Below are 144,179 nucleotides of genomic sequence, written 5' to 3'. Positions count from 1 at the left end.
TCTGTCTATCGGTCCATCTGTCGCTACTAGACCAATTAAGTTAAAATTTGGTACACATATACAAGTCTGTGACCCTAAGACAGACATTTAAGGTAAACAAATTAATTTTAAACATAGGGCAAACTATATCGTGTTACATATCAAACGAGAAGGCTTGTTAGGAGAATTTCAAATATATTGTTTATAATATATAGTTTAGACGGTGTTTAAGAAAATATACAAAAAATGGCCAAATAAAAGTTTGAAGTTTTACGCGAAAATATTTGATTGCTAGTCATTTCCTCACCGCCGGTGAGGCAGCTGCTTTAAATATTAGCATAGGTAAATACAGTAGTAATACCGTTATCAACATATAGTCCCAATCCCAATTATAAGGACTTTTTCTTTTGCCCTAGCCATGTTGCTCGACATCACGAAAGTAAAAGTTCATAGGAAAATATAAAAGTAAAATTAGCCATATATTCCATATTAGGTCAAATTACAACGCACAAAACGTTTCATGGCTTCCCAAAATAATAAGCCAGATAACATTAAGCTCACTCGGAGTTTCCCATTTGACAAAATATCGCCCGGCGGCGACGCTTGGTCACTCTATGGTTTTACTGTTCCACGCTTGCTTGAGAGTTATATGAACCTGGCCGCCAAAACTTACGCTCTCATTTTAAAACGATATTCTGAAATAGCATAAACATTCAAGTAACGCTATATCTAGTACTAGTTTTGGTTAATATAAATTACAATACTTAGAAAGAAATTAGTGCGAGGAGAAGTTCTACATAAATTTTACTAATTTTATTTTTAGGTGTATCAATTTTTAGCAACGACCAGAAACACGTGTGTATGGGGTGAATTGCAGAAAATATGTACCTTTTGGATTTCGTTACTAAACTGAGAATAAACGAAACTGATAATTGCTATAACGAAACTGATAACGTAAAGCGTGGGACACATGGAAAAAAATATGTTGCTCGGTTTCATAAAAACAGAAAAGAATTATTAATTAAACATTATAATTCCAATCAACAATATTTATTATAAATATATTATAAATTTACTACGTTAATCGTATTTTGTTTAAAATTAAGTAGGTAGGTAGGACACAAAGTTTTACTGTATGGACTAAGCCTTATATTTTGTCAGTTTCGTTACGTAACGAAAAATAACGAAACTGAAAAGGATATATGAGAAATCGTACCCTCAAAAAATATTTTAAATGTATTAACAGATAATTTAGTTATGATATTTGGAAGTTTACTATAAAATCTTACACAATTACCCATGAATGATTTTTTAATTTTATGGAGCCGAGTGAAGGGCACTGCGAGCTTATGCTATTGCTTATTTCTGTATAATGTTTTTATGTACATGTACAAGCTACAGAGATAACTGACCATACTGCAGACAGAGTATCTATGCAGAGGGGTCAGTTATCTCTGCAGCTTTCTTCTTACTGTACTTACGAAATATCTATACATATAATAAAACGGAAGAGGGTCGAAAGTCTGTACATGGAAGTAATTCGAAAAAAAATTGGCTGGGGATACTTAGAATCGATAACAGAACACTTTCCAACAGTTTTTAGAATTTTTGTCTGTTTATCTGTTTATCTGTTTGTCTGTTTATCTGTTTATCTGTTTGTCTGTTTATTTGACCGCGCAACTAATGAAAACGGCTGAACGGATTTTGATGCAAACTTTACTAATCTGTCGAAAAAATCCACGGCCAGGTTATAGGCTATTAAAATTTGAGAAATTTTACCCCTAAGGGGGTTAAAAAGGGGATGAAAGATTGTATGGGGTTCAAGATTTATTTTAAGCTAGCAATTTGAAACTTCGTAAGAAGATATATTATTGAAATACAAGAAAACTAATTTCAGCGTTTTTGAAAATTCATCCCCTAAGGAGGTGAAATAGAGGTTGAAAGTTTGTATGGAGATCAATTTTTTTTGAGTGCGTTACTTGAAACTTTGTATAATGGGCATATTATTATAATACAGGAAAAGTGATTTTAGCGTTTTCAAGAATTCGTCCCCTAACAGGGTTAAAAGGGGGTTGAGAGTTTGAATCCATTACAAATGCTTTGAAACTTCTTAGAAAGGTATGATAGACGATTACAAAAAAACTAATTTTGACGTTTTTGGAAATTTAACCCCTCAGGGGGTTGAAAAGGGGATGAAAGTTTGTCTTGGGGTGCAAATTTTATTTTAAGCTAGGAACTTAAAACTTTGCAAAACGTTATTATATTAAAAAGCAAGAAAATTACTTTCAGCGTTTTTAAAAATTTATCCCCCATGGTGATGAAAAAGGGGTTAAAAACTTTATCTTGATAACTATATCATTTTAGCTACTAGGCCAAGTTAGGTATCGTTTTTGTATAAATCGGGTATGCCGAATTCATTTATGATATCAAAATGACACCATTCCCGAGTGAAAACACAAAAAATATGAAAAAACTTTTTTTAATTTCTCTTTACGCTTAAACCGCTAAACCGATTTAGATAAAATTTGGTATAGAGATAGTTTGAGTCCCGTGGAAGAACATAGGGTAGTTTTTAACCAAAAAAATGCAGACTGCGTTTGCTTGGAGAAGCGGCCGTGCCCTTTCCTCTTAATAATGGTCACGAAGGTGGGTACTTTAAAAAAAATCATTTTTCAGTAAATGTCAAATGATTTGGGACTTAAACGCGTTACCATGCCTTCCCGAAAAAATCGAATCTTTCGCGAAAGTCTCGCAATGCATTGCGGCCACAAGGGGCACGGTCTCAGGAGTCTGAGAAAAACCACGGTGAGATACTCAATGGCGCTCTAGCCAGGCAGGTCGCTTCGCTTTCGGCTGAAACGGCAAGCCAGCGCGAGTTCGATTGTGATCCCAAATACATCGTACGTAATACATATGTAGGCGCAGATCCTGACGGAGTGTAGCGCCGGAGAAGCCGTGTTCATCCCGCGTATCCCCCTTATTCCGAGCAACTTCCCGTTCCGCTTCAAGCGCCTACAGGTCCCCGTGAGCGTCTGCTTCGCTATGACCATCAACAAGTCGTAGGGGCAGATGCATTTCCCACTCCGAAAACAAAAAAAAGGGGCAGACGCTGCCCACCGCCGGCGTCATGCTTAGGCTGATTTGACTGGAGGACCGATTTGGATGACATGATTTGGATGGGAACACCCAAATATTCCGAAATACGTTTTTCCGATTTTTATAACCACAACTCATAATTCCTATTATTTACAAGTCCGAAATAACAAAATTACGATTTTTAAAAACACGATGGAATAAAATAACGAATGTGCTATTTCTGAAAACTTAAAATCCGATTGTCACTTGACAGAAAGCTTAAAGTTCCGATTTTACACTTTTCTGAAAATATTTTTTTTCCGAATTCCTAAATTCCGAAAAATCATTGTCCGATCGGAAATAAAATAATTCGGTATTCAGAAATTCGGTTTTTTACAAGATCGGAAAAATGAAATCCGTGATATTCAAATTTCAAATGAAGACTCACGTTTTAGTCATTATTACGGGTACCTGTCGTGCCGCATCATGTTAAATTCGGCATAAAATATTTTTGGAATAAAAATTCGGCATAAATAAATTAGACAGAACTGCGAACCTGCGAACCCGAACTGTTGCTAGAAGTGGGTTAGGTTAGGTTAGAACTGCGACCCCCAAGAAAACGAACTGTTGCCAGAAGTGGGTTAGGTTAGGTTAGAATTGCGACCCCCAAGAAAACGAACTGTTGCCAGAAAAGTGGGTTAGGTTAGGTTAGAACTGCGACCCCCAAGAAAACGAACTGTTGCCAGAAAAGTGGAAATTTAAAAATTGGGATATTTAAAATAGGACTCACGTTAATTCGGAATAAGGGCAATTCCGAATTCGTGATTTTGAAAATCGTAAATGTTAAATTCGGTGTTTGCCACCATCGGAATTGTTATAGTCGGAATTATGTAGTTCGGAATTTACAATATTCGGCTTTTTGGGTTTTCGGAAATATAAATCTTCGTGATTTTCATCATTCGTAATTATGACAGCCGGAATTTTGATGGGTCGAGCATTTAAAAATCGGAATGATAAAATTCGACATTCTAAAATTCGGAATAAAAACATTCGGAATTATGTATAGTGTACCCGATTTGCATAGGTACAGTCAAGGACGTAAAAATACAAAAATGGTACTGTATCGTTCGATATACACCTACTACTCTATGCCGTTTAAAACACGTCAAAAATTTGAATAAGGGCAAAAAAATATTCATTTTGGAGTGTAATTTTATTTAGTCGTAGCAAAGAGGATATAATATTATAGAGCGGTACTGTCATAGTAAATTTTGTAACTACAGTAAATTCACTGCCATCTATCGACACACTTTAAAACTAAAAATGAAGATTTATTAAAATACGATAATATGTATTTAAATATGGATAAATGATCTTTTTTATTTGCATTAATTATTTTTATTATTTTGACCCATGTTCTTTCACTGATATGCGTTAAAATTGTTAAATAATAACAAACGAAACCGCCAACGCCCTCTATACGAGAGTAGGCAAAAGGTAGTAGCGACATCTGATCGAGAATCAAATTTTCGTGATTTTCGAGGCACGTTTTTTCTTAGACTGTATCCATCTATTACGGAGTTATATCTATCTTTGGTGGTAGGTACCTAATTGTAAAATATTTTATCTGGACTACAGTCCTCTAGCGTATCCATCTGTCAACTTTACTTTAAGCTCTGTCTCCAGGGGACAGGGAGATAAATTAGGGGTGAATTAGCCGCTTACTGACACAGACCAAATTCCACGCAGGCGAAGCCGCGGGCACAGCTAGTCATTTCATATTTTACCACTAGCTCTTCGGTGAAGGCTCCAATAGTAACGACACCCGACTATTACTCTTCCCAATAATGTTTGTTTATTTTCCTGTCTAGGTTAGGAGGTCACTGAAAGTCACTTTCGGTTTCGATTACCCTGAAATTCCCTGAGGTGTTGAGGATGCTGCTTAAATTTCTAATTAGTTACATTCTCGTAAACAATATCACACACAATGCGCTCTCTAAAACCGGCTAATTAAAGAAGAATGAGAAAAAATGGTAGAGAGTACCATTTCGTTCCATTTGGAGTTGAAACTCTAGGTCCATGGGGTCCCAGCGCGCACAAGTTGTTTGCAGAAATCGCGAAGCGTCTGGTTGACGTAACTGGTGACCGAAGAGCTGGCGGCTTCCTCGCACAACGTATCAGCATTGCGATACAGCGAGGAAATGCCGCCAGCATCCTTGGTACAATGCCTCAAGGGCCTATTTTAGATTTAAGCTAGTTATTAATTTCGTTTACGTATATAGTACCACTGTATAATCATAATTATTATTTGCACATAAAAAGGGTATAAAAAAAAGGTAAGGTAAGGGTAAAGGGTATAAGGGTGAGGGTAGCGTAGGGTAGGGGGTAAGGGTATATATCTTGTATGTAAATAAAGAGTTTTTGCTTTAAGAAGAAAAATAAAACAACACCCCCAATTAAAATTGTAACAAGCCTATTAGGCAATTAGTACGTCATTTAGAGTTATGGGGTGTTCGTGAGAAACAGCTCAGCGGTTCATTAACTAGCACTCAAGTTTGTGGAACTGGAGGCACGGGTTACACTCTCGGAGAGAAATGAGGGGCCTAATAGTTTCGTTCCCTCTTAATGTTTAGGCGGACAACAATAGGTAGACCTGAAAATGGGTGCCAATTTGTAAGTTAGATTCACACTCACTTGTAGTATCTTTCCGTGCTTCTGTTTCTTGTAAGCCTTAGTTTAATAATCAAAGGGCCTGGCCGGAATGCAATATGCAATAGTAAAATCGCCCCGGGCTGAAATTCAAATATTCTTATGCACGTTTATTTGTATTATTATTAGATATAATTTAACTGAATATTATGCCCTAAATGCTTACTGTTTGCGAGATAAAAAAAAAGAAAAATCAGTTTTTATTTTTATTTGCTAAACTATGTAATCGATTGATTTGTTCTTCGGATATTTTTATTTTAGCAAATAAAGAATAAAAACGGATTTTAATCATTTTTATTTATTTGCCAACAGTAAGCATTTAGGACATAATTAAATTAAATTAAATAATAATTTACTTCAGGTATTTACAACCCATATATGTGTTAGTAACATACAAAGTAAAAAATAAAAATTAATGTTAAGACTTAGGTACAACTTATACAAAACCTAACATGCAAAATAACGAGTAGGCCTAAGTATAATATTCAGTAAAATTATATCTTATAATTTATAATAGTACAAATAAACGTGCATAAGAACATTTGATTTTACTATAGCATTCCGGCCATTCCAAAAATTTCCGTTTCGTATCTGAATTTAAACCAAGTGCATAGTCTATTAGATAGAATCGATTTTACGCGGTTTATATACCTATCAGTATCAAAGCGATTAATCAGTGTGACACGTCCAAAGTAGGTCAATTAGTTAAATATTACGTTAGAAATATATTTGGTCTCAAATTTTTAGAAACGATAACCTTGTGTATAGTTTTCACGGTATAATTTCAGTTTTACAAAATTGTGCCTGTCTAAAATTTACAACCGCAGGGACGATTTTTGGGCCTGATGACGTAGGGTAATGTTTTTTTTTTTTTTTTTGTATATAGATATAATCACACACTTCAGTATACCTACTTCTTATATCTATATATTTGGCAGCTCAAACGATCCAAAGTTTAAGTGTGCAGTCGCTATTCGGCTCAAGATTGCGAGTGAAAGCGGCTGCAATATTTTAATGTCTTTTAACTTTTTATCATTTTTTCTCTGCTTGATATTCTGCAGCCTCTCCTAGGCAATCGCCTAAGCTTTAAGTTCGACGTCTCGCAACGTGCCGACGGGCTAATCAAGAGGCGTAAGCAGCGTCGGAGTTTGCCTTTAAACTCCTCCACAGCTCTGCTCTTAAGACACGTTAATTCGCTTGCACAGGATACCGAATTAGCTGCTACATGCCTTTTACATAAATTCTGAACGCTACGCACTCGCTGTTAGGGCGTTTCACATTATCGGGCTCGATGTCAATATTGCCGTACACAAATATTGCAGCATCGGGACTGTCGAGCGTACCGATCCATTACTAGTCGTATCGTATAAGTACCTAACCTACTCACATATTTAATATCGTTGCTGCCTCAAAATTTCTCGTATAACATTTTTTGCTTCGTGAAAACTCGGGGAAAGGATATTGCTCAACTTTTCATCATCGATAAATATTGACTTCGTTATACCTACTCGTAATCGTAAATTGCTTAGACTAGGTATTTACAGAAGATGTTTACAAATAATGCTCGGTTAAAACTGTGAAATCGGATTATATCGCGTAAGTATATTGAATTTATAATACAAATTGAAACGTCGGGATGTATTATAAATTCAATATACGCGATATAATCCGATTTCATAGTTTTATTTCATGAGTAACTATCACGTTAATCAAAGACAATCGGTTACCTACTATTTAGAGAAAGACAGACACCAAAATAACTATCAATTACCACCAGATCCTTCTTGTAGGTAAAAGTACACGTCACCAAGGTAAACGTCGCAGTAAATAGGTATAAGTACGTATGGTATCAGGTGAATTCAGGATCATATTTTGTGCTTTTCGTGATATCGGCGCTAATATTTAGGTAACCGTATACTCTTTGTATCAGATAGTGTGGAAAGATCCTAACGGGAAAGGTTTCCCGGCAAGATTGCTTAAACTCTACAACACGTTAACTATGTACCTCTTAATTAATTTGTAGCATTTTGTTTACCTCAAGGATTTTACTTAAACCGATACGATTACCGTTGTATACATGTAACATACAGAACTTAAAATCCGTATGTTTTGAAAGTAAATTATATTAGTGACTTGAATTTAACTTTGATTAAACTGGCATACTTACGTTTAACTCTAAGGTGTAGGATATCGTTGGATAGGTCTTTAAAAATAAATAGGGGTTTTAGAAAAACATTTTTTGATATTTAATATTTTCGGAAATAATTGCTTTGGAAAAAACAAAATGTGTGTGATGATTTTTTTTATCGTTTCAAACCTATGGTGTGGGATATCGTTGGATAGGTCGTTTAAAATAAATAGAGGTTTAGGTACGGAACCCTAAAAAACGGTAACAAATTTTCAAAATATAAGTTTTTTATTAACTTACACAACGAAAAAAAAATTTTTACCATTCGATTCCTTACATTTTATTAAAAATTAGATTGTATACCAACTAGCATAAACATAAACGCAATATTTTACACAGCATTTTTTTTCCATCACGCGTCACGCCTAAAAAGTTGCCTCCTGAATCTCGCGAACTAAATTGGCAAGTCAATGTGCACTAATGATACCACAGTTTGGCCAGTGCTGTTTTTATCGATATTTTCAAGAAGTTTGATTTGGAGAATATCGCGAAAATTCACCGCTAGGGGCGCTACTGTTGCACGGTCAGTTCAAATGTAACTTTAAGTAATTTTGTTACGACGAAAGTGGAGGACCTGCTTGAAATCGCCTTTTCATACAAACTTAGTCCTCATTTTCCTCTCTCTATATTATCATAATTGAAAATATTTTGACACAATTTGTTGTATATCAACCACAGCTATGCCTCTACGTTTGTTTTTTTTTCGAATTTTTAATTATTATAAAAGAGGAGCATTTGAAAATTTGTACGAAATCTGTTTTTCACTCCTAATTTTTACAATAATCAAAGAATCCAAAAAAGTCAAAAGTAGCTATGGTTAATATACATCAAATATTTTCCATAATGTAAATATCCAGAGAGGAAAATGGGGACTACGTTTATATGGAGAAGCAGCCGTCCCCTTTCCTCTTAAGTTATTTTACAACTGTTACTTGTTATTTCGAAAATTGTGCAATTTCATAGCAAGGATATTGGATAAAAGTATTATAATTAAATAAATATTTTATTTTATTTATTTTTAATACCTATAAATGCAATATCCTACTTAGGTATCGATATCATTTTATCGACATATACTCGTGACTATTTTTCTTTGCTATTCCTGGTATCATTTTATCTGTCAATCTCATGTCAATTTAGTTCGCGAGATTCTGGAGGCGACCTTAAGTACCGTTTAAGGGGCTGTTCGTGCGTAGAGTACGAACATCAGAGGGCCTACCGCGAACACCGAAGTTCACAAATTTCGGGCATCTTTCTCTTTTACGCCAATTAAGGCGTAATTATAGTGACAGAGATTATGAACTTTGATTTTCGTGGTATAGCCCAGACTTTGACTGTTATTTCTGACTTTTGTATTGCTTTGATGCAATGGTTCTCATATAGACATTTGATCCTTAAATCAAACTGGATCAACTGAGAACATTAATAATAAATTATAAAATTAGTAAAGTTTATATAGCTTATTGTAAATTAAATAAGTTTGTAACTAAATTAAATGAAAAAAAGTGCCCTATCATGCAAGTTACGCCCAAAATATGGCGGTGCGGCGCACCGTGGGCGCAACAATACAATTTGATTTTATCGTCACTGTTAATAACAGACTTTCTAGCGAATAAAATGTCACTCTAAAATATGTTTATGCATTAGTAATGTTGACTACTTAGACTGAAAAATGTGAGTACTTAATATTAATCGCCGCTCTCCCTTATTCATTTCCCAGGCTACACCTTGTTAACTCTGTAAAAGGTCGCTGGGGAAATATACTTTCTTACTCTGAATTTGTTCCTTGACCAATGTAAGACTCCTTTTGATATTCTATAATGTGACACTTTAGAGAATTTACAGCCCGGAGTAAGAGATAAGTGAAATTTAGGTTCACTTGCACCTCGTAGTATGTGTCTACTAAATTTAAAGCCGGTACACAAGGAAAATGTAGTCTGCTACTGACTGATATTGTATTATGTATGTATCATTTAGTGTTACGAAGTCGTAGGTAATAAGTAGGGTAGGGTAGGAAACAGTGGCTCAGCTCGAACAGTGGCTCACTCGCCCCAATATCGCCTTTAACATGTTAAAAATTTAGAATTAGGTTGAGCCACGTACCACGTACCCGACAATTTTTTTCCGAGCCACTGTTTCCTACCTTCCCCTACATACATACATACATACATACATACATATATACATATGTTTTACTCGATCTATCATAATTCAAAACGTGTCTTTTAATTAGATTTACGTCTTTAATTTGCATATCGTATTTTTATCTCGGGTACATATTGTACCTACCGATATTTTTCTTAACGACTAAAATTTATCTTGGAATGATTAAAAATTATAGGCAGCCACCACCTATATTAAATGATAGCATACTGTTTTGCGACAATGATTTTGTTTTCGATAATAATAGTTATTTTCGATACAAGTGCGGAAAAGAGGAAATTCGAAATGAGATAAACTAAAACTCGACCGCAGGGAGTGTTTTAAATCGACACGACTTGCGAATTTACTATTCGCTCGTGTATCGAACGTTTTACAGTACATAATAATTATGGCCCTTTAAACTTTCGACATATGCACGAAAAGTGCTCTTTAAGCACTAGTGCGAGAAAGTAGCACCATATGTACTGTAAAAGTTATTTTCAACACTTATTTTAACATTTGTGTTAATTTTACAAAATATGATGAACAGTAGGTTTACATTCATGTTTTACTGGGCTCAAAAAAACTGTTGTTTTACTCTGTGAGAAACAAACTCAAATGGTTTAAGATTAAGTAAAGTGAAAATACAGGGTGAAATAAATTCATGGGCCCTGGAGAAAAAGTGCCTTCAAACCTTAAGTTAGCTCATTTTACTTAAGTACCTATTCAAGAATATTTTTAATCAAGCAAAATTAAAAAAAAACTGAATGCAGTTTTGTTTCTTTTTAAAAGTAAAAGAATGTCTCCTTTAAGTAAATAGGCTAACTTAAGGTTTTAAGGCACTTTCCCTCCAGGGCCCATTATTTTTTTTCACAATGTATATCGTCCAATTTATTTCCAAACAGACACATAGAAATGCATAAGTAACCGAACCGTTAATAAAAATGGCATCAGTAACGTTTGCCAAAAATTCATATGCGATAGATGGCGCCTGGCGCTTGCATGCCGTCATTCGCAACACTGTGCGTTACGTCAATCGAACCAGTTTTGATGTAAGCTCTATTAGTGCACAGTTGTTTTGGATTGTCAGGTCAAGTTATGTTAGAGCCTGTAGTGGAAGGATATGACTTTCTGAATTGGGTGGCAGTGCGCCGGAGGTCCCCACTGCCGTAAATACGCAGAACTTTGTGCTGCCAAACTTCCCGGCTGCACTGTTTATGAACGCTCCCCCGCGTTGGGACCGGCGGACCGGCCATCCGAATAAATGATGAACAGTGTTATTTTGTTGAACAAAAATATATACCGCAGGAAAAAATACGCGTTTTTTTCTAATAAACTCCATTGGCGTTAGTGCATTTTGCAGTGGTGATGAAACAAACATGTTGTGTTTGATGGAACAAAAATTACCTTTTTTTATTAAATTTCTTTTCCCGGCTTCAAATACGTTTTTTAGGCACACGCCACACGAAAAAGCATCGGTTCTAAATCCGTCTCCTTTTGTTTTTGTTTTGTAAACGTATTTATAAAAAAAAAAATAGGTATACTCGAGAAACCTTACTAGTCAAGGTAGTCCTGTAGTATATGTACAGTCGAAGGCAAAAATATCGATTCAGGCAAATGGCTCAAAAATATATAAACACGACTTTATTGTCTAAGGCTAAGGTGTAAGAGCGTACACATATTTTTGAAACTTTGGGAATGTATATATATTCATGCCCTTGACTGTACTATTAAAGGCGACGGATTTTACAAGTCCAAGTATTACAGTATATTAAGACCACAATATTATTTAGACAGTACTGTGGGTATATTGATCGCCCGGCGTTTAATCTCAAACGGTTCACCATACTGCCAACATATAATAACATAATTAATAATTGAAAGGTATCACTTTAACATATTGCGGCATGTAATAGATAAGGGGAAAGATTTATATGGATCCTGAATGCAGGGGGATTTATCAAACGGGGTACTTTATGGACAAGGAAGTGGAATAATGATGCGGTCTACACTTATTGACGGCCCGCCCCTGCAACTCAATATGGGATATAAATAAGTAAGCGCAAGTACATCTGCTTTAAGTAGGTACCTATAAGTATGTTTGTTAAATTAAACATGCCATGGCTAAAAAAGGAATCAATTGTTATTTTAACATCACTATTTTTTTCGTTTAAAATTCAGTAGCATATTTTCTGTAATATTTTTATAGCTCAATTTTCATCTTATTTCTAGTTACCCGAAAAATGGTATATGACAATGAGAGCATCGAAACTAGCCAGTTTTTGCTCTTATATTCTTATTTGATGCAGGATCCAGCGTCTGGAAGCTATAGGTACTGTAAAGTAAAGTCTAGAATTACTGTAGACCATAACTGATATTGTTATGAACGGTTATTACTGTCAAGTGGTAGCTAATACTTAGTAGTACTAAGTTCCTACCACGAACGGTATGGTACACGTATGGTATAGGTGAATACTAAGTAGAAATGCACCGGAGGTTCGGTTAGTTTGGCAAGATGCAAAGAAAATCGCGCTGTCTTTTTCTTAAGCTAGTATTATAACCCCAAAAACAGGATATAGTACATTTCGATGCTAGTGCGGAAAGTATGTCATTACTTCACGAGTACCGAGATATCTTGCCACGAGCCGTGATTTGTGTATCGTATATTTATAAAAACAATATCGAATGTTGCCTTTGAAAACTTAAAACATTCTTGCAGTAAGAAAATACGCCTCTTCTTTGACAAGTGTTCCGTTCCATTCAGACAACTTAATACTTATTGATGAAGAGGTAAGTAATAAAATATTAACTATGCATATTTTTTGTATTCTTACATTAACAGTAGGTTTTTATGTTGATTACGACGTTTAAAGGAAACTAATATTAACACTCATCAATAAGTAGTCATGAATTGGAACAAGTAAACATTTAAAAAAAATGGAAAAGTAAAAAGTACTAGTTCGCGAAAACCAACTTTCCGCACGCTAAACAGCCACGAAAAGTAGCACTTTTTGAGCAACTGTATTAAAAAGTATAGTTTTTTTATTCTAATATTACTGACAAATTTTGCTTGCCAGACTATAAATTATAATGGCGTTATTATTAAACGTTTATAAAAAATGTTGTCCCTATCAGTCATTTTGACATTTATGTTTGTTAGAAAGTGACAAAACTTAACAGTTTTTATAAGTTTTATGAATAAGGGGATATATGATTAGCTGATATGTTAAAAGAGACAATATACGAAAAGGTACTATGTACAGTCGCCATCAGATATATTGGAGCGGCCAAGGTGCTCACATACATCTGACCACGCCACTATTGTCAAGGCGTTAAGTGCTTGTTCAGATATTTTTGAGCACTTTGGCCGCTCCAATATATCTGATGGCGACTGTACTATATTACCTCTGCCTTGTCAGCTTTTTACATACCTAGAAATAACTATCGACAACACATTAATTTAACTGAAATGTATACGTGAACGTTTTCCTCGCATGTCGGTTTTTCTATCACATTTACTCAATAATTTATAGCTAATGATAACTGTTCACTAATTTCCCATTATCTACACTGTTTTGGAACAATACCATACTATTTGTACATGAATAATGAATTAACGAGTGAGCATTCAGTCAGTATTTAGGTAGCTAAAATGTACGTAATAACTTTGGCCTGTCTATATTATTACAAAAGAAATAGTATCTCATTATCTATGATCCTTGCGGTTGCTTAATGTGTTTTTCTACATGTTTTCTTTCTTTATAAGATTTATTAAGGGGCTACCTGAGGTTTTCATCGATTTTTGACAAGTTTTGAATCGTATCTCCTACTTTTGCACTACATATAGAATTATAAGACAAGCGGCTATCGGTTCTTCAATCTTTTATCTCCATTTTTGTCTACCGGATTGTGAAAAACATGAATACTTATTTATTTATGATTGTTTTAAACATTGTCTAAAAAAACACTTTTTTCGTATCTCGATTGCTGTGAAAGATCTTACTTATACGAAATCTACTTATTTGAGTTCGTCTTAGACGTCTCTAAAAATTTGTCTAAGGTTTTAATTTTAAACTAATTAACACAAAAGTTATGGCCAGAAAACCAGTTTTTTGGCCTAAAATTGTTCAACTTTGATGCCAAATATTTCGAAAACAATGAACTTTGAAGTAAATATGGGATACTATATTGCTAAAATCCGTTGCTGTTAATATGATAAGCTACAAAAAACATTAGAAAACTAAGGGATTCAAAGCGAAGGTCATTGGGGCATGGGATCCCCTTAAGGTATTAAGGGTAAAATTCATAACATTTTGTGGTATGATGTACCTAAGTGTAATTCTCTTCTCGTGAACTATTAATAGCCAAACATTCGATTTATACCCAAGCTTTCTGTGACAAATACGTCATACTAAGCGGATGTCATATAAAACAGTTGATCAACTTCTTATCTTATACCTTTAAACGAGCAGTTCTTGTATATATATATATATATATATATATATATATATATATGTACATATATATGTTGTGTACATATATATATTTAGGTGATCTCGGAAACGGCTGTAACGATGAAATTTGCTATATGGGGGTTTTCGGGGGCGAAATATCAATCTAGCTAGGTCTTATCTCTGGGAAAACGCGAATGTTAGAGTTTTTATATGTTTTCCGAGCAAAGCTAGGTCTCCCAGATATTTATATTAAGTTTTAATAATCTTGTACCAATTTTATTATCAACTTGTCACTGAGAATCAAAACTAGAACAACTTACACGCCAAACGCGCACCAATCATCCTCGCAGGAAAAGACGTGGGGACGACCACGAACCCCAGCGAATGTGTCAGTCAGTATAACCGTTCATAATTTCATAAAAATAGGATTAATAGGTCACAGTAAGCGATTTCTCACTATAAGCGAAGTCATCTTATCCGAATTTGTTACAAAGAATTTTATATGAAAACCAAACTTCGCACAGTAATTTAATTACGTCATAGTAAGCGGTTGGTAATATAAGCTGAGTCATAATAAACGGATTCCACTTTATTTACTTCCTGACCACAGTCAGGGAAGACCTAATGTGACTTACTCACCACATGTAAGTCGCCTGGCATAAAAACCCTCAGAAAGTATTTTTATTACTTTATTATAAGTAGTACCGGGGCGACAAACTGTAGTACAATTACGATTTTTCTACTTAGAATTGTCCCGGCATTTTGCCACGGGGTGCCTAGGGTTCGCTCGATAACCTAATCTCCAAAAGTGGACAGGCATTCGTGACATACCTTCCAACCCAGAGGGAAAACTAGACCTTAATGGGACTAGTTTGGTTTCCTCACGTTTTTTTCCTTAATCTGAAAACTATTAATAAAAATGCTCAACAGTATTTCGAGAATACACGGAAATTCGTTCAATTATTGCTTTCAATATGTCCGAGCAATCAATAGGTTGCAAGTTCAAATTACTAAAACAATAGGTAAATAAAAACAACTTAAAATTACAATAAATCTAAATAAAAATAAAACTAAACTAAATCTAAAAAAGGCACCTGCGGAAAGGTCATCTTAGGGACCTTTGGCTGGCCGGCTGGCTGCGTTATTCCGCTGAACTGCCAGACTTATGCGTTGAGCAAGGTAACTGATTCTTCTTATTTCCCAATAAAGAAACATTTACAAAAGGCGATGTGGACACCAAATTGTGGCAATGTAGCCAGTTTAGTTACGAACTAAGTTAAGAACTAGAACTAGCTGGCTTAGTTATGTCACGTACATATTTAATGTAATAAAATATTATCCTTTTTAGGGTTCCGTGTTTAAGTATATGCGTTACCAACTGATATGTTTGAAGTCGGTGCCAAGCCAAATTTTGAACCATATATTCATAGTGATTTTGGTGCAATTCGATAAGGATGCGGCTATATAAGTATGTACGTTGGATTGCCTAACGCAGCGAATTAATCCTTTGATACCTATAGAAGTTTCCTACGTCAGTTCATGATTAAGTATAGGATGACTCGTCACAACGGTTCGGGCCCGGGACGAGGCTTCCAACACTTTTTTTCTATAACAGGTGATCGGTGATCACGTGATGCTTGCTATGAAAACTGAAGTGTCGGACGCCCCGGCCCGGGCCCGGACCGTTGTAGCGTGAGTCATCCTTGAAAAAGGTTATCTATCAGTAATATAGCTAATTTGTTACCTATTGTTTGGGTTGTTTAAAATCTCATTATACCTAATGACATTTTAAGTTTACTATACTTCTAAAAACAGCGAAACACCATTAAAAGGTGCAACCCATCTAGATTGGGTGTAAAGATCCTATCAGATAAAATTAATAGTGTTGTAAAAACTTTAAATAGAACGTTAGTAGTTAAGTTTTTTAGTGTTATACATAATACATAAAAAGTTCGGTTCACGCGACTAGTTAGTGCAGTTTCAGAGTTTATTATTGTAGTCAGGGGAGATGGCTATCAGGAGCCCGATTCAGATCTAACAATTTGTTACGGAATATTGTCTTCGGTTACCGCGATAGTTACTCATAAAATAAAACTATGAAAACGGATTATATCGCGTATATTGAATTTATAATACATCCCGACGTTTCTATGATTGTTCATTATTTTTAGTATGTTAAATAATAATATTAATTAATAATATATAATTATTAAATAATAATATTAATTGTAGTGTATAACTAGCCTTATGAACCGATTTTGCATGTACAACCAGCCTTAAAGTTCATAGTCTATGATTGTTCATTATTTTTAGTATGTGGGTATTTTTGCACTTTGTAATTTTTCCTCAGTCACCCGTTGACCACGAACGCTGTAAAGGGTTACAACAATTAATATTATTATTTAATTGTAGTGTATAACTAGCCTTATGAACCGATTTTGCATGTACAACCAGCCTTAAAGTTTATAGTCTATGATTGTTCATTATTTTTAGTATGTGGGTATTTTTGCACTTTGTAATTTTTCCTCAGTCACCCGTTGACCACGAACGCTGTAAAGGGTTCGAAACGTCGGGATGTATTATAAATTCAATATACGCGATATAATCCGTTTTCATAGTTTTATTTTAATTTCTTACGGATTTGAACTAGTTTTGATACGTTGGTGGATTTGTACATGCGAAATAAAGTTAAAGTCGTGTCGTGCGTGAAATGCTCGTTAACCACCAAGACGATCGTCAAGGTCGTATCAAAACCAGTCCAAAACCATAACAAATTGTTAAATTTGAATTGGAGCTCCAGAACGTTATTTCATTGCTGCTACTCTCATTGCTGGCGAGCGGGGCCGAGAGTTTTCAGACAAATGATAGATAGATAGATTCATTTATTTCTCATTGATAATGTACATTATATTTTATATGTCAATATAAAAAACATTCAGAAAAAGATCGTCCCAACACATTAACAATAATAATAAGTTACTAACTCGCCAGAGCGCAGCGACCTGTCTTGCGAAGTGTGTCTTGGCCTCCAACACAGGATAAGTAAGTATTATCATACAGAACGGCCACGCACCGCCCCGCCCCGAATCGAATTACCTCGCCCCGCTACACCAGATTGACGGCCGTTTGCCGGCCGCTCAGTACTATTTTTAAGCAACTTACACGCACTATGGCGCATGACGCGTGTACAAACGTGCCGTTCACACATAGAAACGCGAGTGATTTTTGATGTATAGCGTGTCCGCCCTGTGCCTCCAACACGACTGCTCGTCACTGATCCCGGTCCCGTGCAGTTTTCAGTCAGTCCTCAACCCGGAGCTCGAGCAGATCAGCGTCGATACCTTGGTCGACCGGCCGGGCGGTGTGCTGTCGATTTTCCCTCAAACGCTCTTTTCTTTCAAAATGGCCAAGCCACCGAAGCCTTTGCGCCTTTGTCACAACAATGATGTTTAGTTCAGCAACTTAGTTGTTCAAATTGCTCTGCGTTGGACCGAGGATTTTGCGGAGAACCTTCCTCTCGGCAAAGAGGGTATAATATAATAGAGCTGTACTGTCATAGTAAATTTTGTAGCCACAGTAAATTCACTGCCATCTATCGACACACGATTAAAACTAAAATAAAAATATCAAAAAATGTATGGATAAATGATTATTTACTGCATTAATTATTTTTGTATAATTTTGACCCATGTTATTTTTGCTTTGAGGTGAGTTTGCAATCGATTGATTAAATGTGTTTTGAAGGTCTAATTTACATTGACTACTTTTGTTCTTTGGATGTCATAGGTCAGTATTTTTTATAAAGAAGTTCCATTGTTAACTTCGTCTTGATAAATAAATACCTAAATAATATTTTCTTAGTAGCTAGAAGAGTCAGTAATGTATCTCCATCCACCATCATCGCAATGTCCCGAATACCCTAGAATACTCCAACTACTACTTATTAGTTCTTTTTAACAGACTTCAAAAAAGGAGGTTATCAATTCCACCGTTTTTTTGTATGTTACCTCAAAACTCCGTCATTTCTGAACCGATACGGATTTTTTTTGTATGAATGTTGGTCCCATTTTTGTCAAAAGCCAGTTGCCTCAATTCCTCATGGATCCCATCGTCATATCTTTTTAAAATGAGAGAGCGTAACTGCTAATGTATGACTCTTAAAAAGTCTTAAAACTATAGCAGCAAAATACACTCTATTTACCACCAGTGGAACTTATGTCTTTGCAATTATGTTAACTAATTAACATTTAAAGTAATATTGTCTTCGGTTACCGCGATAGTTACTCATGAAATAAAACTATGAAAACGGATTATATCGCGTATATTGAATTTATAATACATCCCGACGTTTCGAACCCTTTACAGCGTTCGTGGTCAACAGGTGACTGAGGAAAAACTACAAAGTGCAAAAATACCCACATACTAAAAATAAAAATATCACTATATGTATATATATACTGTTTTGAAAAGACGTGTCCCGCTGAGTTTGTTGCCGGTCCCATATTGGGATACCCTCCTACAATTTAGGAGGGAATTAAATCTTCTCGGGTCCGAGGTGTAGGGTTGGAGCCGGCGTAGTTTTTATCACGTAGTAGTAGTAGTAGTAGTAGTAGTAGTAGAGCCATTTATTTCAATAAATATTACACTAGTTTACAAAACATGCAGTGGTTTTTGTAAATAGATTTAGTATTAATAATATATTCATAATTTATGCAGTTTAAATTTATACAATATCACGTATATATATATCTTTACTTGACCAGCCTTAAAGTTTATAGTCTATGCTGGTTCATTATTTTTAGTATGTGGGTATTTTTGCACTTTGTAGTTTTTCCTCAGTCACCCGTTGACCACAAACGCTGTAAAGGGTTCGAAACATCGAGATGTATTATAAATTCAATATACGCGATATAATCCGTTTTCATAGTTTTATTTCATAACAGTCATTTAAAGTGTTAATGATAGTATATTCGTAAAGTAGGTGTGTTAATTTAATTACTCATAGAAGTAAACAGAAGCCACAGTAAGATGGCTATTGACAGAGCAATTTCCTAATAACCAAAGTTACTTATCAGTATCAGAAGACCTTCGCAAGTTGTGGGTAGTTGAAAAGCATCGTTAATGCTAAATTGCCCACTGTTTCGTAGCCAAATGGCAAAAAACGGAACCCTTATGGATTCGTCATGTCTGTCTGTCTGTCTGTCCGTCCGTATGTCACAGCCACTTTTTTCCGAAACTATAAGAACTATACTGTTGAAACTTGGTAAGTAGATGTATTCTGTGAACCGCATTAAGATTTTCACGCAAAAATAGAAAAAAAAAAAACAATAAACTTTGGGGGTTCCTCATACTTAGAACTGAAACTCAATTTTTTTTATATCAAACCCATATACGTGTGGGGTATCTATGGATAGGTAGGTCTTCAAAAATGATATTGAGAGATCTAATATAATTTTTGTCTAAACTGAATAGTTTGCGCGAGAGACACTTCTAAAGTGGTAAAATGTGTGTCGTCGTCCGTCCCCCCCTGTAACTTTTTAAATAAGAGAATGATAAAACTGAAAAAAATATATGATACATTACCATGCAAAATTCCACCGAAAATTGGTTTGAACGAGATCTAGTAAGTATTTTTTTTTCAATACGTAATAAATTGTAACCCGCAATTTACTTTTCATTCAATCAAAACCTATAAAAAATTCAATGTAGTCGACTAATCCAACCAAATCCGGTATTTCTACATTCGCCACGCCTCCAGCCGCGTCGTAATCGCGTCTAAAAATCAAATGGATTGATCGCACCCGCTCCGCGCCGCGCCGCGCCGCTTCGCCATCGCGTCAAGATTGCTCAAGATCGCTCACCTAGGACACTTCCATATGCAACAGCCAACAACGCTTTGTTTATTCCGCGCCACTCGACGTTTGCGTGTAAACCGCGTCGCATCGCCCCGCGCCGCGTTCGCAAAGAGATCGCCCACGTAGGACACTTCTATCCCAAGCTGATAATTACTTTTCGATTATACTTAGATCTACATCAAAAAGGACAATTATTTAAAAAACATAGGCAATCCTAAGTTCTAGATAGGTATAACGGTATTACTCTCAAACATGTCAGCCCTAACGGAACGTAACTAACGTAAGTTGAATAACATATTTTCGTACTGAAGCAAATATTATCTATGTACCGGAACGAGGTAAGCCTCACGTCACGATTCGATAGAGCGAAAACTTTGCAAGGAAGTTTCACACGCTCCGCGACGGCTTCCTAAATCCCAACCTGTGCACTTACCAATCGAATCGACCAAATAGAACCGTGCAATACTGTTTATCAAACGAATCTATTTTGTTTGTATCATTCCAACATCCGTATGCACAAATATTTATTCTGGTTTTCTGTATTTTATACTATACTGTAGGTACGATATTTATATGAGAGTATTTAGATTTTTGTACTTTTGTTCCATATATATATATATACCTATATTTCGGGGATATCGGAAACTTCTCTAAAGATTTCGATGAAATTTGCTATATGGGGGTTTTCGGGGGCGAAAAATCAAACTAGCTAGGTGTTATCTCTGGGAAAACACGCATTTTTGTGTTTTTAGGTACTTATATGTTTTCCGAGCAAAGCTCCGTCTGCTAGATGTTAATATTAAATTTGATTAATTTAATAGGTAGCTGCTTAAAATATTTTTACACAATTTTCCTATGTCTATGCAATTTTCAATCGTGGCTGAATGCCGATGGGTCTACTGTGCCTTCGACTCCTAACGTGTCAAAAAATGACAATAATTATGGCGGACGAATGTTTGAAATGTCACCGTATTTAAGAATTATTTTGCTTAAAATTTAGTTTCTTCTTCGCAAGTGTAACTTACCCCCGGTAAGAATATTAATATAGAATAAGAATATTGCAAACTCGAGTGTTTAATTCACACCAGCCTGCGGCTGTCGTGAATTAACCCCCTCGTTTCCAATATTTCACTAACCCGCCTTGTTGCACAATGAACCATTATCGCCTACCTTACACAGTTAAAAAAAAAACCATTTATCAGCCAGCATGAGAATTTGTATCTGATTACTTGGCCACTTTTGTGGATAAAATGCAACTTTCTCGTCAGTTTTTTTAAATAAAGAGAGCCTTTACGAGGCTTTACGAGCTGGTCTGGTATGGCGAAGAATAAATTGACATTTCCGATTTACTAACGAGATTTTACCTGACCCGGCTAAAAATAGAAAATTGCTACACAAACATATTCCATGTTAAACGAGAAATGTAAATTGCTACAGTAGGTCCAGTATAGAGTAAAACGCATGACTGAGCCGTTTCTCGCTCCGAAAAACGCCAGCAATCAGATCAGTGGTCCGTTAATATCATCACAGACTGGACTCCGAAAGGTGTCGGCGCGGGCTTGAACAACTATCAATCTTTATCGGGGCTCACTTATCATAGTCGCTGCAGATTCCCGGCTCGAGGGAGGATACTGCAACGTCATTGGTGCCTTATTCCTTCGCTTTACTTAGGTTACACGAGTGGTTCAAAAGACGCTCAAATTCTCATCATTTTCGTCATTTATAAAAATTTCAATTGATACTTTAAGATTAATTTAAATTCGTTAAAGTGCGCAAAGGTTTATGATAATTTCTGATAGGTACATGTTACCTATTGAAGACACCTAGATACCTAATATTTTGTTAAAAAGTTCGATACCTTTCTGGAAGTTTTCTATGCTTATTGAACGTTTAGGTACATGTGCCATTTTCAATCAAAAGGGTACTTATTGTCAGTTGTCAATAAGGCGATATTTCCATCCAGCTTCAATTTGAAATCAACCTTATTGACAAGCGACAATGTGGTACCTTTTGGATGAAAGTGTTACATATTATTGACCGTTAACGATTTGTTAGCACTAGAATTAAAGCCAGAAATGACTATCTATCTATCACCATTACAGCAATCAAGTGACATAGCAATTCCGCAATGTACCTATAGGTAGTTTTTTCTCTGGCGAATGTCACTTTCCCATAAAAACGGAGTTTCTTCTTCTGTCAAAACTACGTGTTGTTGTAACAAAATTTTGCATATACAATGACAAGAGGTATATGTAGGTCTGTAATTTGTTTATATAGTTCCAGTTTATAAAACAAACGAAATGGAGCAAAAACAAGTTTTGTATGAAAAACTTAAATTCGCTGTATTTTTTACTTTGGCATCTGAAGCTACATAAACTAATTACAGACCTAGACATACCTTATCTTATTGTAAGTACAAAGTTTCAGAACATCTATATAGCTAGTCGTTTTAAAATGAGAGCGTAACTACGTTTGTATGGAAAACCGAGCTTGCCGGGGACTTATGAGTCACACGACACGAATCTAGCCGCCGTCACACAATCGAAATTACGTTAAAATGACATTTGGAATTAAAATGAAGACATGAACATTCAAGTAACATAACCTATGTTTGATCATGGTACTAATGCATATAGTGTTCGTTGCTAGAAATTGCAATGCAAAAAAAATTGAGCGAGTGGAAGTTTTACATGAAGAACAATCTACTATATACATAAACGCAATGTTTCGCCGACAAAAACGCAATTTTCTTGTTTTGGCCATACATTCAAAATGGACTCTCAGTGACCTTGACGTCACGCTCACTTATCGTTTTCTTAGGAGCGTTTCGCGAGTGAAGTACGACTGTCGGACTGTGACTATCATTTCTGACTTTTGTATTGCTTTAATGCAATGGGTCCCATTTAGACATTTGATCCTAAAAATAAACCTGATCGATTGATATCATTAATGAAAATTTGACATCTAACCTATTGTTAGCAACGAAATCTAGTAGGTACCAGAGGGCCTACCGCAAACCACGTGTTGCCTCTCTGTCCCACTTGTAAATTCGTACGTAAGTGTGACAGGGAGGCAACACATCGAACGTGGTTCGCGGTAGGCCCCCAAACAGATATACGTGGCGTAAATGTTCATGACAAGTTTCACGTAATTTAAGCGTCGTTTTAAAATGAGAGCAAAACTTGTATGAGAATGCCAATTGTATGAGAGCGCCTTTTTGGCGGCTGGTTCGTGTGACCCTTAAATGGCTTCACTGCCGTCCGTCACCTTTAAGCGAGGTTTAGACTAGCAAGAACTTGCATGCAATTTACGTTACATTGCCGACTACTAAGGTAAACTGCATTCAAAAGTTTGATCAGATACCGCAATGTAACGTAAATTGCATGCAAGTTCCTGCTAGTCTAAACTTCGCTTTATATTAGGCTAGGCTATATTATTCTAGGTACTGCACAACCCCAGGTGTAGAGTGGATAGGTAAGATCCTGTAAGATCTCGCAACCAACGCACAAAACGCGTATTTGCCGCACTATATTAATAATTCGGGAGTTAATTAAATTGTGTACCCGAGGGAAATAATTAGTAGTTACAATTGAATTCACTAACCTACGCTCCTATATTATAATTTGGTAAATAGCAAGTGTGTACCGTGTACCTACCTAGACATTATTACTAGATACAAGTTTGATATACATAGTATATTAGGCTTTATATATTTAGGTTTTCTTAACTCATCAGGTCAGAGTGCGTAGCCAATGAGCAATCGTTAACGCTCCGTAGCGAACGAAACGCAACTGTCACTGTCGCACTAGTGCGGAAGAGTGATAGAGAGAGATGACTACGATACGCTACGGAACGTTAATGATTGGCAATTGGCAGTGGCACGTTGGCTACGCGCTAAGTTATTCCAAGGTTCTTTGAAAGCCAGGAATTTCGGATTTCCAAAATATTATATAAAAGTTCAAACCCACCGAAACTCGTCTTGTCTGTGGTTTATGTTCCTTTAAAAATGGCATACCTGTCTACCTAATGACATTTGTTTATTGCAGCGCCATCTGTGCTAAGCTTTGCGCGTTTATCCTCATTCCATAAAATAAACGTAGTTATTGTTGACATTTATTTTGTATTCGCCCTACATTAGGTACATTTACCTACCTATCTACATACCCCCGCTGTTTTATTATTGGTGTTGACGAGGTTGGCAACTTAGACTATAGGTAGGTATCTATATACCAGTGGTGGAGCAGCGTCCATAAAACTCGATTCCTAACGGCTTGCCCAACTTTCAGACTGTTAAGAAATCTTTGAGCTGAAAAAAGGAAACTGGCTTGCCTAAGAATTGGGGCAGTGAGGGAAAAACAGAAACTGTAAGTACCTAAGATTGGTAAAGTTATTTTTGGGAACCAATATTTAAGTAATAAGAGAAGTTAGATAAGTAAGAAAAACTGCAACGAGAGCGCTAGAATGGCTAAGCGGTCAGGATTAGTCTGTACAGACAATAAATTGCATAATTTTGACATTTTCAACAAAGAAAATAACATTAATTTTATACAATATTGTAGATTTACATCTGTTGGTTTACTACTAGCGACATCTATAGTTTCGAGCCCGGACTAAAGCGACGTAATTTCAACCCGTCGGCTGTCTAGTCTACGTTCTGTAACAAATTCAAATCTTAGCGCTTTCCCGATTGGACCCTAAAGGAGCCCGGGGTCTGCTTTGGCAATTTAATCTCAAGAATTGGTGAAGGCACTAGTTCTATGTTCTATGTTACCAATTTTTTACCAAATATTTGACTTGTTTGTGTAATGATGCAAAGAATAGGGCTCTAGGGCAGTGTTGACCCAAACGTTAATGCAATTAACCATAAACAGTACAAATTGAACCGTAAACTGTAACCGTCCGTTACGGTTTACGGTTCAATTTGTACTGGTTAATGGTTAATTGCATGTAACGTTCGGCCAACACTGCTTTATGGCTTATTACATCTATGTTTATGTCGAACATTTTCTGCCATTTTACAGAGAGGGACAGGGAAATAACATATACCTTTATCCCTCTAAGCAGCAAGCTAGTGTAGCGGAAATAAACACGTATTAGCTACTCACTACCTCTTAAAATTTTATTGGTATGTGGTCTGATAATCTGCGGAAAGTGTAATTGATTATTTTTCATAAAAATATTTAGATATAATGACTACAAATAAAATAACGATTACCAATTTTTTTAAATTTTTACTTGTTCCAATTCATGACTACTTATTGATGAGTGTTAATATTAGTTTCCTTTAAACGTCGTAATCAACATAAAAACCTACTGTTATTGTAAGAATACGAAAAATATGCATATTTCATATTTTATTACTTACCTCTTCATCATTATAAGTATTAATAACACGTTTATTTTTTAATGTTGAAAAACCATTCTTAATAAGTTGTCTGAATGGAACGGAACGCCTGTCAAAGAAGAGGCGTATTTTCTTACTGCAAGAATGTTTTAAGTTTCCAAAGGCAACATTAGATATTGTTTTTATAAATATACGATACACAAATAATCGTAAATAACGATATTTAGGTAATAATAGTACAATGTTTTAATATTTACAATTGTTTCTGTCTTATAGAACATGCATTTGAAAAAAAAAACTCATTGAAGTGGGTTCAATAATAATAACAAAATCTATTCTAGTCGAATAAAAGCTAGAAGAAAAACACCTCTTCATAATGTCAATGATGTCACAGAATTAATAATATAAAAGTTCCGAATTCCATTCCTTACTTTTTGGATTTTCTTATTTTTTCGCAACTATATTAAAAAACGTCGTTCGATACACGTGCGGAAATGTACTATTTTCAATCGTGATCAGTAGAGGAGAAATTAGTAGGGTACTTTTACTACTTTTTATCTAATTCTTACAGATTTTAGAATTTTGTAAAATTTCGGTAAATAAAGGCTTATTATTAAAAAAACGGCTAAGTGCGAGTCGGACTCGCGCACGAAGGATTCCGTACCATTACGTTACGCAAAAAACGGCAAAAAATTCACGTTTGTTGCATGGGAGCCCCACTTAAATATTTATTTTATTCTGTTTTTAGGGGTCCGTAACCAAAGGGTAAAAACGGGACCCTATTACTACGACGAGATTTAGTTCCAAAAACTCAGCTACATTATATTGGAAACTCACCGCACAGCTTTACCAACTTACTATTTTCGTCGCGAAAATCAAGAGGATATAATAAAATATTTATTAATAACACTAGAGGGAACCTCATTTATTCATAAAATTAAATACACCATTGTGCCGATGTTACTTCTTTACAAATGCTTATGTTCACGACTCTCAGATCAAAATGTCGTCACTCTCTGTGCACGAGCACATAGATTGCTAAACACGCCAACACAGCAAACTGGAAAAGAGAAAACATAACTTTCAATCAAATATAGTTATATACATATAAAATACTTATCATATTTTTTTAATGATTAAGAGGAACGGGGACGAAGTCATATGACCACTTCTCTATACAAACGTAGTCCCCATTTTCCTCTCTGGATACGAATATTACATGAACATTGCGGAATCGTTATTTACGATACAAGTGCGAATTACCTATTCGCTTGTGTATCGTACAACGCTTTACAGTACATAATTATGGTCCTTTAAACTTTCGACATAGGCACCGGAAAGTACGGGAAAGTAGCACCATGCTCTCTCCTGACCGATTTCGGCCACAGCGACTGTGTGCTCTGGAGTAGGCAATTTTTAATTCGCGTTATTAGCGTGTAGCGTGTAGCACCATATGTAGTCTGGCAAAAAAGAGTAGAAATTAAAAAGCGGCAACACTGTAGTGTCATCCCTTTCAAAACAATCTAAGAAAAACGGGACGACACTACAGTGTTGCCACTTTTTAATTTCTACTCTTTTTGCCAGACTGTACTGTAAAAAAAGATTACGCGATTTAATGTATATTCTCTCTCTCTCTCTTTAGCCTTTTTCTACCCTTTGGGTGTAGGCCTCCTTCATTTTGCGCCATTCGTCGCGGTTCTGTGCGACTTGGAGCCACTGTTTCCCCACAGTCTTCTTAATGTCGTCGTCCCAACGCATCTGGGGTCTACTTTGAGGACGCTCTTCCCCCCATGGTCGCCACTCGAGTAGTCGTTTGCTCCACGAATCGGTCTTCCGTGCTATATGACCAGCCCATTCCCACTTCAAATTGGCTACGCGTTTTATAACATCATTGACTAATGTATATTAACGTATATTATATTATATATTGTATATTAACCACGGCTATGCCCTTAGATTTGTTTTTGTTTTTTTCGATTTATTTGTACCTACATACCTAGTATAAAGCGAGGTTTAGACTGGCAAGAACTTGCATTATGTTACATTGCCGACTACTAAGGTAAACTGCATTCAAAATGTTTATCAGATGTAATTTTAAAATTGCATGCAAGTTCTTGCTAGTCTAAACCTCGCTTAAGAGTTATGAGCTTTGAAGAATTGTATGGAATTTGTTTTTCGGCCCTAACTCTTATAATAATCAAAAACAGTTTTGAATGATTCACGGTTAGTTTCACTAGACTTATATTGACTTTATTTGATTGATAAAGGGTAATCATGGTCCATATCCCGGTCATTATAAGTCTAATAATCAAAAAGTCGAAAAAGTCAAACTGAGGGGCATAACTATGGTAAATAAATAAACAATACATTGTATATAAATCTTTTCCATAATGTCTATATTCAGGGGAGAAAATGGGGACTGTTTGTATGGAGAATTGGTCATCCATTATCGTTTATGTTATGTATGTATAGTGTAATATTGTTTTGTATAACGATTTTAACAAACACATATACTTTCATTCATAAAATTTGTTTATGGCCATTTAATGGATTAACTCTACTCGTATATTCATTCTCTTCCATTTTATATCTTAAAGTACAGTACAGCAAAAGTTCTGTCAAATCTTGGTATTAATTAATCAAATTTCAAGTTTAAATGACATAATCGATTGGGAGCAGATAGCTTACTACTCCAAGGGTTAGAATACCATTCATTCAAATTTAACTGCTAATTTCTTGTATCCAGCCACCAGGAGTATTTAATACATTTTTGTATTACTACTATTAGTAGTATACCTTCTTGGCACCAATAAACCTTTTGCCTAAGCTTGTAATAAGGCCTTTTGTCTGAGACAACTCATTGCTAATTTCATTCATTTATCTCACCTTAAACTTAGGATATTCATTCATATAAATTGTGACCATTCCAACGTAAGGCAGAAATCCTCTGGCACGGCCCACTACATCCTTTTTCGTGAGCCATAACTGGCCCTGGGCGTACAGACCTCGGTCATCCACACTATTGTTATCTCCTTTGGTTAAAAATTTTACAGTGCCATTGCTCCTGGAACAAAAAAAATGGTTTTAGTACTGAATTATACAGTTCAACTTCTCAAAAATACTGTATGTATAATTTTAATGAAATATAACAGGTAAATGGTTTTTCCTGTTTGCTTATAGAGCTGGAACGTAAAATTACATGTGTATGTCGTGTATGTGGTAATAGCAACATTTGTATGTAGAAACACCAGTTTTACTAATCGCAAGTATTTATGTATACATAGTGAATAAAACAAAGCTTGTAAAATGTTTTAAAATTCACTTACTTTTCATGTAGTTTCAGTACTCTATGAACAATAGGAATGTCTCGGCCCTCAACCTTAAATACGACAATTTCTCCGACACGAACCGGCTCCTCAGGGTAGTTTGTAAGGAACAACAGATCGCCTCTGTGGAAAGCGGGCTCCATACTGCCCGATAAAACCACTACGATCGGACTTTCGCTCCCAGTGACCACCATCAAACCTTTCCATATCATAAGCGCGGAAGACACTATCATACCAAAGCTCAACACTTGGTAGATAAACTGAAAATCAATGAAAATTCATATGAATAACAGCCAACGCGCCGCTCACGTCATCTTGCAGAATTAATAAATGAAAACATACCTGTCGCTTGTTCATGCGTTTCACATCGTCAAATAAACTGTCCAACATGGTTATTTATTATTAAAATTAGGGGTTGTATTTTGTAAAATGTTAAAAAGATGGTTATCCGGAATTACTTGCTAACTATGCTATACCTTTCTCGACGACAGAAATCACAGAAACAACCACGTCAGAATTGTCAAAAACCACAGATAGGTTACAACGACTCACTGACACGTTTTTAGTAAACCGGATTTTTAAATATGTCTTGAACATGCTTTAGGGTCCTTACACCAAAGAGTAGTATAATATATAGGAGAAAGAGAGCCCTCTCGTGGAACTTTTTTGTATCCATTTTGAAGCGCCATCTGTAAATCTGAACAACAAGCATTAACGTCAATATTCATACCTACAGGGCCTGTTTACATATTGATTAATGTTTAGTACGACTTCATACATTTGTTACAAATGTATAAACTCACACTAAACACTAATCAATATGTAAACAGGGTCATATATCTATAATTTGTTATATCGAGTTTGCTTTTCTAGTACCCATTAATCAACAACTTTATTATAATATTTGCTTGATGTAAGATATATTAGTAGTTAGTTTGTGCCGGTTCTAGCCCCTCCTCCTCCTCCCGTTCTAGACCAAAACTTTTCCGCTAGGGGGCGCCACTAGTTAGTTTGGCAAAGATCCGTCAGATGGCGCCACTAGTTAGTTTGGCAAAGATCCGCTAGATGGCGCCACTTGTTAGTTCCGCAATGATCACCGCTAGATGGCGCCACTTTGTATGCGAGTTATCGATTCGCTTAATGGTTCTCGATGAAATGTATAGATGTCGCTAGAGTCAGTGGACGTGGAAGTTTTAGTTCCAAAAACATCCGCTACAAAAAGGTATAGATGAGCTGCCGTCCGAGTAGTTCTAAAAAAGTCCGCAGCTAGTTAGGCAAAGATCCGTTAGAGGAAGCTACGTTTCAAAAGTGCGCTAAGAAATGTATAGATGTCGCTAGAGTCAGTGGACGTGGAAGTTTTAGTTCCAAAAACATCCGCTACAAAAAGGTATAGATGAGCTGCCGTCCGAGTAGTTCTAAAAAAGTCCGCAGCTAGTTAGGCAAAGATCCGTTAGAGGAAGCTACGTTTCAAAAGTGCGCTAAGAAATGTATAGATGGCGCTAGCAGCACTGAGTACACTTTGTAAGCTAAGTTTATAAAGAAAAAAAAAAAAGAAAAAAGTGACGGGGTGGCGCATCCATGCACAGTGGCTAAGGTCGGATTCGAACCGGCGCTATTCTTTAGCTAACCGGGCTAACGTCTCTCATTCATGATGATGAACCCTTAGGCCACCTCGTCACTGTATAACAGGTTCAAATTTCGAGACTATATGTGAGCAGCAGCAGCAGAATCATAGTAGGACTAGGCGTTGTGTGAAATTCGCAGCGAGTCCTACTGGAATGTCGGAATGTGGCATCACAGCAGTGACACGTGCAAATGAGGTATGCACCCAGACACCCCGCCCCCTACGCCCACTCAGCCGCGTACGCATTCCATGATTACGTCATGCGTCTAGACACCCGGCGCATGACGCAAGTTATTCTCTCGCCCAGTTGTTGTCGGCCAGCCAACCTCACGCCACGTCACGCAGTACGGTGTCGTTTGAGCTCGCGATTCGTAAACAATATTTTTATAAAACAGTCATCTTACTACCATATTCTACTACTACTACTATTCCAGTGTCACAACGAATATCGCGTTATAGTCAATAACGATGGATCTGCAAGCTTCATCACATACCAAATGTAAGTTTTTATTTCAATTATATACAAGTTTTACTAACATGTTGAGTATTTCAACTCTGTTCTATGTAATTTGAAAATCTATCACTTTTACACTTGCTTACTTTTAATATCAATAATTACAATATTTTGTATTATATCTTCCCCAGCTGCAGCTGACACGACTGACGGTACCAACACCACCACCACCACCACCACTTGGTGCTGCCAGTGCTGGTTGTCCACCATTAAAGCAGGCGGCGGCGGCGTCGGCGGCAGTGTCTGTAGCAGTTCCACTTCTCAATCGCCACCAGCAGCAGCAGCAGCAGCAGCAGCACAACCGATGACAACAACAACAAAAGCACAAGACGATGGGGCCATGTACTGCTGCGATACCGAGAGCGATACCAGCAGCAGCAGCAGCAGTGATGAAATGAAAATCAAGTGGCTAAAAGCGTTCGAGGACAATACTCTGATTAAAAGATGGCGCCTGCCCATGGCATTACACACATTTAGAGGGGAAGTAGCGAAATTGTTGAAACGTATATATTTCGAAGGTCGCCATGCAGACGATTGTCATGTTTACTGGTTAATTGTAATGTGGTATGATTTAAACGATACAGTGGAAGAGATTGTGGAAGACGCTCAAATCAACTATCAAGACTGGATTGTGTTATTAGGCGGTGTTAAAGCGGAACTTTTTTCACGTGCAGTGTTCAATATGAAATCTTTTAATTGTTTGATCAATGTTATATTTTGTGTGGTAGGTCCGAACATAATAGCTTCCGGTGATTATGAATGTGTGTAAGAGTCCTCGTACAGATATAGATGTTTTTTTTCCCATTCTAATTGTTTAATTTTAAATTGCTAGCTCGCTGCGAATGTATAAATAGGTACTACACAATTATAAAATAAATATATATATATATAGAGATGTTTTTATTGAATGAAACCTCATTGACTTAGAGTAGATAAATATTTATTGAGAAAAAAAGAAAACTTAGACAATGTTATCTTTATCTATCCAACTCTTTTCATTTAAGCCGAGCCATTTTACATACACTTTATTTCCACGACGTTTCAAAACTTTTTCCACTAGATAAATGTCATTGTGTTTAGTTTTCTGCAACTCTTGTTCGTAGAAACATCCAGAGATGGGTTGGTGATTAGCGTCTTGAAGTAAATATGTCACTGGATTCGTAGTTTGCACTTTAGTTATTGTAAATATCTCCGTAGTCCAATTGCCTATGTAGCCTTTGGCGAAAGTGGATTTATATTTACTAATTCTCACATGTTGACCCACCTTGAACTTGGCACGAGGTTTGATTTTAATGTGATTGTAGACTTTATGTAACAACTGTTTAGAGTTGTTTTTATTCACACTCGCCGGCGCCATACCGATAGTGCGGTGCAGTTTGTTGTTGTAACAATATCCCACTTGGCTTATCAGTTGTAGCCATTTGTATGAACCATTCAAGCTAAATTGTTTCCAAATCCAATGTTTTAAGGTTCTAATTAGTCTTTCCACCATGGAAGCTTTCATCGCACTATAGGTAGAGTAGTGATTGATGTGATGACGATTCATGAGCAATTGAAATTTGACATTGAAAAACTCTTTCCCATCATCTGATTGAATATTCTTGGGCTTTCTGCCGACTTGACTCAAAATTCTGCTCATTGCCTTTGTAACATGTTCAGCGCTTTTAGATTTTAGCGGTTGCATCCAAGCGTACTTTGAAAAGGTATCAATACACACTAGAATGTATTTATAGTTGTTATTATACTTGGAGTACTTTTGCATATCAATTAGATCAATCTGCCACGTGTCATCGAGCCCCCTCTGAACGAATCGACGACGTGGAAATGTTTTTCTCGCATACTTATGTATCTCGTCTACTACTTGAGCTTTACTCATTTTTCTTCAATATAATACGCTTTCCTGGAAACGCTGCCGCTTCCGATGGTGTTTGTGGTTGTGGTGTAGCAATTCTTTGTGATAATTTTTCAAGCTTGAACCGTAAATCTTTTAAATCTTTAACATTAGCCTTTAGCTTTGCGTTTAAAAATACCACTTGTTCATCTAGTTCAGCTCTACATATGGCATCAGTTTTGAGAAAAGACTTGTGAATTCCCGCCACTCGTCTATTTTCAAAATTTACCAAATCTCGTTCCACTTTTATGTCGTCACGGATTGTAGATTCGCTACCCAAGTATTGTCCAAACTTGTTAAGAGGCATTGTGAAAGTGAACCATGGAGAGAGTCCTCATCCGTATTTATAACAAGGGGCGTGTACGTGTGGGGAGGCTTGGATACAAAACAGGTCTGTTTTATTAGATAACAGGTTTAAAAAAAAAAAAACAGCCAACAGAAGAGGGTCAGTTTTCTTACTTTAAAACTATACCGCTCTCAGTCAGTTCCTCAACGATTGCATTGATCTCGTTCGAATGAGAGGTGTTGCCAGCACTCTGTGATGCTATCAAAAGCTGTAAACGACTCACCAGTTCGTTTGGATCATCCCAATAGATGTAATCAGTTTTCGGATAAAAAGTTTTAGTTGTTAATAAATCCCTTTTACCAGAGTTCAAACATCCACCTCCTTTATGTTTCTTTGATTCTTGTAGTTGTTTAATGTAGCGTTGATACTTTAAACTTCTATCTCCACTCAATTGACCGTTTGGTGAGAATCCTCTACGATGAGCGTTTGTCATGTCTAAAATCTTATTGTAATCCTCTACATCTTTTCTCGAAACAATATGCTTGTTTGGTAGTCTTTTAAAGATGAGTTCCAACAGTCCAGGAGTCATGTTGAATCGTGCATGTTTAACATGTAACACGTCATCAATGATTTTAACTCGACTATTACCAATATGCATTTTATCATCCTCGAGATAAACACCAAATGGTATTTTTGGCGTTTTAATAAGATGTTTAATATATTTGTTTTGTAGATCATCAATACTACTATTATTACCACCACCACCTTCATCAGCGTCAATGTCAAGAGCCGACTTCATATCATCATTATCATTATCGCTACTCGTAAGCTCTTCATCTCCCTCTGTTTTTGTTCCATCATCTTTTTCTTCATCATCATCATCATCATTAAAATCATTCGAATCATAATCATCATCATCAGCAAACTGTTGTGTTTTTTTAAAAAGATTATTACTGTACTTGAGTAGTTTACTATTGGGCTCTTCGGTTTTGATTAGATATTTCCTTTTACGTGATCCTTGTGGTAATGGTGTGGAGGTATTTATCAAGGGAGGATGAGGATGATGAGGGTAATTCATTACTGTGGGTTTGGCATTGTCACCATTATCATTCTTATTATTACCCTTTGACTCTAAAGCTTTATTCATCAAAACATTGAGCGGTTTTGTAATTGGTTCAAAGGTTTGCGCTAGCGAAGTGTCGAGCGACGTCTTATCTGCTCGCAACGCTTTTACTTTTCTCTTTACACTCTCAATGGAGTCTACGAGTTTCCGTTTCAACTTTTTGTTACCAAACATGTCTTCTTCTTCTTCTTCTTCTTCTTTTTTAGTACAAGTGCACCGTTGCTAATGTAAATTAATAGAGGTTCGTCCTCAGTAGCTGACCGCATAAAACTGATAATAAACCGGAGATGACACTAAATTTTATACAATAATGAAAACGTCAAATCCTTTACGATATCGACCCTTGTTAATGTCTCTCTCCTTGTCGATTGTTAAAAAAGTGTACTTTTTCTGCCAACACTCGCGACAAATTTCCTTAAACTTTTCCCAACTCATATCGGTGTTTACGTGATCGTCATAGGCATGTTTTAAATTCAACTCGTCCTGCTTGAATAGCAATATAAGATTGGCATTGTCACGTACCAACTGTTTAGGTATCCTACTATATGTCTGGCACAAGTAGAAACAATCCAACCAACGATGACGTCCCATTGCAAAGTACTGACGAATGGCATCTTGATCTTCCAAAGCCACATCATCAAATACAATGACGCTGTCCTCGGCGGCTTCTTCCGGTGGGACGACTTGACTCTTATCATTGTACGTGTGAAACGGCATGTCACCCGCCTGCTCTAAAACTTTACCCAGAAACTTGTATTTAGGTTGATTCAATGATTTCGAATACAGATACACATTATGAAACTTTACACCGTTCGGATGTAAGAGTAGAGACAACAAAACATTTGTCTTGCCACAATTGGAAGGTCCACAGATGAGACATCTAATGTTATTCGCCAGCAACGAGCCATGTTTAAAAGAGTTTTGATCATGTGCTTTTACATTGTCATCCAGCACAACACTCCAATCTTTAATAGCGAGTGACGTGTTTTGTTTTTTAAGCTTCATTTCAGTGTGATGTACCAAATCGTAAGGACGTGTATTTTATACACATTCACATGTCCAAAAGTATAAAAATTATATAGATATATATAGGCATACTTTATAATCACCGGCACAGTCAAGTAGTGATACTTGAGATGATAACACACATTGGTGGGGTTAGTGTTAAACATAATCCCAAACGACGTAGACGACAGCAACCTCATAATAGCTGTAGCGGTGGTGGTATAATAAATAGTTTAATTAATAATCTACCATTTGAAGTGCACATACCCGGTTACAATTATTGCGGTCCCGGTACTAGATTGAAGGAGAGATTGGCTCGCAACGATCCTGGTGTGAATCCGCTTGACGAAGCTTGTAAATTACACGATATAGCCTACTCGCGTGACAAGACATTGGAGGGACGACATCAAGCAGATTTACTATTGGCCAAAGCTGCTAAAAATCGTTGGCTTGGTGGCCACAATCGTCCAATTGGTGAACGTATTGCCGCGTTGGCGGTAGATAAGATTATGAAGTATAAAGTTAAACACGGTATGGGCATGATTCCCATATCAAAAGTCATAAAAGCAAGTCGTGATGCTGTAAAAAAACACATTGCGAAAAAGAAGGATACAACTACTAATACACTACTCAAAGTGGGTGTAAAAGCGGCAAAACATTTTGTTAAAGGAAAGATTGTCAAGGGACAACACAAACAGCGAGTCATCCCGATACCCAAGAGAGGCGGTTTCCTGCCAGCTTTGATACCGCTACTGGGTGCTTTAGCCGCCACGGGAACTTTGGCCGGTGGTGTTACCACTGTTGCTAAAAATATTTATGAAATGGTAAAGAGCAGAAATAATAATAATAATAATACCGAAAGCAAGATTGTCGGTAGAGGTTTATATTTAGCACCTTATAAACGTGGAATGGGACTCTACATTACACCGGCTAATGGAGGCGATGAAAAAAAAAAAACAAGAAATTAAATTTACCCCCAATGGGTAAAGCTCTCACCGATGTGGACATTGTGAGATTTGAACGTAGAGTGAAAATCCCCTACTTTAGAGGTGTTTTCATGCGAGATAATCTCCCAAAGAAACCTCACTATTATGAAACTGGTATTATCAATTTGGACTCTCAGCGGGGTGAAGGTACGCATTGGTGTGCCTATGCGAAAAAGGGTGATTATTGTCTATATTTTGATAGCTTTGGTGATTTGAGGCCACCTCGAGAGTTTATTGATTATATAAATGATGTCAAACAACAACAACAACGCAACGTGCGAATAGAGTATAATTACAATCGATTGCAGAAATTTAATACTGTAAATTGTGGACACTTGTGTTTGGATTTCCTATATACCAATGCTAAGCGTTTGTTTTAAATAAATATCATGAGCATTACATGTGTAGTTTCATTCTTACATTAAACGTGGTAGACGTCAGCAGGTATCATCATCATCATGTCTATGACATCATTCACAATTAGTGTGAGCGGTAACGAGCCTGTGTTGAATGTAGACTTTCAACCGGCTCTAGAATTGGACATTGATGGTTTTTACGAGTGTGCTCTCGTGTACTTTAAGACTTTCAACACTATTCCCAATGTTGATAAGAGCAATAATCTGTTTCACTATGGGGATGATATAATCGCAATTCCTGAAGGTTCATACGAGCTCTCCAGCATAATACACTTGTTGAAGGAGGAAATGTCAAAGAGGACTAAAGGGTCAGAGGGTGAAGGAATGGTGGCAGTGGCAGACATCTTGGTAAATAACAATACCTCCAAATGTATGATTTTCTCGCCAAAGTATGATATTCACTTTGACAAACCAAACAGCATAGGGTCACTGTTTGGTTATTCACCGAAAAAGCTCAAAGCAAAAACTGCACATTGGTCGGATAAAACAATTAACATAATCATAACAAACACTATAAGAATAGAGTGCAACATTGTGGAGGGCTCATTCGTAAACAACAAGCCGTCACATGTTTTACACGAGTTTTCACCTGACGTCCCGCCCGGCTATCAAATTATTGAACAACCCACCAACATTATATATCTGCCTGTCAAGAAGAGTAACATTCGCATACAAAACATTGGTTTGCGCATTGTAAACGAGCACGGTGATACGGTGAATTTTCGAGGTGAAAGCATTGCACTTCGTTTGCATATTCGTAAAAAGTAAAATGATTATTCATAACAATAAAAGCCCTGGTAACAACACCTCTACAATTAGTCGAGATCTTGCTCTCGTTGAGAGAACTACTACTCTTCGTCCTCATCGTCATCGTCGTATTAACAAGAGACAGCTGCACCAGTCACTACAGAAACAACAACAACAACAACAGCCAAAGAAATTGACTAGAGAAAACAGTGCATTTTTACAGAGTATCGGTTTCAAAGTATGTCCTCGTCATCTATATTAGACATTGGTGAGAAGGTGTTATTCGACGATAGTATAGAAAGTATAGAATTTCACCCATACACTCCGTATAATGACTCTTTCAAAAATAACGACAACATCCACATTTGTATCAACCGTCAAGATCTAATTCTACTGCCGAGTCAGAGTCAAATATTAGTGGAGGGCACAGTGGAGAAAGGATGTCTACTGGTGAACAATGGTGCTGCATTTTTATTTCAAGACATTCGTTATGAATTGAACGGTGTGGAGATTGATCAAGCGAGAAACTGCGGTATCACGTCCACCATGAAGGGACTAGTCTCCTACACCAAGGAAATGGATCATAGTCTTCAGACGGCGGGGTGGGAAGTTGGCGCCAAAAAGATACATGACAAGTTTACTGTAACTATACCACTATCTCATATCTTGGGTTTCGCCGAGGACTATAAGAAGGTTATAATGAATGGGAAACACGAGTTGATATTGAATCGCGCCAGTACAGATGTAAACTGTTTAGATTTAGCAGCCGTTGATGCCAACACGGTACCGCAACCGCCGGTTCCAAATGGTGAGATTGAAATCACCCGTGTCACATGGAGGATGCCTGTCATAAAAGTATCAGACAAGGAGAAACTGCGCTTAATGTCGTATGTTGAGAGAAGCATACCGGTTCAGATAGCGTTCCGCACGTGGGAGCTGTATGAATACCCCATACTACCTGCCTCAGAACGTCATATTTGGTGCATCAAGACGAGTACTCAGCTGGAGAAACCTCGCTATCTCATTGTTGGTTTCCAAACGGCTCGTAGGAACGACAAGAGCAAAGATATGAGTATATTCGACCATTGTAATCTCACCAATTGCAGGGCGTATTTGAACGCACAGTATTATCCATACGATTCCTTTTCGGCTGAATTTAAAACAAACAACTATGTGCTTTTATATGACGCATTTACCAATTTCCAACTATCCTACTACAACCGTGATCATACCAGCCCCCAAGTAAATTATGCTCATTACAAGACACAATCTCCATTGGTAGTCATCGACACGTCAAGACAGTGTGACAGCTTCAACTCGGGAGCTGGGGCTATTGATATTAAATTGGAAATGGAGTTTAAAGGGAACGTGCCGGCTAACACCACGGCATACTGTCTCATTATCAGTGATTCACTGTTTGAGTACAACGCACTCACCAGTACCACGCGTAAAATCATTCAGTAGACCATTGACCGTCTTCACTTGTAAACGTGTCTTGGAGCTTTAAAAAAATAATAATTAAAAAAATGAATTATTCAAACATTTTTTCACCTTCTTACACACCGTCAATTGATTGTTCCGGTGCTGCTGCTGCTGCTGCTAATGTTGTTGGTTTCGGTTGCTGTGAGCTGAGCAAGAGTGTCTACAATCTTAAACGCTGTCCTGCTGACGCAAGTGCTCTGATTGAAAATATCCATGTATACTTAAAGTTGCAGTTTATTGAAGCTAAAATCAGATTAGATACCTGTGTCAGTTTTAATGGACAATATAAACTCACCTGTGAAGAATGGAATGCAATGTTTGCGGAAAAAGTTGATGTAATTGGAAACTACTTTCATAACCCAATGAGTGTTTCACCAGAGCTGCTTCAGTGCGATCGTCTTCGGATGTGTATCTCTCCAGTACCGTTGCTTTTACTCACATGTGACGGTGACGTTGATGATGAATCTATGACAAACTCACACCCCTTGGTGATTAACCACATGGAATGGAGTCTTATCGAATGTGTTATGGAGTGTATTAACGCACGTATCGGATACTTGAACAAGATAAAGTCTACATATGAGAACCGTCTCAACTTTTTCAAAAAGCATTTCAAGATATATTACCCCACCAATATTCAGCAGGCACGCAATATTATAAGTAGTTTGTGCAACGTAAACGATATTGTCGACTCTGAAATAAAGTGTTATGCAGCCGATATTTTGTGTAATACCTATATTTTCATTGAATAGATTAAAGATTGATGAAAATAAAAAGTATCAATAACTAACCAATTTTTTTATTTTAACATAAACCCTTATTATTCTTTAAGCAAAAAAAAAATGCAGTCTCTTCTTTGACTTGTCTTTGATTGATGATGCAATAATCACAATAATAATAATATGTGCGTGGGCGGCACCCGCCGTCCTGCACCTGCCGTCGCGACATTTGTGTGTGTGTGTGTGTGTGTGTATGTGAGTGTACCAGGCAGTGCCAGCGCACCTCACCGCCGCATTCCTGAGTTACGTCATCTTTCTAGACACTTCCACGTCCCCCGCTCCCCGCGCCCCGCAGACGCACGCCCAGTTGCCTGCGAGTCAGCCGTCACGTGGCACGCCCCGTACCTCGTAAATAATTTCCAGCTAATAATAATTTCGTCAGTCTGAGTGTATGTAGATGTGTAAAAAGTAAACATGGTCATTGTTTGTGAATATTGTAACCAAAACTTTACTCGGAAAGATAACATGCTTCGACATGTGGTTTACTGTAAGAAACATTTAAAGTCGGATAAGTCAGCGTGTTCTAAACGTGATAAGACCTTTCCAAAGCAAGATATACCTGCCAAATGTGAAAATTCATATCAGCGGTTGGGGGAGAAACGCAGTCGAGTTAGCGATGAAGAGCTACCACTACGAGCTAAAGATGACGCATCAACCTCCAAAAAGCGAAAATGTGATATATGTGAAACAGATGTCACGTCATTACATAATCACCTGAAGAGTGCAATGCATAAACAGAGTCTAAAATGTGAGATGTATGATGGAGATACGGAAATAGTAACATCCGCTTTCAAGAGCCGGATAATCTCATATAGACTGTTTTCGAAGGATGAATATCTCACTCCTGAAGATTTCATGGAGAGTGTACGCCTGCGAGTTATTAACCTTATAGAGGAGAACATTTCTAGGGTTAAGAGCGCTGTTAAGGTGAATTTAGAACTCTTCGGACGATACAGTAAATGGATAAAGGTTAATGATAATGATCAGGAGGTGGAGGAGGTGAAATCTTTCAATACTAAGAATAAAGTGATTTCATTAGATGCTAGCAAAATAAATAAAATATATCAATCGTTTATGGAGGAGATCCGAGTCAAGGCTGAAGACTTTCAAGAACGTGACAGTGGGTGGGCTATAAGTAAAGTGCTGCATCTAGAAGTGAATATTAATAAGTATCAACCCTTGCAAGGATCATCGTACATCCCCCTTCCAAAGTGGGTGCAAGCGAGGAAGGCCTGTATTAATGTTAAAAATGACGATAACGCATGCTTTGCGTGGACCGTTGTTAGTGCTCTCTACCCTGGTGATAAACATGTGGATCGCCCCACATCATATCCCCACTATAAGGAGATACTAAACCTTGAAGGAGTGTCTTTTCCCATGTCATTGAGTGGGATTAAACGTTTTGAAGTATTGAATAATATAAGTGTAAACGTATTTGAAATCATTGAGGAGTCAATAGCGGGACCTGTGTATCATTCGAAAAAACGACGCGACCGTCATATAAATATGCTTATAATCGAAGATGGTGAGAAGAAACACTTCTGTTGGATAAAAAAATTCAGTAGATTGATAAGCGCGCAGCTTTCAAGACATCATCATAAGATGTGGTTTTGTGATGGATGTCTCTTACCTTTTTCTAATGAAATTAAATTCAAGCAGCATATAAAACATGACTGTTCCCATGTTAAAACAATTATACCAAATGATGGGGATAATATATTAAAGTTTAAAAACTTTCGAAATCAATTACGAGCACCAGTTGTCGTGTATGCTGATTTCGAGGCTTTACTAAAGCCTATAATACCTACATGCTTGCCGTCTCAATCTTCCTCATATACTCTAGACTATCAGTCACATGAACCGTATAGCTTTGGTTATTTTATTAAATGCTCATATGATGAATCAAAATCGAAATATGTTACATTTCGCGGTGAGGACTGTGCGAAAGAGTTTATTAAATCATTAGAGACAGAGTTAGTGCCATTTGTAAACAAGATTAATACTATAGAACCTATGCGTTCTCTTACACGAGAGCAGCAGGTAGAATTCCAATCTGTTATAAACTGTCATATTTGTGGGGGTGTGTTAGGAGATGATAGGGTACGTGATCATTGTCACCTCACAGGTGAGTTTAGGGGCGCTGCACATTCTAACTGCAACTTAAATTATAAGATTATTAACGCAATCCCCATAGTGATGCATAATTTCAGTGGGTATGACTCACACTTTATAATTAAATCATTGAAAAAGTATGATAATGTTAATGTTATACCTCAGAATAAAGAGAAATTTATATCACTTAGTTTAAAGAGTGAGGTTCTAAAGTTAGATCTTAGGTTTATAGACTCTTTTAGATTCATGGCATCCTCATTGGATACATTAGTGCAAAACCTTCCAAAAAATCAATTTAGCATTATCACCTCGCATTTCCCTCATGATAAAATAGATTTACTCACGCGCAAGGGGGTTTTCCCATATGAGTATGTACGAGGGTGGGCCCAGCTTGAGGAAACTTCACTACCTCCTGTGACTGCCTTCTATAACAGCCTCGCCAGCTCCCCCATATCCGATGAGGATTACCAATATGCCCGAGATGTTTGGGATGCCTTCAATATCGGAACTCTGGGGGAGTATAGTGACCACTACCTTAAGACCGACGTCATGTTATTGGCAGAAGTTTTTGAGAACTTCCGTGATGTTTGTCTTAAGACGTATAAGCTTGACCCGGCTCATTATTATACCGCCCCCGGACTCAGCTGGGACTCTATGCTAAAGCATACTAAAATCGAGTTAGAACTACTTACTGACATATCTATGATAAAATTCATTTCATCTGGAATACGAGGGGGGCTGAGTCAGTGTTGTGGGAAATATGCAGTAGTCAATAATAAATATATGAAAAATTATGATTCGGATAAACCTTCCAATTACATCGTTTATTTAGATGCTAATAATTTATATGGATGGGCTATGTCCCAGTATTTGCCTACAGGAAGTTTTCGCTGGCTGTCTCAAGAGGAAATCATCAGTTTCGATATGAGTACATTATGTCCTGAAAATGATAAGGGTTACTTTTTTGAAGTAGATTTAGAGTATCCTACGAGCTTGCATGATTTACACAACGACCTCCCGTTTTGTCTTGAAAATAAGGTTCCATCGATAGGTATGAGTAAAACAAAGAAATTATTAGCTACACTAGAAGATAAAAGCAATTATAAAATTCATTATATAAATCTGCTACAGGCTATAAGACATGGATTGAAAGTAAAAAAAATTCACCGCATCCTCGAGTTTACTCAACGTCCATGGCTTAAATCGTACATTGATCTCAATACAGATAAAAGAATACAGTCTAGAAACAAGTTTGAGAAAGACTTTTATAAATTAATGAACAATGCAGTCTTTGGTAAAACTATGGAAAACGTTGAAAAACGACAGGATGTTAGAGTTGTTAGTGCTTGGGAGAGTCAAGGAAGACGGTTAGGTGCGCGCGCTCTAATCGGTCGTCTTAATTTTCATAGCTCATGCATAATCAGTGATGATATCTCGATAATACAAATGACTAGAAATAGTATAAAGTATGATAAGCCTATATATGTAGGGTTTACAGTCTTAGAACTAAGTAAAACCCATATGTATGATTTCCATTATAATTACATGCTACCTAAATATAATGAAAATATACAGCTATTATACACAGATACAGACTCATTCATCTATAACATTAATACTAATGATTTCTATAAGGATATCAAACCGGATGTAGAAGGTAGATTCGATACATCAGATTTGCAAATTGATAATATTTACGCTTTACCTAGAGTTAATAAGAATGTATTGGGAAAAATGAAGGATGAGGTTAGTGGGAGAATAATTTCTAAATTTATAGGGATAAGATCCAAATGTTATTATATAGAGAAAGCAGAGAATGCTTTTATAGGGGAAATAGGGGGTAGAGAGAAGGAAGAGGAAGAGGATAATGTTATTAAAAAAATCAAGGGCATAAAAAAATATGTCATAGCTAAAACTGTACGAGGTGAGGATTTTTACAACTGTGTAATGAACGCTCCACCTCAATATAGGAACATGAATGTTATACGAAGTAAAGGTCATCAGTTATATTCACAAACTGTCAACAAAATCGCTCTAAAGAATTATGATGACAAGCGATTCCCAATCCCATCAAAACCACATCAAACATTGGCATTAGGACATAAGGAGATAGATGCATATTATAGTTTATTTATAGATTTATGTTAGATATTATATTCTAATTTTACATGTGTTTGTTTTAGATTTTAATATTTGATAATATTTTTTGTATTTTACATATATATGGTATAAATTTAGTTTTAAGTCTATTGACTAAATAAAAATGTTTAGTGAGTGAATACATTATTTTATTATGCATCCAATCACCCACGTGGAGCATGAACCACGCGATCAAAACGTCGTCGAATTCATGAATTCCACGACGCTTACACGTTTATGCCCCGTGGTTTCACGCGCCCCGCTTCCGTAACACACACAAGCGCCATGAATTTATTGACTCCTGATCACCTGCGCGCCCACGCTGTAGATGTACGTATCCACTGACGAGGCATTAGCGGCATCTATACTACACTATACATTTCATAGCGGATGTTTTTGGAACTAACTAGCAGCGTCCACTGACGAGGCGGCATCTATATATTTAATAGAGAACCTTTAAGCGAATAGATAACTAACTTACCGTGACCCCCCTCTAACTAGCTGCGGACTTTTTTAGAACTACTCGGACGGCAGCTCATCTATACCTTTTTGTAGCGGATGTTTTTGGAACTAAAACTTCCACGTCCACTGACTCTAGCGACATCTATACATTTCTTAGCGCACTTTTGAAACGTAGCTTCCTCTAACGGATCTTTGCCTAACTAGCTGCGGACTTTTTTAGAACTACTCGGACGGCAGCTCATCTATACCTTTTTGTAGCGGATGTTTTTGGAACTAAAACTTCCACGTCCACTGACTCTAGCGACATCTATACATTTCATCGAGAACCATTAAGCGAATCGATAACTCGCATACAAAGTGGCGCCATCTAGCGGTGATCATTGCGGAACTAACAAGTGGCGCCATCTCACGGATCTTTGCCAAACTAACTAGTGGCGCCTCTGGCGGATTTTTATGGAACTCACAAGTGGCGCCATCTAACGGATTTGCTATGAAAATAACAACAGGCGCTCTTACACATACACAGTGGCGCCATCTAGCGGGGATCATTGCGGAACTAACAAGTGGCGCCATCTATACATTTCATAGCGGATATTTTTAGAACTAACTAGTGGCGCCTCTGGCGGACTTTTATGGAACTAGCAAGTGGCGCCATCTAGCGGATCTTTGCCAAACTAACTAGTGGCGCCATCTGACGGATCTTTGCCAAACTAACTAGTGGCGCCCCCTAGCGGAAAAGTTTTGGTCTAGAACGGGAGGAGGAGGAGGGGCTAGAACCGGCACAAACTAACTACTTATATTGGCAAGCACATATTGTAAAGACATACAGGAAAAGTAAGTACAATACAATGTTATACAAAGCATGATTTTAACAAGAAAATTATAATAAAGTAGCTCGTTAAATACTGGATAAAATAAAATAATAAGGTGAGTATAAATTGGAAAGAAAAGATAGTTGATATTTCATAATTTAAAATTCAAAAGTTTATTACACAAGTCGATATAACATTTACATGAAGAAAACATCGTCACATTTACAAATACAGGAGCCAAAAGTTTACTACACATGTCGATATTTACATGAGGAAAATATCGCAACATATACAAATACAGGAGGCAATATCTACCTCATGCATGGGTAAACATAACTTTACTTAACCTGCCTAGTTTCCCACTCATCTACTCAAAGGTTATTTGGAAGAGATCCCTTATAGGGATAAATTCGCCTTTGTACTTCCATTACTATATGTTTATGTTTATCAAAAAATGTTCCTAGTTAAACTTCTTATACCTACACAGTTTACACAATAAATATTTCTGATTTCTGATAAAGTATTTTTGTAAACCTGTGTTGTGTACAATAAATTGATTGCTACTGTGTGTGTGGTGGACTTGGTCACTTTTTCTTCAGTGTATGATATCTATTTCAGTTTATAAAAAACATATACTTTATACCACAATAAACGTATCACACGATAGCAATTGGAAGAGACCGGGGAATTAGCGTCATGGCTCTTAGAGGGAAAGATATTATGTAATAAGAAAAAACCGATTAAATAAAGACTTTTTTATATGTACATACACAACAATCCATGGAGCCTAGGCTTTCGTTAAAATTTACAATATAAAGCTAATAAGAACAGGTGAAGGCCTACCAATTAGCGTTGGGAGCTTACTATCACACCATGGCAATTAGAAGAGATCTGGCAATTAGCGTCGTGGCTCTTAGAGATAATGATATTATTTAATAAATAAATAAAAACGATTAAATAAAGATATTTTTATGTACATTTTCAAGCTTAGCAAGCTTTCAGTAGGTAAATAATTTATTACAAGTACACCATTTGTCTATAACAGATTTTCTCTTTTTTGCTGAAAGTCCATGCATTTTAGTATGAAACAATTTATAAGAAAATCAAATAACCTAAGCCAAAGCAGACATTAAAAATGTACAGATGGACATAAATTTATATTAAACATATTAGTTTTTTTTTATCAAAATAAATATCTGCCAACTTGTATTTATACTAAACGTTACAATACAGTCTGTACAATATAAAAATGAAGCAAGGAAATTAAATTCGATTCGTCAATAATACATTCAATTTGGAGATATTAAAGGTCCCTAATGTCAAAAAAACAATATTTATTTTGATGAAAATAAAAGACACGAATTCCATATAACTTTGGATATGAACATCCGACCAAAATGACATTTTAACATAACGGTAATAAATAGTGAATTATCTATCTAACAAAATGTAAACACATTGTGAGGTGTATGAGGAATGTTATGAAATTGAAGGAAGCGAAAGAGGTATGTCAGGATCGTAGCAAGTGGAAATCCGTGGTCTCTGCCTATCCCTCCGGGAAATAGGCGTGATTATATGTATGTATGTATGTATGTATGTATATCAGTAGATACAACTTTTTGCCTATAATTTTAGTAACAATACGTTTTGGTTCTGATATGTTAAGTGTGCATCACGAAATGGACCCAACTCAGCGTAATGCTAGATATAAAGCCAGCGCTGGTCTTCCGTGCGGTCCTTGAAGTGAGAAAGGCTTAGGCACATGTTAAAATGAAATTATTAGCAAAGTGCAGTCGGTGGAGGGAGAACACACATAATATTATGGAATGTCCCACATGAATTCTAGCAGCATCAGTTTGATAATTTCACTCCCGTAGAGAAGCCCGCAAAATAAGGACAGCAGCACCCGTCGTGCACCTAGCCTAGCGAATATGAAATATGTAAGTAATTGTTTTGCGTCAGGAGACTAAGCTAACAGTCTTATAAACGAATGCTACGGAATACACAACTAATACGTGTCCAATAAGTCAAAATTGTACCATATTACAGAGACGCATAGTCTTTACGGTTAATGCATGAAGTTTGGAGATGTGAAAGGTCCTTCCTCATCATCTTCCGTGCGTTATCCCGGCATTTTGCCACGACTCATGGGAGCTTGGGATCCGCTTGACAAGTAATCCTAAGAATCGGCGTAGGCACTAGTTTTTACGAAAGCGACTGCCATCTGATTGGTTATTTTGTGTTTAATTCCTTCGAATATAATTGTGTTTATGCCACTGTGGTAAGTTTAATTTCGCCTAATAATCTTTTCATCGCTTTGCCAGGTGGAAGTGAAAAATATTCACACAACAGCCTGTATTAGCACTTCGGACTCTATTTGTAAAGCGAGAATGGCATAATTTTTTTCTTTTAGTGAATAGCGTCGTCCTTTAGGGTGCTTCGTTGATTGTTATTGCATTTTCACTAAAAGCTGAGCTCTGCTGTGATGTGCTGCACAATGTCATACTGTCTGGAACGCGGCAGTGCTTGTATGAAAGTCCCCTTTTGGGCAAACGGTTATCTTCCATTTGAAGTTGTTTTACCTTAAGCTGCACCTCACGTTTGTTCGAACCTGAAAGAAAACAAAATTATAATATTATACGTATAATTTTTAATAAATTTTGGTTTTAGTCTGTCACTATAAATTTAAGTTTTTTATGTCACCAAATTTATTGTTGATACAACTTTTTATCATCAACTGTATTTTTATTTCTACAATAGGCTAAGATGTCAAATTTTTATTTATGGTATCAATCGATCAGGTTTGTTTTTAGGATGGGATGAGATCCATTGCAAAAGACAAAAGTCAGAAATGATAGTCAAAGTCCGACGTCAACTACTGATGTGGAACACATACGGGCAGAAACAATGCCACTAACGGGAGCACACGCTCACACGCAACTAGCATACAGGGTTAAGCATTCCCTAAGTAAGGCTACAGACGAAAATCGCTAGTAGGCTATATAAACGCCCCATTGTAAAACTGTATCCTCGTCTATCATTCCAAAACTTAATCTTCTTGAGCGGTTGTTCAATATTCTTGCGGTATGCGGCCGGAGCGATAATATAAGTATATCAACTTTAGCGGGCTACAATTGCTATTCAATATTGTCCTGTCTCGTTGGCCAGTAGTCCTAGTACTAGTACCTTCGAGTTTTTATGTACTAGTTGCTCTGTGAGCTGTAGACCTCGCGAGCATAGCTTAAGATAAGATGGATGTGTGTCTAGGGCTGTCCTGCCGACTAACCACCAAAAGATGACGTGATTGTGCACAATTTGCGAATTATCACCATCGTTTCCAAAACGTTTCTATCATTTTCTAAGCATTTTCTAAGACGTGTTGATATTTACGCATGCAACAAAAATATGACGTCTAAAATATAATAATATTTGTAATATTTGCACTCAACAGCAGACTGTCACACTTCATCAAAAATGTGTAAAGAAAGACAGCAAAATATAGCAATATCTTGCATTCACGCACGGACTGTATAGATTAATTACCCAAAATTTTTGTTTCCCAATAGCTTTAGTTCGATTCGCGTTTTTCCCCATTCTGCTTTTCAACCAGGCGTTTATTTTTTTAGTAGTTAATTTAATCACACGCGTATGTCCCAGTCGCTTTTTTCCCCAAAGAGTAATATTTTTGAGAACATGCCTTCATACCCTGAGGCCCCTGAGGCGACGGAGCCCCGCTACGCGGGGCTCCTATTTCTGGGCGGTTTGCCCTTCGGGCATCTGAAGCTACCTAACGAACCTAACCTACCTATCTATGTGACTTAGTGTGACTATCGTGAAAACATTACTCTTTGGGGAAAAAAGCGATTGGGACATACGCGTGTTAACTCTTCTTCTTCTTCTTTGTCCTGGCTATTATCCCAGTTTATTTGGGGTCAGCCCTCCTAGTAATCCTGCGCCACATCGCACGATCGTGGGTTGTCTCCTCTGTTGTACTGCTTTCCTTCATATTAAATTAACTACTGAAAAAATTAACGCTGGTTAAAAAGCAGAATGGGGAAAAACGCGAATGGAACATAAGCTATTGGGGAACAAAAATTTTGGGTAGCTAATCTAAACAGTCCACGTACGTACTGTGTCAAATGTCAGTAGATTCGTAATGTAAAGTAACAGAGTAACCTAGAGGGCGCAGCGGATGGAATGTTTATTGTTAAAAAAGATTAGAAATTAAATTTAAATTCTTGTTTGAGACTTTGACAAGGCACTGATATTTTCAGATATTAATTGTCGTGTGCTCGTGGCATTCGTAACCTCTGTTTTGAAAAAAAAAACAGATTACATGGTTCAAACCCTGACGGTGCCAATTTTTTTTTTCGTTCTTTTTCGTGTTAACCGTATGTTATTCTTATTATCAATTGAGTGTCGCGAATTCTTCTACCGACAACTACAAAAACGCTTCTATTGATAGCTTAGTACTGTTGGCGTGTGAGTCACATTTTTGAGTAGGTAACAAAAGTTTACATTTACTATGGAGAAAACATGACATTTTATTCATATTTTTCTATCTCGCCAATCAGTCCTGTTACGTTTAAAAGGGTAGAATAGCTATACAGACAATAGGTACTTTTTTCATACAATTTCCATTTCGGGAGAAAATAGTTTCCACTAACTAAATCTTAACAAATCACTTTGATTTTGATGTAAGTTTCGCAAATATTAAAAATAATAATTTTAGTAGGTACATTACCATTAGTTGAACCCTATGAAACTATTGATACTGGATAGGAATGGAATCGATTGGCATAAAAAATGACATGTGAAAAATAAAAGTTTTCATTTTCATACAAACTGTATGGAAAAAAAATCCTCGACTTGTGGATTATTTAGGCGGAAGTTTTTTTGGTCCCATACAAGCTTTTGATCGCGGATAGGAATGGGATCGATTGGCATCAAAAAACCATGGGGATAGGCTGTATCAGGGATACAGCCGCAGTGGTTGATGTGAAACGTGGCGTGGAAGTTATTGCGAAGACCGCATAGGGCCGCTGCTTAGGGACCTCATAGCGTAAAGCAGGCGCCCTGTATGCGCATTTGAGCTTTTTATGCCTTAATATTCGCTCACGGTGGCCTCAAACAAACACAGTCGTGAAATTCCTGTAAAATTGCAACATTTTAACTCTTCTCCAGCTTTTTATAATACCGCGTATTTTATTTTTATAATATTTCATAAAGTTCTATCAAATGAACTCAATTGTATCTAAATCGGTTAATGGACTGATGAGTAACTATTAACACTGCAAATAGGGGTCATTTTAGCTCCGAATGCGTCGTTTCTAGCGCAGAATCAGCGCCAACTATGTCAGCAGCACATGCAGTTCCGGGTAATAGCTACTTTCGTTGATACACTGATATCGAAACCATATATAATATACCGCCATCGCGCCATAACACTTTTTCGTTAAAATCGGTTTTCGTTCCGAGCCCCTCTACGGGTTTTTAAAGACGTGCACCTTACTCGTACGTTTCACGTCAAAGAAAAGTTTGTCAAAAATGACCTTTTTCTCGCATCCTGTAGGTACCTATGTTTTTTCTAAAATCGGTAAACCCCAATCTTCATTAATTTGTTAACTTGAAATTGAGGGAAGGTTTTCTAAGACCATTTTCGCGTAGCAGCACGGGATCTGGTTGCTGCCCTCACTGACCCAAACCAACCTGTATACCTGTCTGATTTTTGAATTTCTAAAAGTATTGAAATGCTTAGATATATATATATATAGATGGAGATATGTTGAAGGTCGTGTCGGTCGAAGTGCGGGTCGGACTCGCCCACCGAGGGTTCCGTACGTTTTAGTATTTGTTGTTATAGCGGCAACAGAAATACATCATTTGTGAAAATTTCAACTGTCTAGCTATCACGGTTCATTAGATACAGCCTGGTGATAGACAGACGGACAGAGGAGTCTTATTAATAGGGTCCCGTTTTTACCCTTTGGATACGGAACCCTAAAAATCGGCCCATTTCGACCTCACGATGTCACCACCTATCGAGCAAATTAGGTACTACTTAGTTAGGTCACCTGTGTTAAAATGACATCTTTGTTAGTTATTATTAAATAACTTCACCATCTTGTTTGACATGGATAGTGTAAAGGTCACTCACACAGACAGGCGTTGAGTCAAATTTTCTCAATTTTTTATTGAATTTTTGAATAATATTATTGAATAATTGGCTCCATAAACCCGCTAAGACAAACGAATCTATACAACGTAAACCTCAAAGTTTATGGTGCAAGAAATCTACGTATTTTAAAAGAAAAACAGTAAATAAAATTGTATGAAATTCGGTATAAGGAGAACCCCTTAAAGCTAACTTAATGTATGGCTCTGCCGTTCAGAATACTGTAGAAAATTAAAATAACAAAAATAAAACATATTATTTACGGCTAGTTAAAATAGTTAAATACAAGCTTGTAAAAATTAAACGAATACGCTTAGCCCGCGCTTGATCAGTTTCAAAATAGAAAAATAAAAAACAAATTAAAAAAAAACGATATGAAATTTAAGTGTAAAAAACAAAATACAAAAAACTATATAGCAGCATACAATTTACTGGGGATCGAACCAGGGACCACCCGGTGCAAACGAAAAAAGCGAATGTTTGCAAAACACGCCATGATAGTGCTTACCTAAGTTGACGAAATTCAGCTACTCTTTCTCGAGTAAAAACTAAATATCTAAATACCCCCCAAACCAGCCATACAAACTTTCTGCATTATTCGACATTTAATCTGTAAGCATATCTCAAAAAGAAGATACTGTTATGATATCGATACGACTGTTTGTGTAGGCGGGAGCTATCACGACTCCGCCATTTTGAAAAATTTCCAAAAACCGGATCGACAAAAAAATTCTATTTAGTCATAGAATTTGGTCACAAAATTTCACGAGAATCGGTTGAGAATTGCGACCTGTAGAGAAGAACATCCGGACATACAAAAGCAAAATGTGCGAGTCAAACCGTAGACCTTCGCTACGCTTCGGTCAAAAAGAGGTTATGCCGAAAAGGAATTTGGCGCAGCAGCGCACAATGCAGAGGTGGTGGCATTATAATCACACACCAGGAATACTAATCCACACCTTTTTGTAAAACAAAATATAACTAAATGTCAAAACTAAATGTAACTAAATATAACTAAATGTTATTTATATCTTGTTATAATAATTGGTGACGTTATAAATATTTACCTTCATCTAATGTCTTTCTTTTCGAACGACTCATCACACTATAATTATGTTCTGCAAATACAGAAGAATCTGCGGTACATATGTTGTTGATGATGGTAGGCACCTCAGACTGTTGTATAGCGGGCGTAACTAGAAGAAAACAATACAAATAAATCTACATAATCATTGTTTAGGTAAGTACTTCCGAAAATAGGAGACCTAACAATTTCACCACTATTTCATAACTATCGAGACCTTAGAAAAATATTTAGTATTCATGTTTCTCACATGTATTTTAATAAAAAAATTAATTAATGGTAATTGATTCCCTTTTTGATCCAGAATCAAAATACAGAAAAGACAATACAGCTTTTTATCGCTAAGAGCCCTATATCACACTGGCGATTTACGAAACTCACCGAGACTCAATTAGGTTGTGTTGTTTTATCGCAGAGTTCTTATGGCCACTTCCTATGTCCATCATCAGATAAGCTCGATGGAACCATAATATGTACTGTATTGTCACCCGACTTACATTATAAGTAAGTGAACTTTTAGCTCAACCTAATAATGAGAAGTTGGTCTAGGCTTGTAAGATTTGACCCGAACATGCGTACAATATATACGTACATACAAATATTGCTAGAAAAATAAAAGCTTGTAATAAAAACCGGTCAAGAGCAGGTTGAGCCATGCTCAGTGTAGGGCTCCGTAGTTACCATTCTGTCCAAGAGAAGACCTATCCAATAAGTCCAATAACACGTTGGATGTTGTACAGGTTAACATAGGGTTGAAGCGAAAAAAATACGTGTGGGGGAGGTACGCTAAAATAGTTATTTACGATACAAGTGCGGAAAAGAGAAAATTCGAAACGAGTGGCGATAAATTAAAACACGACCGCAGGGAGTGTTTTAAATCGACACGAGTTGCGAATTACCTTTTCGCACGTGTATCGTACAACGTTTTACAGTACATATGGCCCTTTAAACTTTCGACATATGGACGAAAAGTGCTCTTTACGCACTAGTGCGAGAAAGTAGCACCATATGTACTGTAAAATATTTTTTCACCTCAGCAGCTCGAACAAGCCTACTTTCTTTACTCCCTGGAGTGAGGAAAGTGCGACTTTCCTCACTCCAGGGAGTGAAACAATGTAGCTTTTTAATTTAGTGAAGGCCATGAACTTCATATAGACCTGTACCAATAACTTCTGAGGTTATAAGAATATTAATGTTGCTTATTTTTTATATATAGTTTCCAGACCATATACTAAACCTAAAAATAATATTTTGTGTCATCCTAGGTATTTGCTTAGGTAGAAATTTAGGTATTTCTTTTTTCAATCAGCATTCTGTAAAAAAAATATTCGAGACGAAATTCTTTGTTTCCCTGTAAAGGCAAAGTGGATTCTTACGTACACACGCATTTTGTGTCATTTTCATCCACGGGTATAATGGCATTTAATAAATACCTAATATTGATCCTAAAACGCCTAAAAAAATATTAGAGTCGGTAAGTGAAGTGTTGTACTTTACAGAACATTGTTATATGTTATTCAAACAAATCTGTGTCAAATTCATCCACCGCTTTTATTTAAAAAAAATTTTTTTCTAATTAACACCCTGTATATGCCACAAAAAAAAATTCATGTTATTAAGTTTACGTCTACAATATTATAATACCACATTGAGACATCATTCATAATTTGGGTCATTTTGATCCACGGTTTTTTTACTATCTGGCAAAATAAAACTCAATTGAACAAGAAGGGCGTGCGCGGGGAAGGGTACCTACGCGGGTGGGGTGCTTATTATACTTGCCGCAATATCAGCTGGCGACTGAGATCTTAATACTATCTCCTTTACCCTTGTTAAGACCAACCAAGAGATGGCATTATGAGCTATCTCGCCACTTAGTTTTGCGATACAGTGTATTTATTTCATTCGGAGGCATAATTACATTGTCTTATCAATCTTACCGTAGTAGGTATATAAATATAATTAAAAATAAACTGTAGGCTGCACTCCTCATACTGACCAACATTTGTGACGTTCCTAATGAAAAGGTACCACTTTCTCTGACAGGTTATTTGTATAAAGATATAATCAAATTTCGTCTTTATGGTAAACGACAAAGTGGTACCTACCTTTTGATTGAGAATGTCACAACAGCGACTTAAAAATTACTTTTGTTTCGATTTTTAGTAGACTTTTTAAGTTTATTTTAAGACGCAATTTATTGTGATTTTTGTTATGTTTAAGCGTGGCAAGCAACATTAATTACATTGATGATGATGTTCATTAAATACAATATTTTTTCATACTATACTGAACTGTCACCCTATACATGAGAATGAACAGCGCCCTCTTGACAATGATCATATATTACTGGTCAGGCTTTAATATGTGTCATAATTTAGTAAAGTCCCCTTTGTGGATTCTAAGTTTCCGAGTTACAGCAGTTTAGTGAAAGCGTTTTTTTTTTAATATAAATTAAGGGTTGAATAAAGAGGAAAGAAAATTTGATTATTTTTGCGCTACGACGCACGGTTTAGGAGATACAGCCCTATAAAGTTTTTTTTATTGTTTTTTTCTTTTTTACATTGTGTTTTTTGTATATTACTTTGGGGTTTCATAAAGGGGAACGAAAATTTAATTATTTTTGCGCTACGACGCATGGTTTAGGAGATCAAGCCCTATAAAAAAACTCTTTTTTTTTGCGTTTTTTTTTTTGTATAAATTAATGGTTACATAAAGGGGACCGAAAAGTTGATTATTTTTGCGCTACGACGCACGGTTTAGGAGATACAGCCCTATATAGATTTTTTTCTTTTTCTTTTTTACGTTTCTAAATCTTAATTAAGGGCTTCTTAAGGGGAACGAAAATTTGATTATTTTTCGCTACCATGCACGGTTTAGGAGATACATCCCTAAAGTTTTTTTTGTTGTTTTTTTTTCTTTTTTTTGTCATTGCGTTTTTTGTTATTACTTTGGGGTTTCATAAAAGGGAACGAAAATTTTATTATTTTTGCGCTACGACGCACGGTTTAGGAGATACAGCCCTAAAATGATTTTTATCTCTTTTTCTTTTTTGCGTTTTTAAATCTTAATTAGGGGCTTCTTAAAGGGGAACGGATATTGATTATTTTTGCGCTACGATGCACGGTTTAGGAGATACAGCCCTATAAAGTTTTTTTGTTATTATTTTTTTCTTTCTTTTTCTTGTGTTTTTGTATATTATTTAGGGGCTTCATAAAGGGGAACGAAAATTTTATTATTTTTGCGCTACGACGCATGGTTTAGGAGATACAGCCCTATAAAGATTTTTTTTTTAAATTTTGCGTATTTTTAAATATAAATTATGGGTTGCATAAAGGGGAACGAAAATTTTATTGTTTTTGCGGTACCACGCACGGTTTAGGAGATACAGCTCTATAAAGTTTTTTTTCCTGGTTTTTTTTGTTTTTTTTTTTAAGTATTAATTACGGGTTTCTTAAAGGGGTTTTTTTAAATTATTTTTGCGCTACGACGCATGGTTTAAGAGATACAGCCCTATAAAGTTTTTTTTTAAAATTTTGCGTTTTTTTTTTAAATATAAATTATGGGTTGCATAAAGGGGAACGAAAATTTTATTATTTTTGCGCCACCACGCACGGTTTAGGAGATATTATATCTATATATATATACTATATATAGCTATAATAGCTCTATAAAGTTTTTTTTCCTGGTTTTTTTTTAAGTTTTAATTAAGGGTTTCTTAAAGGGGAACGAAAATTTGATTATTTTTGTGCTACGATGCACGGTTTAGGAGATGCAGCCCTATAAAGATTTTTTTGTTGTTTTTTTTTTCATTGTGTTTTTTGTATATTATTTTGGGGTTCCGTAAAGGGGAACGAAAATTTTGTTCTTTTTGCGCTACCACGCACGGTTTAGGAGATATAGCTCTATAAAGATTTTTTCCTGTTTTTTTTGTTTTTTTTTTAAGTATTAATTAAGGGATCCTTAAAGGGGAACGAAAAATTGATTATTTTTGCGCTACGATGCACGATTTAGGATATGCAGCCCTATAAAGATTTTTTTTTTGTTTTTTTTTTCATTGTGTTTTTTTGTATATTACTTTGGGGTTCCGTAAAGGGGAACGAAAATTTTATTATTTTTGCGCTACGACGCACGGTTTAGGAGATACAGCCCTAAAATGATTTTTTTTCCACTTTCTTTTTTGCGTTTTTCAATCTAAATTAGGGGTTTCTTAAAGGGATTTTTTTTAATTATTTTTGCGCTACGATGCACGGTGTAGGAGATACAGCCCTATAAAGTTTTTTTGTTATTTTTTTTCTTTTTTTTCATTGTGTTTTTTTCATTGTGTATATTACTTTGGGGCTTCATAAAGGGGAACGAAATTTTTATTATTTTTGCGCCACCAAGCACGGTTTAGGAGATATTATATCTATATATATAGCAATAATAGCTCTATAAAGTTTTTTTCCTGGTTTTTTTAAAAGTTTTAATTAAGGATTTCTTAAGGGGAACGAAAATTTGATTATTTTTGTGCTACGATGCACGGTTTAGGAGATGCAGCCCTATAAAGATTTTTTCCTCTTTTTTTTCTTTTTTGCGTTTTTAAATCTTAATTAGGGGCTTCTTAAAGGGAAGCGAAAATTTGATTATTTTTGCGCTACGATGCACGATATAGGAGATACAGCTAATACAGCCGTATAAAGATTTTGTTTCTTTTTTTTTCATTGTATTTTTCATGTATTACTTTTGGGTTACATAAAGGGGAACGAAAATTTTATTATTTTTGCGTTACGACGCATGGTTTAGGAGATACAGTCCTATATATTTTTTTACAATGCATCGAAAAGTGCGTTTCCTACGGAGCCATGTCGTGCGGAAAGTACTGCTTTTCCGCACTAGTGCTTTTTGTTTTCAATTTTTTTTTACAGTACATATGGTGCTACTTTCTCGCACTAGTGCGGAAAAGAGCACTTACCGTGCATATGTCGAAAGTTTAAAGGGCCATATGTACTGTAAAACGTACGATACACGTGCGAATAGGTAATTCGCAACTCGTGTCGATTTAAAACACTCCTTTCAATAATTAAACTTATTTGCCATGACATGTTTTTTTATTTACTCGCACAATGCATAGTAAAACATTGTATGATACACGTGCGTAAAGATGATATCCGCACTTGTTGCATAAATAGCAATTTTTTTTATCAAAGAATGAAAGAAAGTCACGGTATTTATAACCAAATTTTACTTTAGTGGTACCTTTTCCCTATCACTGTCACAAATGTATGTGGCGTTCACGTAAACGCGATATTTTTAAGATTTCCCTGCGCAATGTTGCCAGCTCGCTCGCAAATCAAACATGTACTTACAGTTCTTTTGCATAATGGTGACATTGTACAATATCTATGAGATTTAAATAGGTAAAAGATAATTCGACGCATTCTTTGCTTGCTTGTTGCTTGTTGTTGTGTTGTTTGCGTAACTTCTTTGAATAAGTTGCGTTAATTTGGCGCACAGGCGAAGTAAACATGCGTTGCGTACGGCAAGGTCACGCCGCGGCCCCACCCTGCACGGCCTCCGTTGCCCATTCAGACCGCCCGCTAGCTTCGTTTGAACGCAAATAATATTTTTGTAATATTTGTTTATGCAGTGGATGCAAGTGACACAAATTCATACATCTTATTTATCCCGCATTTCAAATTAATAAGATGTAAACTCTAATATCTTTAATATTCTTTTGTAACGGTGACAGCCTGTTACAACAAAATCATCAAATATCTTATGAAGCTATGCCTTAATAAGACACAAAATCATTTAATGGACCTATTTAAACGATTAAATTCGACCTAAGTAATTTTTTTTAACTCTAATTTTTTTTTGTGTCATTTAGAATATTATGACATAGTATCAGATTGCAGTGGACGTAATTGACACAAACTATGTTTTCACACTAAAAACACTATCCTAAATGCAACACAGTTACATGTTTTCTCTCGAATATTTTTTTCTCCAAGATAATTCAAAATAAAAAATAATTACCACAAAATAACAAATTACTAGAAAAGCAAATTATATATATGACACAAAACAAAATGTAAGATTTACATCTTAACAAAGTATTCATAAGCGAAAACAGAATTGACTTTAATATTTTTATAACCTAGGGGTCAAAATATAGCCAGCGGTACAGGTCTAATACTACGGTACGGTACGGTACGGTACGGTACAAATAACTATTTCTAGTCTTTATTCTACCATTTGTCGGCATCATTGTTTTTTATATATCCATATCAAATTGCAGCTTTCTAGTACTAAGGCACATGGCACACTGCGTCCGATTCCGACGTGCAAGCGGAATGTCGCTATAATACGCGCATAGCGTTTTATCGCTAAAATACCGGAGCGATGTGCGAATCGGATGCCTTTCGATCATGTAACAAAGCTACGGACGGACAGACAAACAGACAGGCATGTAGACGGACATGGCGAAACTACAAAATAAAAGCTTCCTCTGTATGTAGTTGACTACTACTACTCATGCTCTTCAATCATATATCACTTCATTTGACATAATAGAAACCATCAAATACCTGGCATAGAAGCAGCAGAATGAAAGATGTGCTGATAGTCAATTCTAGGAGCAAATGTTGGGCGCTGGCAGTGCCTGGTGCCTGAAAGTATTATAAAGCTTATATTTATAAAAAAGAAAACTCCAACGTAATGCTACGACTTATGACATAAAGGGTCAAACTTTTCAGTAGACTTAGAGGTGTCATTCATAATTCTAAACTATATGTACCTACTTCGTATTTTTTACATTAGAAAATTTAGAAAGAAGGTAAGCGATTTTGAAGTGTCTTTTTATTAAAAACACTCTTGAAAAATAAGTCACAGCAAATATATAACAATTAGAAATCATAATCATGCAATGAACCTGCTTTCTGTAGGTACCTAGTAACTAACACAGTACGTCAGTATAAATCCAATGCGTTTATGTATTGCCTGCGTATATTATTTTTAACTGTCCATAGCACGCAAGCGTAGGATTGAGACTAAATTATATTGCCGTCCCTCTACCAGATAAATTAAAAATATAAAACAAATCAAGGACTACCTGCAGGGCTTAAACTTTTTAGCTTCATGCAGAATTTCACCTAAATCAGTTGAATCGGTTCAGTTGTTTAGCCGTGAAAATGATAAAGAGTCAGACAGAAATATTTTCACGTTTATAAGCCACCTCTCAACTGCCTAGCCTCTCGGATCATGAATCGTCAAGCCCCAACCTCAAAACACCCTCTACCGTCTTCAGTCTTCACTTCTCACACCTACCCCTCACCTCTTAGTTTCTTTAGTAATTTCCAGTACTACCTACATTGTAAATCATAATACACTCAATCATAATATACACAATAATAGAAAAGTTCCACTATATAGTCCGTGGTCTACATCACCAGGTCCACCCCCTAACATTAGTAGTTTTCCGGATTAAATGCTTGAGTTACTTTATAAGACACCGAAATCAATACGTGTACGTGCGAATACGTGCCTTAAAAAAACTGGACAAGTGCAAGTCGGACTCGCCCACCGAGGGTTCCGTACTTATTAGTATTGGTTGTTATAGCGAACATCATCTATCATCTGTGAAAATTTCAACTGTCTAGCTATCACGGTTGATGAGATACAGCCTGGTGACAGACAGACGGACAGCGGAGTCTTAGTAATAGGGTCCCGTTTTTACCCTTTTGGTACGGAACCCTAAAAATCAAGGAGTTCCCTCAATTCCTCATGGATAACATATATGTATTCCAACATTACTATCATCAGATCCAAAATAGTTATTTGTTATACAAGGGTGCAAAGTTGTATTTTACCCGCGAGTGTCGAATTGAAACACGAGCAAGCGAAAGGATTCCATAGTTGAACCACGAGCGAAGCGAGTGGTTCTAAAATAGAATTCTGAGTGTAGCGAGTGTTTCAACACGAGAAGTAAAATAAATTTGCACCCGTGTGTAACACAAAACTTTTCCCCTCACTATAGCGAGGAAAGTGCAACATCCACAGGTTAGATCATCTTCCTCACTCGAATCACTCATTTTTTTTACGATAATACGATATTATAACAGAAAACTGGAAGTTATGTAATTTTACGTGTCGGAGTCGGTGAGAAAATTTTTGTTGACAATGTTGACATTTCTGACGATGCGTTTTGAAATTGCATCGACTCAACTTGTGCGTTCAGAATTACATAAAAAAAAATGTTATTTATTTAGGTATCAACCCATTACATTAAGAATAATTATTATATTAATCTAATTTATACATTCTAATCTATATTAAATTTTACTATTCTAAACTAAACTAAAGTAAACATCACAACATTCAACATCATTTAAAAAAAAACCAAATGTTTCTTATGGAATTTAAGGTTTATGACTTAAAATCATGAAATAAAGCAAAACTTGGTATTGTATATTAAATTCTCAAACCATTTATTTAATGATAATTAATATCGAACGAACCATTATTATGATCGTTTTACGTTTTGTTATCTGTCAAAAGCTACTTAAACACGCTCCATCCAAGGTCAAATTACTTTCCCCACTAGTGGATAAAATGCGTTTTTCCCCGCTTGTTTTAAAGGATAAAAGGCGGCTTTCCGAGCTAGTGAGGGGAAAAATATATTATGCGACCACTATGGAGGTAACGTCTTTCAAATTAAAAAAAAAAATTGTTTAAATCGAACCACAGTGCACAGGAAGGTGTCGGAGTAATCGCTGAACATACTGCATATTATAAAATAACATTATTATCAAAAAATCATCATCATCAGATTCACTTCATCAAATTGATGGTTTTCGAGAGAAAATGTTCGAGTTGCTTAAGAAAACACCCAACTCACTATACATGTAATGTACCTTTAAAAATCGGCCAAGTGCGAGTCGGGCTCGCGCACGAAGAGTTCCGTACCATTACGCAAAAAAATCACGTTTGTTGTATGGGAGCCCCACTTAAATATTTATTTTATTCTGTTTCGAGTGGGCCCTCCACACTCATGCGCGAATCACGGCGGAGTATTTGTTATTATAGCGGCAACAGAAATACATCATCTGTGAAAATTTCAACTGTCTAGCTATCACGGTTCGTGAGATACAGCCTGGTGACAGACGGACAGACAGACAGACAGATAGACAGACAGACAGACAGATAGACAGCAGACAGAGTCTTAGTAATAGGGTCCCGTTTTTACCCTTTGGGTACGTAATCCTAAAAATTGAGGACCTCCTTTCAAACTAAAAAATAATTACTCAAATCAGTCAAATCGGATCACGGGTGTCGGAGTTATCGGCGAACATACATAAAAAAACTGGCCAAGTGCAAGTCGGGCTCGCGCACGAAGGGTTCCGTACCATTATGCAAAAAAACGGCAAAAAAATCGCGTTTGTTGAATAGGAGCCCCACTTAAATATTTATTTTATTCTGTTTTTAGTATTTGATGATAAAGCGGCAACAGAAATATATCATTTGTGAAAATTTCTAATGTCTAAGCACTCACGGTTCATGAGATATAGCCTGGTGACAGACAGACGAACAGACGGACAGAGGAGTCTTAGTAAAGTCCTAAAAATAAGTTGGGCCAAGCCATGCTTTACCTATTTGTATCATTTCGTATTAATACATTATGTATTATTATATCAAATTTGAGCGTATAGCGCGAGCTAGGTAGTGCTAGGTGTTGGACATCTGTCGATTAAATAAAATAAAAAAAACACACACACACACACACATGTACGTAATTACGTGACGCACAGTTAGTATGTGAGTGCAAGGATTGTTATTTACCTGGGGCCACCCTGGGGCAGAAGTAGCGAAATGAAAGGTAGGTTGATTGTGAATCCCAAGAGAAGTACTTATGTTGGGCGCATGATGTGTCTGAAAAAGCGTATTAAACATATGTTTACATACAAAATTTATGTTAAATATATTTATATCATTTATTTAGAGTTCAACGAGGGTGCGTAGTTTTAGGGTCGGCAACGTGCACGTATAACTATAACAGTAACACCTCTGGAGTTGCAGGCATCCATAGGCTACGGTGACTGCTTACAATCAGGCGGGCCGCACGCTTGTTTGCCACCGACGTATTTAAAAAAAATTAAAAGTATATTTAACGGGTGGAAAAATAGGTACGTAGGTAGGTTTGGGACGCAGGTACCAAATCCCGAGCTAACCGAAATTACGATTCGAAAGTACCGTTAACAGTATACCTATATTGCTATAATTAATAATTATAATAATAAGCCCAGACACTGGTGAAGTGATGACTGAGTGAGCGAAAGCAAGCGAAACATCTTTTCAGCTTAGGTAGGTAAATATGCTTTCGTATGTACGCCGTTTGTCATTTCTCAATCGATTCTCATGACATTTTTGAGCAGCTTTGATAATTAGATACATTCGTTTTGCACTTTTTACAAGCTTTTATTTAACTTGACTGTTAGGAGGTAGGTATGAACTGAATGTTAGTTAGCGTGGGTCAAATCTTGGATGTTAAAGCAAATTTGACCCACTACTATTACATAAAAACACTACTACCAAACACTACTACTATTAAATAAAAACACTTTGAACTTTACTCGACTTCCGATTGAGCTGAAATTTTGCATACACATGTAAATCGGATGACAATCCAATATTATGATGACGTGGAGCTGATCTGATGACGGAGACAGGACTTGGTCTTGAGAACTCTGTGATAAACCAACGCAAACTAATTGTGTTTCGGATTGTTAGCATTGTCTCGAAGAGTATATTTGCACGGCACGTGTAAAGAAAAGTACCTACCTACAGTCAGCAATAAAAAGTTGTACATACCAAACTATTTTTTCGCAAAAACTTATTTATATAGGTAATCGCAATGACATAAACAGTCACTACCCACATATTTGGGGGCTAATTTGATAAATATTGTGCCTTTTAGGGTGCGACTCTGTACGTCCGCTGTCACGTCGCTAAAGATCCTTTATCTCGAGAAGTCGTGGAGGTATAGAGTAGAAATCAAAACTATATACCTAAGTATAACTCAGGTCTACAGTCCCTTGAAGCTGGGACAAAATCAAACTTCTAAGTTGACGTAAATAAAACCGGCCAAGTGCGAGTCGGACTCGCGCACGAAGGGTTCCATACCATTACGGAAAAAAACAGCAAAAAAATCACGTTTGTTGTATGGGAGCCCCATTTAAATATTTATATTATTCTGTTTTTAGTATTTGTTGTTATAGCGGCAACAGAAATACATCATCTGTGAAAATTTCAACTGTCTAGCTATCACGGTTCATGAGATACAGCCTGGTGATAGACAGACAGACGGACAGACGGACGGACAGACGGACAGCGGAGTCTTAGTAATACCCTTTGGGTACGGAACCCTAAAAAAAGGATACCTATGGCGGAAGGATCGTGAATTACCTGGCGCAGAAGCAGCAGAATGAAAGGTGGGCTGAATGTCAGTTACAGGAGCAACATCTTGAAAGGTGGATGTTGTGGTGGATTCTCATGTTGTTGGCTATGCTCGTAGCGCGTAGCTCGCGCTGGTAGAGTCATCTGCAGAAAAAAGTGACCCCCCCCCCCTGCAATGGCATTGCTGACTTTACACAAGGCATATAATATGCAAAATTGTTGCATAAGTTCAGTTCTAAATTTTAATGTCATTCGCATTCACTTTTGACGACCTGTCTGGCCTAGTAGGTAGTGACCCTACCTATGAAGCCGATGGTCCCGTCCCGGGTTCTAAACCGGTAGGTAACGGCATTCTTTCGTGTGATGAGCTGGGACATTTGTTGCTGAGTCATGGGTGTTTTATATGTATTTAAGTATTTATATAAAAGTTTATATGTTATATATATCGTCGTCTAGTGCCCACAACGCAAGCCTTATAGAGCTTACTGCGGGACTTGGATTATTTGTGTAAAGTGAGGTTTAGACTAGCAAGAACTTGCATGCAATTTTCAATACATTGCGGTATCTGATAAACATTTTGAATGAAGTTTACCTTAGTAGGCAGCAATGTAACGTAAATTGCATGCAAGTTCTTGCTAGTCTAAACCTCGCTTAATAATGTCCTATATTATTTATTTATTATTATTAGATTTATTAAATTTAACTGCTATTTTTTGGTACAACTTTAGCACAATCAGTATAGTGATTTAGGCTTGAAAACAGTCAGTCAGGCATACTGTGGCGGTTATAAAATGTTATTATTGTGTTTTTACGTTATACATAATAGAAACTTACCAAGTAGATATAGGGTCGGTACTGCTATAGCATTTAATCGCTTAAAGCGATTCCTATGTTCTTCGGTAAAATGAAGATCGCAAATCCTCTTTTTTTTATAAAATTCATAATCTGATGGGGTGCCCAACTTGCCCCCAATAAGCTGAACCCAAACTTTAAATCGATCAGGGTGTTTGTTTGGATTTGGAAAAACGTGCAGCACCGCACCTGAAATAAGTTATTTTTTTAAATAAATTCAAATGGTGTAACATCTGCGTGACCATTTTAACATCTCGAATCGCAGTATATCAACATTTCAACAACAGAAAATGTCTAGTAGTAGTAATTCTAGACAAAATAATTTACCTTTCTTCGAACATCCAAATGCACAACAATGCGGCATTGTAAACTTAGCCAAGCATAAAGACGCTGATAAGCAATTGTGTTATCCCACATTCAATTTGCAAAAAATGCCCACTCAAAAATTGACCCAAATGTAATAGAAATAAAATATTTTAAATGGCTGAAATATAAAAAGAGGAGCACGAAACAAAATTGTTTTACTTTTAAGTCAATAACAGATACAGTGTTGCCAACATGGGTGCGGGGATGCCACATAAAAAAACCAGTTCCGAGTTAAGTAATAAAGATGACGCTATTTTTTCGAATAAATGGCTCTCTAAGGGACTGTCCCCCCCCTTCCTTACACACAAATGTATTCCAAAAAGGAAAGGCCAAGCAGAACCAAGGTTGCTCCGATCCAGACCAATCCGGCAGACCAAATCCGCTGTCATGGTGTCATATCCGCACCAAGTTCAATCGTCTGTTAAGTTGGTATTCCACCTGTACAATTTCTTGGTCCGATGTCGTCCAATGTACATTGCATCTCACTCTCACTAAGCAAATTGTGAGACGCAAATACACATTGGACAATGAAATTGGATAGGTGGAATACCACCCTAAGTCTTGCCGTACACGCACGAAATATTCCGTACGGAATAACATGTGCAAGCGAGACAGCGCTAAGCATTTGTAGAGCGACGTCCCGTTCCCATCTGTCATTCCGTATGGAATGAAAATTCCGTGCGTGTGCTGCCAGGGTTACTTTTGTTTTGACTTTTTGAGACTTTTGACAGTTTTGACATTGACATTCTTAAATTCATTGCTTGTGATTTTGTGCATTCGCCGATATATTTATTTAACTAGTTTCTATTTCATTTAAGGTATTCATATAAGTATCGTAAGTTCTTCCCAAGTATACTTCATTTTGTAGGTATTTACTAAATTTTGATATACAGAAAAAAACTTGAAAAAAACTTCATTTTACAAGCTTTGGTCACGAGAAACTTGGCTAATGGTTGATTTTAATTCACCGGTTTATTGAAATTTACATTTATTTTCAACAGAGAAATGGCTGGTGGCGAGAACCAGACTTCAGAATACCTCCAAAGAAGATGGCTAAATATACGAAAACTATTAGAAAGATCTGGCCCATTTTGCCACCCTGATTTTGAAGCTTCTGCTGAAATATTAGATTTCATTATGAATTCGTGCAAAATCTTAGTAATAGGAGCTGGGGGTTTAGGCTGCGAATTACTAAAGGACCTAGCCCTAATGGGCTTTAAAAAAATCCATATTATAGATATGGATACAATAGAGTTGTCTAATTTGAACAGACAATTTCTGTTTAGGAAGAATGATATTGGATTATCAAAGGCTAAATGTGCTGTTGAATTTGTTAATAATCGGTAAGTCAAATCATTTATGTATACTTGGCCAAACAGACTGCTAATAAACAACTTTTAATATAACTTTTCATGGCCTTGAGTTTGAAACTCACCCAAGGCACAGTAATTGATTCATCTCTCCACAATCATATCTTTAAACTTTTTCAGAGTTCCAGGTTGTGAGGCCATTGCTCATCACTGTGCCATCCAGGATAAGGATGAGGGTTTCTACGGGCAGTTTCACATTGTTGTCTGTGGTCTCGACTCCATTGTGGCTAGGCGTTGGCTTAATGGCATGCTGATGTCCTTGCTTCAGTATAATGATGATGGTAATTTAACTAACTATTTGTGTCCAACCAAAGTTTCGATTTTGGCATAAAAATCATGTTTACTGTTTAGGCCGAAGGTTTGGTTTCAACCACAAAACTGCCAAAACTGTTTTTCCGTAGTGTCCGGCCGAAGTTTGGATTTCGGTTCCAACAGGTTAATTTTGGCATAAAAAACCGTTTATGGCCGTTTGGCTGCAACTAGTGCAAAACCGAACCTTTGGTTTCAGTCGGACATTACAAATTATTAGCTAAATAAATTTTACCACAAACACATATAGAAACTATAACAGCCAGGCTAGCACATGATTGGCGCAAGAGTATCTCGCTGCGACATAGACTACCCGTCCCCCTTTAATTCATACAGTTAGTAAAAGACGGGTAGTCTATCTCGCGGCGAGATACTGTCGCGTCAATTATGTGCTCGGCCTACTGGTCAGTCTATCTCTGAATTGTAAATATTACATTGGTAAAAGACAGCTGCCCCATTATGCATAATAAACAACTCTATGTCACACTGCCACTGTCATAATAAATTAAAAAACAGTTAAATAAACAGGGTTTTAAAGATAATTATCACAATACTAATCATCATAATAATATATAATTGATAATTATCAAATTGAGAATGATTTCTTGTTCAGTTGGGTATTCCCTGTTAGATATTAATTAGGATATTTTATTCAAATGTGTAAGGTGTAAAATCTTAAATGTGTTCAATTTTGAACCCTGACTAAAATTATAGACTATTTATTCATATACATAATTTTGTGTCTTGTATTACATCCTATTTTTTTTTTAGGAACTTTAGACCAATGCAGCCTGATACCTCTAGTGGATGGAGGTACTGAAGGCTTCAAAGGCAACGCCCGAGTGATCCTGCCGGGCATGAGCGCATGTATCGAGTGCACACTGGACCTGTATCCACCGCAGGTCACATTCCCGCTTTGCACCATTGCTAATACACCAAGGTAAATTCAAAGTTCTTTTTCATTTCTCATGCTCTAAAAGTGGGTCGTTGTTGTTCTAAAAAAGTGTGCAGAAAATAGTGTTTCTGCTCTGGAGCACTGTACTTTCTAAGTACATTTTTTTTATTTCTTTTTACAATAAGCAATTAAATTTTTGGTTAAAATGGATTTTTTGTACAATTTCCATTCTGATAATTAACTCCACATTCCATAAATAACTATATTTTTACCTAAATTGTTAATTAAAAGTACCCTCAAGAAATACTACTGAAGTTTATACTTAGCCGTGTTTTTTTTAATGCACAAATATTTTACTTTCCTCATATTCGAAATTATTTACTATATTCTTTAACTATCCTGTGCAAGGACATAGGATAGCTAAGAAGCCCGAGAAAGGCCTCAGGAGCCCTAAGAGTCTTAGCGCCACTTGCACCATTCCACTAACCCGGGGTTAACCGGTTGAACCTGGAGTTACCATGGTTACCAGTACAATTTGACACTGGGTTAACGGTTTAACTGGTTAACCCCAGGTTAGTGGGATGGTGCAAGTGGCGCTTAGTAAACTTGTATACCATGGTGTCCAATGTCCATGGTACATGATGATGCATTTTGCGAGAAGACACGTGTAAATTTCAAAAGTTGCAAAAAAAAGTAAAATAATTTGTCTTTCGCAAATTATCTTTATTTCAGATTACCAGAGCACTGTATCGAATATGTAAAGGTACTGCAATGGTCCAAGGAAAATCCCTGGGGCAACACCACTGCCCTGGACGGCGACGATCCTCAGCACGTCGCATGGGTCTTAGAGAAGGCACAGGAGAGAGCGATGAAACATGGCATTATGGGAGTGACGTATAGATTGACGCAGGGTGTGTTAAAGAATATTATACCGGCCGTGGCCAGTACGAATGCGGCTATAGCGGCGGCTTGTGCTACTGAGGTAAGTTTATGTTAATTCGCAATTACACAGCTAAAACTGTGGAATGAACTGTCGCCCGCGGTATTTCCGGACCGATACTACCTTCGAACTTTTAATAAGAGAGGGTACCTAGGCCCATCTTAACACACGAGCATAGCCGATAACATGCAAAATCCCGTATATAAAAAACAGCGACTACGAAGGAACCGAGAACCCGACTATCGGGCCACCGGCATTGAATGTGTTAAAGACCGGCAACACACTTGTAACCCATCTGATGTTACGGGTGTCCATGGGCGACAGTAACTGCTTACCATCAGGCGATTTGTCTGCTCGTTTGCCACCCTATTTCGTTAAATAAATACGAATTTATTCTTTAACAAGGTGGAACTACTGCACTTCGAAAAAAAGGACATTTGTAATGAAAAAACAGCAAGAATTAATAGCCCTCTCTCATGTGGGAACATAGTTCAGAGCCGGTAACCGCTACCAACTTTTAGTATGTTGTATGTCATTCCAATTCCACGGTTATTGGATCCAAAACTGCCGGGAGACAGTGGCGCAAGCCATCTACTTCAAAGTAATGACGTCATCAAAATGGCTCCCGCCTCTCTCCTGTGCTGTGACTAAACATTACAAAATAACAAAACACGGCTCATCTCCTGTTCCAGGTATTCAAGCTAGCCTCATCCTGCTGCGTGAACATGAACAACTACATGGTGCTGAACATAGCGGAGGGAGTGTACTCGTACACGTTCAGCGCCGACCGCCGCGCGGACTGCATGGCCTGCAGCAACACCACCAGGACCATGGAGCTGGAGTCCCAAGCCACCTTACAGACCATACTTACCAAGCTCCAAGAGGAGCCCAAGTATCTCATGAAGAGCCCAGGTCAGTTTGAAGCGTTAAAATTTCAAAAGGATGATTTTCAGTGATGATTATCGAAATTATTATCATGAAAACGTTCACTAACTTGTCATTTAACAATGATAATCCTTAGAAATACTTGGTAATTATCAAAGCAATTACCTTGATAATTATCACGCTTATTTGTGATAAATATCAATGATAATGAACCATGGAACTGGAGCCTCCCGCTACCGCCCAGGCCATACTATTCAAATACAAATAATTTATTGAAAAAAGTATTGTACAGAGGTTTATCTTAAAGACTAATAGTTGTTAGTAGAGGAAACTGGATTACAAATGCCTGAACTAGGAGTTCCTGTGTTTCAGGCAGCGAAGGACAAAATTAATCAATTTTTAATTATTCACTTAATTATAAATTATAAGTAGTGCTTACACAAAGTCTTAAGTATTAAATATCATGTTACACAATCATGTTACGACTATTAGTAAGTTCTCTGTATCATCGTACCATTATTTTGTACGACGGACTTCCTTTTAACATAAAAAATGCGCCAAATAAGTTCGCGTTCAAAAAATCCTTACGTGCTTTCTATGCTAGCGGAAAGAAAGTTTCTTGGTGTATTTTTATTAGTTTCATAATGAGTCGTCGTTATTTATATATATATTATATATAGTATATATGTATATTATATTTGTATATATGTGATTATATGTTATTTTTATTTTATTTTTGCTGTTGTATTTGTAGCATCGCCCACAATTTCTCTGCTTAGCCTTAAGGTTGACTGGTAGAGAATGCCTTATGGCATTAAGTCCGCCTTTTGTACTGTAAGGTTTTCTTTTGTGCAATAAAGATTAAATAAATAAATAAAATAAATAAATTATGGGTGTATCATTTTGCAGGGCGCGTCGTAGAGTATTCTTACAACAAGCATAGCTAAGTGGGTATAAGTCTAGTTTTGCATTTAACCTGTTGTACAAAAATGGGCCCAAAAAGACAAAAAAATCTAGATGAAAAAACGTGTTTTCTTTGTACGGTTGGAATAACTATTATATCTTTGCGCCTTTTATTTCTATATTCAGTGTTTTCTGACGTGCTGCTTTAGTGTTGTAAACTAACCAAGCTCTAAGAGGAGCCCAAGTATCTCATGAAAGCCCAGGTCAGTTTGTGTGTTATTCCTATCGTGTTAAACAGCTCTCAAAGTTGACAGGATGTTGCAGTTGAGAGTGCCGTAATCAAAATTTGTTGTGTCAACATGTCTGGAATAGTCTGGATGTTCTCCTCAACAGGTCGCAATTCTCAGCTGACTCGTGAAATTTTAGGTGTTTTCGATGTTTTAAATAGATCTTTTTGTCGATTAAATTTTTCGAATGTTTCAAAATGGTCGAGCCATATATTTATTCAGTTTTACGATATGCTCGCGAGATCTACAGCCTACAGCTCACAAAGCCACTAGTATATTTAAGAGATTTTAGTGAAACCTATATCATATCAATATCAAGTAAAGTTCACATTTTTTTAAGTCCGCGCTCTGGGTGAGTTGAGGGTTAGATCATCTGACAGATTTTCGTGATCGTCGGTTTCAGATAAAAAAATGAAGGAATTCCGTTGCAGCAGTTTACAAAAAACGGAACCCTTATAGGATCACTTTATTATCCGTCCGTGACGTCCGTCTATCTGTCTGTCAAGACCCTTTATTTAACTAGATTTCTTTTTTTTTTTCAGGCATTACCACTATTATCAATGGGCGCAATAAAACGCTGTACATGTCTTCAATCAAAAGCATAGAAGAGAGGACCAGGGACAATCTGAAAAAGAAGATAACTGACTTAGGATTATATAATGGTGCTGAAATCCTAGTGGCAGATATAACTACTCCTAACACAATAACGATAAAGTTGAAAGTTACTGAAAATGCAGATGTTGAGATGGCCTAGTTATGTATGTGTAAGAAATAAAAAATCATTTGTATAATGTATCTTTTAAATCTTGCCCTACTTGCTTGTACGTCCTACAACGGTCAGCACATTCCTTGCACAACGCAGAGGCATGTGGGTCATAAACTTTTTTAGTATGCGTTTTATTAGCGACATTAGCATTATGCAATTCTAGTTCGTTGGTTAAGCGTCTTTCCTATGAAATTCCGATATCACAATAAATGGACCTTAAATCATAATTTTCTTGGTGGATCCTTGCAGGCAAAAAGGCAGGTTCAAATTACGTTACGTACATATTACGTTCAGGTAAAAAGAGGACAACAACTTTATACGGCACCGTGCGCAAGCACTTCGTACGTATTAAAGTTCGTCCACGATTATGTCAGCTTTCATGATAGAGGCCGTAGTCGATTTTGGAGCAAAAATTTTAAATTAATAGATTTAGTCGTTGAAATTATACACGTTTTGTTACGTAATATCTAAATAACAAGTATTGGTTTCTATTAGCACGTCTTCTCATCTTGCCTTTTAATAATGAGGTCGCAAGCGTGCGTCACCGGTAATATATGAAAAGAAGGGGCAGTTTTTAAAAATTCATCAAAAATTTATGGTGGTAAATTATACAAATTGATGTATAAGAATAGTTTCAACAAATGTTGTAGATTGTTTAAGTATCAAAATTACGTTGAAATTAAGTCGATTTTCAGAGAAATTGTCACTTGTTTTGAAGTAATTTCTGGAGAAAATTGATTTCGTCTAACTTTCATTTACACTACTTCAAAGTCATAATAATAAAAATGTAGTCTGATAAACGTCAAGTACAGGATATGTGTAATACAAAATTACCATGTTTAGCCGTCCAAACTTTACGAAATTTACAAATAACAAAATCAGTGCTTTACGCGCGTTTACCTAAACGTCCATCAGAAAAGCAAACATTACTAATTTAGTGAGTCTGTTTTCAAAAAATTGATCTGATAAAAGGTAAGATAAGAAGATGCGCTAATAGAAACCAGTACTTGTTATTTCAATTAGGTAACAAAAGGTGAACAATTTCACCGACTAAATCTATCAATTTTACATTTTTGCGACTAAAATAGACACCGGCCTCTTAATAAGTTTTTGGTTTGGACTTATACTACTCTTTGGCCAGGATTACACTTGTAAGTTTTACTTACGTAAGTAGGGACCAAGCTATTTGCTAGAATGAGATAACTGTGTCCCTACTTACGTAGCTAATCAGCGAAATCGACTCCACACTCGCATAGTCTAGTGGGTTATGATTTTCTACAAAGAAAAATAAATATAGTGTGTCAAAGGACTGTCTCATTTCAAACATAGACAGGGAGACTCATACTATATTTGTGTTACTTAAAAAAATGAGTAGAGATAAACCAAGAAAAGTGCAACGATAATTAATAATAATAAGTGTTATTTATACGTCATAATTTCATAGAAGTTTGACGTTTAAAATAACACATGCACTGCGTGTGCTATCAAAATCGTTGCAGACTTTTCTTGGTCTAACTCTATAGTTTTTTTTGTTCTCATTTACTGCCAATTTGGTTTGACCAATTATAACGAAATTTGCTCGCGTCTGCGGTAGTCTACAATTAAAAAAAAAAACAATACGACATGGCGTCTCACCCAAATGTCAAAACTGTCACTGTTTGACAAGAGTCGTGTGTGCGACGCGATTCATTATTTGCAATTTATTAAATTAATTAAACCAGTATAAGCAAGATAATCATCACCGAATAGTGTTATTATTATTTTTAAGTTAAGGAACCAATAATTCGCCAAGATGCCGCGAATTATGATAAAAGGCGGCGTTTGGCGCAACACCGAGGTTTGTTTAATTCCGATATTTCTTCGGGTTATCATTACTTGTATTTGATAAGGAGTTTTATAACGAGTGAGACTTTATTTTAGGATGAAATCCTGAAAGCGGCTGTTATGAAATATGGCAAAAACCAGTGGTCTCGTATCGCTTCGCTTCTTCACCGCAAGTCAGCTAAACAGTGCAAGGCCCGTTGGTACGAATGGTTGGACCCGAGCATCAAGAAGACGGAATGGTCGCGCGAGGAGGACGAGAAGTTGCTGCACCTGGCCAAGCTGATGCCGACGCAGTGGCGGACTATTGCTCCTATTATTGGTCGCACTGCAGCTCAGTGCTTGGAAAGATATGAATATTTACTGTAAGTATGATACATTATACATTTTATTCCTGTAAATATGTATTTATCGGATAAATCTATCCTAACATGCAATTTTTATATTTATTTCGCATATGGTTAGAAGATAATCAATAATTTTAATTACCAAACCAAAAACAGATTGTGACAAACTTGTACTCATTGTTGTCTCTGGACGCTTAAATTACTTTTTTTAACAATATAGAAAAAAAAAAAGTATTTCTTCTACACCATTGTAAAATATCCAACTTATAGGGACCAGGCTCAAAAGAAGGAGGAGGGTGAGGACATGGGAGATGATCCCCGCAAGCTGAAGCCGGGTGAAATTGACCCCAATCCTGAAACTAAACCAGCCAGACCTGACCCTAAAGACATGGATGAAGATGGTGAGAATAAATAACTATTTAAATTTATATTCTCATTAGGAGGATCTACACAGAACGAGCCACCTTGTGACGAAATTGCCACAGTGCCTTCGAAAAAGCAAACGCACTTGCCGCCACATTGCCTCAAGCAGGGTGCGTCTCCACAGACTGCTGCTTCTTTTTCTCTCCTCTTTAATTTTTTCTCTTTGTTAACCCCTTTTGTCTAAGGACCTCATATATTAACATCGCAAATATATATTTTATAATCAGATCTTATAATAAACAAATAATTAGAATCATGTAAGTATCAATCATTTCCCAGCCTTCCCTAGTTTTTGCATCGGTCTATACTAAACTTTTTTTTTAGAACTGGAAATGCTATCAGAGGCCCGTGCGCGTCTTGCCAACACACAAGGCAAAAAGGCTAAAAGAAAAGCAAGAGAAAAACAGTTGGAGGAAGCAAGACGGCTTGCTGCACTGCAGAAACGGAGAGAATTAAGCGCTGCTGGTATTGCTGTGCCTATGAGGTAAGCCAACATTGTTCTCTCTTCAAATGATGAATTTAAAATCCAAAGTGATTACAGAAACTACAACATAAGCTTTTGTATGATAAAAACAAATTAGCAAACACGTGTTCCCGCCAATATATTTTTGTTGTTCTTTTTGTTTTCCGTAAGCCCCACGATCCTTCCCGTAGTACTAAGAGCCGGTACAGATGGACTGCAACTTGTATGGAAACTGCACGCCAACGTTGCAGTTGGCGTGCAGTCAGGCGTGCAGTTCCGATACAAATTGCAGTTGGGTTGCAGTTTGTCTGTCTCGGCCATTATTAATTCAATGTAATATAAATCATTTTTAATCAGGCGCGGCTTCCTCTAAGGAGCGCTTGTGCAGTGCACTCCCATAAAATTATAGTGCCTAATTAATATATTACTCTTTAAGATCTATCGTACAAAAGTCAATACCAATTAAATAATTACCTTTATTCATTATAAGTTTATAGACGGCCTATACTACTCGGCCTACTCCTATAATTTCATAGGAATCATAGGTAACGCGCGAAGCGGAGCGCTTTGGATTGCGCTCCTATGAAAAAGATTTAGTACATAAAATCAATAGGAAATTCAATGAGAGCGAAAGAGAAGTTTCGCTACAGTTCCGCACGTGAAACAGAAGATTTTCTATGAAGAAAGAGGTAAAATTGGAGCGGCGCTCCGTAGCCCGTTTGACCTTGCGCCCTCTCGTCGAATGCGCGCGCATTGTGTGCGCCATATTGTCACTTGTTTGTAAACAGACCTTAGTTAGTAGTCAATTTTAAAGTACGCGCGTGAATGGAATTTTGGCATTTTTTTATTATAAATAATTAACCAAGAGTTTAAGCAGTAAGTGCACATAATTTGTTTGTTGTGAGGTGTTTAAAATGAATGAATTTAACGGGAGAATGTGAAAAAAGTTTACAAAATCGACTCGAGTTCAATATAAAAGGAAAACCTTGAACTTTCGTAACAATGTTCGTCAAAAACAAAAACTTATATGTCATTAAATAAGATCAATATGAAAAAACACCGTGGTTGTGTTATGTCGCTGTGATAAAAGTAACTAGGTGTTTTAGTTTATCGTGTTACCTACCTAAGTACATGTATGTACCTAAGTATATGTCTTGTTTGGAGCGGGCGCGGGCGGGCCGGGCGACGGCTGTGCGGTGAGTTTGCTTGGACCGAAACCGATGTGTTAACAATTTAGCACATATTTCCATAAAATTTGAAAACAACATTCACAACCTAGAATCCATTTGTAAAATGAACTGCAGTTAGCGTCTATCGGTCGTCAAGATATTCGTAATAGCGAAATTCTATAAGAGAGTTCAATGACCGTATTTTGTGTCGGTTAATTCAATGTGTAGTTTTTTACTGTGATAGTGAACACCCATAATATAGAATCACCAGCCGCCGCTGTTTTTAATAGAAACAGTTGCGTTTCTTATGTTTAGTTCGATTTGAAGACTAAAGACTGCCAATGTTTTTGTGTGGTGGTCCTTATGAGGTTATATCAGACATTGGAGTGCTTTGCCTGCCTTGTTTTGCAAAAAAAAGCCTTTTATTTCTGGTTATTTTACATAAAACAAAGTATTAGCAAAACCTAGCCTAGTAATAAAAAAAGCATACCAGAACCCTCTAATGAGGTATAGGCGTCTTCCAAAGTTTCGATCTCTCTTGCTCTTGGGCCTCCCATACCCAGTTTGCCCCCGCCACCCACTACTATGTCGTCAGCCCAGTGTGCCAATGGCCATCTTCGTTTTCTTTTCCTGTCTGGACCTTTCCAGGCTGGCACTTGGTCCATCTCTCGTCTTGGAGTCTGGATACGTGGCCAGCCCATCTCCATTTTTGTTTCTGGGCCTGGCTTAGTGCGTCTATAACCTTGGTCTTTTTTCTGAATTGGAGACCCTATGTAAGTATGCAAGAAGGGAGATACACCACTTTTTCCACTTTAAAATTCCTTCTTATTCTAATCCAGGCGCAAGAAAAAGCGTGGCGTCGACTACAACTCAGAGATTCCGTTCGAGAAGCGGCCAGCAGCTGGTTTCTTCGACACATCCACAGAGGTAGTTGACCCCATGGCGCCTGACTTCTCGCGCCTTCGGCAACAGCATCTCGATGGGGAGCTGCTCTCGGAGAAAGAAGAGGTAACTTTACGCTTTTGACAAAGAGAAGGGTATTGTGACTGTTGATTTTAGACAGAATTGTATAATTATGTAATTTTGGCTTCTTTTGGGAGTTTTACTGTTCTTTGTTTTTAGTAATATATTGATATACTATTGAAATTTACTATGCAACTTGATTTTTGTGGAATAAAGCTTACATTTTTCAAGAGAATTGCGCTACTAAAAAAGTAAACCAAATTAACTACCTCGGCCAATGGTCTAGGGCAATAAAATGTTAGAATATTTTTTTTCTGGATATCTAAGTACGTTGTAGCAAAATAATGATTGCAACATAAATTTTTGATTCATCGTCATTTTAAGCATGTTATCGCCCACTGCTATTACAAATATTATCTATTACTAGGTATTATTACTAATTTAACACTGACATTGTATTATTTAAAATGAATTTTCTTTATTATTATTTATTTTTAGTAAATGTATTTTTCCTTCCTTTAAACTGTTCCTGACGTAATGTTTTGTGTGGATTTACGAAATAAATTAAATAAATCACGTAATTACAGAAAGAATAGCTTTCTATTGCTAGCTGGTAAAAGTCTAAATGAACTAACGAAAGAGTGTGATATTGACGTTTTTAATAGTAACATCACAACTATAAGACGGATTCTGGCAAACAAATTACTTAAGTGAGCGAGTCGTATGCGATAGCATACTCATAATAATATTATTGTATCGATCGATGTATTTTATTAATAAGTTTTGTTTTTCTTAGCTCAGTATATTAAGAGTATTGTATTGTGGGTGTTTAATAAGTAGGTATTCACATTTAGAAATCAGTATTAGTTGAATATGTTGTAAAATTTTAGTGCTAACCACCAATTATGTGTTAACTTGTTGCTATTGGTGGGAACCTATAATTGGCTTTTTGTTATTTACTTATATAACTATTGTATAATTGATAGCTGTTGGTTTTCCGAAAAATAAATAAATAAATAAATGATTATGATTATCACTTTTTTCATTTGTAGAAAGACAGACGTAAGGACAAGCAGAAGTTAAAGCAGCGCAAGGAAAACGATGTACCGCAAGCCATGTTGCAAGGCGACCAGCCCGCGCGTAAACGCAGCAAGCTTGTTCTGCCGGAGCCGCAGGTCACAGATCAAGTAAGTGAACAATAAATACAAAACTAGTCCAATAAAAAAATATCAGTATTTACGTCTGGTGCTGTATATCTGTCTTGATTAAACATACTTACTTGTGCCACAAACCATAATTAGCGCCGTACAACATGGCGACCCAGACAGGTTACATATTTGTTTTAAGGACATGCAAAAGTGCGTGTGTGAAAGGTACATTTAATTATTATCGGAATGCACGAAGGTTTATCCTTATCGCATTGGGCTGTAGCCGCGCGCGTCAGTTGACGTCTTTGGCGCCTTTGTACTAAACTCATCAATGTTTTATCATCCTCAGGAGCTCCAACAAGTGGTGAAGCTAGGCCGAGCTTCCGAAGCGGCCCGCGAATCAGCCGGCGAAGCAGGCGCTGCCACCGACGCCTTGCTAGCCGATTATGCACTCACCCCGACACCTGCAACTGCCTTGCGTACACCCATGCAGCATCAGGACAGGTAACATAAACCTTCAAGCTTTAGTAATAAAGTCTTAAATTGAATGCACGTAAAATTAAGTCGGGTTTTAGAAGCTGACTGACGCCTTGCTAGCCGATTATGCGCTCACCCCGACGCCTACTACTGATCTGTGTACGCCCAACACTGTACTCGCCACTCGCTACTACGCCCATATCAGGACAGGTATTAACACTGTTCGAATATAAATCTTTTGGCTTCGTCTGTTAGTAGTCTCGATATTTTTTGACGAATAAGTCACTTATAACATGAATTATCTCATCTTAACAGGATCCTAATGGAAGCCCAGAACGTAATGGCTCTAACACACGTGGACACGCCACTCAAGGGCGGGCTGAACACGCCGCTGCAGCAGAGCGACTTCTCCGGCGCCCTTCCCCAGGCACAGGCGCTCGCCACGCCCAACACCGTGCTCGCCACTCCCTTCAGGTACTGAAAAACAGCCAAGTGCTTGTCGGGCTGATCATGTCTAAAACAATTTTTGTGGAAAGTATTTATTAAACTATATTTTCTTGTTTTATTTTTTTTAATTTTCAAGTGAGTTACAGCGGGGAGGAGATATTTTTGGAGTTTCGAAGCGATTATTTTCAAAAGCATTCAGTTAATGAAACACAATTTGAAAAATTGTTTTTAAAGACTTATCAAATGATGTGCCACACGATGGTTTTATTTTATTTTTTGTTGCAGGCATTGAGTCCCCCTAAAAATCAAAATATATTCTTTAATTTCTAAACTAAGTACCTGCTCAAAAACTACTCCTATACTATACAAAATATACCAAAAACTAGGCAGAATTGGTAGATTGAAACTTAACCAATGAAAATTAACGCAAAAGAACGAGCGAGAATCCGACTTTGTTGCAACTTGGGTCTATAAAAAGCAGTCGATTATTCTTTCGCTGGAATATTTGCTCAAACCTTGTTGACTTATCCGAAACATCAACCTGCTAAATCAATTGTTTCTCGAAGATTTGACATTTTCCTTGTGTTATTTCCATGACAGGTCGTCCCGCAGCGAAGTGTCGACGCCGGGCAGCTTCGCGACGCCGGGCCGCGGTCCCACGCCTGCCGGACTCGTTGTGAGTGTCATTGCCATTAACTTAAGTGTTCACAAGATATTAAACGTACCGTCAACCGGGGTGAATAGGGATGGCTGGGGTGAATAAGGACAAAACATAAAATGTGATTTATTTGACAATTTCGTCAAAAATGCCCACACAAATAGTATCATACAAAATTAACTATTATTTTCAATCGAATGATACAATTTGTGTGGGTATTTTTGATGAAATTGTCGGGTTAATCACATTTTAAGGGTTGTCCCTATTCACCCCGGTTGACGGTATCTAATATTATCATCACCATATCAGCCGAAAGCAAAAGTTATCAAAGTTTACACAGTGATTTGGTATTTGCAGACTCCAGGGTTGCGCGACAAATTGAGTATCAATCCCGAAGACAGACTGAGCGCCGGGGACACGCCACAACAAGTCAATCAGTTGCAAAAGCAGGTATGAATCTTAAGTTAAACAAGGACTGGCTTAGTATTTCAGCACCGAACTCCAGATACTTCTTCCCTATTCTGAGCCTGTTCACAGATACTCCAAAGTCGTTTTATTTTTAAGTGCTTAATCTTAATCACTACACCGATACCTAAGGCGACTTGGGGCACGGTCCGAGCCATTCGAGCCAGCTGAGTGTGCCTTTTTAATTTCTTCAATAATATTCGACATAGCAACTCCAGCTCCCAATTATTCCTCCATCACCACCCTACATCCTCATCTTAAACTAAAGACTGCTCCCAAAAGGGATAAAATCCCGATATTTGTTATATTGGAATTGTCATCTTCATATCCTTTTCTGGCCTTTTGCTTTGTGAATTCTATTCGTGACTGGTGTAGAATTTTTCTAACCTAAAAAGTGCTGTTAATTAACTTTTTCTTCTGAAATGCTAGGGTTCCTATGATATGTAGTAAAATATGTAAAATTCGTCGTATAATTCAGTGCATAGTTAGTCAGCTTTAATTCTGGAGGAAAAAAGTTACCACTGCTCTTGAGGTTATAAAATTTCTAATCTGAAAAAAACCGGACAAATGCGAGTCGGACCCGCCCACCGAGGGTTCCGTACTTTTTAGAATTTGTTGTTATAGCGGCAACTAAAATAAAATGAAAATTTCAACTGTCACGTAGCTATCACGGTTTATACAGCCTGGTGACAGACAGACAGACAGATGGACAGTGGAGTCTTAGTAATAGGGTCCCGTTTTTACGCTTTGGGTACGGAACGGACTATACCTACCGGCCTGTCTGTTCACAACACACCACTAATCATAATTCCATCCTCAGCTAAAATCATCAGTGCGCAACGCACTGCAGTCGCTACCCACGCCACGCAACGACTACGAAATCGTGGTCCCGGATCAAGACGATGAGCCCATGGAGGCCGAGGCCGCCGCCGCACGCCTTGAGGACCAAGCCGATGCTGATGCCAGGATGATGCAAGAGCAGGAGGAAATACGTGAGTTTTATACATAACACCATTCTCAGCAGTCATGAGTATGGAACGACTACGAAATCGTGGTCCCGGATCAAGATGATGAGCCCATGGAGTATTTCGATATTTTTTATTTATTTACCGATAGCAGGAGTTTTCATGTCCTAGCAGATGCCTGCAATATGACCGAAATTTCGACGGCCATGTTTTACGAAAACTGTTTTGCTATGCTGCCTCGGGCAAGTAGAAGGGGCGAGAGCCATGGCGTACGTGTCATTGGCAGTAGAATAATTCGGAAACCAGACCCATGGGCTCCGAAGCAGTTGTTTAGAATTCAACCGTGATAAATACCTAATAGATTTACCTAGAAAAGGAACCTACAAATTGTTTAAAGAGCGCTTTAAGAGGACAAGACTAGGCACCAACTCGCGAATTTCTAGAATGGTACGGCTATACAACTCCATCCCTGACTCCCGGAGTATGGACATATTTAATGATTCCGAGATTATTATTATTATTTTTATTTTTTTATTCATTACATTTCACAGCATAACAGTGATCCAAAGCACTGTGAAACCAATAGACATTTCATACACATAGTACACAAATCTAAATTAACATATAACAGAAGAAGGCCGTTCATTCCTCGTCTCGCAGAACCTCAAGCATTCAGAGATAAAATTCTGAAACTCTATTGTCTCGCATCTAAAGTCACAATAGTAGTAATAATAGTAACTATTAAAACTCGTTAACACCATGTTTACATGCGGTAACTACCCCGATGTACTGAAAAGCACTCGAGTATGTCCAGTATACAAGGGAAAAGGGGAAAAAAGCTCCGTGGACAATTATAGACCGATTACTATTGTACCAAATGTATCCAAATTAATAGAATCTGTTTTATCCAACTGTTTAATGCACCACCTTGAGACAAATAACCTACTGACAGACAAACAATTTGCTTACCGAACAAATAGGTCCACCACAACAGCCGCGTATAAAATATACGACTACATAACAACAGCGTTAGATGAAAAAGACAAGGCAGCAGGGGTATTCTGCGATCTGTCAAAAGCGTTCGATGTAATTAATCATGAGCTACTCTTAGAAAAGATAGGGCAGTACGGAGTCAAAAATAACGCTCACAGATTACTTGCATCGTTCCTTAAAAACAGACGGCAGACAGTCCAGGTCAAAATAGAAGGTAAAAACATTAATTCTAAAGCCGGCATGTTGGAACTGGGCATACCACAGGGCTCGTCGCTCGGAAATACCTTATTCTTAATGTTCGTTAATGACCTTCCTACCTCTGTTGCCGAAGGTATGATGGCACTTTTTGCTGATGATACAAACGTGGTGGTGAGGGCGCATACATACCTGCAGCTGGAGCAAATGATTGCAAATACATGCAGCCAACTCCACGAGTGGTTTTCGGCAAACGGCCTCATCCTTAATGTCCAAAAATCAAACGTATTGTTGTTTTCAGCCAGTAGCCAGGTTAACATTCCGCAAATGCAGATTCCGATACCGCGCTGTGACTCATGCAAGTTCCTTGGGTTTACTATTGACGCCGGACTGAAGTGGAAGGGGCACGTTGACAACTTGTGCGAAAGGCTGGGCAGTGCTGTATTCGCACTGCGCAAACTAAAGCCAGTTGTCTCCAGTGACGCATTGCTCCAAATCTATTATGCCTATTTCTTTTCACTTATGTCCTATGGTATCGTTCTGTGGGGCAACTCAACACATTCTGACAGAGTGTTTAAATTGCAAAAGCGAGCCATACGCGTATTAGCAGGTGTAAACTCGAGGTACTCGTGCAAAGACCTTTTTAAAAAATATAGCATTATGACACACTATTCGCTATATGTGTACGAAATCATAATGTTCACACGCCGTAATATAGACAGTTTCAAACGGTCAAATAACTCGTGCAGAATAACCCGCCAGACCGGGCGCCTGCTGCCTGTGCGGCGTAGACTGGCGCTGCTCGACAAATCACCGCGCGTAATCGGCCCTGCATTCTATGAACGCCTACCCGCTAGTCTCAGAAACGAAACCTCTGATGATATTTTTGGACGCCGACTCAAAGAAATGTTATTAACAAAATCGCTGTATTCTGTTAAAGAATACACAAACTTGAAACGCGATTAAAATGTATAATATTTTTTCTATAATAATTTAATCTGACATTGTTATTTTTATGTTCTATTGTTGTTTTTTATTTCTTATTGTTTTAGTTACTTTGTTAATTAGAATTTTATTTTAATTTGACTTTGCAATACTATTATTAATTCTGACATCATATTAACTAGGGTGCCCTAGCAATATATATATTTTGACCGCTTATTTATACTCTGAAGAGATAATTTTTGACATTGTGTTTAGTATAACTATCATTACTTTCTGACATTTTATCTCACTGTATTTGACTTTTAATTTTTTATTTTGTTATGATTTGTTTGTTTTTATTTATTTTTTAATTATTTTACTGAATTATTATTTTATACAATTTGACGATCTTTTTGTGAGTTCATGTTATTTAGATACATTGTGACATTGTTAAATATCATGTAATTCCCAATAAGAAATAAATTAATCTAATCTAATCTAATAGAGGAATTGCCTCTACATTTAATCCCATGGTACTTTATTGTTATTATAAGTGTATGTCTGCATGTCTACATATTTTCTTGTTTATACTTCTCTACCTTAAGTAAATCTAATTGATGCGTGCAAACCAGTCTCCCCTCATGGGCCACCAAATGATGCGTGCACACCAGTCTCCCCGACATGAGCCACCATAATGAAGCTTGCGTAGCCGGGAATTATATACCTACACGTGTGAGCTGTGGTCACCTATAAAAGTGGCTAAGCATCTGTAATGTTAAATATCCTTGTTTCTATGTAATTGTGTAGATGTATTATCCGTGGTGATCCTTAAATAAATAAATAAATGAGACAGAGCAGTGCTTATTCTAGTTTTGAGTTGTCGTTGTTTTCAGGCTTGGCCGCATTCGCTCTCCGTTCGACGGCCGTGAAGCGCGGTCTCGCGCGGCCGGCCGACGTGAACGCGTCCGTGCTGCGCGCGCGCGGCACGGCGCCGCTCACGCACCTGCAGCGCGCCGAGGAACTGCTCAAGGCAGAGATGGTCACCATGCTGCACTATGACGCTCTACACGACCCTCCCTCAGGTATTGTGTTGCTGCTGTTGAATAAGGCTACGCGCGCACTGCGGTGCGTTTTTAAAAACGCAAAGGAAAAAAAACCATGTGTGTCCAGTACGCGCGCAGCGGTGACATATCCGCACGTTTTGCCATTCTAGTCCCAACTCGAGTTAAGAACGGACGTTGAAAATTCGACGACGCGCTAGCCGACGACATAACCGCGCGTGCTGCAGCATCACCGTGTCGCGAGAACAACCGCGTCACTGGATGGCTGCCGGCCGGTATCCGCACGGATTTTATTCCGCAGTGCGCGGATTTATTCAATAGTCCATAGGATGCAGAAAATTCGTGCGGCACCGCACCGCAACCAATCTGCAGCAAACCACAGATTTTAATCCGCATACAGATTATTTTCCGCAGTGCGCGCACTTCAAGGAGGTTGCATACTTCACAGATTTTGCAGGGAAAAAACGCACGGCAGAAATCCGCAGTGCGCGCGTAGCCTAAAGTCGTGTTTTACTTGGAATTCACGTTCAATGCAACGTGGCCTAGCACAGGGGTCGTTGATCCGCATGCGGCTTTTCAGACCTGCTCGCCGCTCTTCAAAACACCTATACGATTACTTGATCTTACAGATTTATTATCGATTTCAGGCGTCGACAAAAAGCGAGCGGTACAGCTGCAAGCATCTCACCTCGCATACTTAGAACAGCACCCATACGAGGAGTTCACCCCTCAAGAGCTCGACGCGGCGAAGGCAGAGTTGCAGAAGGAAATAGAAGTAGTCCGCTCGGGTATGGGACACGGTGACCTCAGTCTCGATGCCTACACACAAGTGTGGGAGGAGTGCTTAGCGCAGGTAAGAACTAACCCTTAACAAATCCATTTTTATGCAGTCAAAAGATCAACGCCACGCTAAGTTGACGCTTTGTGTAGTTTTGATAGTCTCGCCTGTTTCTCTCTCACTCGTCTTTTTTTGTTTAAACTGTTGAGCTGTAAAAAAAATTATAAAAATTCAACCGACAAATAAATTGTGTTAGCCTAAGTATTTTAATGTATAATTTCCAATGCGATGTTTTATTGCTTGTGAATGAAATAAATGAAATGAAATGAAATTTTTCAGTGACGGAAACTGCACCTCACAGAGCCACTAGTTTCCTAGTCTTGATCACAGTTTCTGGTCCCAAATGCTAACATTGGTGAATGTCCACAATTTTGGTACACCAGAAACCTTTCGGGATCGACATAAGTCACAACCAAGAATCGGGCAATAGTATGACCCAGTATTAAAGTCTAACATTGTCTTCGCAGGTTTTATTCTTACCTGGCCAGTACAGATACACGCGCGCCAATCTAGCGAGCAAGAAGGACAGACTCGAGTCGGCGGAGAAAAGACTAGAGCAGAACAGGAACCACATGGCGAAGGAGGCCAAGAAGTGCTCCAAGATGGAGAAGAAACTAAGAGTACTCACAGGTAACGGGTTTGATAATGAGTACACGTTCTATTTTGCTATTTTTTTAGGTTGAAATTTTGCTTCTAGATATTTTTGCCACTTTTTTGTAAAGTTGCTGTCATATGGAGTTAAACATCTACAAATATTGGTTTTGCATAATATTTTAATCATTTTGGCTTTCTATAAATTGTATATATATACAGATGTCAATCACAATGAAAAAATCAACGATGATCACAACTCTGGTCAACGTGGGACTCGAACCCACATCCTTGGAATGCCAGTTGCTTGGATTGGCTTTGTTGTTGTGTTTCTATCTTAACTAGAAGTTTTAGCATCCATACTGTCACTTATGAGAGCTTACTTTATTGACTGTTACTCGGGTGGGGTTAAAAGATAACAAAATGGGGGCCAAACCTACGACACTGCATAGTATTGCAGTGGTTCCAAACAATGTGTGTAAGGACCCCGTTATTCATAGTTTTTTAAGCTTCTATTAGTTAGTATGTTTTGTCTCGTTTAAACAAATATAAATGTCAAAATATCAGATGTATATTAGTTAAAATAGTGTTTATGAGCGTTAATTAATAACCACTTTATTGTTCACAGGTGGATACCAAAGCAGAGCAGCCTCGCTCGTGAAACAGTTCCAAGAGCTGCAAGACCAAATAGAACAGGCAAACCTGGAGCTGTCCACGTTCAAGTTCCTCGCCGAGCAGGAGAAGGCGGCCATTCCGAGGAGGATAGAGGTGATTGGGAATTAATTTATGTTCAATCATCAATACAGATGACTAACCTGCAATCGCATACGGTCTGTCAATGGGCAATTATGTTGCTACATACGTTAGGGTGGTAATGTGCAATTGTGCATTCCGTCTCACTCTCTCATTAAGCAAAATGTGAGACGGAAATTGGTTAAAGGTCCCTTTTTATAGTTTTTCGTAAATAATTCTTAAACGGATTCTCTTAGGGTGTCCTATACCTCCAGTGTCAGTTTGATGTGGTATTTTTGCGACAACCTGTATATCTATTTACTAGGAAATTTTATATAGATTATTTACGCTCAACTTTTTTTTTCAGTCATTGACGGAAGACGTGAACCGCCAAACGGAGCGCGAGAAGCAGCTGCAGAAGCGATACGCGGAGCTGCAGGCCGAAATAGAAGACCTACAGAAAAACAGCCGCCCGCTCAAGGACGTCGACATGAGGGAGATGAAAGACGTCGATATGAGAGAGAAGATGGAAGAATAATCTTGTTGTTAGGGTGTAAACCACAACCACTAGTTAGGTCGTCCTTACACTATGATTGGTAGGCTTCATATGTTATATCAAGATATGAATAGTGAACACTGCTAAAAGATCCACAAGTCAAACCTCATTGCCAGTTCGTATCTAAAAAACCGGACAAGTGCGAGTCGGACTCGCCCACCGAGGGTTCCGTACTTTTTAGTATGTTGTTATAGCGGCAACAGAAATACTTACATCATTTGTGAAAATTTCAACTGTCTAGCTATCACGGTTCATGAGCGTTCACGGTTGATGATACAGCCTGATGACAGTCGGACAGAGGAGTCTTAGTAATAGGGTCCCGTTTTTACCCTTTGGGTAAGGAACCCTAAAAATTACCGATCTATATGAAATAAATCCAAAACAAGTAATGGTGTTATTTTGGGTAGTCAGAGCATGGCATGTGGGCTAACAATTTTGTATAAGAATGGCACATTATATTTCAGTAGGTATATCACTATAAAATTGTCTATACTAGTAATGCTATTTAAATAACAATATTATATTGGTGTCAAAAGATAATTTAAAACGAGATGTGCAGATATTTTTGCAGCTGACGACATTGTTACTTTAGTACCTAATGTTTTGCTGTGCAAATAAATATGTATAATTCAAATCCGTGAAATACAACTGTCATAAATATACACCATTAGTTGTTCAAGAAAATACTGTATTCACAAGTTGACTCTCCCGTTATTATATCAATAAAGAATTTAAAAAAAAACGAAGTTTTATTTTCCCGTCTTTATCAACATGATTACTTATAAATAGTCATAAAATTATCTGCAGAATTATTCGAAATCATTATAACAATTTTCATTATTTACATTATCTTAATTAAACAGTAAGAGGCCCTTTGCCCTCCAGGCCGCGCAGCATGGTTTCCCCTATCACTAAGTCCGTCACTTTCGCACTCACATACTTGTTAGAACGTGACAGGCATGGTGATAAGCGTACCGTGCTACGACTCCTGATGCATTTGACAGCTGAATTTAAAACTAGTGCCATATGAAATAGGGTTGAATTTGTTTTGTTCTGAATACAAATTCAAAAACATTGATCGAAAAGCTGTCAAAAAGGGCTTGTATTACAAGCTCCAAGCTTTTGATAAACGGACCCCAAGTCTAATAAACGGATCTAGTATGTATACATTTCAAAATTATTAGAGTATGTCTACACTGAAGTATTAAGTTATATCACAGTTAAAAACGGTTCAGTCCAGCTGAACTTTACTTTTACTCCTAACTACTATCATCAGAGTCACTCTGTATCTGCCTTATGGCACTTTTCTTTTTGCGTATAACTAAAGGACTATCGCCATTGGTGGTTGTATCGACTTGGCGCTGGGGTGGTTTGGATTTCTTCTTAGTTTTTCTCTCTTCGAGGACGATTTCGGCTAATTCTAACTCGGACAAGTCGTTGACTTGGGTTAATCCGATGTGGGAATCTACGCAGAAGCTATCCTGTAAAAAACAAAAGATGTCATCATGCCTGTGGCCTTTTACTTTCCATATTGGTGGTATCATAGACATAGTATATACAAGTAATGAGGGCTATCGTTTTTTTGCTCACCAGTTGGCGCCTCTGTTGATGGTGGTCCAAAAGACTAAAGAACAGCTGTCAGTCATTTATTTATTTATTCGTATGGCATATACAGAGTCGCTAATTATTAATTACAATATGATATCTAAATTCTTAACCCATTGGGCAGCGTGTGCATTAGGTGAGTAAAGATCTAGGGCCTCTCCGATAAATTTCCGTATCGGGCAATTATGCATAATGTGGTGTATGGTCTGTACCGGGGCCCCGCAGTCGCACGCTGGTGAGTCTCTCCAACCACACTTAAACAGGTAGTCCGCACAGCGTCCATGTTCGGTGCGAAGTCTGTTCAATTGGCACCATTCCTTCCTAGATGCTGAAAAGCCATACGGCTTTTTGGTAGGGTCGTAAGTATTTAGGCTGGGGTTTGGCAGGTTGGATTGCCACTCATATTTCCAAGCGTCTTTTATATTGAAGCCACCTTGCGTCAGGGTTTGAGCGGTTTGATAGGGCGGGTGTCTGGACTTCAGACGATGCTGTGGTGGGTAAAGGAATTCCTGGTGGATCGGCAGATTCGGGTCACTGTGAATTTTGTTCGCTTCTTTTACCAGTGCCAACTGTCGTCTAAGATGAAATGTCAGTCATTGAAGTGACAAGTGACATTTCAAACTGTAAAAGACCACCATCTACACTAGCGCCCCTAGCGGCGAATTCATACGCGTTAGCCCTCATAGACGCCACCGAGCGACCGGGGGTAAGAGAAAGAATATTCATATAAAATTTGGGCTGCATAGGATTTTTTCTCTTTCACTTATAAATTTCGGTATTTCGCCATCGCCTCCTACCTATGATGCCACCCGGTCGGTGAGAAGGACAAAGCATGGCACTATTTTCTCTTTCCTCTTAAAGGAATCCCAATAAGACTATCTTTCTCTATCAAAGAGTGTCAGGCCCTTGGGTGGTATGAAAATCACATGAATGAATGAATGAATGAATGAACACCACATGCTAGTAGACGCAAACCAAACTGACGACCTGGGTCATATCATTATCTGTCTCACCCTACCTACCTATACAATCACGCAAGGGAGCAAAATTACATATTTACGGCTTGGGCGTACATTTAATCCTGAACGAAGTGATTCTCAAATAGAATCCTGAAACGCCCAAGGTGGAAATAATTTTGCTACCATGTGACACATACTGCTTTTCACATCACCTATGAGGAAATTATTCATGTTTAAAAATATTATTTAAGCTAAAAAATTGTCTGTAATAGGTGATGTGAAAATAGTACATTTCGATGCTAGTGCGGAAAGTATGTCATTACTTTACGAGTACCGAGATATCTTGCCACGAGCCATAGGCGAGTGGCAAGACTCGGGACGAGTGACGAATGACATATCCGCACGTGTATCGAACGACGTTTTTTAATACAGCTGCGAAAAAATAAGAAAAGCAACAAGTATTAAGGAATGGAATTCGAAACTTTTTATATTATTAATTCTGTGACATCACTGACATTTACATTATGAAGAGGTGTTTTTCTAGTTTTTATTCGACTACAATAGATTTTGTTATTATTATTGACCCCACTTCAATGAAAGTTTTTTTTAAATCCATGCTCTATAAGACAGAAACAATTGTAAATATTAAAACATTGTACTATTATTACCTAAATATCGTTATTTACTACGATTATTTGTGTATCGTATATTTATAAAAACAATATCGAATGTTGCCTTTGGAAACTTAAAACATTCTTGCAGTAAGAAAATACGCCTCTTCTTTGACAGGCGTTCCGTTCCATTCAGACAACTTATTAAGAACGGTTTTTCAACATTAAAAAATAAACGTGTTATAATACTTATAATGATGAAGAGGTAAGTAATAAAATATTAAATATGCATATTTTTCGTATTCTTACATTAACAGTAGGTTTTTATGTTGATTACGACGTTTAAAGGAAACTAATATAAACACTCATCAATAAGTAGTCATGAATTGGAACAAGTATAAATTTAAAAAATTGGAAAAGTAAAAAGCACTAGTTCGCGAAAACCAACTTTCCGCACGCTAAACAGCCACGAAAAGTAGCACTTTTTGAGCAACTGTATTAAAAATATATATTTTATCTTGGGTGCTAACATTCTCTTCATCCCTCACTGTGTACAGAATATACTAATGGAATACACGACCGAAAATGCTTCGCTTACCATTTCATAGGAGTCCTCTTCGACAAATTGCGAGAATATCTCCTCCCGTTTAAACCTTGTGGGTAGTTCAGGAATTTTGAATGCACCATTAACAGTACCCCTGCAATAATAAGAAAAGTATTAAAAATACGGTTTACCAAAATAGAAAATATAGTACCTACAGTAATTCTACCTAGTCGATTACTAAGTTAAGCATGTAGTACGCCTGTATGTCCGAGTGCGACACAGGCTCGTCGCAGATGAAGTTGACGATGCTGCCGACACCATCGTCTGATCTCTCGTCGTCGCTGCCCGACGCGAAGTCTGATTCCTCCGCCTCTATCTCTAGTAACGAATCATCGTAGGTCTAGTGAGGTAAAAGTGATACATACGTGACAGATCTCATGTAGTGCGCCTGTATGTCCGAGTGCGACACGGGTTCGTCGCAGATGAAGTCGACGATGCTGCCGACACTGTCGTCTGAATGCTCGTCGTCGCTGCCCGACGCATCGTCGGATTCCTCCGCCTCTATTTCTAGGAATGAATTTCCCGCTTTCTTCTGGAATTAATAAATACATCGTAAAAGTTCATTTCATAAGAGCTGACTCACTACTTGAACTGCAGGCAAGAAACCTATGTGTTTTATATAGTAATGGTTAAAGTAACATAAAAAATCAAAATATCATACCTAATAATTCATTATTTATGCAATATCCATATTATCTTTATTTATTCAAATAAATCTTATTATATTGATGAACTCTCAAATGCACTTAAACTTGCTATCAGCTGATTCAATATTTATTTAAATTATCAAAAGTGCTTTACTTACTTTTCTCACTTTATGATTTGTAGTTGACTTATGGCTGTCCCTGCTAGTCAACGGCCTCTGACTTCTTCTGTCATCATTGACAAAGTCATCGTCACTATCGCTCAATGGTCTCCTCCTCTGCAAAGACACTTTCCTGATCGGGCTATCTTCAAATAACCGCTTAGGATTATTTACTTGACTATCCCGTCTGAAAGCTTGAAGCATTTCTAAATTCATTCTATTTACATACTTTTCTTTATCATCGTCATCTTTAGTGCTTATAATATTTTCTTGCGGATTCTCATTTTCTTTTTGAGAAAACATAAAGTTCACACTACTGTCATGATTGTCTGGTTTTTGGGATCGATTGAGAGCAGCAAGCACTTTCTCTTGCAGTGTAAGCGGTTGTTCATGATTCTCAATTTTTTGCCGTTTATTAAAATATGGTGAAGCATTTAAAGTGACGTCATCATCTTCAGTTAACTTTCGTTTGTTACTTAAAGGACTTCTAAAAGGTTCTTTAACCTTTGATTCGTTGAATTCAGAGTCATTTTTTAAGTCTTCAATATCATACATTTGAGTAGCTTCATTTGAATCACTGCTACTATCACTATCAAGTACAATAAGACTTTCAGCCTTTTTATCTAGTGTAACAGAACTATTACTTTTAATTGAATTATTTAAACTATGTGCAGTTCTCTTTCTGACAGCTTGTGATAAGAGAATAGGTGATGTACTTCTATCATCCTCTTCCATTACATTAGGTTTTTCTAAAGTTTTGGAAATATTCGCTTGAGTTATTGAACGATCGGTTTTATTATTAATCATTTCGACAAGCTGCGTAATCGTAAACATGCTCTTATTGGTTGTATCTATCACTGATTTACTATTTACATTTAAATCTGATTTATTGGATATAATTAGATCAAAGTTGCTACTAGAACTTATAGTAGGCGGTATCAACTGTCTCTTAGCATTTCCTAATGGTGTGGAACTCTTTGGCTGATTTCTTTTTGTACTCAGCTGAAATTTTCGAACCTGAGTGCAAAGTATTGGTGACGTGGGTGATGTTTCAGGTCTTTTAGAAGTTTTCATTTGCCCTGATAAAATTGACGGACTAACTGGACACACGATTTCCGATTCAGTTACTTGGACTTTAAACTTATCAACTTGATCTATAACGTGATTATTATTTTCATTGATTTCTGTTTTATTTTCTTTTGCATGCGATGTTTCTAATCTGCTTTCATCAGATTCACCAAAAATGTCTTCTATACTGTCTAATCCAAAGAAACCTAAAGCTTCTTTGGGATCACTTTCATTCTTAGCTTCTGCTTCTTTAATAATGGCTTCTTCGGGACTACTGTCAGCGAATATTTCCTCAATATCACCCAAATCAAAATTTTTGTCAGTATTTTCAACGGATTCAGCAACTTTGTCATCTCCGGTAACAATTTCTTCAGGCGACCCAAAATCGAATTCTAAATCAAAATTACTACAATTATTCTTATTAACTTCCATATATGTGATGTCTTTGTAATCTTCAAATAAGTCTTGACTATTGTTAATAGTTTTCTCGCGCATCATAAGCGACTCTGCATCCAGGTCATCAATCAAATTAACATCTGGCAATATCAGGTTGGTTAAAAAGAGGGGTTTTGTAACTTTTTTCCTGCGCTTTCTTATATTTTCAATGAAGGTACAATCGCATATGTTCTGACATATTAAGCAGTTCCGCACTACTTCATTATCTAACCTTAGGTCCACCAGTAAGTTGATCAAGCTAGTTGGAATACTTCCGTCATTTTGGATGCCAAGATCATTTATTAATTTAGTGTAATTTTTGGTAGATTTGGTGGCTGTGCTAAAAAGAGCTCTAATATCACCCCCGCATCTCTTTACAGGAGACTTGATCACTGGAGCTTTTTTAGTTTTTTTAGGCGGTTTAGGTTTTTCTGGGGTGGGTACAGAGAAATTTTGTGTAGCCAAATTCTGTGTGTTAAATGCTGAAAATTAAAAGTGAACATACTCATAATGATAAATAATCATAGTTACTTGTCAAACGTTATTAATTTTAAGTGATGTTGATACTGTTCAACACAAACGTAATTCCATAAAGAATACTTTTGAAATAACAAGTGTAAATGAAGCAAGATTAAGACGATGTAAACGCATTATAAATGAAATAATAACTTACTGGGATTCTGAGTAGAAGGCGGTAATTCAAATCTCTTCGCGTCACTGTACTGCAGCAGGGACGTCAAAACCTGGGTGTTGGTCGAGTGCTCGACTTTCACTGTGTTCTGTGGGTTCCGTTGCCATTCCAACCAAGTTGACAAATTTAGTTTTCCTTCCTCGTGTGCTGCTTGTTTGAATGCATCTAAAACAATAAAGGACCATAATACATGTCTTAGAAATGTGAAACTACCTAGATGCGTTCCAGAAGGATTGGCAGGATCACGCTTCAGATTATACTTCGTTTTTTTTAGTATTAAAAAGAACTTCGCAGAAGTAAGCTTTAGGCCTGAGATACACTTGTAAGTTTTACCTACGTAAGTAGGGGCACAGCTATACTACACAATGAGAGATGAATATCGTTATCCCCTTCTAACAAATAGCTTTGTCCCTACTTACGTAAGTAAAACTTACAAGTGTATCTCAGGCCTTAGGTTCCAATTCGGGCGCTTTTTGCGGTAAAATTTTGAAGTAAATTCCACCGAGACTTCCACATAGGTAACGTAATTAAAATGCATAAACTATGAATGCATCAGATAATCCAATTTAAACTGTTGTGAGACATACTAACATTAAATCATTTTACGGTTTAGACTCACTTGTTTTAGTCACTCGCGCGACATGTTTCGGAGAGCGCACCGTAAAATGATTTAATGTTAGCATCAGATAATGTTCTGCGAAAAGACAAACTTGATTAAGGGACAAACTTGACCTTGTCATTTGCAAACAGTTGTCCCCTTACAGGCTTACATCGACATAGGTTTTATAAGTACATAACAATGCAGTGCCCTAACAGGGTTTGTGGTAAACCTACTGTTCTCTAGTTATAAGACCTATTGTAAACCCACAAAAGCAATCAATAAATTAGGTGAAGGCCATGACCAACTCTAGATCGGATCCGGAAAGCACTAATATCTTTCATGTAATCATATGAAAAAGATAATTAGTGGACTAAAAGAGATATTCTTAACTTTTAAAGATACCAGTTTTTAGCGATTCTTACCTCTATTCATTGCCCAGAACTCCTTAGGATTAGGCAAACAATCAGTTTCTTGATACCCGTCCGGAAAGATCTCCTGGAATTCGCTCTCCGTGATGAAACCGGCCCCTTCGACAGTGTTGGCAGATGTGGAGGTACTCGTACTGGCAGTAAGCATGCTACGCAAGTCTTTTTGGTTCTAAAAAAAAAGTAAAAAAAAACCTTGTAGAATAATTTTCAGGACAAATCTGCGAAAAGCAATGAAAATAATTAGGATTTATTTTGGTTATTTGTAAAATAGTCTGAGTATTATTTTTGAGACGAGCGTATATTGTCAACTTTTACATTTCATGGTGTGTCAATCTCAGCGAAATGATTTTAACGAGCCCAAACTCGATAAGGCTGCATTGTTTTAAAACATTAGGTACATAAACAAAGCTATAAATCAAATAATTCCTGCATTGAAAACCTTTGGTATATATAAATCATGAAAAAAAAAACATAGTAGGTAACTGTAAAAATCTTTTTTTTTTACTTACGAAATCGTGCGAAATCGGTACATTTTATTATCAATTTCCTATAGTGTTTATGTAGTGATTTCAGCAATAAACTATGAAAAATACACACCTCTCCTAAATATGTTCTAATAGTGGAGTATACTTATGGGTAATCGAGATCGAGACTGACTTTACTTTTAAGTTACTTTTAAATCATTTTTGCACCAAAAACTCCGGGATTTGCTTATAACCAGATATCGTAAATTATGAACCTATTTCGATTCGATTCTGTTTATAACATACCTTTTTTGTCTTATCCGCTTGCGCTTTCGTCGTATCCTTAGCGTCGCTCTTCTGTACGGTGATGAACATCTTCTGGCACACCGGCGTCATATCGTGGGGCATCATGCGAGGGTTGGCTTTGTACAAATTGTTGGCCACATCCTTGGACTGCAGGATTTTGGCGTTGAGGCCGTCTCGGCGCCGCATACAGTCCATTAGTGTCTGGATATGATATTATATGCAAGATTATATTTAAAAAAAAAACTTTATTTGCACTTTTAGAATTTAGAATAACGTACCTACGTCGATTTCAATAACATTAAAATACTACATTGTGCAACATGGGGCGTAAGTTAAATATTGCAAACGAGAGTATTGCTAAATCGCGACGGCTTGCCGGAGCGATTTATAGACTCGAGTTTGCAATATAATTACGCCCCGAGTTACACACAATGTTTTTTCATCACACTTGTGATACAAAAATGAAGGATAATGACAAAAAACTGTTAATTATAATACTAGAAACTTCATAACTCCAGGCAATACGCTTTTTCTATAGTTCCCGCTAAGCCTGCGTGCAATTCCACATTTACTGAGCGAAGAGATAAAAGTAAACCACAGCCCATAAAATAAGCAATGTTGTTTTCGTTAGAACCCGATCGATTGACACGTGTGGTTTGATTGATGTATAAATATTATTACTGTTATATAATAACTAGCTGTTGCCCGCGACCTATGTAGTTCGAGTAGATTGTTTTCGTTACTTGTTGCAATTCTACATGCAGCAAAAAATTGCAGTTGGGTTAAAATTTTGACAACACGTCACGAAAGATTTGTCTGTCACAATGCCTTTCTACGAAGTTTCAAGTTCCACGCGCAAAATATTTGGTTCTCGACACAATTTTTTAACCTCTTCTCAACCCCCTTAGAGGATGAACTTTCAAGAACGTTGCAATAATTTTCTCGTATTCTAGTGTAATGTCTTATTACGAAATTAAAGTAATTTGTTTGAAAAAATATCTTCAACTCCTTTTTAACTCCCTTTATGGATGAAGTCGACTAACCTGGTGTTCCCTGCCTTCTGTGACCAAAATGAAAACTTTGCCTCCGCGCTCTCTTCCTGTACGACCACATCTGCAACCAATCAATCAATCTTTAATGTCAAAAACACATGTCAAAAATTGCAATACATGCAACGCAAGAAGGAAGTTAATCGCTAAAGTACAACATGATCGACAAAATAAATAAAAAACCGGACAAGTGCGAGTCGGACTCCTCCACCATACATTTTAGTGTTTTTTGTTATAGCGGCAACAGAAATACATTATCTGTGAAAATTTCAACTGTCGGACAACAGACAGACGGACAGCGGAGTTACCCGTTTTTACCCTTTGGGTACGGAACCTTAAAAAGGCGGCCAATTTGACAAATGTAGGGGCGAAGGGTCAATCGATCGATCAAGACAAGGTCAGCCGAGCCGACATCTGGTCCTTCTTCGCAGACGCAAGTGGCTACTAACGCGTTGCACGCCCCCTTGCGGAACTGTCGCATCACACGGTAGCCAATAACAATAGTACATTATTGTCGAGGCTCGGAAGTAGCTACTTGCTGGCTGAGGATTCGTTTTAAACGGACGACCTTGGGAGCAAGTAGCCTTCCAGCCGAGTCATATATATTATAGTGCTATTCTCAAAAATGGTGCAAGATATATAAATATAATAGAAATATAATATTGTCTTCGGTTACCGCGATAGTTACTCATGAAATAAAACTATGAAAACGGATTATATCGCGTATATTGAATTTATAATACATCCCGACGTTTCGAACTCTTTACAGCGTTCGTGGTCAACGGGTGACTGAGGAAAAATTACAAAATGCAAAAATACCCACATACTAAAATAATGAACAATCATAGACTACAAACTTTAAGGCTGGTTGTACATGCAAAATCGGTTCATAAGGCTAATGTTCATTATTTTAGTATGTGGGTATTTTTGCATTTTGTAATTTTTCCTCAGTCACCCGTTGACCACGAACGCTGTAAAGAGTTCGAAACGTCGGGATGTATTATAAATTCAATATACGCGATATAATCCGTTTTCATAGTTTTATTTTATAATAGAAATATTTTACATATGCTAAGTTCTAATGTATATTCACAGAAAAAAGTAAAAACATTTGAAAAGATTTGCTTTGCCGCCTTTTTATTTTTTTAATTAAGTATAGAAGTGTATTTTTCTACTGAAAATATGCCAACCTATTTGAGACACCTGAATAGTCGCGGTACCAACATTATAAAAATAAGTAATGATCATCTGTTTAATGGACCTATACCTTGATTTGATATGGCCACTTCAACTTTTAAAAAGTTTGGAACACGTCAAATAATAGAATTTGTATGCAACATTGCAGTACCGAAATTGAGACTGCAATGTTTTTAACTTTTTAATTTTTAGATTGACCATAAACTACGCATTTCGCGACCTATTTTTTAACCGGCAACGTCGACTTTGCCGTCCATTTTTGAGAAAAGACATATTATACCTCTGCACGAGACGCACTGGCGAAGCTGTAGAGATATCGAAGCATAAGATGAGGTCGACCGAGCCGACATCCAGGCCTTCTTCGCAGACGCAAGTCGCCACTAAAGCGTTGCACGCGCCCTCGCGGAACTGTCGCATCACACGTAGCTGCTGCTTTTGTGATACCACTGGCTTGTTGTCCTTACCTGTGGAAAGTTACCAAACAATTATAGAGAGCCGATTTTATTATTCTCTAGCGTCCCCCGGTTCTAATAACAGTACAAATTACCTCCAATGAAATGTAAATCATTATTAAATGGAACAGAATTGCTTTTATTTCATTTCGTTCTATTTTAAAATTAAAGTTTTCAGTTCTATTTTCTAACAGCATTGATTCAAATTTGACTGCCAATTTTTCTTGTATCATATATATATGTGCCTACATGAATCATGAAATTTTTCAAATGTTGAATAAAACTTACCAGAGGCGCCTTGACCGACGAACATCTGTGGTACAATTAGCGGCCGGCATTGCAACAACAGGCAATGTACCAAGTTCACGCTCTCGCGGTACTCGCAGAATACTGAAAAAAAAACACACATTGTGCTAGAATATCATGTCAGATTAGATCGGTGATGTTCTTAAAATAAAATTGTATTATTTCGTTTACAAACAGAAACACACTAGAAATTTTGAGAGAATGCAATTTGGCACTTGCTAAATACACTACAAATTGCCAAACGCGGACTTCCGCGTTTGGCAATTTGTAGTTTGTGCTGTTAAAGAACATCAAACGCTGGGACAAAAATATAATGGAAAATAAATGTGCCCCTCGAGTCCCACGGACGCGATATCACGTCGGAAATGAAAATCAATCAAATCTAAATTTTAAACTTTTGGGTTTTTTATTTAGGAAAATACTACTCCAAGCACTCCAGAGGTCAAAGGTACATTTTTTAAGCCACAACCCGGTATTTCTTTCTCACTCGGAGAAAGCTAAGCCTAACACGAAATAGAGAAAATAAAATAAAAAAATTATTGCCAATACCAGAAAGAAAAATATAAAAACATTGCACAAGAGACAAAACCAAAAAACACAATACTTACACTTAAATTTTACAAAAACATTATAGAAAACATGCACAGAAAAAAAAAATTGGACAGTAAACTACATCTAGGTCTGTTTGTGGTATAGGCAATGGGTACCAGTCTCAGCTTTTGCTAGATATACTTTGACAGAAACTTGTCATGTTCATTCATACCTATCGCTTTCGTATCCTGTCCGTTGCGTTTCGCGGCTTGAAAATGTTCCAGCATGATCTCCTTCAGTCTGTCGAATTTTGGGTGGCCAAAGTGCAGATCTTTGGGTATCTAAGAAAAAAATCTATTCATTTTCCGAAGTGCTGGTCTGACGAGAGCACATGATAATTAAATATCGATTCAAATGTTTTTGATATCGATACGAGCCAATTTCTAAATCATAATAAGAAATGTGACTCCTTGAAGTAAATGTTATTAGTAAAGAGAGCGTCAGCTCTTTAATTACCTACTTGCAAATCTTTTATTTGTTCTTATTGCAAATACATGTCCAACATCTGACATGCTTTCAATCAATCAATCAATCGTTTATATGCAGATAAAAACATAGTACAATGCATGCAAATACATTTACATCAAACATTACACCACCGGTAATGTCAAAATAAATTCCACAACTCAAAAGAAAATACATTACAATTAAATATATATATATATATATATCTCTCGTTTTTTTTGCCCTCGCACTATTTAACGTCAACCCAAGATTGCTCCCACGTCAGACCGGGGTTGACAAAAAAAACGTTATTTGAAGTAAAGTAGCGCTAAATACAAGTCGGTTATGTGCCTGAAACCAGAATAAGGCTCTAAAAACACTCACATCTGGTATCGACCCATCCGGAAGAATACTCGTGTCCAGTGCCATAGGGTTAACTCCTAAATCATCTCGCAGCCGTTCAAGTAACGCCGTGAGCCGATCATCGGCTTGAATCCACGATTTTTCGGGATGATCGTCGAAGAAGTTAAGGAAGACTCGAGCGCCGTGCTTAACTAGTAACTCCAGGCCGTGGTATAAGGCTATTAAAAGTGTGAAGTCTTTCATTATGTAGTTGTGTTGTGGGTGCCTGTAAAATTAAACAGTCAGTAGTAGTGTATAGGTATAGAAATAGAAATGTTAACAGGGTGTCGCTTACGAACGCTACTCTTTTTTAGGGTTCCGTAATACCCAAAGGGTAAAAACGGGACCCTATTACTAAGACTCCGCTGTCCGTCTGTCCGTCCGTCTGTCTGTCTGTCACCAGGCTGTATTTCATGAACCGTGATAGCTAGATAGTTGAAATTTTCACAGATGATGTATTTCTGTTGCCGCTATAACAACAAATACTAAAAACAGAATAATATAAATATTTAAATGGGGCTCCCATACAACAAACGTGATTTTTTTTGCCGTTTTTTTCCGTAATGGTACGGAACCCTTCGTGCGCGAGTCCGACTCGCACTTGGCCGGTTTTTTTTAATACGTATTTCAAAATGCATCTCTTTCACAAGGAATCAAGTAGATAAACGTACGTTTCTTGCAAGAAAAGATAGTAATTCGCTAGTCGTTCAGTCGCCGCCAATATGTAGGTATTATAGTTGAATCCCTATTCATTTATAACATCAAACATTTATTCAGCAAATAGGCCACAGGGGCACTTTTACATGTCAATTTTTACAAACAATAGAATCAACCCAAAATTACAAAAAAAAAACAATTACATAAATATAAATGTCAAATTACACAAAAAAAAACTAATAAAAAATATACAAACAACAAAAGTACTAAAATTGTTTAGAGATGCAAAAGTCTAGGTGTCAGAGATAAAATGTATATAATAATAAAAAGATCATCAAATTATCCAGAGATGTAAAGGGTCTCCAAGACTTGAATTGTTATATAATTAATATATATAAATACGAATGTAACTGACAGACTGAGTTACATTCGTATCTGAACCGATTTATATAAAATTTGGTATGGAGACGAAGTCCTAGGGAAGGATTAGGATAATATTTATCAATGAAATCATCATTCCACGCAAACGAAGTCGTGAGCAGAAGCTAGCAGGGTTCGAAATTATCCAGATAATTATAGTCTTTGATAATTATCGCGATAATTATCCGAAAATTATCCTATAAATATCGGGTAATTATCCCACGTATGGATGGTGCTATCATTATTTTCTTTGAATTTTTTGATAGTAAAAAATAATGATTTTTGCTTTTTTTTTTATGATGAATAGGCAGGCGTTTGACCACGATCCCACCTGATGGTAAGTGATGATGTGGTCTACGGTGGAGCACGCTTACCTATGAGATACCTATTAACTCTTGCCTTGAAGAGCCCCAAATTGTACTCATGCGGAAACAGACTCGGGCAGGGCGTCCCACTCCTTGGCAGTTCGCATAAGAAATGTGGAAGCAAAACGATTCGTGCGTATTTTTGGAGTTCCTACCATGAAGCGATGCCGGAGTGCCGTTTGCTATGTACAAATAAAAACTGACCTCATTTTGATTAGTTTTTTTATTAACCATTTCAAGATAATCATCATGTAACAATCTAATTATATGTATTTCGTAAATTTTAGGTTATTATCAAATCGATAATTAACAGGCATAAAAATCACGATAATAATCGCGATAACTATGATTGATAATTATCCTTTCGAACCCTAGTTTCATAATACATACCTACTCCCTCGTTCCTTTCCTTGATATTCCTTATACAGCATCACAATGCGTCCCTTTGACAAGTTACCAACGTTGTGCGGTAGAATGTTCATTTCTTTCAGTCTTCTCGCGTACCCATCCAAAATCTACAAAATTTCAATAAACTGAAATATAGTAGTGTGACTACTAAACTATATAATACTACCGACTAAATAATACTACCACCTACTACTACTAATAAAATAATTTGATTTCTTCAAAAAGTTGTGTATAGATGGCAGCACCAGTCTATCTCGCTCCGTAAGGAATGAGGGCTAACGCGTATAAATTCGCCGCTAGGGGCGCTAGTGTAGATGGTGGTCTTTTCCATAGTTCGAAATGTCAAATGTCACTTGTCACTTCAATGACTGACAGCTGTTCTTTAGTCTTTTGGACCACCATCAACAGAGGCGCCAACTGGTGAGCAAAAACACGATACCCCTCATTCGTATAGGAGGTGCGAGCACGTACTTCTTGCCCTGAGAGTTGGTCAAAGACGCCTAGTCTTAGTAAGATGGCATATAGTCGAGAAATTGGGACGGGTTCCGCCGTGGCGGGGTGGCCTAGGGGTTCAAGGCGTTAGCCCGGATTGCTAAAGACGCCGGTTCGAATCCGGCCTCCACCACTGGAGGGCTTCGTCACTTTTTCCTTTTTCTTTAATACATGACATGTATTTCAGTTTATACTGACTACTTTTTCGATTGACCTTTGTCGGTATACGATTGTCATTTTGTCTACGGTCCCTGTATGTAATGTAGGTAGGTCCCTATGTTCATTCAAGAGTTTTGACAGCTATAGTTTTCAACCGTCAGCCTCATTACCTAGGCAATAGAGTTCAATAAAAATATCAAGCAAGTGGCTACAACTTCAGCGAAGCGCTAGTGGCCTAGCGGTAAGAGCGTGCGACTTTCAATCCGGAAATAGCGGGTTTAAACCCCGGCTCGTACCAATGAGTTTTTCGGAACTGTACGAAATATCATTTGATATTTACCAGTCGCTTTTTGGTGAAGGAAAACATCGTGAGGAAACCGGGCTAATCCCAATAAGGCCTAGTTTACCCTCTGGGTTGGAAAGTCAGATGGCAGTCGCTTTCGTAAAAACTAGTGCCTACGCCAATTCTTGGGATTAGTTGCCAAGCGGACCCCAGGCTCCCATGAGCCGTGACAAAATGTCGGGCCAACCCGAGGGAGATAAGGAGTCAGCAAATACTACCCGGTTAGCACCTTTGTATACAAAGTTCTATGCAGGAGGAATCACTTTGGGGGCGTTCAGGAATACCTGAACGTAACCGTAACGTGACGTAATAACGTAACGCAATTTTCGAAGATTTTTGACCCCCCTCCCCACGTGTAACGCGCCGTAACGTTTTCGTGTACCCTCCCTTCCCCTACCTAAAAGTTACGTAACACCAACCCCACGTGATCATTATCATAAAATAGAATAAATGAGCGAGCGTGCATGAGGAATGTTATGAAAGCGCATAAAGGAAGCGAAAGAGGTATATGTCAGGATCGTAGCAAGTGGAAATCCGTGGTCTCTGCCTACCCCTCCGGGAAATAGGCGTGATTATAAGTATTTGTTTTAATTAATAAATAAAAAAAAGACATTGTTACGTAACGCATTGTTCCAACCCCCCCTTCTGCCCCTGTAACGCATCGTAACGTTTTACAAGACCCCCTCTCCCCAAATTGCGTTACGTAATATTTGAACGCCCCCTTTTCTCTGTAGCTGATTGTACATATCCGATGCCGTTGCGACCCGCAGCAAACTCAAATGGGATAGCTTCACATCACAAGGTAACATTACATTACGCAGTGTGTGTGTAGTATCCGCAAAACAAAATGACGACCGAGATCACACTAGCAAGTAGCATCTCTTTCACTCCTGCTCCTGCTACAACTATACAAGTGTGAACGAGAAGTTTTACGACCCCGGTAGTCAGTTCGGTTCTTCGGATATTATAGTTGTCAGGACGCAGCTACAGTTGTCAGCCTTATTGCTTAGGAAATAGAGTTCAATTACCTCAACGTAGTGGTTCCTCAGCTGCGTCAGCTCCGGTCCTAGTTGCACCACAACAGTATTGATTTTCCTCGAGTGGCTGTACGGCGCTACGTCTATACAGTTCTCTGTTCGCAGCTCCAAATGGGCAATGTTTAGGTGTTTCACTACCTAAAATTAAAAAAAAAAACGTATTAACAAGAGTACAATTTACTTATGCAAAGGAAGAAATTGAGTGAAATACAAAGACATTTTTTTTTTATCAAAGACAAAAAACACATTTAATTATACGAACGGGTCTACCGCGATTTAATTTCATTGTTTTTACTTTAAATTTCGACGTTTCAGCTGAATTGCACCAGCTGTGGTCACGGAAACACCGCTGCCAACTCACACACAGCCGTGGTTAAGGTAAAAACAATAAAATTAAATGGCGTTAGACCCGTTCGCATAATTAAATATGTGTTTAAAGTGTTATAAATACAAAAAAAAAACACTGAAACTGATGTCAAATACAAGTAGATGTGTAGTGACGTAGATGGCGCTGTACGGTAGCATATGGTTTTTAGACAACTTTACTCTCCAGTGTGTCCTGTCCTAGTAGGTATATTAATAGCATTGTCAACTTTAACATTTTATATCTTGCAACCTTTTTCTATATTATATTCCACAGGTTTCTTCAAATCTACCAAGAACCAGCAGTGCGCACTTAGTTGTGAACTAACATTAAAGAAACCCCTATCAATCTAATACTTTGTTGGATATAGGTACAGGTATGCATATAGGTATGTATATCAATTAATATATAACTTACATTGATAACATCCTCAAGTTTACTCCCCGGCGTGGCTGACAAAGCCAGCATCCTATACGTCTTGTGCTTCATCTCAGTCAAAGTGGCCACGATCTGGCAATAAGCGTAGTTCCCGCGCGCGCGGTGCGCCTCGTCCACTACCAAGCAACGGATCTTGTCGCCCGGACAGATGCCGGACTTGATGTCGTTGTAGATGACTTGCGGTGTAGCGAAGAATACCCTTTTAGTTTGCCAGTGGAGTTTTCGATTGTTGACTGCCATGTGCCCTGAAATCATTACGAAGCAGATCAAATTAAGATGTTTTAAGTGTATGGGGGACTACGAAAATTAAATGTTAGAAATACTTGCAGAAAATCCTCCTTTTTAGGGTTCCGTAGCCAAAGGGTAATAACGGGACTCTATTACTAAGACTCCGCTGTCCGTCTGTCTGTCACCAGGCTGTATCTCATGAACCGTGATAGCTAGACTGTTTAAATTTTCACAGATGATGTATTTCTGTTGCCGCTACAACAAATATTAAAAAAGTATGGAACCCTCGGTGGGCGAGTCCGACTCGCACTTGTCCCGTTTTTTGCGACGATATCGGTATTTTTAATTTAGAACCTTGATTTACACTTATACTGGTATTTAGTCCAAAAAAGGATTTAAGGTGTAGAAAAACCATAAAGGATATTGTATAGGTATATTGACTGTCCAGTGTCCGTTCCGTTTGTACCTGGTTTATATATGAGTTTACTCAATTTTCACACAGAAACTATTAGGTAGACATTAGAGGTTTTATTTACTTTTACAAAACAGAAAATGATACAGGTTTCAGAAAAAAAAAAGCATTTGGACAAGTGAAAGTTTGGCAAAATACATAAGGAAAATTCAGTGTACCCAATAAGGCCCACGGTCCTACCCGTAGTACTGCCACAGAATAAGTAATAGTATTATCATACAGAACGGCCACGCACCGCCCCGCCCCGATTCAAATTACCTCGCCCCGCAGCACCAGATTGACGGCCTTTTGCCGGCCGCTCAGTACTATTTTTAAGCAACTTACTCACACTATGACGCATGACGCGTGTACAGACGTGCCGTTCACACATAGAAACGCAAGTGATTTTTGATGTACAGCGTGTCCGCCCTGTCTGTGGTACTGCACTACTTAAATTTAATATAAACCATTTTCAATTGGAACAGTAGGCCGAGCACATGATTGAGGCGACAGTATCTCGCCGCGAGATAGAGTACCCGTCTTTTACAAACGGGTAGTCTATGTCGCGGCGAGATACTCTCGCGCCAATCATGTGCTAGCCCGGCAGTGGCATTTCTTTTGTTTCGTTCTAAAAAAAATATGTGAAATCAATAGTGATGGATATATGGTTGAATTTCCTATGATTTCGCTTTTTTTTTTATGGTGGGCCTTAGGAGGATTATAGGATGGGTTAGTGGGATTAATATACCTCATAGTATAAGAATCGATATACCTGTCATTTCAATGGTGTCATTAGGAGGAATGGCTATGATGTTGTAGCAAGCATCAATCTGCTGAGCTACCAGAGGTCTTGTTGGGGCGGTGAACACAATCTTGCCGAGGGGGTACCAGCGGTAGAAGTTGTACATTATCACTGCTGCTATAAATGTTTTACCCAATCCCGTGGGCAGGCTCACCTGTTCAATACAATTTCTCATTATCTCCTTAAAATTTAAAATGACATCATTATATGGGTCATTTTTTATGAAAAGGGACCTTATTGTCGATGGCGCTTACGCCGCACAGCGCCGCGCGGCATTGTATTTATACGACAATAAGGTCCCTTTTTATAGAAAATACCACATATATATATTGTGCAATTAACCCATGTTTTATGACATTTGTTTTTTCAATAGTTGTCTTTAGTTATTTTTTTTTGTATTTTTGGTAATCTGTCTAGAATGTTACTTATGCTTGTTTTTTTTTATTTAGGTGATTTTGCAGACCTACTTTGGAATGAGCAAAATGATACCTCTCATTTGATTTGATTTTATTTTAATGTCTGTATGTAAATAGTTTTATTTCTTTGTCTATTAAAAAAAATAAAAAAATAAAAAAATATTTTCAGACAGTTACAGTCCATAGTTGTTAGTCTCTATTACTTAGTATTTTAATATTAAACTTCTGCATTGACACTTTTGCTTTGGCAATTTGTTATAATACAACCATATTGCATGAAGACAAAATGTACCCGTCGCCGCAGAAAAAAATGTTGTCAAGAGTTTTGAAATTAACAAGTAATGAAACTTACTAAAGTGTTTTTCATTAGAGCAGCTCTGATAATGTTGAACTGATAGTCCCTGACAGGGTAGTTGGTGGGGTAAATCCATGTTTTGCCAGTCAGCCTGTCGTAGCCACTGATCTCTTCATCACAGCACAGAGCGCTAAAAAAATATTATTAAAAAAACTATAGATAATCCTATTATAAGTCCGACAGTTCTTCAGGTATGTCCATTGGATTCACTAGTAAATTCAATGGACTAGGTATAGTTTAAGTATGCAAGATTACAGAGCTCTGACAGACCAGTTGCTCAAAACAAAATCTTCTACTTTACCATATTACCATAATCAACTACAATAACTTGCCTCAAACCAACTCAATTAAGTTGTAGACTTATAATTAGTGTTACACTGCCACCACAGCCACAGTTTATTTGTGAATAAATAAGTTAAATATTGAAATAGTTAAAATGATTTCACTCAGACCTTCTTAACAGTTATACATAGTCGTTCGATTTGTAGCTGGCCCCAAACGGTTTATCCTTTGCGTATTGTTAAGTTCGGTCACTTTAACCGGTTATTAGCCGGGTCCACACATAGCGAGCAGCCTCTTGAGGAAATTTCCTCGCGCGGCCGCGTGCTCGTGTAACTTTTGCCTCAGACGTTTGCCTCACCCGAGCCAATTTGCTAGGCAAGATGGCGTCATTCAGTCAGCTGTTCAAAATGGCGTCGCATTATTTTGCTTTTAAAAGCAATTCAAAAGAAAAGGAGGAAGAAAAGAAGGAATCATTAGGGGATTTTGGGTGCGGCAATTATATAGACACAGATCGCAATACATTTTTTCCGTGTTTTGACAACTTTTGACGTAAGTACGAACAAATCACACGCATCATGAACAAACACGTCCACACTGGAGCGCGGCAAACGTCTGAGGCGCCTTTGAGCATGACGAAAAACCGCCGCCGCTCGGGCGTGGAAAACGCGCGCGGCGCCTCGGCCGAGGCACGTCTACACTGGCCGTTTTGTGCGCAAGATTTCCTCGCGAGGCTGCTCGCTATGTGTGGACCCGGCTATTGAATTAAAACTCCTATGGAAATTGCAATAAGATTCAAAATGAACAAATGGAAAAATAATTTGTGATTTCTTGTGTGGTCCTTCTATTGTTACTGAGTGCCAGCGAGTCAAACGCTAGAGAACCAGTCTAAAATGTCTCGAGTTGCATTACAAAGGCGCGTTATCGGAGAGCGCACATACACTGGTTTTTTGAGCATTGGACTAGCCCGCGCTCAGGTGCCAATTAGAATTAAAAAAACCAAATTTTTGCAGATTTACTTAACAATAGGCAAAGGATTAGCCGTTCGGAGCCAGCTACAAATCGAACGACTATACAATTTTAACACCTGGAGCAATTAGAACATACAGGTGTAGTGCATAATTATTTATCATCGTATTTTCACGGAAACGCATGAACGTCTCATGCTATTTCAGTCAGTCTCAGTACAAAAAGTACTGAGGTTGACTGGAGTAGCATGACAAATATAAATGTTTCTGAGAATTTACAATAGTAAAGGATTATTACTACATTACATGCCAACTGATTGGAGCACAAGTCATGCAACAGAAAGGCAACACAAGATGAGTCTGTTGCGATAAAGTACTTGCTTTGTTAGTGGGTGAACCTAATCTATAAGCATTTTTTTGTTTTTTTTATAAGTACTTAGGTAGTCCGGTCTGTGCCAGAAGGAAATATAAAACCATGGTAATAATCTAGTAATTGGCATGGGTAGATAGTGAAATAGACCATGTGCGTGGCGTACGGCCTCAACTTTCAATTCAATACCTTCGTAAGCATCTTGTACTCAAGGAGTGGCGGGAAATTAATGTTTTATTTCGTTTTATGAATTGTTATGTTAAATACCTTACCTGACATTAAAAGAATTGTGACTGTTGTTCAGGGTGTCGTTAATTACACTTTTAGAGAAGTTTGATCTGTCTTTAAACGAATTATTTTCAAAATGAGCCATAATTGAAGAATCGTCAAATAGATCATCATCTTCACCGGGTCCATCGTTTTTATTTGACTTTTCCATAAAGTTATTCATGACTAAAACTAATTCATATTCACTAACATCATAAAATGTAGTTTTGATGTCTAAATTGTTTCTTTGATAAATTTAATGGTATAATTTTCCATAGTAATTTTCATTGCAAAGAAAACAACAACAGTAGCAGCAGGCCAGCAGCAGCTGCCAAAACTCAGGCCAAAAGTTTAAATAAACAGGTTAGAATTCGAAAGCGTTCGAAATCTAAGAAATATTTTCTATCAATGTAAAAAGGTCAGGCTTGATTAAAATAAATATATTTGTTATGTATCGAATGTTTTTATCTGAATACAGTTAATTTGATTCTCCTAGCGAATAATGTAACGATTATTTTATTAGTAAGTATTTTTATTTAAAATCACGTATAAGTTGTTTGGTTTCGGAATGTCACATAAAGTTAACATTTACAAAGTTTGATATCGAAACAGCCTGTACATATTTTCAAGAAATATATACATTTCTTATTGTATATCTATTACGTTATCTTCTCATCTTCCTAAAAACACTTTTCTCGTTACATTTAGAAGAAACGTGACCACCAATTAATATATAAATACCATCAATTACCATTGGTTGATGCTGCCTTCGTAAATACGCTTTTTGTCAAATTTCAAAACAAATTCATCCTCCGTCCGTGTCCGTCATCCGTCTTGATTCGTCAAACGCGAACAAATCCAAGATTTCCAAGAATTTGTGGGTTATCGGATTAAATAAAAATAAATACATGATAGAATACTAACCTAAATTATTAATAGATATCCAACCAAATGGAGCTTGAGGATGGCTTTGACGATATCTTGGCAGAAATCAGTGAACCAGCGGCTCCTAAGCAACCGAAACTGGATGAGCCAAGTAAGTTTTACTTTTGTAAAGATACAACACTAAAACTAATAACAATGGTGGTGTGATGGTGTCGTATAAAAACGCTTTTTCTATTTTATAAAAATAAGTTTCGTTCTTTGTCAGGTACATCAGAAGGAGCATCAAAACCAGCATCTTCTAAGACTCATTGTGTATTAGTAAATCAAAAGCAGGTTAGTCTATCATCGTGATAAGCTGTAAAAACTTACATGCACAAGGTATTTGCTAAAATACATATCCCAACAAAAACATAATTGTAAAATGAGAGCCAGGTTCAATATTAAGAATGTGTCGTTGTTGACTTGCAGACAAAATAATTGAGATCTATATGGGTGCCAAGTTCTGTGATGTGTAGAAAATCCTGAATTATAAAGGATTTGACTTGGCTAGTTTTACCAACAAACCAAATTATAGAAAAGTAACATCTAGACAAATGTAATAGCCTATACGTAAAAATGTTGAATGATTTTTAAACATTAATTTATCAATAACTGTTTGAGCTATGTTTATGAAATTTTGTATTTTAGACTAATGTTAACAATGGACACAGTGTTTAACGAATTAGGCTTAAAGACCCTTACAACTTCAAAACGCATAACTAATCATCCTCCAATTTAGTTCTCAACAACATCCCAATTCAGCAGCTTGAAAGTTAAGTATTTAGGCAGCTTAATTACCAGGGACTCCAGGTACATACCAGACAGAAAAAGTAGTGGTTGTGACTCGTGTTGTATCAAAAAGTCAAAGAGCTGGCACAGGATAGGGAAAACTGGAAGATACTCCACCGACAAAATAATAACTCTTAAGTTAATGATGATGACTGTTTTATGGCCATCTTAAATATATAAACTTACTTGGTGTTTTTTTTATAGCGTGGCAACCCCCTATTAAAGTTTGTGACCAGTGTCCCATGGGAATATGATGATATCATTCCAGATTATGAGATCGGTAAAACTATTTGTGTGCTATTTCTCTCAGTGAGATACCACAATCTGAACCCTGACTATATAACCAATAGATTAAAGGAATTAGGAAAGAAATATGAACTGAGAGTTCTTTTAGTTCAGGTAAGGGAGTTAATTACTATACATCGGGGTTTTTGGTGCAGTATGATTTCGTGTAAGTATGTATGTGTTGTGTTGTGTATGTGTGTGGTGTATGTATTTTGTTTGTTGTAAAATAATTACCAAACTATGAATTAAAAATAGGTAGTAAGGGTTTTACAGTTTTTACCTATTTTTTGGCTAGTGTAAAACATTCCTGCAACAAAAACCCTGGTGTAAATTACTTATAGTGCTGCAGAAAGTACATATATGAAACATTTATTCCTGTGAAAGCAATTTAATAGTACAGTAAAACCCAGTTATACATAAAAATGTTTTAAGTGGGAAAGTGTATCATGTTATCTCAGTTATCTGTGAAAACTTTAAAATGTGATCATATAAAAGTGGGTTTTACTGCAATAAATAAAATAATTTGACAGCTTACTGCTGCACTATGGTCATCTCTACAGACTATGGACTCATCATTACTACAGATTAAACTATGTTTCAGGTTGACCTTAAAGATCCTCATGCTGCATTAAAGAATTTAACGAGGGTATGTCTCCTAACTGATATGACTCTTATGCTGGCATGGAGCTCCGAGGAAGCTGCTAAAATCATTGAGAACTACAAAATATATGAGAACAAACCACCTGATCGGATCATGGAGAAGATTGAGAATGATCCACACCAGAAGGTAATTAATGAATAAACTTTTACCTTTCTATTGTAATTGATGGCAGGAATCTAAATGGTGATTTATGAAATTACTATATGCATAAGTAAGTAGGTAAATTGTCTTTCTTGTAAGAATCTGTTTTGTCTAAAACATCATGTTTATTTCAGATCATTAATGCATTGTCTTCAGTAAAACCAGTCAACAAAACAGATGCCATGACATTACTAACAACATTTGGTACTCTAGCAAACCTAATCAAAGCAACTGAGAGTAGGCTGGCTGAATGCCCTGGATTCGGGGCTACTAAAGCAAAAAAGCTTTACAAAGCATTGCATCAACCTTTCTTAAAAAAGGGCAGTGTCATTATCGATGAATTTTCAGGAGACATTAGTATTGAAGATATTGAGAAAATTGAAGATGAAGCTAAGGTTCCTGAAAGTTGATGTATGTATTGTATTGTAATTGCTTTACTAAACTACTAAGGTGATAAGTATAATAAATTATATTTAAATGTAAACTTGTTATTACTTATGGGCACAAATTGGATAGAAATATTTCATTATTTATTTATTCCATAATAGGTACATTTTGGTTGAAATTATGTTTACATATGTTAAATGGTCAATACAATCCTCAATACATGAATCAGTAATATTGAAAATTCTGTAATATAAAAAACACTACATACATATTAGGTCAAAATTATAAAAACTCAGCATTATCTTTCAGGAGCTACTTAAATTACAAAACGTGGTTATAGATTTCCAAGAGCCCTTTAAAGAAAGCGTAGACCGTAGGAGCAGGGCTTAACAGGTTGTCTAGGAAGAGTGGTTGGTTTGGGGCATGAGTTGCGGCGTAAAGCAGATTATAGGCCAGCGTGCCGTTGAAGGTTCGCGAAAACATCGGCGGTGGCAGCTCCGAGCCGCACAGCGTGTTCAGCGCAGACAACTGCAACAGGCACGATTTAAACTCGGCCAACGCATGTAGTAGTGCCTGGTCCAGGAGTGCGAAGTCGCGGTCGGGAACTTTCAGGTAATATTCCTTCATTACAGCAGCTGCAACCCTGCATTCAGCCGGAGTGGCATCGAAGCTGTCCATTGTGGAGTTAAAGATTAGCTTCCTGTCGAAAGGCTTCGCAAGATTGTTGTTATTTGGTTTGTCGTCGATCAGGTCGAGCATGACGTAAGTAAGTAACACGGCGGCGGGCAGAGCGGTGGGCGCCGAGGGCCTGTGCCGCGAGTAGTATGCCAGCGCTAACATCACCAGCCGCGCCGGCTCTGGCGCTAGCTCGAGGTGCCGCAGGCTTTCTAGGTGAAGCGTCGAGCGCGCAAAGTGCTCTAAAAGCCCCAGCGGTCGTACCGAGTCCCACCCGTTCTCAAACACGCACACCTCCGCGTCGTAAGCCGGTCTCGATATGTTATGTGTTCTAGCTATCTCCATTGTCTTTTTGTCCTCATCTGACACATTAGTTTCATAAATTAATGTAAACCCCTCGTTTTTAAAGTCCGTCAGCAAGTCGTAAGCATAGTAAATAATATTCAGAGATAAAAGTATAGGGTTATCAAATCCAGGAATGGGGCCAGCTCCATAGTAAACTTGAGAGCGATAGAGGTTTATGTAGTTAATATGGACTTGTCCGGAGGCGACACCTTTAGCGAACCAGCGCGGGTCGGCGAGCGCAACGCGTGCTGCGCGGGGCTCCATCATACACGCCGCCCCAAACCCGCCACTCTCGCGCCGCCCTGTAAGTTGCCGCGCATTTGCTTCTTCTTCAATAAAGATCTTCTTGTCTTCAGCAGATATGAACTTGAAAATAGTTTTCATAACTGTTTCCCTATTGTATAAAGAGAGATACTTTATTAAATGCTTATTGCAATGGTAAGGAATGAGAGGTGCTCTCAAGTGTGTTAAAAAGTCCATGAAAATATCTCCTGGAATATTTCGTTCATTTCGCAATGCTATGAAAATTGCCAGTTTTTCCTCTGTCAAACGATGGTTCGCAAGAAAATCGGCCAGTAAGAAATAACCACAGTCAATGTAATTCTGGCGTGTATCAAATTTAAGGGTTGTACTTGGTATATACTTAAGTCCCGAGAAGCAGAATTCAATGTCGCGACTTATTACCGGACAGTTCAAATGTTGAGCCAGTTCGATTACATCCCTTTTGCTTTCATACTCACAGACAAAATATTTGAAGCCCATTTCGTCTAATATTTCTTTATAAATTTCCTTCATGAACACGGGTTGAGTGGGCCACTTATTATTGTTATATGTTAATCTCTTTTCCATGTTTTCATGGCCTCCTTTAAACAAAAAATAGCATTTAACCTTAGCCTTCTGGAACATGCCGAGGTATTGTCTGAGGTAGCGTGCGTAGCCGTCGCCTTCGATCCCGCAAGCGGTAGACAAGCCTGACTGCTCGTAGGTTTTGTAAAAGAAATTTTGGCCATCTACCACGACGGGAGTATCATGCAACGCGAAAGTCGTCAACTCGTTTGATTCTACAAACGAGGCAAATGACTTTATCAACATTTTGGTAAGTATCTGAAACAGGATGGGAAGTTTCGTCAATGGATTTTATTGTGTTGTGCTTGTGATTTTAGAAAATGTAAAAACACATTTACTATTATTTAACTGAGTACCTAAAGAAATACACTGTAGTTACGGATTTACTCTTGTACAATATCAATTTGGAAGATTCTTAAATTCCATAAGAGTTCAAACCAGACTGGGAATATCGGTGTTAGTACTATACCTAGTCTGTATCTTTAGGTATTTAAAAGAATGTAAACAAACCACAATTAGGTATTTTATTGGGCAAGAAGCGCGAACGATTAGGAACAGATCCAGGCAGTTTTCTATTTGGTTTAACCAAAGATAGATATAACTCCGTAATAGATGGATACAGTCTAAGGAAAAAACGTGCCTCGAAAATCAAGAAAATTTGATTCTCGTTCAGAGGGCGCTACTAGTTTTGGCCTACAGTCGTATAGATGGCGTTGACGGCTTCGTTTGTTATTTAACATATCAGTGAAAGAACATGGGTCAAAATCATAAAAATAATTAATGCAAATAAAAAAATCATTTATCTATATTTAAATACATTCTATCGTATTTTTATAAATCTTCATTTTTAGTTTTAAAGTGTGTTGACAGATGGCAGTGAATTTACTGGGGTTACAAAATTTACTATGACAGTACCGCTCTAGTATAAGTTACTCTATGGTTTAACCAACCAAATAGAAAACTGATAAATGTTTAAGTACCCGAAAGTGTAAAAACACATTGTTTACGTTTAACTACGTTAAGATACAGACTATAAATAATATATATCATCAAAATGATTTAGTTAGGTAAGGGATTTATGATAATTAATTTATTATGATATCTTCATTTTAAAAGGAGCGATATTTACAAAATAAAAAAATGTTATTGTTTAAAAGCTTATCTGATCTCAATCCTTTAAGATCTTAAATGCTATGAATGACTATTCCGCCCGCGACTTCGTCTGCGTGGGATGATGATGATGATTGATTAAAAATATCCTATGTCCTTCCTCAGGCCTAAATGCTGATAGCGACCCTGCGGCACCCCACCTAAGACGGAGTCGGCACTCGTTGGTGGTTTTAGACTGTAGTCCTCCTTCCTCCACTGGTTAGTCCGTCATCCCCCCTGGTTCCCCCGGACCGGTGGCATGCGTAAACGCGTTTCCCCAAGTTAAAAAAAGGCCTACAACTATTTCCATACAAAATTTCATCTAAATTGGTTCAGCGGTTTAAACGTGCAGAAGAGGTAACCGACAGACAGACAGTTACTTTCGCATTTATAATATTAGTAGGGATATACAGAGAAGTAATCTTTATATATCACCCAAAACATAGACCTTGTTATTTGGATTTTTAATGCCCACCTGATGGATGAAAAAAATATGAAAAATCTGCGATCATACTTACTTTTTTAGAATAGGTCTCTCTATTTTGGTTTCGCACTGTTCACTTGAGTTCTTCAAAATTATTAATATATTTTTTTTATTTCTTCTTTTTCACATACCTATATTTTTACGTGCAAGCACTATATATCTGTCGTAGGTACAACAAGATGAAACAGACCAAGCAATAGCTATGCTGTGCATGCAATAAAGGGCATCTTATGTGTATGTATTATATATATTCGTTGTCAACTTATTCGTACTGCGCAGATAGTTGCGTTCCAATTTGTGTTACAGCTAATGCTGTATTAAGCTGTGCCCGCGTCTCCGCCTGTGTGCAGTTTGATCTGTCATTTCTTTCTTTAGGGATTTTACACCCGGAGTTTTATCAAAATCGGTTTAGCCGTGAAAAGGAAATACCAGACGCAGACTTTCGTATGTCTTACTGTTCTCCTTTGACTTGTCGCATTTATCAACCAATTCTGGTGAAACTTTACAAGTTGGTTCATTACTTTTTTGTCGATACACTTTTAGATTTTATTCAAAATGGCGGATTTGGACTCGCGAGTACCGCATGGTACCGCTTATCTCAGGCGGTTAGTAAAGAAGTTACGCGATGTTTTTCTAGAAATCTACTGGAAGAGTAGCTGTGTTTGGGCACTATAACAAATTTACATAAGTATTGCTTACCATTTTTACTTACATACAAGTCAGCTTCATGCAGCCAAGCCTTAAACTAGTCCATAGCTGACCATATTAACTTCTTAGTTCTTGCCAACCGCCTTAGTTAACTGGTAGACTTAGTATCAGTTTGGTTAATACCTCTCTTTTCGGCAGTCCAGTAAAAAAGCTTTCGAAGATTATAATAAGTACCTACGTTCCCTTCTTCAGTAGTCTGCTACAAATACCCGCATTGACTTATACTCAGAGCCACAAAAAGGTGTTCTCCCTCGCATACCCACGATGTTCCCTGAATCATCTGTTCAGATGTACAAGACCTCATGAGGTAGGTATATACCTAAATCGCCAGAACAGCCTTTGAGGCATTATCATTAACATAGCTATATGTGGCGTCCTATGCTGAGAATTTCCCTACGAACTATAATTAGAATAAATTTAGATACCTACAAGATAAATCGCCCATCTAAATTTCTTCGTAAGAAGTTACTTTTTATTTTAGTGTTCCGTTCCGTGTTCCGTACTCGGAAGGGCGACGAACGGAACGCTATTACCATCCTCCGCTGTCCGTCCGTCAATCAGCAGATTGTACGTAGACACTGTAAACTCAGTTTCAAATTCCTATGAAAATAATATATGAGTCAGCGCAGAGTTACTTATACCACAGTCTATAAAACAATACCTATATACAATCATTCGACGAAGCCGTTAAGACAGGGCAATCGTGTGGGGTGCGCGTACCCGAGCTGCATACATTCGCCATTGTTAGTAGCTCGGTACACGTCAAAGTCGTCGGTCCACTGTATACTTTTTACATAATTGTTTTTACCCTGGTTATACCCCATCGCTTCGCTTAGACGGGCGGGACGGGAATTTTCGTAATGCAAGTGCAAAAGTGGAACGCACCGATATTATAACCGGGGAACTAAAGAGTCTATGGGTGTTGTTGTAGAGTTTTTAGTCTATGGCAGGGGAATGAAAGAACTCGTTCATACAGTATACTTAGTAATTTCTTCGATTTCTGATATGATAAAGAGCTAATTATGATACATTATCGTAATCAGTAACAATGAGGATATAATAAGATAGAGCGGTACTGTCATAGTAAATTTTGTAACCACTGTAAATTCACTGCTATCTATCGACATACTTTAAAACTAAAAATGAAGACTTATAAAAATACGTTAAAATGTATTTAAATATGGATAAATGATTTTTTTAATTTCATTAATTATTTTTATATGATTTTGACCCATGTTATTTAACTGGTATGCGTTAAAATTATAAATAACAAACGAAACAGTCAACGCCCTCTATACGAGACTAGGCCAAAACTATTGGCGCCATCTGATCGAGAATCAAATTTTCGTGATTTTCGAGGCACGTTTTTTCCTTAGACTGTATCCATCTATTACGGAGTTATATTTATCTTTGTCAGTAATCAGTAATTTATTGCTTTCATAGGTACAATAAGGTCTTAAATTAAAATGGTGATCTAGCTATGAACCCTGTAAGGGCACTGCAAATTGAGCACGTAACTTAATATTAATACTATAATATTACATAACATATTCTATATATATAAATTTAACATCATGAGAGGGGGGAGGCCTTTGCCCAGCATTGGGACACAATAGGCTCACACATGAACTCAACATACTCAACATATGCATAACATACTCGTATGCGTGTTGCATCTGAAACAAAATTAAATAACAACTACCCTTTATTAACGTTGCGTTGTTATTATTACTCCTCATAGAACATTGGATTGTTCAGTTATAACATATTTTACTTAATAATTTATAGTTCTTCTCTCAGTGATGTACAGTGAGGTTCGAAATTTCATGGATAAATTATGAATGAATTCCATAGGTTAGGTGGGTACCTAACCAAACGAAGAAAAAGAGAGATGCAAGACATATTACAGAGAACAAATTGTTTATAACACCTGTATTCATTACCTGTAATGCACACTGATGAATAAATGATTCTAATTGATGTTTCATGTCAAATCCGTAGAAGTTAAGTCGTCAATAGTGACTGCGCGTGTGCGCCGTGAGCTTGGGATGTGAGCTTTTAACAATAAATACTAGTGTGGTTAGGTATAGGTACCTACCGAATCCAGATATCGAGAATAATACAGCGTACCTTAATTAAACCTTAAGACGCAGACCTTAAGGTGTAACGTAGCTTGTTACGCCTGTTAAGAAACTAGGAGCAATATAATATTAATTACACATCGCGCATATAGCGGAAATAGGAATATAAACTTCATTGGTTTCATGTTGCAGGTACGATATCTACTATACGATAGCTACAATATAGTTCACAAAACACCTTGTTGCTACATCACAAATCATTCGTCGATTACGCAGTGATATCAATATCAGGCGATATTGATATCACTGCGTAATTGATTCTACATGCTGTTGACGATAAAATAGTAAAATACTGTGTCGGCCGTTTATGTAAATATTTGAGTTTCTTCTTCTGAGGCCGTCGCCGTTCGCTATTGCGCTATAATGGGTTCAGCCACGTCCAGTTTATCTATAGAGTGTGACTCTCGAATTGAGATAGGCAAATCCGACTTGGTGTATTTTGCTGAGGACCACTGAGCTGCTAGCGGGGTGCACCAGTACCGTGTGGTGTGGTGGTAGTCACCTGAAAGAGCGTAGAGGTGTTTTAATCCGAAGTTAAAACACGGTTACCTAAAGCAAAAATCATTAAACTTGCAGAATACGAAAGCTTGTGTCCTCGCGTTTCGTACAAATTGTTAAGTCAGTAAATTTATATCCCTTCTGGTCGACTAAACATCATTCCTCCCTATAGTACCGCGGAGCCTATACCAATTTTTTGGAAATTTTAACTGAATACGGCGGATCATCGCAGACGTGATAGAAATCAAAGCGGAAATATTTCTTGAGACAAGAGTTGACAGATTTTAGGAACTGCGGCGTCTCCTCTGTCACTGTTTAACGTCGTTCCACAATATTCTAACAGATGGCGTTAGCATTTCCTACATCGCGCTCACGGAGTTCCGAATGACAGTTACTATAAATACAACTGCTAACTAACTCATTGGACTCCGGTCCCCAGGCATAACAACCGCCTGGGGAGAGTACTCTCTATTATACGCCTCTTTACCTTTTCCCCAGAACTGAGAAAATTCCGTCAGATTAGACAAAACCATAATTCAAACTCAAACTCAAACATATTTATTGCTCATAGTATTACAAGTTACAAGAATACAGACCCTATAAGGGCACAGCAATTTATTTTTATACATACTTAATATACTTATACTTAAAATTAATCTTATTAATTACATTGCAAAAAAAAAATAACATTTTACTTTTTTCGGGAAGTATCATCGAAAAACTCCTGCAGAGAGTAATAACTTTTATCTAATAAGTATTTAAATAAGGTGGTTTCAAATGATTTGGGGTTTTCTATTGATTTTATGCTTGTGGAATTTTGTTATATATTTTAATGCACATGTGAGGTCTAGAGTGATATAATGTTAGGTTGGATGTGGGTATCGCGAGGTTGTTATATTGTCGGAGGTTTATCGGCTTTGTGTGTCGTTCTTTGGCTTGTAAAAAAAAATGGCTATTAGCTTTTGCAAACTTGCAAAAAAAATTTTGCAAACTTACACACTTCAAAGATATAGCAGGCTATTGTCAAGATTCCTAGTTCCTCTCTCTGAATTCTGTCGCGACTCGGGCCTACGTCAGCCAGGTACGCGTTTCACAGCGCATATAGGTACCTATCACTTAAAGAAAATCGCTCATTCGATGTGTCCTACAAGCAACAAAACACAACTCTCTTCCCGCTGACCAGTCCGCGAATTGGCACCGCGACGCGCACACGCACTCGTCGCTTCGAGTGAAAACATTAGAAATCGTGAAAATGTTCAAACTCCTTTGTGTTTCAATCGTAAGTACGAGTATATAATAGTTATCTACGCGTAAGTGATAGGTAAATAAGTAGAAATCTAAATTGGTACTTTTTTAGTTGATTTTCCAGAAAATGAACGGACAAAGCGGTATACATTTCAACCGGTCATGTTTAAAGTGGAAAGGGATTATGAAGCCTTAATTTATACACCTACTTATACATCTGAGTCGGTGAAAAACGTGAAAAATGTTTTCTATAATTATTTATTGGGGCATATTAAAAAAAAATGTTTTAACCTCATAAACCATTTTACAAACGTAAAACTTATACCTAAATATATCCAATCTTTACATTAATAAATTACATTTAAATTAACTTCAAACTAAATTAAACTAAACTAAACAAAGACCTACACCTAAGAACTTAGTCAAACAACTCGTCCCGCGACCGTCCAGACGCAAAGATGCCCATCGCGCTCGCCGCGTTTCCACGCTAGCCCGCGATAGACAGCCTCTGCACCAGAAATGACCCGGAACGAGGGTCATGACCTCTCTCCCTCAAACGCTGCCCCAACTCGCTCAAGGTTTAACCTCGGCACACCAACACCCGGACGTCTCCACTGCTAAAGGGACAAAATTATAATTATTATCTCGTCAGCAGCGCCGAGTACTTATCGCGCGAGCCATATTTAGATACCTACATGAAATATAATTTCGATTTCAGTGTAATTTTATCGCAGAGCGCACGAACGTTTCATGTGTGAGAGCGCGATCTGCTAGCGACTTTCAAATAAAATTGTTATGACATTTCAGGTCACTGAATTCGCCACATGGGCTCAAACAACGTAAGATAAGAGTACAGATGTAGTGCATAATTATTTTCCATCGTATTTTCACGGAAACGTACGTACGTGTCTTTCTATTTCAGTCATGTCTCTGTACAAAAAGTACTGACGTTGGTCGTTGACTGAAGTAGCATGACAAATACGAAGGTTTCCAAGAAAATACGATAGAAAACAATTATGCATTACATCCGTAGGCACTACAGTTATTAGAAAATATTCAACCAGAAACGTCACGTTTGCCATTATTACAGCACAGGGTTTTTCAATGGCGATCACTTACACTGGGGGCCTAGCAGGGCCTAGCCAAGAGTCCAAGACCCAGACAATCGAACATTGACAAGTTTCGATTGGTGTTTTTATTTTATTTTATTTATTTGGAAAGCAAACAGAAATAAGTGAGCAGTAGATGAGTTTACAAATACACACTAAGGACATTCACTTATTTCCTTAACAGCTCTCACTAAAACATGTAATAGGAATATACTACACTTAAACTACTCTTAGGGTACTAAATACAGTTATTAATTTACTAACACTAGGTGCTAAGCTCATCGAACAGAATTATGATTACTACGGCCTCATTCTCACGAGCGCTTTTTCAACGCGCGTTAAAAAAGCGTTTGAATGACATAAATGGAAACCTGTGTATTTATTCACACTATGCTGATCTCGGGTTTCATATGGTTTAAATGGATCTTGAGATCAAGATCCATTAAAGGTTATTAAGCTAAGCTAAATGCTCGGCTATGGTTAAGCTGGTCAAAATAAAAATGTCGAAGAGCTAGATTACAATTTAATAATTTGCTATGGTTTTGATATGACTTTAACGATAATTGTGTTGTGTAGACGGTTTCTTGTATTAAAACTTTTTTCAGGTAACGGTGTGCCTTCAGCTTACGAGCGGGGGCGTTATGAAGCGTAAGTAAATATTATTATTTACTTAATCAGACTTTTAGATGACATATTTATCCCTGGAAACATTGTCCAAGATATAATTCGTAACGTAAGCCATGTGTGAAACTGTGGCTCCCGCTTACTAGACATTGACAACTTCAGTCATGTTAAATTAATAAATACTTAGCAGTTAAATTATGTAGTAATGAAAAATCACCTTTAAGTATATCTTGGCAAGCGAGCGGTAATCGGTTTTTGTACTGTTACCTAATTGACACAATTTTGCCCGTGGTTGTATGGACTTGGTTGGTGTACCAGACTATTATAGTCTGCATCTTCTCAAATGATTTTTCCGCCTAAAACGGTTTAGAGGAACATAGTTGGGTGAGTAAAAGCCACCGTTGTCGGGTTAACTTAAACTGATTTATTACAACAATAATCAACTGTTTTTATACATCCTAATCTACGGCGGTACAGACCTTATCTTAACTAAATCAGCGCGTGCTCAAACCTATACTAAGTTATCGACACGCGCCAATAATATTTTGCTGACCGCCATAGTACTCCCCCCTTTTAAAAAAAATAAATAAATTAGTTGATGGGGCGGCTGTCGCGGTGAGAGTGAACGCTGCTGGCGGCAGGGGCGAGCGCTGGCGGTGGCGGCGAGTGATGCTAAACTTAGCAGAACTGCTGTGTGTCTGCTCGCGGTTTCGGTTCCCGTCGGAGGAAGAACTTCGCTTGAAGGAGCTTGCCGGCGGAATGGTGGCTTCTGAGCGTCACGGTCGTTATATAGTTGCTCTACCTAATTCCGAAACCGCACCGCACGCCCCGATTTCGTGACATACGTGCACATATGCCGCGCGTCTGCGCTATCAGCATGATCAGCATCTGGACCGGCTAGCAAGAATGCGGGCTTAAGACGATCAATAGACACGTACGATTCTTTTCCGCCTTTTTGAATGCAGAAAACCTTATCTGTTCTCGACACTACTAGGTACGGCCCTTCGTACGGCGGAGTCAAGCTCGGGCGGAGAATATCGCACCTCACAAACACGTGCGAACAGCGTCCCAGTTCAGGATGAACAAAAATCTTTTGACTAGTACACCGGCGCGTTGGTACCGCTGCATACATTGAAATATTGCTCCGAATCCTTCTTACAAGCTCGTCGTAGGTCTCTGAACTCTCCCCGCCCGTGAAAAAATCTCCAGGAAGCTTAACTGGCGCACCGTATAACATCTCCGTTGCACTAAACCCCGTGTCGTCCCGAACAGCACTCCTTATTCCCATCAGCACCGAAGGCAACTCCCGGACCCAATCCCGAGAGCCCCTAGCCATAGAACTTCGCTCCTTGGTCAGCTTTGCAATAACCATGTTGTACTTATATTCATCTCCCTGTTTCTGTGGTGCCACGATTGCTTCAAATTGAGTGAACCACAACCGTGGAAGGTCCCTCCAAAACTCTGGAATGCGGGACATCACTGACGATGCTGCAATTTCCGACACGTCGGCATTAGCGCTGCCCGGAGATATGATCTGATTCAGTGGAGACATAATGACGCAGCAGCAGTGTTACGAAGTCACACGTAGAGAGATAAACTTGTTATTCTCACCAGTAAGTATTGAAATTTGCAGCCTTACTTCACTTGCCGTGTTCAATCGTCCAACAATAGCGTGGCCATCTTGTTCTTCAGTCGGGGTCACCACTTTAGAGGAACATAGTTGGGTGAGTAAAAGCCACCGTTGTCGGGTTAACTTAAACTGATTTATTACAACAATAATCAACTGTTTTTATACATCCTAATCTACGGCGGTACAGACCTTATCTTAACTAAATCAGCGCGTGCTCAAACCTATACTAAGTTATCGACACGCGCCAATAATATTTTGCTGACCGCCATAAACGGTATTGTTCCTTTTGTGCGAGCGGTCGGCCATTGTGTGCCATTGAGTCTGAGCGCGTGCTACGGCGCGTGCCATTGTCAGACACAATGGCACACAATGGCCGACCGCTCACAAAAAAGGAACAATGGCGTTTGTTTAATAGATTACCGTCTTAGGCGTAAAAATTATTTGAGAAGATGCAGACTATATTATAGTTAGTGATAAGAGGCCGTCTACGTTAAGATTGCCGACCGACTTGGCATATGTCATACCTGCACTCGACGTGTAAACTTACCTGTAGTTGACTCTGTTCACTCACCCCTTAATTTTTAAAACTTTACAAATCTCAATTAATTTATAATTTATATCTTTCTTACACATACATATTATAAGTCTAAATGACAGATTAAAACGAACGATTAATTGCTATTGAGGATTGTAGCGAGTTTACTATATTCTAGGTATATATTTTTTCCAGCTGATGACTCCATCAAATACCCTGGGCCTACTAAGGATATGCACGGCGTTCCGGACGAGTGCAAGGACCAGAATTTCTGCACAATAAAGCCGCCGGACTACCCTCAAGAACATTTTGATAAGATGTTCAAGGGAACAGTAAGTACCTATAGGGGAGTGGGTCACAGTAAATCACTTTTTTTTAAGAGTTGTAGTTGCGCCATTTTAACTTCAAATTGTATCGAGTATCAATCGAACTCAAACCTTATTACGAAAAAAACTGTAAGGAAGGCTAGTAATAATAATAATATAAAATTTATTTATAAGTGGAGAATTATTCACTGTTACCCATGTGTGGCTTTGATTTATAATTGAATTGTAATTGCCATTTGCCAATATTTCATAAATCAACTCAAGGCAAAAAATATTTAAAGGAACAAAAATCGGCTTTTATTAATCTGTTATTATTATTAATAAAATAGTAAGGCAACACTAGCTTAGGTAAGCGACACTGAAAGATATACCAATTTTTGTAAGTGACTATACCTTGGGCCTTGTTTATAGTCCGTCCGTTTTTCTAAGATCAAGTACCTACGCCATAGTAAATGTATGGCGAACTTGATCTTAGAAATCGGACCGGCTATACCACTATTTAACATTTAAAGGTTAAAAGTATTTGACCAGTGCTTACCTAAGTACTGTTTATTAAAATGTATAAAACAGTAATCGTACACCCATTTTAGATTGAGATTCCAATCCTCAGAGCAGTCAGAGCTCGCATTGTATTGAGATTATTGTCTGCAAATGGTCACGAAATCGTATAATTTAAATTAACATAAACAAGTTCTTATAGTGTTCTGTTTACAAGAAATATATGAAGTACCTAAATAATAATAAACAATTATTAGGATTACCTACTGCTAGGTACCTATTCACATAAATTGTATTTTTTCCTTATTTGGAAACAAAATGTGCAGAATTTGGCAATACCTATGAAATAACGGTGGTCGAGTTAGTTTCTTCACAGCTTGTGACATCGTAAGGGTCACTAGACTTATATTGACCGGGGTATGGACCGTGATTACCTTTTTTATTCCTTTTTTATCCCGGTCAATATAAGTCTAGTGACACTAACCGTGAATCATTCAAAACTGTTATCGTAAGGGTCGTAAAAAATAAGTTTTTAAGGATCTTACAGGGCTTAATTACGAGTTTAGTCGAAGGCAAAATATCGACCCAGACAAATGGCTCAAAAATATGTGAACACGACTTTATTGTCTAAGGTGTAAGAGCGTACACATACTTTTGAAACTTTGAGAATGTATATTTATACCCTTGACTGTACCTATAAGTTATAACTTAATTTCGTCTGTAAACGTGTTTCGTGTGTAACAGTATTAGTTAAATCACGATTTTGGTATACATTTTATTCTCGTGTCACTCGTGTGGTAGAATTCTAAAAATATAGTCTAAATACATAGGTTACATATGACATTTGAGTCGAGTATCCTGAGTTCATGCTTCACCTATTAATGTTATTATCGTGCCGTGTATTTATTTTTTACCCGCCGGCGGAACGGAGAGTCGGAGACGGTGTATGTGATTATGCAAGGTTAAGCTACTAATACATATCGTCGCTGGAAAGCAATAACGCTGTAACCCGCTCTACAATTGTATTGCGGGTTACAGCATTATTGCTTTCCAGTGACTATGTATATTAAATCTTCCTCATCATTCTCAAAAGGAATCGACCGACTGTGGTAAAGTTATTTTAGTGATTTGTAATTCACCAGAAATGGTTTTTAGAAAGGTTTTAACTCGCTTTATGTAAGGCCGGATAATTTCATTTTAGAGTTTTTATTTTTATTTAGGGTTAAATATGTTATTTATTGTTATTTACAGAAGCTAGGAAAGCTCCCGAACCTGGTGTTGAACAACAGCAACGTAGAATTCCCCAACAGACAGGGCGGGCCTGGCGATGAGGACGATTGCAGGACCACTGTCACGGTGAGAATAGTACATTGTGCAACTGGGGCGTAAGGTAAATATTGCAAACGTGAGTTATAGACTCGAGTTTGCAATATCATTATGCCCCGAGTTACACACAATTAATGTTTTTCATCACACTTGCGATACGAAAATAAAGTATAAAGACAAAAAACTGTTAATTATAACACTAGAAACTTCATAACTCCCTAGGGAAAATGCTTTTTCTATAATAGAAGGCTTGACATAAGGATTGCGATAATTTCGATACAGATGTAGTGCACTATTGTTTTCCATCGTATTTTCTCGGAAACGTTCGTATTTGTCATGCTATTTCCGTCAACCTCAGAACTTTTTCTACCGAGATTGACTGAAATAGCAAGTCACGTTCGTATGTTTCCGTAAAAATACGATGTAAAAAAAATGTATCGTCTCATTTACGCGCTACGGACAGTCTGCAAGAACGTATGTTTTTTACGTACACATCATTTACATAATTCCTGTTTACATATAATTATTAATGTTTTCGAGCGGGTATGGGTATTGCACTTTGCACTTTTGTGTACGAGTATGTAAACACTTTTTTACTGGCGCAGCACCGCAGCATCATAACAGTCGGTCGGTGTTTAAAAAACCGGCCAAGTGCAAGTCGGACTCGCGCATGAAGGGTTCCATACCATTACGCAAAAACTGCAAAAAAATCACGTTTGGCGTATGGGAGCCCCACTTTAATATTTACTTTATTCTGTGTTTAGTATTAGGCAACAGAAATACATAATCTGTGTAAATTTCAACTGTCTAGCTATCACGGTTCATGAGATACAGCCTGATGACAGACGGACAGACAGACATACAGCGGAGTCTTAGTACCGTTTTTACCCTGTGGGTAAGGAACCCTAAAAAGGAAGATTGTAAATTAACGCAACGCTCTGATGTATGTCTGTGCATTTTTCAACGTGCAAGTAGAACTTCATTGTCGTTTTTAAAACAAAAATGCCCTTTGTCAATGTTACTGACACCGTTGTTATAATATGACACATATAGGTACCTACAAACACCACCCAAGCGAAAATAACTTTAGCTATAGATAAACGTCTAAGGATGGGCGTATTTTGCGTAACCGTTTCGTTGTTCAGTTTAATTAAACGTAAAACAGTTTGTCTAGAATGGAAAACGGTTGTTATAAAACAGTGACATAATTATTACGACCACAAAGTCTCAAACACAAGGTGTAGTGACATTCAGTGCCAATGTAGAGATAGTATACGGGACATTTTTTAAGCAGAATGGGCCAATTTTATCGAAGAAAACATTTTGAAGACACCAGACTAATCCAAAAAAGGCTTAAATAGTTCCGCCCGTCTCTTGGTTGTTTCTCCTAATTATAGGGGTTACGTTGCCAAAATGGTCACCTTTAGTAACAGGGATAGCTCATAAGTACTCGTATTACTTATGGTTTTCTGTAAGGGAATTTATTGACAATATAGGTAGGTATAACTGACACTGTTATTTGAAATCGTTTTTTAAATGAAAAGAAACGGTTGCGTTTTTTTTTTTGCGAGAATGTTGATGTTAGGTACACATCTCTATTAACGTACATTGCTATTAAAGTTAACTAGGTATAGCATAATAATGGATACAGAGACCCGAGCGGACGCAAGGTCGTCTAAAGGGTAAACTTAGCACATCGTTATTATTAAAATTTTATTGAGAACTTATTATTGAGTTTTTTTTTATACTACGTCGGTGGCAAACAAGCATACGGCCCGCCTGATATTAAGCAGTCTCCGAAGCCTATGTACGCCTGCAACTCCAGAGGAGTTACATGCGCATTGCCGACCCTAACACTCCTCTCCCTCGAGCTCTGGCAACCTTACTCACCGGCAGGAACACAACACTATTAGTAGGGTCTAGTGTTATTTGGCTGCGGTTTTCTGTAAGGTGGAGGTACCTCCCCAGTTGGGCTCTGCTCTAGATCTGGAATGACATCCGCTGTCCTGTGCCCTACCACACAAAGCGAGATGTCATTCACAGTGCCCATACCTCTCTTTTGGACGTAGTTTAAGAACATACCCGGGTCCCAGGTTATTTACTTATTTACAGAAATTCATACATAGTTGCTTAGAGTCTATAAAAATGATATATGTATGTAGTTGAGGAAATAATTAGCACCGTTTCGTCATAGGTACTATACCTACACGCGTTGAGCATATTATATTCCTTCCACTATACCTATTCCCCCACTGCCCCGTTTATCGTTTTACTTCAATGTGCGTGACTATGGACCGCTTTAGTAGGTAAAGTAAAATAGATAGTAAGAATATTTGAACATTTTGAACCCACCAAAGTTTACATTTTCGGATTTTTTTAAATTTTTCCACCAAATGTGACAGGGTGGATACCTTTTTTCTTGTAAATATTGGCAAAATGAAGATTATTATTTGCCAAATTATTGTCCGGGTGTTAGTTAATTAAGTACATAGGTATGGGCGTGTTTATACAGAGTGCATTGCAAAATCATTCCACATCGTACATTTCCACGACACGACGTCGCATCGTGTAATTGTGTTTTGGTCCGAACGCCTGTTAATGTAGGTACAACTCCTGCACACGTGACATGGACAACGTAATATTTGTCTCACTGAGTTAGTTTATTTCGTAAACAGTCACCCCCGATATGGATTGTAAGGTTAAACGTTGCGGTTTGATGTTAACAACCTGTATTTTCTTGTTACAGTACGAACCGTTATACAAGGTGCGCACTAAACGCGGGGACTGGCGAACCGTCGTTCAGGCAGAACAAGAAAACTACGTACAGAAAGTGCGTTTGGAGACATGCCTGTGAGTATATTCCTGCAGGTTTTATGGAGAAAGTGTTATAAAATGTAAGTTGCAAAGCATGCAAAGGGTGTCACATTGGATGTTGCATGGCACTTTGATCATCTAGTAGACGGATCGTTTTAGTAGACGGCGTACGAGCCCAATTCCAAATAAAAACCGCAAATCGATGTACGGTTTAGCCATTTGGCACACTTATGCGTAGAGTTCAAAACAAAATTTTTGACCCGCAGTTCTTAAAAAAAATCCCTTAGGAGGGGGGAGTGCTGAATCATATTTTTTTTTGTATCGGAAAAAAATAGATTATATTTTTTTCAGAAACCTACCGCGTGTGGTATGCCATGAAGGCTTTTTGAGGCGATTTTAAAAATATACCACGCACACATTTCAGCCATTTTTTTTATAAAAACAAAAATAATTTTCAAAACATACCAAGTTCCTCCAGCTCCTCCAGATACGATACGGTTGATTTGATTTTTTTTGTACAATATACCACTAATGATAACTCGTATACAATATGTATATCATCAATAATTTCATTCGTTTTTTTTTTTCAATATTACGAAGTGACACAGTTCTCCTTAAGTACCTATTTTACGAGACTTATGGAACTGTACTGCGGATACGGTACATATTAATCATAAAATCATAGTCAGCAATCAGCTATAACTCATAAAAGCAATCTGTCGCCAGTAATTCCGTGTAAGTGCAGAAAAAAAATTCTATTCCCCAGAAAACCACAAAGCAAATGCTTCACCCGTTTCGGCGAGATCCCAGGCATCGAGACCTACTGTCGCCAGAACTACAACGACTGGGAGTTAGTCGTATCAGACGGAAAAGGCGGCACGGAAACCGTCACAACCAGCCTACCTGTCTGCTGCTCTTGCCACTACAAGTCCGTGGACCTCGCCTCCAGGTTCGGGAAACCGAAAGAACAGAAAACACTAATAGGAGGGTGAAAAATCTTCGTTTTTACGTTGAGTTAACTATTTTATGTAAAAGTAGGACAAGAATGATGCTGAGTCCAGTTTGATTAAAATTGTTTATAATTTTCGCCTTGAATGATGGTCCCTCTATGACAATTCCTTCAATTCTTTTTTATTTGGGCTTACCTATTTTAAGAAATAATTGAAGAAACATGTTTTTACCGTATTTTATAACTTAAATGTTACTATACCCCCCTCTTAAATGTCTCTAAAATGGATTAACCGTTTGATTGCAATTTGTAAATGATATGTGATAGGTACGAGTAGAAAGTACACCAGAGATTGTTTGTTGATAGGTCACCAGTGTGCTACTACAACTTTTGTATCGGATTTTATATTGTAAATTTAATGTCATTCGACCATTTAATTATCAGGGTAACCTCACATATGCCTACATACAATGAGGCCAATAGGTAATTACAAAAAGTATGACTCGGTCTTTCGGCCATAATACCATGGCTTTAATACCTACCGTTATTTTTGTGTTAGATGCGTAACGTTATTTGTTATAACGTTAAATATTGAAATAATTTTGTGATAAGTTGCTATTTGACGTAGGTACCTACCTAGATACTTAAACCTGCTTAAGACTCACCACAAGGGAGCTTGATTCATCGCATAAGCAATTATAATACCTACGTTTGCCATACATTCAAATTCAAATTTAAGCTACATGTAATTTAAGGATTTTTAAAGTTTTTGCGTATTTATTTATTATGTCATAGTTTACTTTACGCACGGGCTCACACGAGAGGACGCCCAGGATCGCGCAAAGTGGAGAAAGGCTAGTAGGAAAGCGGACCCTGGCAAAGGCCGGGATAGCGCTAGGTAGAAGAAGAAGAAGAGTTTACTTTACGCACTGGCATGTGTCGCTTAACTTCAAACTCGGGTAAATCCATTCCACCTTCTCACATGTTATCACAAACAATTGACATAATAGAAGTGCATAGTATTGACTTTTGCCACGAGAGTTGGTCCAATTATACGCGTCTAATTTTTTCAGTTATCTGTGATTCAGAATTTAATTGTGTGTCATGGAAATATTATATCATTATGTATGTATTATGTATGATGACTACTCATTTTTCTTGTATTATATCATTAATAACTTTTGATTGCGAAAATCTCATATGTAATCAAGTAATCAATAGATTAGTGGTAGTGGTATTTTATAAGTATGGACTCACGATCTCAATACCTAACGTAACATTATAAACATATTCGGTCCTCGTCCTGCCCACCATACTTAGTTTTGCCATTGAAATTTAAACCAAATTATTTGGAAAAAAGAGTTGATTTTCCTTTGTTTCACGTTTTAAATAAAAAAATTAGTTTTCAATGTAACCTCAACCTGTCCAGGCTTTTCATTCATAACTTGCAAAAAACCGGACAAGTGCGATTCGGACTCTCCCACAGAGGGTTCCGTACAAATTTTAATATGTAGTATTTGTTGTTATAGCGGCATCATCTGTGAAAATTTCAGACACACAGACGGACAGTGGAGTCTTAGTAATAGGGTCCCGTTTTTACCCTTTGGGTACGGAATCTTAAAATGGAATATGTCCTTTAGGAATCACAATGGGCAGGACGAAGATATAAAAATTATCGCCAAGTAGGTATGATTAATTTACCTAGTATAGTTATTATTTCTTAAGTCACGATAAAATTATAAAACTCAACATGTATTTATTATTTTGTATAATGACTAGTCATAACATAAAATAATCTTACGAAAAATTTCGACAAATAAATTATCTCAGTTTTAAAATATTTTTTTATTTGGTATTTGTTTAAAGTTTCCTCTTTACCTTGATATTATCCTGCCTATTTCTGTGCCATATTTGTGTTCTATGTCTTTCTACAATAAAGAGTTTATACATACATACATTATCATCTTATGATTGTTACTTAGCTCTCTACATTATGTATGTATCTACAGGCAGCCGGGCTAGCACATGATTGGCGCGAGAGTATCTCGCCGCGACATAGACTACCCGTCCCTCTTTAATTCATACAGTTAGTAAAAGACGGGTAGTCTATCTCGCGGCGAGATACTGTCGCGCCAATCATGTGCTTGGCCTACTGATACATGTAAACAATATGTGGGTACACACTACTAAATAGAAGATATACATAATAATTATATACATAGTATGAGTATGAGTATGAGTACATCGATTGACATGTCACTGTTTCTTGACAACATACGATGTCAATCGATGTATATAATTATATTATGTATATCTTCTATTTATAGTGTGTGTTCCCACAAATATAATATACCTAGTTATGCAAATTTCAATCTTATGCCACAGATATACGTTGCAAATTGACTTAGTGATTTTGTGTACCTACATGTGATTTAGTGATTTTGCAATGAGCATGCAAGTGCATCGAGGAAAAACTGCATCATTTTCCATTCGGAAAACACGAACTTGCATATAAAACTATTTTAACCAAAACAGGAAAACTGCGTTCACACAGTGTAACATTATTTATTATGATATACCAATAAAATAAAAAAAGACGTTTCCCTGAGCCACAAGGCGAAAAATCTCCTTATATGATCATGTTTTTCTAAGAGGCGTTAATATTCGTAGACGTGAAAAAAATATATGTAGTTCTTGACTATATTACCTTTAATATCATAGCTTCCGATACACGAATTATGACGCTTCGCTCGATACAATTAATTCCCAAAGTAACCTCTAACTCGGACTTTTAATCCAACTTTACTCGGTTATTTATTATGTAATACTATAAATAAAAAGAGAAGAAAAAACAATCTTAACTTAAATAGTCATTTCATAGCTTTCGAATTTCGATATTGTAAGGTAACGTTTTTAAAATAAATAAAAATCAACAAAATTCGATCAAAATTGACACTTGGCGCGCATGATCTTTCCCGTTCCTTTTTGCGAAATGTGACAGTGACAGCGGCAAACCGATGGAACGGCCTTAAGCAGGCGTTTAGTTTCTTTATCCCATAGCCCAGTATTTAGTACATTGCTTTTACCAAATAGCTTAAGCACATTTTAAATTTCATCGACTCTCAATAGTTTTACCTCTTACATTTCATTAAATTTTCGAAAGGGTCTCTACGTGTTGGCTTTGGCTTTGCGCACGCCTCCCAAATGTTCGGGACTACATTGAGAACCAAGAGGTACCTATAATATTATGAGTCTCGAAATTTAACGGTTTCCCAGGAATATCTACCTAAGTACCTACCTAATAATCGTGAGTTGCGGAAATTTTTAAGCGGAAGTTTATTGTAACAACAATAGTACGGGAACATCTTAATTCTATTCATATTAAATTCAAATAAAACAAAACAAAATCATAATTGTAGGTTAGGTACTGGTTTAGCGGATGGGAAGTTCATGTTCATTACTGTATTGTTTATTAGGATTCCATAGTCAACCAGGAACCATTATAGTTTCGCCATGCCCGTGCAGATGCAATTTGGCATGGATAGGTAAATGTCAATGATGGATGAATATTTCTTGCGCTTTTACCCTATGGTATATATTTTCGGATATATATAATCGCTCTGAAAGAAAGACTATGGGTCTATAGCAAACATGATCGGTTAAGCCGTTTTTGAGTTATCGGAAAATGCCTTTTCCCGGCCTCTGCAATAATGAACTATGAAAATCGACGGTCGTCGATTCTGGTTTAATCGCCTACCTACTCTGCCTACTGATATAAATTATAATTGACTCCTAAAGTGTGTACCTACTTGTAGTTAGCATAAGTTAGGCATGTATGAAACGAGTTTCAGTTGATATCGAATTCGCAAACTTTCTCGCAAACTGGTCGAGGACTGCCGGCTTAAGGCCAATTTCTAATCCAACCCAACATCCTAATGCACACCTCAGATTATTCTAAATTCCAAATTATTTATTTGATTTTATTTTGATTAGCAAGTAGTATTTAGGTAAAATTGAATAAACAAGGTTTTACTCCATAATTAAGTATTTACTATTTAAAATGGGGTATTTAGTATTTACCTGTAAGGTATTTGCTTTTCCGAGCAGCTGATAATTTAGCACAGTTGCAATAAAGCAGTCAGAGGGCCTACCGGGAAACACGAAAATCTAAATTTCGTTATTTGCCCTGTATCGTTCCAATATGCTAGAGGCAGATAACGAAATTTATTAGATTTTCGGGTTTCGCGGATTCGCGATAGGCCCTCAGAGGTGCTGCAAGTTGATTGTATTCTACGCACATACCTTAGCGATCTATCCTGTTTCGTGGGTCACCGAATTATTATTAGAATATCGATATATTTTATACCACACTGAACCTTATCCAATAAAGTTATCGATATTATTATTAATAATCCCGTATTTTAACGTCCATGATAAGCGATAATATATATAATAAATATTGGAAGTCCTTTAATATTATTTTCATATCAACTTCGTACTCGTGGGTTACCTACGTGTCGTTTTGTTGACTTGTAGGCTTATTGACGGAAAAATGCATTTCATGTTTCATTTCACATTGCTCATTCATGTAAGTTTTTTTGTTGATAATCTATGAATGCTACAAAATCAATTGCGTTAAAAATCCCCATTTAAAAATGCAAATTGATCTTATATATATTAGAAAAGTTTCATTTAATTATAAACTTTTTTAAATGCGTAGGTATAGTAATGTAGAAATACAAAAAATAAGTAAAATATAATAGTTGTGTATTAAGGCATCCTGACTGAAAGTTTTTCAATTATTTAGATGTTTGCATCATCAAGAGCTTTGCAGCACGATCTGCCTATCTTCGATAAAAGAAAATTACCAGACTCAGGTAAGCCCTCTTACCATCGAATTCTTACCTATAGGAAATTCGAATAACCTAATTAACCTAACCTATCCAACGATACCCCACACTATAGGGTTCAAAAAAAAAAATACATGGCTACTTTACGTAAAGTAGGCCAAGCAATAAGAAGGTATAGACTGTATAGAGGGAAATTTAAACCCCCCTTTCCCCCCCGGCACCAGGGTTACGGCCGGGGACTTTTGATATGTTCACCTCCTAACTAGTCCAAACAAAGCTACGAAGTCAAAGATTGTGTTCCAAGCATTTCCCTCTATAACTTTTTTTGGGCATTCATTTCCCATTAGGGTACCCAAATTTTAATTTTTACATTTTATTTTACGACTTGAATTGATTGATTTATATATCCATGCCATGCCAAATTTCAGCTTTCTAGCTCTAACGATAGTAACGATCACGGAGCAATGCTTCGGAGTGACTTCGGACAGACGGACATGGCGAAACTATAAGGGTTCCTTAGTTGACTACGGAACCCTAAAAAACACCTGCATTTAATTCCAACTGCAACACTCGCATTTTAAAGGCGGAACTCAAGTTAATTACCGAGTAAAGTCACTTTAGCATTTATTTACAACATTAAGGCTATTTCCTTGATCGATTACCGATTTCCGTCTTGAAAAACAATATAGTTCTTTGACCTGAGGGCCTACCGCGTACGATTTACAAGTGCGACAGAGAGGCAACACGTCGAACGTGGTTCGCGGTAGACCCTCTGGAGCCCGATTCAGATTTTCATTTCTCATTCTGAGTGTTATGGATCTGATCTGTCAGCTCCAGCTGGCAACAGTGACATTTCTGGTCCAGATATGTGACAGATCAAAAACATAACAGTTTCGGAATAAGAAATTAAAATCAGAATCCTGTACGGATGTGATTTGATGGTCGTTCTTGTCTGTCACATTCACTGGTGATAAGTGACGGTTATTTTATCACGTGGATAAAATTATCCATCATACGCCAGTAGCCTTACCACGAATTTGACACTTGGCACTGACATATTCGCTAGCGTGTGCGTAACTTACTTTTTAATACAGTTTCTCAAAAAGTGCTACTTTTCGTGCCTGTTTAGCGTGCGGAAAGTTGGTTTTCGCGAACTAGTGCTTTTTACTTTTCCAATTTTTTTAAATTTTTACTTGTTCCAATTCATGACTACTTATTGATGAGTGTTAATATTAGTTTCCTTTAAACGTCGTAATCAACATAAAAACCTACTGTTAATGTAAGAATACGAAAAATATGCATATTTCATATTTTTACTTACCTCTTCGTCATTGAACGGAACGCCTGTCAAAGAAGAGGCGTATTTTCTTACTGCAAGAATGTTTTAAGTTTTCCAAAGGCAACATTCGATATTGTTTTTATAAATATACGATACACAAATAATCGTAAATAACGACATTTAGGTAATAATAGTACAATGTTTTAATATTTACAATTGTTTCTGTCTTATAGAACATGCATTTGAAAAAAAACTTTCATTGAAGTAGGTTCAATAATAATAACAAAATCTATTCTAGTCGGATAAAAGCTAGAAAAACACCTTTTCATAATGTCAATGTCAATGATATCAGTGTCACAGAATCAATAATATAAAAGTTTCGAATTCCATTCCTGACTTGTTGCTTTTCTTATTTTTTCGCAACTGTATTAAAAAACGTCGTTCGATACACGTGCGGATATGTAATTCTTCACTCGTCCCGAGTCTTGCCACTCGCCTCCGGCTCGTGGCAAGATATCTCGGTGTCATAGTTTCCGCACTAGCATCGAAATGTACTATTCTATGTATCTTGCTCGTAATGACGTATTAGTGCGAGCGAGATGTACAGAAAGTAAGCAACGCGGTTACCGTCAAGTTTCTGGTGGATGACAAGTTATTTTAGTTATTTCACTTTCGTCTGTGAGCACTGTTCGTGTAGATTATTTTTTTCTAAAAGGGCGCGCATCAAAAATAGTTTAAGAGTCCGTCTAAGGCTGGTCTAAGGTAATTCTGCACCGACTTTGACAGAACAAAGTGTGAAAGTGTCATCATAAACGTGATATTTACATAGAAAATTGATATTACCACACTGTCATTTCAAATGCCATGCAAAATTACCTTGGTCTGTCTCTATGCTAAAATGTCAAATTCGAATCTAGAACCAGCGATGGTCCTGCCGAGTTTCGAACCGGAGATTCCCGAGCATTGTCAGAACCACAGCACTTGCGAGGAAGTACCGAACTATCCCCACGAGTACATCGAACACTTACTGCAAAACAATGCCACGGTAAGGCCCGCGGGCACGGCCCGGTCTAGCGTGAGTCACCCTGTGTACGTGCGTTGCCGACCCTTTGATCCACACTATCTAACGGGCCCGATGTCGGGCCTGAGCAAGTGGTTTTCCGTTTCACGAAATACCTACTAGAAAATCTTTAACAATATTTGACATGCCCGTTGGCAAGTGTGGATCTAATAGGTCCTTTAGAAACCTGAGGCCCGAACTTGTTACGGTTCTGATTTTATTTTGATAAGACCTTGAGCACATATTTAAAACCGGGTCTATACCTAGTGAATTTATTTTTTTACCTTTATTTCCGACTAAACAAGACCTTGAAGATCGCTCACGCCGATTGGTACGAACTAGGTAAACTAGGTACATGTACATAAGTGAAAGTCGTGCATGAGATGCGTGCCAATCACCAGGACCATCGTCAAGGTCATTTCAAAACCATAACAAATTGTTATATTAGAATCGATCTTCCGTACACTTCTTTCAAGTTTCAGCTCTGGCTTAAAGGACTCGCATCCAGGCCATAAATGTTAAAAAAAAAAAAAATCAAGTTTCAAGTTATTTATTTGCACTCTTAATAAAATTGTAGCACTATTATAGTCTGACAAGAAATTGCAGAAAATTATTGTGGGCGCCACTTCCTAATCCTAAGTAACTGTCACATTTTTTAACGTAAAAATCGTAAAATGCTTAAGCGTTTTAAAAAAAAAAGCATTTTATTCATTCCCAAGATTTCCTTTCCAGATCGTCACATTTTTGTATGAATAATTTATTTATTTGTATGAACGTGACGCACATACTGGAATAATATTTTTTTTATACAAAATTTTGTGACACATTTTTCATGTATGAGGCGTGAATGTACAAATGATTCTGAGTAAAATGAGCCGAAGAAGTTAATATTTTGAAGACATGAATGAAATGTAAATTTTTTTTTGGAAAACGCTTTTAAACATGGCAACAATTTAGTATGGACATAGTACTATTAGTTATTCTGTGGTATGGACATTTTTAACCGACTTCAAGATTTCAAAAGGAGGAGGTTCTCAATTCGGTTTTTTTTTTTTTATGTTTGTTACTCCATAACCGTCATTTCTGGATCGATTTTGAAAATTCTTTTTTTGATTGTAAGTATATACCTATACATACAGATTGGTCCCGTTTTTGTCAAAACGCAGTTCTGATGATGGGATCCATGAGGAATCGAGGGAACTCAAATGTTAAAGGCATACATATAGTGATTTTAGTATTTTCATCAACAAATCAAGCACTTATTTAAAAAAGTGACATTCGATGAAGTGGAACTGCTGATGATGATCAGAACGGAACTCTTTAATGACGCATAGTTCACGTTTGCTGGCGATTTGTCCTCTTCGTTATGTTTGTTAAGCAAGTTAGATTTCAAGAAACATTTTTGTCAAGCTCGTGTTCTGATGATGGGATCCATGAGGAATCGAGGGCATTCCCATGGATCCCATCCCAGATGGATCCCAGGGGGGAGCATTTCCATTTTAAAAAGTGACATTTGATGAAGTAGAACTGCTGATGATGATCAGAATGGAACTCTTCAATGACACATAGTTCACGTTTGGCGATTTGTTCTGTTCCTTATGGACCCAGACCCAAACTTGGACCCGGACTCGGACCCGGACCCGGGTCTGGACATGGACCCCAACTCGGACCCGGACCGAACTCTGACCCAAACTTGGACTCGGACAGCCGGACACGGACCCGGACTCGGATCCGGACCCAGACCCGGACCCGGAAATGCTACTAGAAAAGTGGGTTAGGTTAGGTTAGAACTGTGACCCTTACAGAAACGAAATGCTGTCAGAAAAGTAGGTTAGGTTAGGTTGGAACTGCGACCCTTACAAAAACGTAATGCTACTAGAAAAGTGGGTGGTTTTACCTCCTTTTCTACATTATTAGGCAATATTATAATAATTAGGCAAAAATGCTGTCTTTTTCATTTCATTGTCTCCAGACAGACTAATCTAAGAGTGCACCATCAACAAACTTTCAGCGGCATCCCCTATTGAAGTCGGTTTTTTTTTCTTAAAAATTATTTAGTATTCCATTTTATTTATTTCTACTATTTTATGTCGCACTATAGTTAGTCCGTCGAGACATTTAATTAAAAGTAAGATTTCTTTGCCATGTCTACAGGTGAGAAATGCATTGTTCTTGATGACGGGTGGATTTAGCGACGCTAGAGGGTGCAAGGCTAATAAAGATCCCATCAAAGTGGAAGTATGCCAATCCAAAATGAGCGTGAGTTTTTCTTCCTACTTGCATTTTTACAAAAATTAATTTGAACGAGTATTTCTGTCCTGTATATAAATAACCCAAAAAGGTTAGCCATAAATAACCTCTTATCTTTCCCTATTACCAATTTAGAACAATACATATTTAATTATTATATAGGTATATTTTTCATGGGCTCACGGTAGTTAACAGTGTATGGTAACAAGAAAGTTAACAGTGTTTAAATTTTTATGTAAATAACTACTTTACAAAGATCAAATTTACACCTGTCGTGACCTCGTGACTCATACCAACATTAAGCTATTTTTAGTCACTCGCGCGGCATGTTTCGGAGAGCCTAGGTCTCCATTTCCAAGCACTAAGTTAATGCCACTTAACATGCATGAGTAATGTTCACGATAGCCGCGCGCCGCGCCGCGTATCCTCCGAAACATATTATGTCGCACGAGTGAATAATATTAGCTTAATGTTAGTATGAGTCACGACGTCACGACAGGTTTAAATTCGATCTTTGTAAAGTATTTATATTAAAATTAAAAACTGTTAATAGGGAAAGATAAGTAGGTACTTATGGCTAACCTTGTGGCACGACTAAAAATACGTGAGTTAATCCATAAAATTAGCTTAATAGGCACTTTACAATAAGTAACATTTTGACTTTTTTTATTCAGTTGGTTGAAGCTAAGGCTGGTCGAGACGTGAGTGGCCGCTGGTATTTTCTAGTCGGCGCACAACCGCTCTGCGAAGAGCTATGCGTGTAAGTGTCGACTGTGCTTGTGTAATTTACTAAGTAGGTAACATTAGTCTCACTCAAGTTAAGACATTCGAATTGTAACTGAATCAGCGTTACTCTTGACGAGTTACTGCTGCAGCGTTGACTTCGATGATTTCACTCTCAATCTCCTTGATAAAATGAATGACGGATCGAACGTTCGAATCGCGACAGCGACGTGGCATGTGACAACACCAGTAACGCAATTTATTAAGAAAATTGACAGTGACATAGCCTGCGTTGACGCTGCAGCAGCAGCAGTTATGTCTCGACAGTAATACCGTACCGTATTTTTTCTTTTTTAATTTGCGAACATTACTGAAACCTTTTAGTTCAAACTTATTTTACAGACAGCCTGACAGCCCTTGCGCGCGACCCGAAAAAGGGAATAGTCCCATCGAAGTTGATCAAGGCTACAGAGCTACTTGCAAACAGAACTTAATTGATAAGCCCAAGGCAGCACTCGACAAAAATGGTGCTATTATCGTTTTGCAGCTCCCTATAAAAGGCGGTTGTTGCTGTCAAGTCACACAAAAGTCACCGGTGTCGTAATCATAATCGTAGTTAATATTAGACCATAGACTTAGTATTTTCTATAGACGGGCCATACGCGTGTGTCCATCCCACGAGGGACAGAACTAAGACAGAACATACGGAATAACCACATGGACGTAATAAACCAATCCATTTCTGTCCAGTATTAATGTTGTAGTCCTACTGACTCCCCAACTTTTGGTCTTTGTCACATAGTTTCATTGGTCGACTCAATCTTAACTAAAAAGTTTAAATTGTTTTGTACATCATTAACTATCATTATATCATAAATGTCATCAGTTGACACGAGTTAGCGTCGAATAACTCCGATTCACTGTATAAGTTTTGTTATGGCTTTGAACTGGTTCTGACACGACCTGAACGATCGTCTTGTTGATTGGCACGCATATCACGCACGACTTTCAATTCATTCCGCATCCACCAATCATCGTAAGCGATCTTTAAGGTCGTATCAAAACCAGTTCAAACCCATAACAAATTGTTAAATTAGAATCGGACTCCTAGTCTAATTTGACTTATCAGATCAAAATTATTTTACAGAGAGCGTGATAGCCCTTGCGCGCGGCCCGTAAATGAACCTCTGTTACCTACCTACGGGACTATTCCCGTCACCGTTCCCGTAGGCTACAGAGCTACTTGCAAACAAAACGTTATTCGCACTCCCAGAGCAGGACTAGACAAGAATGGGGCTTTGATCGTTATCCCACTCCCTGTATATGCCGGATGTTGCTGTTATGTTACACACATTATTAATTAAACTGTAAATATGAACCACCTAAGGGTTTTACAAAATGAAACACAGAGACGTAATAAAAACATGTAAGTAATTGAGAGTAACCATTCCAGGAAATAACTCATAGTTTTCACGTGTATAATAATTAACAATACTTAAAGCAAAAAATAAAAAACGAAATGTTAGTATTTTTCTATAACCAATTTGCTTTTCGGAAACATATCATGCCATGATGGTAATTTTAATTTTAAAATAAAATATATATACTAGAACGTTCCAGTGGCAGGAAAACTGACGTACAAAATCAATGTTTTCCTTATATAGATACTTATTTTTATTAGGTAAAAATTAGTTTTTGCCACTGTCGCTTTTGTAGCTTGTATTATTAGATTTATTAGGTATTTGTAATATAAGTACGATAATAATTTTATATTAGAAAAATACATTACCTTATTTTCATATTTGTTTTATTTTAAGAGACCTTTTTAACGAATAACTTAAATAATAACTAGATATGTTATGCCCATAAGTACTAATATCATAGAGCGAGTTTAAATAACTATTTAACTTGTATAGGTACTTACTTTAATCATTTTTGTACGTTTAATATTGGTATGCTGGTATTGTGTGACTAGCATATGACGTCTTCAACGTATTAACGAACAAGAGAGCTTCCGGTCTGTGGTTAAGTACGTTCACGCTAAAATAACCAATATTATAACATAAATTTAACCATTACATACAGTAAATGTTACTTTAGTGGTGCCACAGCGTATCGATAAAATGATTCGATTAAATCCCCTTAACAACTTAAGTTGCCAAAAAATTACATAAAAGGCGTGAGAACTGCGAACCCTGTCCTTAATAAAAAACACAGGTCAATCATATCGAACACCTGTCGAACATACCAGTCTGTCTTGACCTGTCGCGACTCTCAAAACTTCTACTGCGATGAAGCAAAACTGGTGTCAAGCAAGCAACGTCAGAGATCTTCAGAAACTGGTAGCAATGAGCGTAAACAGCTTTACGAGGGAACTTGACCAGTAGTTACCGCACCGCAACAGACGGTGCATGTCTTGTCGATGTCCGCTTATCGACAGGCGGTTAGTGCACGTCATGAACGCTTGCAATTGTTCAACGTAGCCGGGAAGTTAAACAAACGGGTTTTCAATTTGAATCATCGAGTTTGGACAGTAAAGTCGATATTTGACCGATTAAATTTGTCGCAGCTCGGCCAACTATAATCAAGTGTACCTAATGTGCTAGTGCGTCGCAGTGACAGTTACCTACTCGTTAATAACCTGTGACCGAGCACGGTCATTCGCTATGTACAAGTTCAATAAGTAAATAGAAATGGACCGGACACTGTGCCTCCTTTGTGCCCTGGTAAGCGTTCTGAATTTGAATAACGCTCTAGTGAAAAGTAAAAGTTTTACTGTCGCTTTCTTCTAGCCAGTAAGTCCAGTAACGGTTGAAGCGAATATTTTTCGCCGGCAGGTAGGTGTCAGAGTTTGCACGCGATGTCCGTGTTCCGGTTGTTTAATTAACTTGACCAAGTTCACTGTAATGACAGCAAACATAGGCTCAACAATGATTATGTTACAATGTCATGGCAATGACACTCAGATTTTATTGTTAGAATATTGTGCGATGGTGCGATCATTCGATACTTGTATGTTTTTATCTTTCTGCTTTTTAAAAATAATGGCGGCAAAAACCGACTAATGAAACTACTAGGTATAATATGTATGTTTCCAAATAGGTTTAACAGGTTACTGTTGTTGCTAGTTCAGTAGTTTTCGGATTATAACATTAATGCCTAATTTTCGCGATAGACTCTCTGAATTAACTAACTCTGAATAACTCCATATATATATAACAGACTAGAAAATTGCTATGCAAATAGGTACATATTAGTGGAAGTTGAAAGTTACCGTATTAAGGAAATTTACAGCAGCCGTCTAGAATATAATTTGCAAGTGTTCTTGTAAGTAGATGCACTGGTGCATATGTGTAGTATGATGTACCTATGTAAATAAATATGTGACGCTATATCTAGGTTATAAGTAAGAATGCCTTGTGGCATTAAGTCCGTCTTTTGTGCGTGCAGATATACTATCCTTTTGTACAACAAATATTTAAATATTTGACACGTAAAAACACTTATGCACGTATTCCTATAATGTATACCTTCCTAACTGCACAGATCCACGTGTAAAAAATAAGTACCTACATAAGTACGTTATGTTGTTCATTTTACATATTTCTGATTATTGGTGCAAGTTGTAGTATACATATAAGAAAATATCTATGTATAATTTATTTCCTTACCAGGATTTAAATCAGAGAACGCTGGTTTCATATTTAAAAATCGTGATCGCTTATTTTTAAAATTGCCGTGTATGACATACACATGGGCTAAAATTATCAAAACATCAGCTCAGGAGCGGTATTCGACATGCGTTAAGTGACGTTACGTGTTGAACTTCAGTTAAATGGAAGAAATCGTGTGTTGTCGAATAGGTAAATTTTACATTAGCAATCCACAGTTAGGTGACAACGAAACCAAACCGAACCACGACGAGTTCAGAGCCATTTTAAACCGTATAGTAGTAAGAAAACAAAGTTGATTTTTGTTGAATAATTTTTTCAATGAATGAGTTTTGGTTGTACCAAATGATACTTTCCACGGTTGATGAACAAATGATTCATTCCACTGTTGAACTGATGTTGAAGCCGAAACTGACAGTTGTGCATCTCGAATAGGGCCCCAGGGATCTCTCTGGTCACGAAATAAATA

The 144,179-nt window shown here is 37.3% G+C and overlaps 9 protein-coding genes and 1 non-coding gene across 13 annotated transcripts in view; 7 read left to right on the top strand and 3 right to left on the bottom strand.

Moving 5' to 3' along the window:
• Nucleotides 1-26,642: 26,642 nt before the first annotated feature.
• On the bottom strand, nt 26,643-29,582 carry LOC134743321 (signal peptidase complex catalytic subunit SEC11A). The gene is made up of 4 exons (XM_063676715.1): nt 29,415-29,582; nt 29,073-29,332; nt 28,633-28,810; nt 26,643-26,806 (listed from the first exon to the last, which is right to left on the bottom strand). The coding sequence occupies exons 1-4, from the start codon at nt 29,460-29,462 to the stop codon at nt 26,756-26,758; spliced, it is 537 nt and encodes a 178-aa protein (XP_063532785.1). The 5' UTR covers nt 29,463-29,582; the 3' UTR covers nt 26,643-26,755.
• A 36,477-nt stretch (nt 29,583-66,059) lies between these two features.
• LOC134743515 (NEDD8-activating enzyme E1 catalytic subunit) lies at nt 66,060-71,734 on the top strand. Of its 3 annotated transcripts, none has more exons than XM_063676998.1 (7): nt 66,060-66,195; nt 66,362-66,703; nt 66,851-67,011; nt 67,811-67,979; nt 68,667-68,916; nt 69,567-69,786; nt 71,492-71,734. In XM_063676998.1, exons 2-7 carry the CDS (start codon nt 66,366-66,368, stop codon nt 71,701-71,703), a joined length of 1,350 nt encoding a protein of 449 aa, XP_063533068.1. In that variant the 5' UTR covers nt 66,060-66,195; nt 66,362-66,365; the 3' UTR covers nt 71,704-71,734. The 3 variants fall into 3 exon arrangements, with proteins under 3 accessions (XP_063533068.1, XP_063533070.1, XP_063533071.1); XM_063677000.1 differs by having other exon boundaries at nt 66,132-66,228; XM_063677001.1 differs by having other exon boundaries at nt 66,161-66,178.
• Nucleotides 71,735-73,378: 1,644 nt separating this feature from the next.
• LOC134743502 (cell division cycle 5-like protein) lies at nt 73,379-87,665 on the top strand. Its single transcript, XM_063676960.1, has 16 exons — nt 73,379-73,552; nt 73,636-73,901; nt 74,154-74,284; nt 74,631-74,790; nt 76,778-76,946; nt 77,954-78,088; nt 78,399-78,553; nt 78,842-79,000; nt 79,574-79,649; nt 79,989-80,081; nt 80,917-81,088; nt 84,067-84,255; nt 84,882-85,087; nt 85,540-85,702; nt 86,292-86,431; nt 86,763-87,665. The coding sequence occupies exons 1-16, from the start codon at nt 73,508-73,510 to the stop codon at nt 86,931-86,933; spliced, it is 2,430 nt and encodes an 809-aa protein (XP_063533030.1). The 5' UTR covers nt 73,379-73,507; the 3' UTR covers nt 86,934-87,665.
• Nucleotides 87,666-87,942: 277 nt separating this feature from the next.
• Nucleotides 87,943-109,086, bottom strand: LOC134743501 (uncharacterized). Its single transcript, XM_063676959.1, has 18 exons — nt 108,794-109,086; nt 106,902-107,034; nt 106,104-106,287; nt 104,632-104,897; nt 103,842-103,988; nt 101,802-101,926; nt 99,952-100,195; nt 99,296-99,404; nt 98,515-98,616; nt 98,055-98,238; nt 96,572-96,641; nt 95,529-95,729; nt 94,753-94,927; nt 93,712-93,894; nt 91,536-93,520; nt 91,096-91,262; nt 90,725-90,824; nt 87,943-88,432 (listed from the first exon to the last, which is right to left on the bottom strand). The coding sequence occupies exons 1-18, from the start codon at nt 108,970-108,972 to the stop codon at nt 88,211-88,213; spliced, it is 4,776 nt and encodes a 1,591-aa protein (XP_063533029.1). The 5' UTR covers nt 108,973-109,086; the 3' UTR covers nt 87,943-88,210.
• On the top strand, nt 102,372-102,444 carry Trnas-gga (transfer RNA serine (anticodon GGA)). The gene has a single exon. It is a non-coding gene; the product is annotated as a tRNA-Ser (tRNA).
• Nucleotides 109,087-109,605: 519 nt separating the features above from the next.
• On the top strand, nt 109,606-112,072 carry LOC134743320 (DNA excision repair protein ERCC-1). Its single transcript, XM_063676714.1, has 5 exons — nt 109,606-109,824; nt 109,939-110,006; nt 110,706-110,900; nt 111,388-111,573; nt 111,723-112,072. The coding sequence occupies exons 1-5, from the start codon at nt 109,740-109,742 to the stop codon at nt 111,996-111,998; spliced, it is 810 nt and encodes a 269-aa protein (XP_063532784.1). The 5' UTR covers nt 109,606-109,739; the 3' UTR covers nt 111,999-112,072.
• A 202-nt stretch (nt 112,073-112,274) lies between these two features.
• On the bottom strand, nt 112,275-115,642 carry LOC134743319 (protein asteroid homolog 1-like). Its single transcript, XM_063676713.1, has 2 exons — nt 115,509-115,642; nt 112,275-114,099 (listed from the first exon to the last, which is right to left on the bottom strand). Exon 2 carries the CDS (start codon nt 114,085-114,087, stop codon nt 112,297-112,299), a length of 1,791 nt encoding a protein of 596 aa, XP_063532783.1. The 5' UTR covers nt 114,088-114,099; nt 115,509-115,642; the 3' UTR covers nt 112,275-112,296.
• A 4,329-nt stretch (nt 115,643-119,971) lies between these two features.
• Nucleotides 119,972-131,699, top strand: LOC134743522 (uncharacterized). Its single transcript, XM_063677012.1, has 6 exons — nt 119,972-120,100; nt 121,781-121,823; nt 124,160-124,296; nt 126,040-126,144; nt 128,861-128,964; nt 129,695-131,699. The coding sequence occupies exons 1-6, from the start codon at nt 120,074-120,076 to the stop codon at nt 129,918-129,920; spliced, it is 642 nt and encodes a 213-aa protein (XP_063533082.1). The 5' UTR covers nt 119,972-120,073; the 3' UTR covers nt 129,921-131,699.
• A 5,228-nt stretch (nt 131,700-136,927) lies between these two features.
• On the top strand, nt 136,928-140,645 carry LOC134743318 (uncharacterized). The gene is made up of 4 exons (XM_063676712.1): nt 136,928-137,051; nt 139,221-139,325; nt 139,991-140,076; nt 140,442-140,645. Exons 1-4 carry the CDS (start codon nt 136,932-136,934, stop codon nt 140,641-140,643), a joined length of 513 nt encoding a protein of 170 aa, XP_063532782.1. The 5' UTR covers nt 136,928-136,931; the 3' UTR covers nt 140,644-140,645.
• A 1,776-nt stretch (nt 140,646-142,421) lies between these two features.
• LOC134743518 (uncharacterized) overlaps nt 142,422-144,179 on the top strand; it is a 30,844-nt gene continuing 29,086 nt past the window's right edge. The window contains exon 1 of one of the 2 annotated variants that reach the window (XM_063677005.1): nt 142,422-142,765. In XM_063677005.1, the coding sequence (XP_063533075.1) occupies nt 142,733-142,765 (33 nt within the window). In that variant the 5' untranslated portion in view covers nt 142,422-142,732. The remainder of the gene's footprint in view (nt 142,766-144,179) is intronic. The other variant, XM_063677004.1, reaches the window with a different exon arrangement.

This window comes from Cydia strobilella, chromosome 8, assembly GCF_947568885.1.
Source record: "Cydia strobilella chromosome 8, ilCydStro3.1, whole genome shotgun sequence".
NCBI lineage: Eukaryota > Metazoa > Arthropoda > Insecta > Lepidoptera > Tortricidae > Cydia > Cydia strobilella.
Note: the sequence above shows the minus strand (reverse complement) of the source record. Positions and strands in the feature narration are given on the sequence as shown.

What these genes read in the sequence shown, in the direction of transcription:
- LOC134743321 (XM_063676715.1), bottom strand. Translation starts at nt 29,462, where the DNA reads ATGTTGGACAGTTTATTTGACGATGTGAAACGCATGAACAAGCGACAG. An exon ending in AACGCATGAACAAGCGACAG is followed by an intron (nt 29,333 to 29,414) that starts GTATGTTTTCAT and finishes ATTGATTTTCAG; the next exon opens with TTTATCTACCAAGTGTTGAG. An exon ending in ATGAATATCCTAAGTTTAAG is followed by an intron (nt 26,807 to 28,632) that starts GTGAGATAAATG and finishes TCTCTTTTCCAG; the next exon opens with TTTGCTGTGTTGGCGTGTTT.
- LOC134743515 (XM_063676998.1), top strand. Translation starts at nt 66,366, where the DNA reads ATGGCTGGTGGCGAGAACCAGACTTCAGAATACCTCCAAAGAAGATGG. An exon ending in ACCATTGCTAATACACCAAG is followed by an intron (nt 67,980 to 68,666) that starts GTAAATTCAAAG and finishes TCTTTATTTCAG; the next exon opens with ATTACCAGAGCACTGTATCG. An exon ending in GTATCTCATGAAGAGCCCAG is followed by an intron (nt 69,787 to 71,491) that starts GTCAGTTTGAAG and finishes TTTTTTTTTCAG; the next exon opens with GCATTACCACTATTATCAAT.
- LOC134743502 (XM_063676960.1), top strand. Translation starts at nt 73,508, where the DNA reads ATGCCGCGAATTATGATAAAAGGCGGCGTTTGGCGCAACACCGAG. An exon ending in GAAAGATATGAATATTTACT is followed by an intron (nt 73,902 to 74,153) that starts GTAAGTATGATA and finishes TCCAACTTATAG; the next exon opens with GGACCAGGCTCAAAAGAAGG. An exon ending in GCAAGAGCAGGAGGAAATAC is followed by an intron (nt 81,089 to 84,066) that starts GTGAGTTTTATA and finishes CGTTGTTTTCAG; the next exon opens with GCTTGGCCGCATTCGCTCTC.
- LOC134743501 (XM_063676959.1), bottom strand. Translation starts at nt 108,972, where the DNA reads ATGAATAACTTTATGGAAAAGTCAAATAAAAACGATGGACCCGGTGAA. An exon ending in CAGAAGGCAGGGAACACCAG is followed by an intron (nt 95,730 to 96,571) that starts GTTAGTCGACTT and finishes TATCATATCCAG; the next exon opens with ACACTAATGGACTGTATGCG. An exon ending in GCCTTCTACTCAGAATCCCA is followed by an intron (nt 93,521 to 93,711) that starts GTAAGTTATTAT and finishes TTTAATTTTCAG; the next exon opens with CATTTAACACACAGAATTTG.
- LOC134743320 (XM_063676714.1), top strand. Translation starts at nt 109,740, where the DNA reads ATGGAGCTTGAGGATGGCTTTGACGATATCTTGGCAGAAATCAGTGAA. An exon ending in ACCGAAACTGGATGAGCCAA is followed by an intron (nt 109,825 to 109,938) that starts GTAAGTTTTACT and finishes GTTCTTTGTCAG; the next exon opens with GTACATCAGAAGGAGCATCA. An exon ending in TATTAGTAAATCAAAAGCAG is followed by an intron (nt 110,007 to 110,705) that starts GTTAGTCTATCA and finishes TTTTTTTTATAG; the next exon opens with CGTGGCAACCCCCTATTAAA.
- LOC134743319 (XM_063676713.1), bottom strand. Translation starts at nt 114,087, where the DNA reads ATGTTGATAAAGTCATTTGCCTCGTTTGTAGAATCAAACGAGTTGACG.
- LOC134743522 (XM_063677012.1), top strand. Translation starts at nt 120,074, where the DNA reads ATGTTCAAACTCCTTTGTGTTTCAATC. An exon ending in AACTCCTTTGTGTTTCAATC is followed by an intron (nt 120,101 to 121,780) that starts GTAAGTACGAGT and finishes AACTTTTTTCAG; the next exon opens with GTAACGGTGTGCCTTCAGCT. An exon ending in GTGCGTTTGGAGACATGCCT is followed by an intron (nt 128,965 to 129,694) that starts GTGAGTATATTC and finishes TCTATTCCCCAG; the next exon opens with AAAACCACAAAGCAAATGCT.
- LOC134743318 (XM_063676712.1), top strand. Translation starts at nt 136,932, where the DNA reads ATGGTCCTGCCGAGTTTCGAACCGGAGATTCCCGAGCATTGTCAGAAC. An exon ending in TACTGCAAAACAATGCCACG is followed by an intron (nt 137,052 to 139,220) that starts GTAAGGCCCGCG and finishes CCATGTCTACAG; the next exon opens with GTGAGAAATGCATTGTTCTT. An exon ending in CTCTGCGAAGAGCTATGCGT is followed by an intron (nt 140,077 to 140,441) that starts GTAAGTGTCGAC and finishes CTTATTTTACAG; the next exon opens with ACAGCCTGACAGCCCTTGCG.